Source organism: Rhamphochromis sp. 'chilingali', assembly GCF_963969265.1.
Source record: "Rhamphochromis sp. 'chilingali' genome assembly, chromosome: 20".
NCBI lineage: Eukaryota > Metazoa > Chordata > Actinopteri > Cichliformes > Cichlidae > Rhamphochromis > Rhamphochromis sp. 'chilingali'.
The window spans coordinates 25,444,092-25,588,270 of record NC_137947.1 but is presented as its reverse complement, the minus strand read 5'-3'; the positions used below and the strand labels follow the sequence as shown (position 1 = coordinate 25,588,270).

The 144,179-nt window shown below is 40.9% G+C and overlaps 1 protein-coding gene and 1 long non-coding RNA gene across 2 annotated transcripts; one reads left to right on the top strand and one right to left on the bottom strand.

The window, feature by feature from the left end:
• Positions 1-40,822: 40,822 nt before the first annotated feature.
• LOC308388841 lies at positions 40,823-46,216 on the bottom strand. Its single transcript, XR_013970173.1, has 3 exons — positions 46,033-46,216; positions 44,175-44,468; positions 40,823-41,450 (listed from the first exon to the last, which is right to left on the bottom strand). It is a non-coding gene; the product is annotated as an uncharacterized lncRNA (long non-coding RNA).
• Positions 46,217-46,362: 146 nt separating this feature from the next.
• On the top strand, positions 46,363-121,992 carry meis1b (Meis homeobox 1 b). The gene is made up of 13 exons (XM_080869790.1): positions 46,363-47,058; positions 48,783-49,003; positions 50,085-50,226; positions 50,541-50,591; positions 51,157-51,207; positions 52,352-52,495; positions 61,412-61,523; positions 81,911-82,056; positions 99,977-100,053; positions 114,147-114,205; positions 115,985-116,074; positions 116,715-116,812; positions 121,666-121,992. Exons 1-12 carry the CDS (start codon positions 47,047-47,049, stop codon positions 116,771-116,773), a joined length of 1,164 nt encoding a protein of 387 aa, XP_080725916.1. The 5' UTR covers positions 46,363-47,046; the 3' UTR covers positions 116,774-116,812; positions 121,666-121,992.
• Positions 121,993-144,179: the final 22,187 nt, after the last annotated feature.

Sequence of the window (144,179 nt, the reverse complement as noted above, 5' to 3'; positions counted from 1 at the left end):
GGCTGTTTGTAAGCCAGGAGAGGGGCAGCCCTGTCCTTAATCCCCTTAATGAGGGAGGGGATCTAACCAAGGCTGCTTTCACCTGGAAAGGGTCTTAATGTGGTTTGCATGGTGATAACCTTTGAAAGCTATTGGTTTTTTTTAAAGAGGGAATAAGAAGTGTGCGAAGTGAGAAATCTCTGGATTTGTAAGAGCAGCGTGAAGTGTATTAAGGATGACAGAAGCATCAGAAACAACAAAGTGGTCTCCAGAGGCTGACAATATCCTGTGTGTGTGCAGTAGTGTGTGAGGATGCATGTGTGCCTGTCTTCTGAGCTGAGCCTCTTTTTGAAAGTGTTTGTGCACGTTGCAAGATGGGATGTGTGCACAGTTTATATGTGTGTATGGGGGTATTTTTGGACTGTTGTGCATCTCTGTGTGTGTGTGTGTTCTGTCATGTCACTGACATGACAGGCGCGAACGCTGATTCAGTCTGGCGGTGGTAGCATCTGAAAGCGCCAGGGAACCTACCGGGAGCAAATGATATTCATTGGTCTTAAACGGTCGGGTTGGCCGGCCGGCCTTGTTGCAACCACCGGTGTCATGTTACATTATGACCTGAAGATGACGGGGGACGACGCTGCTCCAAAGAGAGGAGAGAGAGAGAGAGGAAGAGGAGGAGGTACAGGAAGGGCAGGGTGAGGAGTGGCAGTCGCACAGCTGAGGTCATTTAAAGTAATAATCCAAAACTTGTAAGTTTTTAGCGGCACATTGTTGAAGAATTGTCTGCAGAAATTTGAATACTCTCCATCTGAATTTCTATTCATTTTGCCTGTTCAGTTGTCTTAATTTTGTTTGTTTTGAAATGTTATTCTAGTTTATATTTTTTCTTCTTTTCGAATTATTTTTCACATGTGAAACAAAGTAATTTTTTATCATACAGTGAGAAGATTGCAGTAAAGCAGAAGCAAAACTGTTTTCACATTGACTCTTCAGTATGCTTTTGATTCAATTAGCTGAAAAAAACATAAATAAAAACTTTGTGGGTAAGTAACGCGTCAACAGGGGGTGCTACACAGCTGCTTAATCCTTTGAGAAAATTTAAGCTGTTACTTTAATAGTTTTTTTCTCTCATTGGAAATGTTTTTGATTTATTCTATTTTTACATCGTCTGCATCTTTATCTGTGTGTGGCTTTTTCGTGCTCTCTCTCTGAGTTCGTGCCTCTCCAAAAAATGGTTTGAGCGATTTTCAAGTGTCTGAAATCCTCTGCAAGTCTTAATGAGCTTAACCTTAACTTTACACTTACAGATTAAAGAATAAAGGGTAAAAGAGCCAATGTCTTTTGATTACCCATTTATTAGGCTGCTAAAAGCAGTGTGTGCACAGAGACACTGCCAACATCTGTTTGCAAAGCTGCAAACTTCCTGCTTTATTTCTGTTTTGTGTTAATTAGCACTTCTCTCTCAGAGCCACACACAAAAGAAGATACTTGCAAACTGGGAAAAATGCCTATAGCTGCTCCAAAGAGAACCCACTTTTACACCTAAAGTGTGTTTGAGCTTTGATACTTTAATGAGCTTATTTTAGTGATGAACATGTAGAAAAATGTTCCTGGAAATTCAAAGTGTAGTTTTTGTAACAGTTTTAAGTATTAATTGCATAAATACTGTTCTTGGTTTATTTTAAGGGGACATGTGTGGATAAAGCTATCTGCACAGAGTGCAGAGAGAAAAACAGACAAACAAGCAAATAAGTGAGTGTCATTGTTCCAAAGAAAGAAAAGAAACTGTGCAGTTTGGTTGGAAACTAAACAAAAAAGCATCTGTGCCATAGAAGAAAAATATTTATAAAGACAAAACAATGGTGTCAAGCTAAAACAAAGGCAGCATTTATTGGTTTGTGGCACTGAATGGCAGAGGTTTGATTGTGTACAGAGGGGCTGGGGGTAGGGGGAACAGCTGTGTGGCTTTATAAAGACGAGACGCTGAGATCCTCCATTGTCAGTCCATACCTTGGCATAGATCTGTTTTGACAAAGCACCATTATTCGCTGTCACCTTGCTCGCATGGTCAGATAATGAGGATGTTTTCACAGGCAAACGGAGAAAACAGACTGCGAGAGTCACCACATAAAACAATGTCATTGTGGCGTTTCTGTTGAGGCAGAATGAATGGATTTGTCTGAACATTTTGTGTGGTGATAGCTTTTTTTTCTGTGGGTTGTTTGTGTCTCTGCCAGTGTTGACAGGCTCAGTTTCATTCCCGGCCTTGGCTCGACTTTCTGCCAAAGCTTCTGCTGGAGTCTATTAAAATGTTGCACTGCAAGACCTATCGCCCGCGACCATCAGTAGACTTTTCTGGACTTTGCGGGATATAGAAAACCAAGTGTGATTTCTGGGAGAGGGAGAAGAAATATGTGTTATACTGGAAAATGAAAGTTTTAATCTGCATAGGGAAAAATTGATTGTAGCTTTAAAGTGTATTGTGAGTACATAATGGAGGAGATAATTCAGTTTTTATGGGCACCCTGGACAACTTTGCATGTTTGCAGCTCCAAATGGCAATAAGAGAGAGTTTGAAAAAATCTGAAATCCTGTAATGTGCTGCTCTGCTGGCATACAGCAACACTCACTGATGCCAAAGCAAAACAAAGGGGAAGTAAGGCATTAGATAAATAAATGTAGCTGTTTATAGACGAGATTATACTTTTAAATTGTTTGCTTTGGAGATTTTGATTTGTAAATTATTACCGGATAGGATTATGGCACTGATGCAACCAGACACATGGGAATAAGACAAACGATGAGGATATATGTAGTTGAACATTGAGCGTTACTATATTAATATATATGTATATTGCTATACCATTGTTCTGTATAGCTTTGCTTCACTCTGGCAGATTTGACCTCCATTTCGACCTCCAAATCAGTCAGGTGTATGAGCTAGTGCTACGGTTAGCACCCCAGTATTCCACTCACACAGTCTGTGCACGTCTAGCACTAGCTGTTAACCCGAGCATCTCCTCGGCACTGCAGCTGCGCCAACATCTGTGCTCACTGTCGTCTTGATCCGCCCCATTCCCTCCAATAACCTGCCCTCCCTCTGATGGGTATGAATAAAGGAGGGAACAATCTGGATACTCTGTTGCACAACATGCCTCTGGGACTGAACAAATATCAATAATAGATTTACCAGCATTCAACTTTTGCTTAGTTTGTTTTTGAATCACATTTCCTGAGTGGTCCCACACTACTGGTACTAAATGGTTTATCATTGTTATTATTTAAATCTCTTCTTGAGCCTTTTTCAAGCTACATAGAGTCAAATTAACTTTTTACAATCGAGATACGTTTAAGGCAACGTAGGCGCCTGTGTTTGAAAGAAGAGTGTACAGAAAACGTTTGATGGCTTCTCAGGATGCTGTGATGATGAGTCGCTAGTGGTTTGGGCTTGAAATCCAATGTGAATTAACGTTTGCATCTTCATGTTTTCTTAGCATGATGAAGGAAAGTATTCATTTACTAGTCGTAAGTTGGCTTCTTCCAAATATTGCTCCTGAAAACAAAAGAAGCAGCAGTAATAGCAGAAAAAAATGATATTCTTTTAGTTTAATTTCCTTTGAACAGGTTAAATTTCTTATATATTTGCTGTTAAGATGCTCTTATAATGTGATGTCTGAAAATGTTACTCTAAATAAATATATGCAAATAGATCACTATTATTATTGTTGCAGCCACTATTTTGTCGGATGATTGAACAGAAGCAAACATCTTGTCTAGGTTTTCTTTGAAGTGCTAATGAAGCTAATCCTTAGCTTGCTTATTTTACAGACGGTATTTTGGTGTTACTAAACCAGAAATTTCAAGCAAGTGGCGGACCTGAATGAGGGCCTGTGGATACCACACACTCGCAGAGCAGACGCTGTGAGCAGAATTTGAACCTGTGCGGGGAAATTCCGTTGGATTTCGAGTCTAACACCTTAGCCGCTCCATCACAGCTCCCCGATGTGGCCAAGAATCCAGAAAGACCATATGCTGGTCACAGATTATCAAACATTTTCTGTACATTCCTCTCCCTTGTAATCTTCGTAATGCATACCCTGCTTTACTTTAATTTTAAATCCATAAATTATACAGTAAACATCGTATTGTATAAACTAGGGCTTTACATTGGCCTTTAGGCCAGTAATTAATGGGAAAAGAAAGCATTTAGTTAAGTCATACATAAAGTGAGAAGTATAATTTTCACAGACAGCTACAGTCTCTCTGACAGCCATGAGATACAATCAGGATTAAAGCACTGGCGTCATGTCATTTTGTCTTAAAGCTTAGTGTGAATTTTTCAGAAATACTGTGTCCTTGAGATATGCTTCCCTTGTATGGAAAGAAACATGCAAATGTTCTGCACACCACTGTATTTTCTGTTAATAAATGATTGCTCATAGGGTGTTGGGTTTTTTCTGTTTATTCTGTATTATTATTGGGTCTTTATCTTACAATATAAAGCGCCTTGAGGCAACTGTTGTTGTGATTTGACTTTATAAATAAAATTGAATCGAATCCCATTATGTATTCTCTACCATTACTGTTGTGGCACTCATTTGTCAGTGGCACAAAGGATGATTTATAGGTACCTAAAAGCTTTTAGTCAGGACCACTTAAACCAAAGAGGATTGTTATACCATCTCCAGTCATTTATATTTGGAGGCATCGCTCGTTTTTTAGGAACTGTGAGCGCCTTCCTGACATATGTGGAGAGGTCAAGGCAGGGCAACCACTTCTTCTTGCCCTCATAGGATGAGCAGCAGCCAAACACAAGAAGGCAGGCATTGATGGCAAAGAAATGGTATGTTAATGAGAAACTGGAGTGTAGGTGGGTTGCAAAGAGGCATTAGAGCAGAAGAAGAGATGCAAGAGAGCTTGAATATAAGACATTGCTTGTGTTATTTGATAAACTAGCATTAGATACAAAGATAAAAAAAAGCACCACTTTTAGCGTTGAAGGTGTATACACTTGCAAAGAACTTTAATCACTGCCTTCAAAAATGCATTGATGTAGGTGCAGGAATTATTTAAAAGCATGTGACTGAACTGCTCATAAGCTTTGATTATGACATTAAATAAATGCAGCTGCTGTTAAATCCTATTTGCAGATCTTTTATTTTGTTCTTAGAAGCCAAGAAAAGCAGTCTCACCCTGCATGATACCATGCTTGGTAAGGTAATATACTGAAAAATCCTTTCCAGTTGCATCTTGGCACTGCACAAACAGGCATGTAGGCGGGACCATGTTAATATGGTGTGAGACTGCTAATGGCTTTATGATTGGATAATTAGAGGAAGGTGGGTAATTAGGAGAGTAGTCTGTGCTTGGCTTCTCTGCTGGAGTGAGTAGGAACAGGAAGACTTCATGCTGGCTGTTGAGGGGTGTTTATGTGTGTGAGCGGGGAAGTGTGTGTTTTTGGATGTCATTGCTACTGGCTAGTAGTATAAATCCTTGCTGTGCCAGTTTAAGATTCCAGACTTTAAAACAGGGTAGCACTGAGTTCAAGAAAAGTGGTTCTTACTGCATATAATGCAAAGCTGGGTGATGCAAAAGCCTTTAAAGGGTGAATGCATGACTGAAAATCTTAATGTTCTTAGGAGTTTAGTTCATATAGGAGCAAAAAGACTCTTTTATTTTCTGTTGTTTTTTGATCACATGTCCAGTGTCCACTGTTTACCGCTTGTTTTAATCACTTAGTATTACAAATGTATAATATTATGCTAATTAGCATATTCTAATGCTTCTTATTAGGACCAGTGTCCCAAACCAGAGAAAACATCTATAAAAAGATCAAATAAAATAATAGAAAAAAAACCCTGAAATTTAAAAATATTATTTAAGTCTTTATGTTTTAGAGATGTCAAGTCATACATTTGTATGAAACACTTCAAAAAAACATCAGCTGTGTTACTTTTGGCTTTTACTTTACTTTGTATTAAAACATAGTCACATGATGACCTAAATCAATGATCACCCTCCAGAATAAAATAAATGCTTTTTTTTTTTTTTGCTCCTCCTTTTTATGAGAATATGAGTCAGGAAATTCTCCAAATCTGGCAGAATTTTACGTTTTCACTCCTCTTAGACTCTTTTAGTTTACCGGTCCACCCTGCTGCTTTAAGAGTGTGTTTTTAATCCTTGAGAAAATGACTGTGAAGCTAACGACTTCTCCCTCCACCCGTCCACCATCTCCAGACATCATTAAAGCTCGGCTATAGCCCCAGGCTGCGCATGAACCCCTTCTTCAAACTGTACACTTTATCCATAATTCAGCTATCTATCCTGAATTATTCAAGCAAATAGTGGGGAAAATAATGGAGTTCACTGAATCTTACTTACACATAAAACTGTTTTAATGTTGATTTGAATTTTTGAGGATTCCTGATGCGGCGAGTGAGGGGGGCTTAAGTAGCACATGTGGCCTGCTTTGCCTCAGCCCTGATCAGGGCAGGGGAGGATGGGTTGGCTCATAAACACATTAGCACAAGCTCACAGTGGTAAATGGATGCACATGAGTGTATAAATAGCATGTATAGCTTTAAAGATGCAAAAAAACACGACTAAAGAGGTTTAAATGAAGACGAATGTCTTTAAAATCCTACCTTTTTGTAACTGAATAAAAAAGTTCATCACAAATTTGTTGTTTCTTCAATGTGTTTACAAGTAAAGTTCTTTCTTCCCTAACCTGTACCAGTTGATACCACAACTTTACTGTATACCTAAATATTCATTGCATGTGATGACTGATGGCGTGACACAGTGAGGTTCCCTCGCTCTCACCCCCTGTGTAGCCATTGCACATGTTTTAAGGAGAGAAAGCGATAAATGAGCAGCAGCCCCCACTTGACATCTTATCAGAAAATGGCTGAATTAACATTAGTTGCTTGCTTACCATACCATGAGCCTTCATGTTAAATCATTTACTCCCTTTGGAGTGGGTCAGGCCATGCAACTTTTATCGCGGGAAAAGAATCAGAATTCCCCCGGATAGGGGAAGGTGGCTCATGCATAAATAAAGTATACAGTACATGCGAGCACTATAACCTTGCTCAGGGGTTTTGCTGGAAGCACAGAGCACATTACTTAGAGGTTTTATACTGTATCATATAGAGGCTGTAAGGCTATGCTTTATAACTGGGCCTTTAGAAAGCGGGGTTGAGTTGGAGGAGAATACATTTAAAGCAAACTCAGAAGCTCGGGACGCACAACAGCATGCTTCTGCATACCTTCACTTGTTTTTAGCTTTTGAAAACTGTGATTTTTTGCTATATGTGGATATAAACACAATACTGATTTGTTGCATGAGACAGTGTATGTTGCTGCTCTCTATCTATCTGCATAACAGAATATTTTACCAGCCTTACAGTAGTAGTAATTTAAAGGTTTCAGTGGGTGTTCAGTGTTGCTGATTACAGTTCACATAAAACATTTTTAGTGCAAAGTCCTGCATTGTTTTTTTGTTTTCTGCCTTTGTTGGTGCAGTTTTGGTGCTTCTTAGGATGTTAGTCATGGCTGTAGATCAGTGGAGAAGTACATTTAGAAAAATCTGTGTTATGTCACCTATGTGATTGTGTGTGCCTAAGAACAAATAAAACAAGGGCTCATTGAAATATTGCTCCATTACACTCATAGTGGACAAAAAACCCACGGGGCCCCTTTAAACCAAGTGTTTCCCTGGATTAAATATTACACTGATTTGAGGCTGGAAATAAGTGAAAAGCAACCACAGGGGTGTGATGAATACATTTACTGCTGTAGCACCTTCATGTTACAGTCTTGCATGTGACTGAAATGATAACATAGGAACATTGGAAGCAATAATGCAACCAAATTTCATTGCTTTGTTTACTGCATGCTGTTCTTGTTTGCCAATTTTCAAAATAAACAGCAAAAATTATTTATGAAAGTATATCATAAATAAACTACAGGCATAAAGTAAATCAGTAACACAGTAATAACGTTGATTTTTAAATATTATTTAAACATTGGGTCTTCTGATGTTCTATGGTTTAATATTTTATAAGATTTTAAGTATAGCTTATAAAAGAGTTGTTTTTGTAATGCTAATGCAATGCTAATACTATTAGTAATACATTACTATTCCTTCGCTACGCCTTCAGCATTTGGCAGTTGTCACTCAAAGATGAGATGTGAACATGGCTACTATTATGAAAAATCAAGCGCACATAAAGATAGGTGTTCCGATTTTGTTTGACTGCAGTCCAAAACCAGTTTTAATGAGGATCCATATGTGGATGAAGAGCTTGCACCACTCTAGGAGCTCTACCTTTCTCCTGCATACCATTTAGCCCAGTCTCTCTAACTTGCTGTGTATGGATGTAGAGGAGAGAAACAAGGGACAGGGTCACAAGAGGAATGGAGAAGTGGATGTGGGAGGAGCGAGGGATAGAATGACTGGGGTGTAAAGAGCAGCAGAGAGAAGTGAGCAGTAGATCACAGCAAGGTGGAGAGGAATGAGACCCAGACGTGAGAACTAATTTGACACATTTGCCCAGAATTCCAGCACCGTCTGCCACTATCAACACATTTACCCTCTTTGTCTTGTTATCGAGGGAGATGAGGCCTCTGAGGTCTAGCATAGGTCTGGCAGATCAAAGAAGGCACTTTTCCAATGGAGGCAGTCATCCAAATGCACAATCCCTTTCTCTCTATTCATAGAGGAGAAAGAGAGATACAGCTAAAGAAAAGTGAGACTGACAGTCATTTTCCTGTACTAGGTAGGGGGTAACATGTGAGTACATTGTATTTCACCATATTGGAAGCATATGAGGTTTTGCTTGGTTTCCCCCCTTCCATCTGTTTAGATCACACTAAGTTGTTATCTGACTTACTTTTCACTGTGTCTGAATTATTGTCTATTACAGTGTTCAAACAACTTCCAAACTTCAATCTTTAATGGGGGCTTTTTTTAATTTCCTTCCTTTCGCTATTATCATAGTTTCTCCATTAAAAAACCTCTTTGGAAAGATAATCAGTGATGGTGCTCAACACATACAGGCCTCTGATGGGATGCCACATGTGGATGGGTTTTTGTTTGAAGGTGATCCAACTTTTTGCTTTGGATACCGTCCTCCTGACCCTCATATGGTTAGCTTCCTGCTACAAAATTTGCCATACATGCTGAAAAGCTGTCTTCTTGAAGTGTCAGCTCAACTTAAAACAAACTGACCAGTATTTATGAAGGCACCACAGGCAGGGCGGCAGCAGATGATGAATGCATGCAGTTTCTACTGGTATTTGTACAGTTGCTTTCAAACATTGCTGGAGTAAGGCTTCTGTGAAGATACAAGCCCAAACCAAGAGAGGCATTGTAGGTAACTGTAGCACTCAGTGTTCCCAGAATTAAACTTACACTCTAAGACCATGCATGTGGGCACGAGAAATAACTGAGATGTGCCAAAAGGTTTACAGAAAGTCAGAATAAAACTCCACATATTAGGCGCCAGGTTTTTCTCTCCTGGTCTTTGAACTCAAAATTATGTTCTAGTACTAGGCCAGAAATTTGGTTTGTGTGTGTGTTGACTTTCATAAGCTGTTATTTGTTATATTTCATGTCTCAAACTAGTATAAATTTCAAGCTTTTATGTTGCTAAGTCTTAACTCAAGTGTAACTGACTGGCTCCTTTAATACTTACCAGTCACTCATGATTCACTAATCATTTCAGAAGTCCAAAAAACAGTTTTTTCTGTAAATACATATAAATATTAAAAGAAAGAGCAGAAAATGTTAGATTTTATTTATTTATTTTTTTACACAGGGGACTGGACGATGTTAATCCTGGATGCTAGCCACTGTGTTCATTAATTTTTTTCACCTAGTCTGCACTTTACAGCACAATATTAATTTATGAGAGTCAGTGTAGAGCCATGTTCTAAGAGGATACTTGGTAAGAATGCAATGTTCACCATTAAGAAAATAAAAAAGTGCTATTCAACAGTTGGTGAGAAGTTTTCATCAGAGCTTAAATGTCAAAAAGCTGGTTGCACCACTGGCAACACCATAGTCAGTTAAAATCTAGGAACTGTGTGATAGATGTATAAAATTTCATGCTGAACTATCTAAATGTAAAAATATATATACAGTGGGGCAAAAAAGTATTTAGTCAGCCACCGATTGTGCAAGTTCCCCCACCTAAAATGATGACAGAGGTCAGTAATTTGCACCAGAGGTACACTTCAACTGTGAGAGACAGAATGTGAAAAAAAAATCCATGAATCCACATGGTAGGATTTGTAAAGAATTTATTCGTAAATTAGGGTGGAAAATAAGTATTTGGTCAATAACAAAAATACAACTCAATACTTTGTAACATAACCTTTGTTGGCAATAACAGAGGTCAAACGTTTACTATAGGTCTTTACCAGGTTTGCACACACAGTAGCTGGTATTTTGGCCCATTCCTCCATGCAGATCTTCTCGAGAGCAGTGATGTTTTGGGGCTGTCGCCGAGCAACACGGACTTTCAACTCCCGCCACAGATTTTCTATGGGGTTGAGGTCTGGAGACTGGCTAGGCCACTCCAGGACTTTCAAATGCTTCTTACGGAGCCACTCCTTTGTTGCCCGGGCGGTGTGTTTTGGATCATTGTCATGTTGGAAGACCCAGCCTCGTTTCATCTTCAAAGTTCTCACTGATGGAAGGAGGTTTTGGCTCAAAATCTCACGATACATGGCCCCATTCATTCTGTCCTTAACACGGATCAGTCGTCCTGTCCCCTTGGCAGAAAAACAGCCCCATAGCATGATGTTTCCACCCCCATGCTTCACAGTAGGCATGGTGTTCTTGGGATGCAACTCAGTATTCTTCTTCCTCCAAACACGACGAGTTGAGTTTATACCAAAAAGTTCTACTTTGGTTTCATCTGACCACATGACAGTCTCCCAATCCTCTGCTGTATCATCCATGTGCTCTCTGGCAAACTTCAGACGGGCCTGGACATGCACTGGCTTCAGCAGCGGAACACGTCTGGCACTGCGGGATTTGATTCCCTGCCGTTGTAGTGTGTTACTGATGGTGACCTTTGTTACTTTGGTCCCAGCTCTCTGCAGGTCATTCACCAGGTCCCCCCGTGTGGTTCTGGGATCTTTGCTCACCGTTCTCATGATCATTGTGACCCCACGGGATGAGATCTTGCGTGGAGCCCCAGATCGAGGGAGATTATCAGTGGTCTTGTATGTCTTCCATTTTCTGATGATTGCTCCCACAGTTGATTTTTTCACACCAAGCTGCTTGCCTATTGTAGATTCACTCTTCCCAGTCTGGTGCAGGTCTACAATACTTTTCCTGGTGTCCTTCAAAAGCTCTTTGGTCTTGGCCATGGCGGAGTTTGGAGTCTGACTGTTTGAGGCTGTGGACAGGTGTCTTATACAGATGATGAGTTCAAACAGGTGCCATTCATACAGGTAACGAGTGGGGGACAGAAAAGCTTCTTACAGAAGACGTTACAGGTCTGTGAGAGCCAGAGATTTTCCTTGTTTGAGGTGACCAAATACTTATTTTTCACCCTAATTTACAAATAAATTCTTTACAAATCCTACCATGTGAATTCATGGATTTTTTTTTCACATTCTGTCTCTCACAGTTGAAGTGTACCTCTGGTGCAAATTACTGACATCTGTCATCATTTTAAGTGGGGGAACTTGCACAATCGGTGGCTGACTAAATACTTTTTTGCCCCACTGTATATCCTCCGAGACCCAACCTCTTATTTTACGTCTATTTTTAATTTGTCCTGCCTAATTGGGATTAGTTAGGCATAAAAATTAAGCTTCATCGTGGATCAGAAAGGAGTATAATACGTTTATTTTATATAACATACAGTATAACACAATAAAGACAACAAGTTTTAAGCAAACTATAAAAAAATTTCATTGGGCAAAATGAAATATAAGGTTCAAAAAAGCCAAAATGTAATGTTCACATAATCAAATGTGAGGACCTAGGCTCTCAGAAAGCAGTTCAGTCTGGATCAAAGTCATAGACTGGCCAGCGTTTCCATTCCAGTTGCTACTAGAATTAAAACAAGACCAGGTTAGCATGTAAGCTGAAGTGTCTGAGAAGCCGTATTTTCTAATAAAAACAATTTAAAATCTTATCTGCATACTTTAAGTCCTCTTGTGGGAATTTTACCCTCGTATTATCATTAAGGAACTTAAAAACATTGTATTACAACCCTTTCCAAAAATATCTGCCCTGTAATTGAATTCCATGACTGATTGCATCAGACTAAAACTGGATGGTTTTGTTACTTCAGCTCCATGTTCTCACTAGATGAACTGCCTATTAGCAACCTTTGTCTCCCCTAATGAGATATTCTCTGCAAAATGTTAATTACTAAACACAGGGCCGAGTGGCTTCCAGTACTGACCCCATTCTGATTGAACTTAATAACAATTACTGTAGTTCCCTGCAAAAGTGGGTTAAGGGAAAATGAGGCTGTACTGTGACAAGCAACTTAACTATTGAAACAAAGGAAAAACCATGGTCCAATTTCATTTAAGAAAGACTTTAGAGCCAAAGTTTTCTCAGTTCAGCGTTATCTGACAATCATAATGATGCAGAAATTGTGTAAAACACACAGCTATGCATTTATTTTTATAGCCTGTGTAATGATTGTTTACACAAGTTTGATCTTTGTTTTTTTCTTGGATTGCTTGATTGTGTGTTTTTAGCTTAACGCATATGGCTATATTCTGTATTTGTACTGAATCCATGAATCCAGCGCTATGTGCTTTTTAATGGCACAGACCTCTGTTGGCTCAGCTATGAATAACAGTAATTGTTCAACCCACTCCCTGTCTGTTCTCTTTGTGCCCCTGCCAGCTGGCATCTGGAGGCCACCGACAATAATATTCACCCTCTGCCACGTCACCATGCCCCCTCCCCCCCCCCCCCCCACACACACACACACACACACACACACACACACACACACACACACACACACACACACACAGTATCACATGCCACTTTACTCTATCTACATGAATGGTCACATGACCCTCCAGCTGTGTACACACAATTCCTCAGTCATCATAGAAGTTTAGGCTGCACTTCGTTTTGGTCACACCTGCATTCATATGCACAAAGAACAAACACATATATTTAATGTAAACTGTGTACATCCCACATGCATTGTGGGAACGAAGAGGTCTACTAAGGCTAGTGTGTCACGCTGTACAATATGCATCTATTGACCTGTAAATACATAAAAGGTTGCTTAACATTGTTGCGTACAAATCCTGATTTCTGTAGCCATAGACAACTTCACTCGCGCATGCCTGCGTGTGCTATCACTGGCGCACACACATACACATACAAAGCTCTCCTCTGATACTCTCAACCCCCAGTCCAGCTTTTTCCAAATGATCTCATCAGATTAGCCCCAGATTGCTACCTATTACAGCCCCGCTACTTATTTAGCAATTTAGCTAGGGGGAAAATTGCCCCCGCTTGATGGCTAATTTTCAGAGGTGACATTTTACCACATTGGGCTGCAGTGCTCAGGGTGCACTGTTGTTGGATAGACAGGGGGTCCAGTTGTAGAGGAGCCATTAGGGCTAAATGATCCCCTCTGACTTGATTTACTGACGGGAGTCTTCACATTGTAAGTAGTGTGGACAGAGCACACTGGAAGGTGAGGGACATGAATGGTGGTGCTGTTGTTGCTTGGACCAAATGTGTTCAAACTTAATGCATCTCAGTCTTGTCTTGATCATGTGATACAGGTTCTGTTATGTCTACAGGTCTAAAGGTTTTTGGTTCCCTCCATTTTTAAAAAATAGTTTTTTTTGTGATCAAAGCTGCAGTATTGCACGATTAGCAGAATTTAAAATCTAACTATTCTATTTTTAAAAAAAAATATTTACTTAACTAAAGTTTTCTGCAAAAGTTTAGGAGTTTTTTTCCTTTTTTTTCCCTTTTTTTTTTTTTTTGCCTGTCCCGTTTGGCTCTTTTGCCATCAGAATTGTTGTCTAAAGGCAAAGAAAGATGCCCAACGGATTTACTTTACCAAATCGACCACCCCAGCCTTGCCGTAACGGTCTATTTGATTCACCTTTTATTGTTTATTTTATTTTATTTTCACTTGCTAAATACGGGACAGATTTGACTGGGGGAAAGAAAGGGGAGAAAGAAAGAGGGAAAGAAAAACAGTGGGGATGGGGATAAAGGGCAAAAAACAAAAACCAACAAAATAAGCAGACAAAAAATACATATATCGATCACCTGGATCACCTGTTGAGAAAGAAAAAAGAGAAAACAAGCAGAAGAAGCACGCTTGTATTAAAAGTTTCCTTCATGTAATGATCTGCTAGAGGGTGTGGGGGGGCCACATCCTCGTCCTCCAGGGCATGAAGCAGGTATGGAGGAGATCAAAACTCCAGACATCCAGAGGCCCTCAGAGCACAAGAGACCAAGGAAGACCAACAGAGGGGCAGCTGCGCCACTATCCCAGAAAGAGCTGAGGAGAGTCCCAGATGAGGGCTCACTCAGCAGCTGCAGAGCAGAAGTTAGGGGGTGTTGCAGTGACGTGCCTGTGAGCTCCGCCGGCAGCCAGCTGTGCCTGAGTGACCGAGCCCCAGGCCGAGAGGCCGATGGCACCCCACCCCCGAAGTGGCCCGAGCAGGCCCCAGGCTCCAGGCCCCGACAAGCAGCCACCAAGGAGTGAGCCGGTGTGTACCTGGACACCCATCCCTGGACACAAAGAACCACCAACGCACCGATGTCTGAGGACGTCTGCCACTGGTAGGGGAAGTGGTGGGGGGAGATAGGCCTCCAAACCTTGGAGGGCCTGAGATGTCCCCAGAGAGGTGGCGTCTGACACCCAACCTGACATATAGACACAGACATACAGGCACACACAGATACAGACATCCATTCCCACCCTCATGCTCTCATATGCAATTACTCAACACTCACCCAATGTGGAGACAGACACAAAGAGACACTGTACACACAATCACACTCCCCAAGCGTACTCTATACCCCAGGTCTAGGTACCCTTGCCCCTGGAGGGGGAAACTGCACCCAGACCCAGGTAGTGTTACCCTTTTCCCTGGGGTGGAGAGAAGCAGACTGCCCCGACTCCGCAGCAGCAGGGAGGCCCCACATTCCAGACCCCAATCGGACGGCCAACTCCTCCTCCCAGAGTCCCTGCTCCAGCAGGCTGCAGAGAACGGGGGTGTAGGAGTTTTTTTCCTGTCTCTCTTTGAGCTGGTGTCTCAGGTTCTATGCTTCCTAAAGCCAACAAATAGCCTTACTAGCCCAATTTCAGCCAGTCAGACACATCTTAAACAACAATTAAGTCTCTATAGGTATAGTATACAGTGTCAAAGTGGGACCAGAATACATATTGTAAGGTCAAAACCCTAAAATAACGGAGAGAATACCTCAACAATCAAACAACCCCCTTAGAGCAAGTAAAAATTGTTCACCCTGCTGAATGTATTTCATTAAAATCAGTTCTATGTTTGGTAACCTAAGCTTTTGTTGCAGAACTAAAACCCAAGTGATTTATTACGGTAACTAAAAAGCAAACAAACAAACAAAAAATCTAAGCAATAACCTAAAAACACAATTTTAAAGTAATATTTTAGAAGAAACTGCAGTTAAAATGGATTGGTTACTATGTGGATCAGCTTAATAAGTTCATTTGTAGCACTGAAAAATAATTGGATTGTAGCATCTCTATTCTTAAATTTGTGTGACAATGGGGGAGTCAATAACAAATTCAAATATTTATTAAACAATGACCAATGAAATTCAAGCTGGGTGCTATGTATGCATGTACTGATACATCTATATGCAACATATTATTACAGATAATACAGCCATGACAGAGAAAACACCTAAACTTTGAAATTGAACTTATAACCACAAATGCTGCTATAACATTGGAGTAAAGGCCAGTTGTCAAGTTTAAGTAATTTTTATTTGTAAACACCAGTAACTTGAATTGGTGTCTAAATATGCAATATTAATATTTAAAGCAAAGCAAAAGAGGCTTTAAAAGGCCCGTGGAGGCCTATTGTATATGAGCCAAATTATTTCAGTCAGTTTGAAATAAAATTGTTTTTCTGCACACAGAATTGACATGCTACCTAATTTAGTTTTCATTAGTAATTTTGTCATCTTAATGATTAGTTTCAGGAATCACTTTTTCATTATTATTATTATTTCATCCATATTTATAAAAAAATATGGATTTCTAGCATATACATTAAAAAACTGTGCTGTAGCAATAATTTATTTGTAACTACAATTTTTACTGAACATGTAGGGCCCAAAATCTTTCATCTCTGTTCCTGACAGTGGTAAAATGGTAACATCAAGACTTCCCGCTTTAGTGGTTTTGGTCTGCTGCCACCCACACTGAGAATGCATTTCCCCCTGATCCTGTAAGGTGCACTGGCTAATAGCATCTGCTGCACCAAATGGGATCTGTTATGCTGATGTGAAAGTGCATCAATAATCCCTGGTGAGTTATGAACTGACCATGATTATTGCCGAGAGACTGCAGGAAATCCGTTTGAGGCTGTAAAATATAAAACCATGACATTGTAAATATGCAACCCATTAAAAACAGCCAGCTGACATTGCCAAAAATAACCCTAACACACTGTCCAAGGCAGAAATATGGATTATCGCCTCATGCAATACAATTCTCTTTATATCTTTCATGATCTGTAAAACTCCCTCTGCTCTCATTTATAATGAATGGAAAAACCTTATGTACAGCGTGTTTTATGCTATGCTGATGATGTCCATGGAGGGTGGCTTTACTGCTGTGTGTGCTTTTGTGTGTTGGTGAGTGTTTGTCCCTACTGCCTGTGAGAGTTTGTGTCAGTTGAATCATAGGTAGATAAAGACTGAAGTAAATTTAAGGCAGAATAGTTATTATCAAGAGGGGCTACTATAATTTCATTTAATATGTCCACAGGTAATTGGACAAAAAAACATGAATCCTGCATGACTTTGGCCATATTAATATGTTAAAGTCACTGTGAAAATGAGAAAATTCTGCATTTTTCTACATTTTGCCATGTGAAACCAGCGAACGGAGCTACAAAGTCAGTTTTAAGGTCTCGGGTTGTTTAGTATTGTAAAATTGCACTTCACCTCACTGCATCTACAGCGTTTGACCGGGATAGACGTTTTTTGCACACAGGGTCACACCCCATCAGTGATGGATCGTTCCAGACTGCATTATACAACACTTCAAACTACTGTAAGTCATCAAAAATAGGATTTGTGACATGCTCATGTTATCCTATCCTTGAGTACTCCTTTTGCATGTTTCCTTGATAATTTTGGTTTGAAAGCTCATTCCTGGCCTTGAATACAGCAACTGAGAAGACATGTTTACTGCATGGTATGAAGCATAAAAATCAAATTTATTTTTCCTGGTTCAGAAAAGGTAAACAAAGAAAACAAAAAGACAAATGTAATCTTTCTTTTTGTTTATTTATTTCTTACACAGTGCAGAGGTTAGAGGGTAATTTGTTAATTATGTGATGTTCTCACATATCACAAGTGGATCAGACTAAAAGCAATGAGAGACAGAAAAGCAGACATAGAAGTATCCTTTTTGCACACTGATTAGCTGCATTGAGGCATTAGTAGAAGCAAAACAGTGGCATTATGGCCCTAATGATGACCAATTTGAAGACCCCTGAGGACCTCAGCTGTGTCCTGCACCAGACGTATTGCCCCATGATGAGCTTAACCAAGCCTATTTATCCATGCACTTTCTTCCCAGTCTGTAACAGCCAGCCACACGCAAACACATATGCATAATGGAGAAATAATGGAACCGTCTAATAATTTGTTTGGGCCAGGGAGGAAAGTAAAGGAATGGTGAGCTGGAGGCTGGGTTTCTAAATGACATGCCCCTGTGGCCTAACACGATTAGAATTTAAACTATGAAACCGTGGAGCCCTTCTTCAGGGGTCGAGATGAAATATTGAGATTGCTGCAATGGATTTTGCGCTCTTCCCAGCTTCCCGCGACATTCCCTCACCCTGACACTTGTCTGCCAATCAAAGTGATGGACAGCTAACACGGTGGGAACAAAGATGAGGTCCACTGAGCCGGTTTGTTTTAGTCGGTTTGGTGGCGAAGGAGGTTGAGTGACACCTTGGTGCTTGGACACGCGCTGCTTTACTGAAGTGATGTCCCGTAGTTTATTTTTGTGGTTTAAATCATCAAATCAAATCATTCTATCCAATTTTATTCCACTCTAGATTGTTTCCATCAGACACATGTCCTTCTCACAACTGTAACTTCACTTTTTAAGAAAACTTTATCTGGACGAGCTGGAGGGAAAGGCAGTGGAGGATAGACTCAGTTAGAGCTTCTCACTCTCGCTCTGTCTCGCTTGCTCTCGTGGTGCAGTGTGAACCACAGAAACTGTGTTTGGCACAGAAGCAGAAGCTCATGATTATTTGAATATTTTCTCCCTCATGAATAATACAAAATATTGCTTGCTGGACGGGGATCTCTCTCTCTCTCTCTTTCTTTTTTTTTCTCTCTCTATCCCCGTGTTTGCATGAAAGTGTGCATACATGTGCACCTGTGCATAAGCAAGCAAGTATTTTGTGCATTGCAGTCTTTCCCTACTTTTGCACCTGTGAGTTTATTTTGTGCACATCCTTATGTTTTATTGTGTTTGTACGTGCTTAGAGAGAAAAAGTGTGCAGGGGTTAAAAGGTTGCCAGTCTCCTTCCTCCAGGGTTCCAGACTGCCAATGAACATATGTTTATCTCTGTGATCTCTTAGCCCACCAGCCATATATGCTCACAGTGTGCGTCCCCACAGACTCTGCTAGTGCCAGGAGAGCAAACATGTTGATGTGGAGTCTGAGCAAAGATGAGGGAGCTGCATCCAAAAAGGAACCGTGGCAGCTACTTGATGTAGTGAGGTTTAAACCTTTAGTCTGCTGTTGTTTTACAACACCCTTTCTACTCACCAAGGGTGGTCTGATTTAAAGTTGTGGTTCATATTGTTGCGTTTCTGTTCGATCCAGATCTGATTATAGATCAAGTGGATTATATAAATCCCCCCACAAGAAAGAAAAGAGAGAGAGAGGGAAACTGGTTTCATCACGGAAACCTAACTTTTGTCTTCTTCCAAGTGTTTTGATTGCAACATGAGGAAACACTAACTTAAAATTGTATTTCAAACTTTAAACTGAGGTTAATGGTGTAAGAGTCTGCTGAATAAGATAACAGCTACACCCTGACTGTGACACATGGCATAAATAGTGCAGTGTACAAAATTCAAAGGTTCAGCATATTATCGGAAAATTGAACAATTTCAGTTACAGCTACTCTAATCAATATGTTAAATATGTTAAACAATCAGGGTTGTGATTTCAGTCTCACTGATTTTACTTTTAATCTATACACCTTTACTTTTTGCTCTTAACAACTTTATGATTTTAGTGAAAAAGAAAACCTTGAATGAATCAAAGAGCACATGGAAATATTTACTAACTATTTTGTGAACACATGGCAACATTTATTTGCTAAAAAGCCCAATATATCCTTCAGATGTCCAGAAAACATCTTAAATGAGAGTGAATGGTGTTCAAACTTCAGTAAATGGTAAAAAAAAAAAAAAGGGAAACGACAACAATAAATAGCAGCAAAACTAACCACTCAGAAAGTTGTATTTATATACTAAAATGTGGGCTGTGGTTGTGTGCTTGCACCACTGAAAGTCCACAAGCTGATTATCATAAGTAGCAGGATTTTACATAAAATATCTTTTGATAGATCAAGCTCAGTTTTACTCCCCCCTGGATTCATGTTACTCTGTAAAAACAACAGCAGGACAATAACTGCTGATTAACATTTACTGTTACACAAAGCGCAGGAAATGTACAGTAAATGCCAGTATTTTTTAATTCAGTCAGCAATACTTGACAAAAGTTAAATGGTAAACTTATTTTCAACCCTTTGTGAATATTTTTCCAGAAGAGGGGGTCAGGATCATTGCAGCTGAGCATGACTTGCTGAAATGTGGTCAAAAAAATAAACCTCCTTAAAAAAGAAAATGAAACCTCAAGGACAGCCTGAACTTTAGCTCTAGTGATTATTTTCTTTTGAGTATGACTCAGTTTATGTCAGTTTATTTTCCAGTTTTCAAGTGTTTAATCAGTGTAGTTATTGTACTCGAGTTTACTGGCCCCATAGGAACTCTGATTAGAATCAGATAAGTCTCCTTTTTTCCCAGAAGTTCTTCCAAACCCAGGCTCCTGGCCACTTTAGAGAACACTTTGATAGAGACATCCAGCTCGCTTTCAGTGGAAGTCATGTCACATTTGTGCTAACCTGCCCTCAATTCGCCCAGGAAAATAAAAGAGAGAGAATGAAGAGAGGAAGCACACGAGGGAGGGACGGCCAGAAGACAAGAAAAGAGCCATTTCTTATTCATCTGATTCTAATTTGGATGTAAATTGCAGGCTGATGTCACTGCAGAGATGCATGTTGCTGGGTAATCACAGAGGAATCCAGGAGAATGATGCCAGAAAAAAAAGTACTGCTAGACAGGTGCACAACAGATCTGCTCAATAGAGCTGTCGCTTTATCTTCATGATCTAGCTTGCACACGATAGAACACAGGCGACGGTGCATATGGTGGCACTCTAACACGCTGTCATACAGTACAAGCCTCTAGTTCAGTCTGAAACTTTGGGCTCGAGCAGCTGTTAACTGCCAACAGCTAACTCTCTTTTCTTTCTTCTTCTCCCTTCCCCTCGTTCTCTTTTGCAGTCTCTTCCATTCAAATAAGTCCACATCCTCATTCTCGTTGAACTCATTCACTTGTTTTATTTCCTCTGTTTCTTTTTTCTTTTACACTTCACTGCCACACCTCCACCCATCTCTGGGCAATGTGCCACCATCCCAGTTCCAGCCACCACATCTGCTCATGATAAGTTTAATTTCACTCAATTGCTGTTCATTAACGAATAATGATCCGCAATCTATTTGCTACACCAAGGCAAAGAATTTGACACGAAATAGCTTGCCTCTCGTAAACATGTGTGATGTTGCTTTCTTGTTGACACATACACTCACACAAAAATTCCTTTGCCTTCTGTCTACTTGATGATGTCAGAGGTTGATTGTGGGTTTTGGTTGGGGGCAGCTTATAGCTAAGTGACTGCAAGAGCGCCTAATAATCCCTCTGTTCGAGATGGGCCCCGCTGGGGCCAAATGAAAGATGTAATGGGATCCCTCTGTATGCCTGCTTTCCTTGCAGGGTTAGAGATTAACACTAGTGTCAAATTCGGCTCTGTCTGCCACAGCTACGTCTCTTCATCACACTCTCTTACAAGCCTGAACATTTCACAGGTTTGAGACAAATATCTGCTAATATGACTGGACATTTTTTTTAGCATAGAAATTTCTTAATTTATATTTGCTACTTTAATGTAAAACTTATCAAAACTGAGTTTTGAACATTATCTGTATTTGTACAGTATATATATACACATACCAATGTCACTGTCCTACACAGATAACTCACATATACACAGAGAAGTATACCATGTGATTTTAACTTGTCTGTCATTTTGGATGTGTCACAATGTAGCTGTGAAGTGACTAGACCACTCGCAAAGGCATACAGACTGCTTCAAGACCATCTGGCAACCACCAGTTGTGAGTGGAAAATGTGACCATTCCCTGACCAGTTGGTGAATCGTTGTTTTTCTTTAATTTAGTGTTAAAGTCCCACTAACAAAGGCCTAGAGACCTATCAGTCTTCACTGGAAGTTACAAGGGAGAAATATGTATTCCCAACCAGTTAGTGAAAACCTTCTTTTAATTGCTTTGACCACTAACAGATTGGCATGGTTGCCAATTGGTAATTTGCACAGTAGTTTGCATGGAAGACACTGAGTTTTATTAACCACTTAGCAACAAGTGCAACACAAGCAGGAAATGGAGAATTTTGCCTTTAAAGTAAAGGTTGAGCCTTTTGAAATGCGGTTGCTGCAGCACTGAGGCACAACTTTTATTCTGAAGAATAATGTTCTCTGTCTCCTGTCTTCCATGCAAACTACAAGAGATTACAGCAATTAGCTATAGTGACCAAGGCAACCGTAAGGAGGATGTTGGTGCAGCACCCTCTTTGTAACCAATTTCACCTAGAGACTGCCAGAAACCTCCAGGAACCTCTTTTCAGCCAGTCAGGAAATATATGTTTTTCCCTTGCCACCAGTGGTTGCATCACATCCAATATTGTGGACCAGTCTCAAACAATGCGCGGATGATGTCATATGAGAACCCTGTATGGGCTTTGCTCCTGTGTCTTACTTATTTTTCCAAGTCTGCTTTTTGTGCCAGAGAACAAAGGGCCTACAACATAATTTCCTTTAGGCTGATGATGTCTGTGGAAAAAAAAGAGCAACAAATGAAAGAAAAGGTGCTGGATGACGGCAGCTGATTCTTTGTCAAATTGGCACAAGGTAAAAGTAAATAAACAGGACTGGCTGGCATTACAATCAAAATGTCTATTAGCCAGAGTATGTGTGAGGCCCTCCATTTCCATATTTTAGGTGCCACTAGTTTTAGTGAATAAAAATGTAGACATGCACAGAAGCAGGAATGAGTAGGAGTAAAGAAATCCAGCATTACAAGGCTGCCAAAACTCACTGCCAGCAGTCCTAGAGCCACTAAAACAGCCAGCTTTGACCAGTTTCGGTGGCAACAGTGACAGAGTGAGTATTGCTTCTAAGTAGAAACCCAGTTTGCTTCAGTTTGGCAAACCTCTGCGCCTTTACAGTTTGAGCATGAGTGTGTGTGTGTGTGTGTACAGAGTCTCCAGTGCTGGAGAGGCTTCAGAGAGAAGAGAAAGTGTGTGTTTGTGTGTCAGAGCATTGCCACAGTAGTCTGGCAAACAGAACTTGCATACGTGCACATAGGGGCTTAGTGGTGGGAAAACTCCTAACACATGAGCACGCAAAAACACACAGACACACAGGCGCGCGCACACACATAGTCAGGAGTCAGCTGTCTACTCCTGCTTCTCAGCTCATTAAACCAAATCCCAGGGACTGGACTGAAGAATTTAAATGAGAACTCCCCTGCCCCCCTCCTTTGAAGTTTTGCCCCTTTCAGCTCACCGTAGCTGGAGCTGCACTTGTAGCCTCTAACAGGTATAACACGCCCACTTTCTCAGTGCTTCTTCATTAAGTACTCCGTGCTGCCTCTACTACACCTTTGGGCATCACACCGGCTGTTTGAGCTGACACTGATGGCCCTTTTTGCTTGGACTCTGACCTTGGGGAGTTTAAAACCCTGAAATCGTATATGTGTAAATCCGACAAAAATCCCCCATCCAACACTCCCACCCAGCCCTTGTTTGTCTGTGCCTTGTAGCTCCAGGTCCCCACGGAAACTGGATAACAGCAATGTTTAGAGAAGCTTGGGATTCATTTGGGATAACAGAGCTTGCCTGACAGGCCCAGGGACTCTTGCAACAGTAACCAGAGAGAGGCGGGTGAAAGAGTGCAGATTAGAGACTTTCAATGAGGACTTTAGGTAACTGTTTTGCCAAAGAGTTCTCTTATCCTCTCATTCAACTAACCGCCACTTTTGGTTGAAAACACAAGACAGTAGTGTTTGATTATGCCTACTGTGTCAATGTCAGTGCCTGTGCATACACCAATTTAAGTTTGTAAAAGTGTTAGTTAAAGGAGAGTTGTGTGTACTAACCTTTTTTTTTTTTTTGCAATAATAAAGATAAAGAAATAAAACACAAGTTTCATCTGAAAGTTTTTGCCAATAAGTTTTCAAGGTGCTTCTATATAATTCTGTCCATTGTAAAAATAAGTGAAGAAAACACAAGTTAAAAGCAGGCAATAAAAAAAGGCAAAAACATGCTAATGTTTATGTATTAATTAAATTTCTGTTTTGTTTTTTATGAAAACTAACTGAAACTCAACTATATATAGTTAAAGAACACCATCTCAAGAAGCCACAGAGTTAGATAAGTGTGTTAAAGAATATAAAATCTGCTTCTCTTACCACTCTTCATTTGTGACCAACTTCATAAGACACCCATTCCCCGCTCTCTCACCCATGACCTCTGACCCCAACCTTGATTTGTCCTTTTTAACTATTTGCCAACTTTTTGGGGAAGAGGCCATCCCTGGCTGTTTCTCTATGGAACTATCCTATCCTCCCACCCCCCCTCTTAGCTAGGCATCATCCAGTGGCCCTTGCTCTCTGTATCAGCTTTTTGTCGGGGATTTGCCTGCTCAATCCCACAAATCAACAGAGGATAGATGCCTATTGTGCGTAATCAAAGCACTTCCTCCTGGGGTAATCCCTCAATTTGAGCAGGAAGAAAAGCCCAGTGAAGGGGGGATGTTCTGGATCAATCCTATGAAGGGCCCATATTATACACTCTTATTTCACCAAAGAGACACAGCCAGGCACCATTCTTAACCCCCTTTCCCTCCAACCACCTCCAACTGCTCTCCTTTCTGTTTGTGTTTATCTTTATTTTACTCCCCTTCTCTCTTTATTAATCTGTTTTTTCTTCAGTGTTATTGTCAGCGAGTGTCCTGGCATGTTGGCTGGTTAGCACGTGGCAGCTCTTTTATCTCTGCTTGTTTACCCAAGGAACATTGAGGATGATTGACTTGTCGCTGGCAAAAGCTTTTTTGTACATTGGATGTAGGATGACAGAAGCATCAGCCTAAATGTTTCAGTCAGCCTGTACACAAAGGCCTAGCCAGCTTTCATCTACTAGGTAACAATGTAAATACATTTGGCAGGTTAGCTTCAGTGTGAACTTATGATATGTCATTTTGGTCATTCATGCTCAGGTAAGAAGAAGCTCTCATGGGATTGATTCCATTTTTGTGCATATTTACTACCTTTTCCCAGTACCACAATCAACAACAATCTCACCGTGACTCAAATGCCGATAGAGGATTTGGACTTAATTATATCTGTCAGTCAAATTTATTGCCATCATTGGTAGAAAGGTATGGTAGAAAGCCTGGAATATTTACTAAAAATGCAAGGCTAAACAATAAGACTATATATGAAAAAATGTGGATATAGCTTGGGTGTATATAGCAATTCTTTTATGTAATTTGTAAAAGTGCTACATAAAAAACACCAGCTTATGCTTGAAACCACATTCATATGCATAAATAAAGGCGAAAGGTGTACAACTTTTGCTTCCTGTTTGCTGTTATTTTGGTTCAGCACTCAGTGTGTCCTGCTTGTACAGAGTCCATGCTTATTGCTAGTTGGAGGATGGCCATAGCTTTTGTGTCTGCAAATTGAAGTTAGCATGGAAGTGCCTTAAAGGCATTCTTTTTAATGACCAGCACCACTGCTCTCACTGCAAAAAGATTAGATATATTGATATATTGGATATATTTAGGAAACTTTCTTGTTTACACTTTGATCACGTTATTGGTACAGCTGCTAGTTTTTCATTCTATTAAGTAACATCCATTCAGTCCATCCAGCCTCATTTGCTCTTCGAAACTAAGCAAGGCTGAGCCTAGCTAGAGCTTGGGTGGAAGACTGTCTGTGAATACCAGGTGCTGTAAGAAATGAAGTTAATTTTGTAAATTATGGTCATTATAAGAGTCAGAAAGGAGGCTTAGGTTGATATGGTGCTACTGTAATTGGCACTGGCACCTCACAGCAAGAGGGTTCGAACCTGCTGGTTGACTGGTGCCTCTGTGTGGAGTTTGCATGTTCTCTTTGAGCTTGCGTGAGTTCTCTCTAAGTATTCTTGCTTCCTCCTACAGTCTAAAAACATGAATGTTAGGCACATTGGGGTTTCCAGTGGTTGTTGGTCTCTGTGTGCCCTCCAATAAACAGGTGGCCAGTGCAGAGTGTCCTGCCTTTTTCCCAGTGACCGCTTGGATAGTCTTGAGCTTCTCTGAATTGGATAAGTAGTTAACAAAATGGATTGATGGAAGAAGACGGATTATACAGAGAAAAATCACTGGCTAATGACTTGTCAGTCACAAGTCATTAGCCAATGAATGTGCGGTGTCCCTCAGTTCACAGTCAGATCCACCCGGGCCTCATTGCGCCTGTTTTGAAATCAGCAAACTGCTTAAGTCTTCATAATGGGACTTCACTAACCAATGGATGACATCACAGTAGACATGTGATTCTTTTATATTGTCTATGAAGGGCATTGGCGTTATGGACAGGCCTCGTGGGTCCAGGCCCACTTAATAAGGTCACTGTGCCCCTTCAGCTAAAATCTAACTATAAATTACACAATTTGGCAATGAGAAACTTAAACACTGATTTTGCCAATAAGTTATTGTAGTGCAAGCTTAATGTAACTGCTCATTAAGCAGTAGTTTAGTGCTTCTGCAGCAACTGTGGTAACCAGTATAACAGAGGGCAATGAGCAGATCAGGTCAGGTCAACAGGTCAGGCTTTGGGACGTACCCATCATGTCTCTTTGAAACCAAACTCATCAGCTCGTGGAGCTAAAGCGTTATCCTGCTCAAAAATTGCAAAACAAATGGAAAGGCATTGAGGATATTGTGTGCTCACGGTCAGCTGTCCTGTTGAGTTCATTGATCCACCTTTGCACTTAGAGAAAAATTATTTCACTTTTGTCTCCTGCAATGTAAGACAGATATTTTTGCACTTTTATAAATGTGGCTACGTGGTCTCTGTGAGTGTACTGTGCATGTATGGTAGAAATGAGGCATAGTGTATATGAGTGCAAGCGCATTTTATTTTTAAAGTAAATAGCAAAGTGACTTGAGCTGAATGTCCCCTTGTCAGAGTTGGTAACCTGACCAGTTCATATAGTCTCTGCTGACCCTGTTTAGGAACATAGTACTGGATAAAACCAGCTATCCATTGCTGGATGATCATTACCCTGGTTTGTCTTTTTTGTCAGATGACCTGTGCTGTATACCCAGAGCCCCTCTGCTTTACCACCTGTGCTTTACCAATGAACCGACCCTATTTAAAAGACCAAGAAAGATGCATTTCATGAAATGACACTAAATCCTAAATTCACCCTTATCTAGTTCCCAAGCTCTGACTTTAAGGTTAAGAGACATCTCAATAAACGCTGGTTAACTGGTATGTTTGTGTAAATAGAAAGTGTGAAAATTTGGTTGTAGACAACAAGCATCACTACTATTTGTCTCACTCTAAGGATTTATTTTAACAAGCCTTAAGTAGAAACATTTTACTGGCAGTAAATCTTTCATACTGTACTCTGACACTTCCTGAAATTGCTACCAGCACCTCTTTAGTAAATTCCCCAAAAACTTCACCTCTTATTGTTAGAGTAGACTCTGCGACCTTGTCGTGGTCTCGGGTTTTCTCAATTAGTTGCTATGTCTAGGCACCAACAGATGTTTCAGCTGTGTCTGTTAGATCTTTAAGTAGATATTGTGTTTAGTCTTACAGGCAGCTGCTGTTCGTTTCTGTGCTCATGCTTCTCTTGCATCCTTTCATTCAAATGGACTAACTGTGATAAATAGACACAAATGCATCCTAACACTTTTTTTGTGGCTCAACTTATAAATGCCTCAGATGGTTGTTTAATAACAAAATATCTGAATGTCTTTGATGATCTGCAGATTTCTTGATGCAGCGTAACCCAAACTCAGTTTTCCTACATGAGAGTGGAATCAATAGGTGTCATTAAACAAATCTAACAAAACACGACCTTTACTTGAGTTCTGAGGTTACAAAGGAAGTCAAAATAGATGACTGGATTAAGTGAGAGCTGACATCCCCGGAGACTCATTAGAATAGGAGAGGAATAAGGACAGAGAGAGAAATCAGGACCGATCCCAGCTGGGCTGACTTCCCTTTATGTCTGACCTCATCACCAGGAAAATCTTAAAAGACATCCATCTGGTCAGGTACACACGCAAGACACCAGAAGAAGCTGTGCTGTGTGCAGCCAACTCCTATGTGTAAAAGAAACTCTACTGCATGTTTACATTTTAAGTGATTTAATTGGCTTGACTTGGCAGTTGTACCTTTTAAATACAAAAAAATGACAATTCAAATATTGAGTCCAAGATATTATTGGTTAATGGAAATTCTTAGTTTGCTTAGAAAGTATAAGAACAATTCCAACTCCACAATTAGACAGTGGTGTCTTTCTATCCATCTGATGATCCCCGAGTACTGTATTTTATCTGCAATATTATTATACAGAGCAAAGCGGAAGCTAGAAATGAACACGTTCATTTGTATTTTATTTTATTAAAAATTCAAAGTATTTGATTCATTCTTATAGAGTTAAACTCACAACTTTTTCCAGAATTTCCTGTTTTGAGAATTATCACTGACTTTGGAAGCCTTGTTCACAGACATTGTTGCCTTAGCTTCACATTTATTGTTGCAAATATGTATAATATTGTTTAATAATCTATGATATTGTGTATACTATATATGAGTAGTTTTACACATTGTATAAGATGAATTACGATTTGTACTTAAAAAAATCTCCTCTTACAGAACGTGACAGTATATGGTTTAAATATTGTGAGCTGAGATGAAAGTATGCGAGCAAACTGCTGCACTGTTTGTTTTGATTAAAAGTCTATATGATCTTGGACATCTTTAATAGTCTTTGCTTCCTAAACATTTAAATTTCAACAGACTGTTTTTAGCAACCTGAGAGTACATACTGCAAAAGTCCATAAAGTCTCACTTTTTTTCAGTCCAGCCTGGTGCACTGGTCCAGCGTGAGATGGCAGCAATGTGTGGCCCAGATTGTGATGATGTGATGGATGATGTGAGTAATTCTCATTAACTGGGAAATGGCACATTAACATTTATTACTTCTGAAAGAGGTATGATTACCTGCACTTGCATTGGTTGAGCACAGCCCTGCGTGCAGGCGCTTTTAATTCCCAGATTACGCTATCCTCATATATATATGGCTTGTGAAACAGAACACACGACTTCTTTATTTTCCTGCTTGCTGACATTTCCAGTAACTGCAGTAAATTTTTAGTCCAACTTTTCTTTTCACTGCAACTTGGAAGTGCGTTTTTTTTTCTCTTTTTTTCCCCCTGTGTTGGCAACAGGATCAGACTTAAACCACCTTCTACTTTGCCGCTGTCTGCCTCTAAACACCATCCTCTCCTGTAGTAAGTATGGCTCTGCTCTCTGGGGTCTACAAGTGTCCCAATCCCTTCCTCTGGCCTCGGTTTCTAACCTAGATCAAATGTTAGGCTTTAAAAAGCTAAAGTTTGATGTGGATGAGCAACTGCCTATGAAACACTTTAATCCGCAATGCTGTAATGTATTTAATTTCACACCCTCTGATGGTGTTGCCCCTTCTTAGGATTACCCAAGGGAGGAAGGGGTGGGGGTGGGGGCACGGGGGCATAGCGAGAGAGGAGGGGGCAGTCACTGAAGCTCTTCGTAAGAGAAAGCAAGACTTAGGAAAGACAGAAGGAGAGAGAGAAAAGGCACTCAAGAGCTGTTCAAGTAAGGGAAGAGAGGGATGGCAAAGAACAGAAAAAGATATGAGAAAAAGAGAAAAATGCTACATATACACAGAGGAAAGAGTAAGAGTTATAAAGACAGGAGTGAAAAGTGAGGTAAAAAAGCGTTTCCAAAACCAGAGAGAAAATCTTGGCTTCACAGAGAAAAAAGGAGAATGTCACTTTACAATTTGGAATGCTTGTATTCAAATAAGAGGTCGGAGCTTTGGAGCCCAAAGAATGCAGCTATATCTGCATTGTCACATCCCCCTTGCTTGGATAAGGGGAAAAGACACCCTGGCAAATCCCATTGTAGAGCTTGGGAGCTTCATAAAAGTTAAGGAGCGATGGATATAGTCTTGGCCCCCTTATGAGATGAGGATCTATCTGGCCTGGCTTCGGAAGCCGTAGACGCATACGCAGGGATATTGGAGGCAATAATTCCCCGGGACGGGAGCACACACAGGCTCCTTTATATCGCCCCCTAATATCCAATTTACGGGCTCAGGCCCTCCGCCAGAGCAGCCCCCGAGAACTTAGAATGCACAAACGCCAGCGTGAGATGGAATTAGGGCCAAGTTCTCTTTTCTTCTGTTTGCCAAAAGTTTGAGGCTTACAGAAATATGAAACGGTTTTTTTCTCTCCCTCAGTCTCTGTCCCTTACTCCCTTCCCTTTCCTTTCCTCTCCCCTCAACCCCCCGCCCTATCCGTTAACCAAATTCATCCATTAAATAGACAAGGAACTGAAAGCAACAAATAATTTGGGCTGGGGATGGAAAATGACTTGATTTTGTGTGGTTTTGGATAATACGGAGCGAGACTTCCAACACAGTGTGCAGGAAATGGTGTAAACAAGTATCACTGATTGGAAATGATATATACTGTAGTCATTAAATATATTTGGCTTTCTTTGAAATGTGTTTCTTCAAGGGTATTGTTGCAATGCCAAATTCCCAAGAAAAAAAATGTTTTTAATAATTTAGAAGAAAAATACATGGGGGAAGGAAGTCTATCATGCTTAGATGAGTGGGGATTTATTTAGGTTCTGGGTGGAAAAAGTAAAAGTTAGAAAGTGTATACATGCTTAAGAGGCGTGATATCCCTCCTCTGCTGATCTCCTTATCCTCTCCTTAGGCTCCCTAAGCAGCATGTGGTGCATGCACACAGACAGGCACACAGACAGTGACTTTCCCTCTGCTATTGCTGGATGAATCTCCTGTGAACCTTGCCAGCCGCCCTTGCCTGTGGATGTATTTACTCATAACAAGGGCTTAGGCCAATAAGAATATATGGTGATTTATACTGTGACCAGCAGGGGATTGTGTTGCCCTGATGCTTTAAGTATTTTACACTTTGCTAAACTCTCTGACACCTCCAGGGATAAAATCCCCCATTTGTACCAGCCCCATCTCCGCCTCTAAGAAACTCTGCACTAAGCGACAACAAAACAAAGTGGGATCAAACCTCGTCATAGCAACGCAAGTCAGAGGAGATAATAATGTATTTGCTCCATTATATCTTAACATAGAAAAAAAACAACACTGTTCTACAACTAATGAGCATAACGTGATGGAAGAGTCTACAGCCTTTGGCCCAAGATGATCATTGTTTACGTTCAAGTGACAAAGCCCTCTAGTGGCCACATTAATTATGACTCTGATTCACTAGCAGCAACGAAAGAATTTAGTTGATCTTAATATTGAGACAAGTCTTCAGATGGAGGAGGTCTGGTAGGAGCATCAATAAAGCATCAGAAAACCAAGAGGACTGCTGTTTGTTTGGTTGAGGGCAATGATGAAGTAGTTACTGTACCCAAGTCCAAGCTAAACCTTAATCACAGCAGTGTCCAGGGCTTAAGTGTCCTCAATGGTACCGTAAACATGCATTGCTTTCTTCTTTTTTCTGTGTTTTTTATGCCAATTAGTTCAATTCACAGCATAGACTAGATGAATGGGTTAGATGGCACAAAGTATTGACAGTTCAAAGACTTCTTGATAAACATGCCAAAAAAGTTTAATGGAACTGAACAATTAAGGCTTCAGTCACACAGGCCTAGAGACCTGACCACAACCACCTGATAAACACTAGCTGATAGGGGAAAAAGTTAGTGATGTTAGTGCTAGTGTTAGTGCTGAAGGTTGCTGGCAGTCACTAGTGTGAAAGTGATTGTAAAGAGGTATACGGTGGTGCACAGAAATCATATTTGTGATTGCTTTGATTGCTAGCAGTTGCCAGTAGATTGGAAGTCGTGGATGACACTGACTTGCCTGTGCAGGCACAGGTAGTGAAACTAAAAAGTGCGACACAAACTAAGAATAGTAAGAAAAGTTTTGCCTTTGGAAATTTGTTGGTTGCAGCAAAGAAACGTATATTTTTCTTTGAACTTGAATGTTCTCCGTTTCCAGTTTGCGTTACATTTTTTAAGTTTCACTAACATTTGGAAAGTAAGACAGTCAAGATCTCCCATACAAACTATGGGCTGTCGTGGTAATCTGCTAGCAGTAAAGTCTGTTTATTGGGTGCTATGACATCTTGTTTCCTACAGGGGTTCACTCCGATGAACAGGTTAATAAATCAATATTCCAGAGACTTTTACTCTACATAATCAGGAATGTAGTAGTAAGAAGGTTAATTATTTAATTGAGTGTAATATAAAAGATATAATAGATTTTATTTATTAGATAATGCTATATGAGTGTTTTACACCTATTCGTAGAGCATAAAATAGCAACAGGCTAATCAGACATGGTTTGATTACTGTGCAGTTTGCATGGTCACCTCACCACAGCAAGATGCATCTCTTCTGCAACCCCAGACAACGCTCATCTTTCTATTGTATACTGAAACTTGGCGTGACGGTTGGGAATGGAAAATAGGAATCGCTTGAAGGCAAAGGAACAATGTTGTACATTAAACAGATTCAGGTTAGGAACGCCCAATAAAATAAGCTGTTAGCACTGTGGTTATGTTTATTGTAATGCTAGGTTGTTTTCCTTGCCAGGGCGGAATGTCAGCATGATGTTTCTCAGGTGTGAACACACGTGCGCACCGTAAGTGAAGTGTGCAGGCACGAAGCGGTGGTTTGCAGATGATTGGCTTCTTGTTCAATGTTAGAAAGCAAATTGTAAAACTCTCAAGGTAGTTTGGAACAAATTGTGATTACTGGGCCTACATTTGTTGAGATGCACGTACTAGTTACTTAAAATAGTTTACATCATTTTAATGGCCTCTCATTCTATCGCAGCTCAGCCACTTTCAATAAAATTTATAACATGTGATTAGATACCTTTTTTTAACATTTGATCGTATTAGAGAACTAACATATGTATATAAAAGATGAGTCATTTAGAGTCCTCCTCTCACCTTGGTTATTTGATTCCAGCTGTGTGCCATGTCTCTTTTCTGACTTGAAGGAAAAAGCACTTCTGCAAAAAATATACTCGTGCATCCTCGATTATACTTCATCCCCACCTCTTTTTGACCTCCAGATGCATTTTAGGAGCCGAGACATCCTTCAGCATGGCATATTGAGATTGATTTCCAGGTCACAGCCAAGAGGACGGAAGAGACGAGGAAGCACAAATAAGCAATATGAGAAACGCCTTTTGTGCTTTCAAAAATGATGAATAAGAACAAGCTGATGCCATCTAAAATACAGTGGCAGAATTTGAATTAAGTCCTTATTGTGAATCCTTATTTTGAATTTAAATGAATTTATTCGTATTTGCTACTAAGATGCTAGATGTCTTGAGTTCTGAACCTGATTGGACTAAAGAATCTTTAAATATTACATTAAATCCATCATCTTACACCGCACTTAACTTTGACAACCAAAGACAAGCGGTTGCAACTTTTACAAACTTTTCACACAGAGTTGAAACCAAAAAGTAACCTTAGAAAACCCCTCGTACGAGCTATTCGACTCCATCAAAATCCGTCTTTGTCATAAATTATCAAGTCATTGTGGCCAAATTCTCTAAATGCTATCGCATTTGAGAACCCAACGCTAATATTATCCATCTACCTTCCCCGAAAGGTCAAGTAAAGTGTGCCCAAGTCATAAAAATTCCCCATCTCATTATTTGAGCATTTTTCTGGCTAGTGGCAGGGGTGCAGTGCAGTGGAAATGGAATGATATATTGGCGTTGGTCAATAGTCGATCTATAATGACTGTGTTGTTGGGCTTTCACTTTAGAATAATTTATATCCTTCCTAATCAATAACTAATCTTGGGCATAGTCAGCACTGAAATAAAGAGGAGAATGATGATGGCAGGGGGAGAGGCTCTGCTGGAATGTGTGGGAATGTGATGCCCCACCACCCCCCACCCCTCACACCCACCCGCAGTACACACACACACATACAGGTCTCTTCTCCACCAAGTAGTTCATCACAAACCATGTAAAGTATGGGTGGAAGTGTACTTTTTAGAGGTAAATGATTGATTTTGTGTTATGCGTGTGTGTGTGTGTGTGTGTGTGTGTGTGTGTGTGTGTGTGTGTGTGTGTGTGTGTGTGTGTGTGTGTGAGAGAGAGAGAGAGAGAGAGAGAGAGGCAGAGAGAGGTGGGGAGAGTGATTTTACTTAAACAACTATCTTTGTGAGAACTACTTTAAGTTTTAGAGCACTGTCGCGCAGTTCCCATCTCTTTCTCACAGTCCATCAGAGGGCTGTTTGATGAAGAATACTTGGCCTTAGCATTAGTGTTGGGGTCAGCCACTTAAAGTTACAGTATTCTGTTACAGTATTATGTCCTCACAAATATATCTACACAAGCGTGCATGTGTACGTGCCCAAACATCTACATTTCTGTTAGTGTTTTGAACACGAGTGTGTACTTGTCCAAGCATGTCTGTGTTTGTGTGCCTTTAACATTTATGTGTGTACTTGTGCGCGTGTGTGTTGGCCTGTGGAGCTGAGGGGGCTGAACCCTCTGCCCTCAGATTAGCCCCTGGTTGATAGGATTAGGCTCTAATGACTGGGACTTGGAAGACAAAGGGAGTTTCTGCAAAGAGGCTTAGATATGGAAGAATTAACAGCAACCTTGCATTGCTCTTTCTTTCTCTTTAGCTTTTCTCCTGCCTTGTTCCCTCCTTCTCTCTTCTTCTGTCTTTATGACCTTTCTCATTGTCTCTTGCATAGTCTTTGTCTCTGGATGTCTTATAACACACTGATGCTTTCCATAACTGCTTTCAGACAAGTGCATCCACTCATGCACCTTTGTGCGTTTAGAATACACAAATGCTCACCATTGTTTCAAATTGCATAAACTTTCCCTTTAGACTGGGGACACTTTGTCTTTATATTTTAGCTTAAATGATTGTTTAGATGTCAGCAGATATCTGACCCTTTTGGGTTTATTGGTATTGTATCTATATAAACTTCAACGTATACATTAAAGGTTCGCATAAGTTTTACATTTTCAGACTTCACCATTCAAGCTCATGATGTGATATATCAGGCTATCATTATAACTTTCATTGTGATGCTAAATTCTTCAATTTCTATGTGTGACTTTTCTAAAAAACAATCTTCTGTATCTTCTAGTTTGAGATCTGAACATTTTATTTTCACAAATAATAATAATACAAACAGAAAATGACTCTGTTTTAAGTCCTCGGAGACAGAATTCTTCACATTTACTCCAGAAAAACGACCAAGAAATTGAGCTCTCACTGGGAAAATCAAACATCTTGAAACTCTTTGATACGATTCAGTGCCGTCAAATCACCGTCAATACCAAACAGTGCTACAGTGTCAATGGGTCTGGGTTTTTCTATAGTCAGCCTTATTAGTGCTAAATGGTCTGATGCGCCAAGACCCTGCTCAGGTTCTAATTGCCCCGGTCTCAGATGCTCTTTTAGAGGGAGCACCAGCCGAAACGCAACACAACAACAGCAAAAGAGAGGGATTTAGGAGATTTTCTGCCAGCTTACGTAAGAAGAGAGGAGAGCAGCTTCTTTTGGTCGGAGCAGAGTTTATGTGAGCAAAGATAAACCCATTGGTGGATGAAACCATTAGAAGAGTATTGCTCAATAAGCCTTGGTATTTTAATTTGGAGCAGAGCGTGTGTTGTGTTTGAAAAAGTATTGTGTGGGATGCAGTGCAAGGCCATGCTAGCAGTGTCTGCGAAAAGGAAAAACAATGAGGGGAGAATGATGAAGAACCTCAGAATAAAGCAGGGCGGGGTGGATGTCAAGGTCTGTTTGGGAAGTCATGTATGGCGGTATGAGTGCGAAGGCTGAGTGTTGGTTTACTGAGCCCCAGCTGGGCTCTAATCCGACTGACTTTCATAAACCTGACTGGGCAGAGCAGCCACAAGCATTGGCATTAGCACGAAAGAATCACTGTGAGGCTGTGTACAAGCCAATCTTCTGTCATTACTAATCCTGTTACTCAGCTGTTTATTTAGTATCCTTAGTTTCTTGCCAAAGTCATCATCTCAACTTCATCAGTGAGAAAATAAAGAAAGCTCCATCTGAACACGTGGTAAAGTTTTATCAGGATATAAGTGACCTACTAGCATTTAAAAATAATGTGAAGATGATTAATTTTGCCATTTTAATTACTCTGCAGTAGCTTTTTCTTATCTCATTTAAAGTAAAACTGTCCCAAATATTCCTGGAAAGTAATAAAATGGACACAGTTAGTGAGTAATTAGCAGAGAGACTTGGCCTGATATGTTAATACGTCACAATGATTCTCAGTTCAAAGTCTGGATGTGGAGGTAGGATCAGCGAGGCAGCCTCGGCGCACATGTCAGAACTCCACCTCAAAGCCAAATCAACTGCATTTACAGTATAATAACAGTGACATCATGCAGTTTTCCTAACTATCCCCTGAGTTATGGTGAGTCCAATTTGCCCTAAAATGCTTGCATACGTATGTACACACAGTCACATGTATGAAGTTGTGCGAGCGCATGCACACACACACACACACTTACTTCTCTACTGCGCTGTACACCACAGTCTGTTAGCTTTTATCTTGTGCTGGGCAGTAGATGAGGACCATATGCAGCCTCAGTGCAATTATAGTGTGGTGAATTGGTAGGACAACAAGAGGGCGTTTTAACGGAGCAGTAAATGCAGGTAAGGGCCTGTATTAAGCCAGATCAGGTTCCACTGATGTTGTCAGCTGGAGACAGGCTCTCAGACAGCCTGTGAGTGTGTTTGTAGGTGTGTCCAAGCGTATGTGTTTGCATGCAGGCATGTTTTATGTGCATGTTTTGATTGAAATGTAGGTAATATTATATCAGAGGAAACAGTTACCTGTGTTTCTTTGAGGAGCAGTTTTGGTTACCGGCAATGTGACTTTCTTCATAAGTATATGACACACGCATATGTAATTTACCTGTCTAAATGGCTGAAGGAAATTGCATGTGATCCATAATGGTTATGGGGATATGACCCCACCAGGCTTTTTTTATTTTCTAGTGTCTGATAGGTGAAAGGTCAATCTCTAAATTGTTTGTCTGCAGCCCTATAATGCTGACTCCCAAGGGAGGCTCGGCTTAACCCACACCGATCCTAAATCACCATTGTATTTAGTTTTTTTCTAAAGTTAAGAAAAATAAAAGTATTACAGTAAAAAGTAAATAAAATCAATAATTAATATTAATGTTTGCTAATTAGGTTTGTGTAACAAATGTCCAGTGGTAGAGGTATTTCATATCACAGTGCAAGTAAAAGTTCTGTATTCAAAAATTGTTATCATTAAACATTAGGAATAAAAATCTAAATATACTGACGAATATTAATTGAAAATATTAATTGTGATGAATGCATAATTTCATAAAAATGTAATCTAGTAAAATTTGCTTGTGTATTGAAGGATTATTGCTATTAAAAACTAACCTTAAATAGTAATTTGAAGTGCACTACTTTGATCAAATGTATTACCTACGACATAAACCCTTTGAAAGAATCTAAAGCTGCTTGATTAATGTAAAGAAAAATGTATAAAGTACAACAAAGGAGTGATTATGTCCAAATCTGCTTACTTTTTCATCACTGTAGACTACTTTTTTTGCCACGTCTTCCTGATACTTGAGCATGCTCATCTGATATTTAAAATGAGCTGCAATCAACTGCCAAGAGCATTTTGTCAATATTGTACGGAAGCAACAGATGTATGCACCATTACCTGCAAATGCTGTATCAGTCTATTGATTCTGGACTATTTAGGAGTTTAATCCACATTTATGTTCATACGTTGGTTATTTTTCAGAATTTGGTGAAAATAAAAGGAACACAATAGCCAGCTGCAGGGGAAGTTCTGGTGGTTTGGTGGTGAGGAGGGAATCCAGGCACAGTGTAATCATTGCTCACATGTCAATCCAGACTGATCAGCTCTGTCACTGCTTTTGGATGGAAACAGTTTTTTCTTCCCTGTGCGGAAAGCAGAAGCGGTCAGCCACAGCTGCCCTTTTCCTGTCTTTGTTGTTAAATGACAGAAATATTTAGAATCTGTTTTCCATTTTAGTTATGTTTATTTGAAAATGGGTCATCCGAAATGAAATTTCTTCTGCTGAATGAAAACTCGATCACAGCTTTTTTTTTGTTTTGTTTTTTTAGGCTCAAACTGATTTCAAAACATTTTAAAATGTAGGAGTTGTGGTATTTTAAAATTATGCATGTCAGAGAAAACAGACATAAATGTTCAGTGACTAAAACATGTATTCCCAGCCGTAACTTCAGAAGATTTTTTTATTTGAGTTTGCTGAGGAGAAACCACATTTCTTTTTTCATTTGTTTAACCAATGTATCCACATGGTACTCATGTACATTTCCATAGAAGTTATAAAACCAAGATGCTTTTGCAAACTCGAGTTCAGAGATTGACACTTAAACTACACTAAAATATGTCTGTACACAGCTATAGATATTTATCTTGTCTAATGTGTCTTCTTTTGTACCCATATGTGATCACTAATAGTAAATAAAAGTACAGGAAAAATGAGCTGCAGTGAGTGCAAATGAGTCTTTATATTAGCATATAAGTGTCAATGGACACTTGCAGATAAGTGTTTCAGTAGAAATCACTGTAACCCATTACATTCCTGGGAACAGTTTAACTGTCATAAAAAATAGTTTTAAAGAAAACCAAACATTGCACAGTAAAGATTAATGATTAATTCTCACCCGAGAGGTGATGCTATATGAGGCTTTTTAGAACGGAGGCTTCGTAATTCACAGGTTCTGTCTGCATTTAGAAACTCAAGGACAAAGCAAGAAAAGTGCGAGGGAAGACTAATTATTGGAGGCAGGTGTGGTATAATGTGTCATAAACAAATGAGGAAAAAGAGAGTGACGGAACAAAGGGTACAAAGATAGAAATGTCAAACATTAGCGTGTGCCAAGTCATCTGTTGTTGTCTTTTGATGGTTATGACACATGTGATAATTAACAAAAGCTTAGTGGAAGGCATTTACAACAAATCACGCTACCTTGATTCTTTGACAGTTTTCATGTGGGTTTAGAAAAACTTTTCCCAGAAAACAAGTTTGTCTCATTCTTTGAAAAACCTTGGTGGATTTTCTCTTTTTAAATTGCCTCCATTTACTATGAAGCCACAGTTAGTGCACAGTAGAGCAAGCTTTCACCATATCGCTGACATTTGTTGTTATGAGATGAATTTATGCTTTGAAAGCTTCTTTATTAGGATCCTTAGGGTCATACAGTATACAAAGGATCTTAGATGAGAGCTGACCGCTGACCTCCTCTTGAACTTCAGTAGAGATAACTTTGTTTAGAAGAGATGGCAGTAGGTTCACTAGAAACCGCTGCAGTCAATCAGTATGTTTAGTAATCTGATTCGCTGCTGCAGGGATGAACGAGTGCCCTGCTGCTGAACTGGAGTGCACACGTCTGACCTGTTATGCCAAATATTTGCTCTACATTTCATCTCAACATTTTCCTAACAAATGTGAAATTATTTTGAAGTCCAAGTCATAACGATCATTGGCATATTGACAATATGTCTTGTAAGCTAGTGGCTCTCAAACTGTGGGGTGGGCCCTCTTTTGGGGGCAAAGGGCCACTGCAGGGTACTATTGATGACCTGGGGGAGTTATGGAGTAAAACACAGTTGAATGAATAGAACTTTTGTAAGGAAATTACAATGTATCTATATTTAACTAAAGTTAACAATTATGTTGCGTGGGGCATAAACTTTTTTCACTGTTGGAAAGGTGTTACGCCAGAACCTGAAGGCATCACAGTCTAATGAAATCCACACTTTTTTAAAAAACAAACTTGATATTTATATACAGCCTACTGTAAATTGATGTTGTATCTAGTTGTTGCATATGTCTCTCCATGTTTTATCTTAATTAAACTGTGATAAGGAAAACATCAAATGCTTTAAAATGTAAAGGATGACAAAATAAAATTCAAGATTTATTCATATTTATGTGATGTTGGTTTAAGTATTGTTCTGATTTCACATTTTTACATTATATATGAAAAGTTTTATATTGCCGTATTTTTTATTTTGCAATTGCAATAAAACAAAGTAAAGGGATCTCTCAGAATTAATTCTGAAACACTTTGCAAAACACTTTGTTAAGAAATGAATTGGTTTGCTATTAACTGGGTGGCCATGTCAAAGAGGTAAGTGGAAAGCTGCAGCTTTTATCACCTTCATTGACATACGATATGAGTACTTCACAGTGGTTTTGTGGTGAATGTTACAGCTGCATTTTGTAGTGACCATGTGTTTACTGCTGCCTGGGAGATAAAGAACAGCCACAAGCCAACACTGGCCGTGGTTAGGGTTTTTCTATTCTAGCAGCCACTGTGGCAAGAAACTGGCTATCATCTGGAGGAACGGCTGTACAAGAAAAGATTTTTAAAAAGTACAATTTGGCTGCAAAGCCTGAGAAAAACATCTGTATATTTGCTGTAATGCTGTTCAATACTGAACCCTATTTAGATTAAATTGATTACCCAACTGTTTCCTTTACCGTACACTGCATTTTATGCTATGGACACAATACTGTTTTATACAATTTAAAACAAAATATGTCAAGGGGACTGGAATTTCCCTTGATATGTGTATTATATGAATTAAATATCTCATAAAATGTACAAAAACAAACATGACTTCTAAAATTTCTGAAACGGTCCCTTTTAACCGATTTCCATATAAGAGTAAACTAGCTAGCAATCAACTTTAAAGATATCAAGCTCAGACTGAAGACTATATTTTGATTTTAAAAACACTTTATAGCTTCCTTATAGCTGATGTTGTCTGTTTCTCTACTGGGGTTTCCTGGTTTATTAAGATAAGATAGAACTTTATTACCACTAGGCTATGCTGTGCTCCCAGGCCTCTCTCTGCTCCGGCCTAAACTCACACCCATCCAGAAAAAGATGAGTCTTCACACCTCTTCTGCAGCCTTGCCTCACTCCTCCCTTCCTATCACTCTGTTTTCCCCCCTCCTGGTTTTATAGCTTAGCTCCAACACCCAGCTTTTTCCACTCGCCCTCTTCTCATCGTCATCCTTCATTTCTCTGCTTTGCCGCTCTCCTTTCTTCTCACTTTCCCTCCCTCCCTCTCTTTCTCCCTCTCTTAGGTGCTGATCAATTCACAGTCTCCCTGGGAGGTGTGAGAAAAGCCCCCGCTCATCCTCACCCATCCACCCGCAGCCACCCTTACCCCTCCAACCCTGAATGGATCACCTTTCAGATCATTCATCCCTGGATTTTTTTTTTTTTTTTTTTTTTTGGGTTACAGGGAGTGGGGAGTTCAAGTGATGATGATGATGCCGATGATACTCTTTTCCTCCTGTTCTTCAGTTTCTCCTGTCCTCCTTTTTCACTTCATCATGTCTCTTCCTCTCTCTGCAAAAGTGTCTGCGACACCATTAGCACACCTGAAATAATAGTGCCGGTGACAAATGCTGCTGGAAGGGCTGGTTGAGAGAGACGCTGAGAGGGAAAGACAGAAAGAGGGAGAGAGTTAAGGAGGTGTGTCTGTGTGTGATAGAGCGGTGAGCTCTCTATCTGCCTGTGGTGTTAATTCAGATTCTGCAGCCCTTCAGAGTAAAAGTGGAGCTGCTGACCTGGTGACCAATGGCACAATGTGAAAATTGATGGGCAGCATTACAGGAACCTGTTCTCTCTGTGTTTGCGCACTTGAACGCACATGTTTAGAGGTTTATATGCCATATGTAACAGTGCATCTATTTTCACACACTTCTCACTGTATAGGAAAACAGCTGTTTATCACATTATGTATCCATAAGTGTTATGCAGTTTGAGTGTGAGATCCAAGGTGCTGTTGTGTCAGTTCTTGATCAGTCATTTGCAGTTGTTTATCATTAATCCACATGCTAATATTAATTATGCATTGCCATCAACGCAATTCATAGAGAAAGCAGTAGCAGTTCCCTTAGTGTTGAAATTTGATGAAGCTTTGAATATCTTTCTACATTTTGAAAATTAGAATCTTACACCTAGTAACATCTTGATGTAGACGGTTTATTAAAAAACACAGCTGAGTGATTTCTGCACAACATTTTATCTAAGGTTTGAATACTGAAAGTGTTGATTTGTTATGTTTAAGACTTTATTTGAAAAGTGTTTCTCTTAAAATGTTACCTGTGACACTTTGACAATAAATGAGCAGATCTGGTTCATGTAATATCAACATTTCTAATCCACCTTAAAATAAAACAACCACTCTATAATCAGTGACAACGCACCAAAATCCTTCTCACACCGTTATATATTTTATTAACATATTAAGTTATTCACATAAATAATGACAAGAAATATGACAAGTCACTTCTTTATAGAGTCAAACAATTTTATTCTGCCTTTAGTCCAACGTTTGGACCATAAAATGCTCACAGTGCAACAGAAGAACGCGTGAAATTTAATAGAGCCTTTACGCTGCGCGACTTTAGTATGTTATTTGAATGATCTGGTCAGGAATCTTCCCGTCCTTCTGCATCACATGTAATTTCCAACAACTCCGGTAGAAGGCGCAAATGATTAAGCATTAATGTGTGTGAGAGGCGAGAGCAGCTGAGATTAACATTTGGGCCAAAGCGCAGGATCCAGCAGGAGTGAATACTCCCTGAGCTGATTTCATGAAATTAATATTGCGAATCGTTTAAATACTGTGATCATACCAAAGTCAAGCTTATATCATTACCTAAGCCAAAGTATTTACCAAGATGTTTGGGCACCTTAATTATACTGCAAACATATTAGTGTCACTCTAGAAAGAAAAGCACCAAGCTTTCACATAAATCACAGCCCAAACACGCTTACAATGATTAAAACGAACTGTAGACCATATAAAAACAAATGCTGCACTTTCATATATGATCAGTATTTTATAAACGATGCTGGATAATGTGTGTATAATAAATTAGCCTTTTTATAATGAGTCATACCTGCATGTTACATCATATTATTTCTTGTTGCACTAACGTTTTAATCAGATATAAGCAAAATAAATGATTTACTTGTATAAAAAAACGAGTGCCCTTTTCTGACTGAATAGTTTCTAACTGGAGCTCACAGAACCTAATTGCGCCCTAATGTATCCTGTTGGGTTTTCTGACAGGCGTTAATAAACTAGTAGTTGCATAAAATTAGATAAACTGTGAAAACTTTGCAGCAGGTCTGTCTGTGTTCTGAAGCAGTGACACAAAGCAGAGAGGCTCAATGGCCTTTTTGCAGATCCCAACATGTTTAGGCGCAAAGCTGCGGAGCTGCAAAAAGTTTGACCTCAGTTTGACTCCGCAGGCTGCCAGTTGCTCCTTGTTTTTTCAAACAGCTACAGACAAGCAGTGATACAAGGGATCACCAAGAGCCAAGCCATGATTCATATCTCTGACCTGGAGGGGTTTCGTTTGTTATTTATTAGGCTAAGATTCAAATTAGTCATTTTTCTCTCTTTACATATTTACATAAAAAGCGAAAAATAATCGCGATTAACTTGACATAGTTTGGAATAAACACTTTGGATACTCCTTCTCTGCATTTTGAGTTTTAACCGAATTAAGTATAGCGTGTGTTTGTAGTGCATAAGGTGTGCAGTTTCTCTTTGTGTTCACTCTGCACGAGTCAAGACGCAGAGGCCGTCTAACAACGCTTTCATTTGTTTCCGCAGTCAAACATGCGGTCAATTTGCATTCAGTGGTTTGAAAGTAATACCTGCTGATTTTATTGAAACGACTCAAAGCATTATCGTCATCGCAAAGCGGATTAAACAGAAGTGACGGTATTTGCCCCCCTGCTCTCTTTCAGGATACCAAAATGCGCTGACCCTAACGAAGGAACAGCTCCGAGAGAGAAAGTGGAGCTCCAGTTTGCTTTTATGGATGCTAATTGACGTAGCTTAATTGCTTTATAATGCTATAGTTTTTTTTAAAGTGAACAAGTGCTAATGTGACCCCCTTTCATGTTGATTTAACCTTACTTCTTCCCAATGACTCGCGAAAATTCCGTGTAGGTGAGCTGCATTATAATCTTTTGTATTCCAATAAATATAAATTTAGCTGAAAGCTGATTTTAACCGCAACATCCTCTTTAATTAGTAATAACTGAACGTGAATATTCATGTGGCATTCTTACAACTAATTATTTGCTTTGCCGTAAAATGAAGAAGAAAATGCGAAAATGAGAACTTCTACTCACCATTAAATAAATAAATCAGCAAAGTGGACGAAAACAAGTCAGCACAGTTTATTATTTGATCCCGTGTTCTGTGCGTAAAAGTCCGTGCCTTCTGGCTTCCCTGTGTCCGTGCCTCGAAGCCTCAGCGGCCAGACTGCAGGAGCCTTTGATAGTCATTTCATGCCTGTAAAACTGTCCCATCGGATCCTAACGCTCGGGTTTTACCACAGGAATCACCGCTGAATGTGTGAAGCCGCATTATCGTATTATGACACCGTTTCTGGCATCGGGGCAGATGATCGATGACTGGACGCACTGCACGGGGAAAAAAAGAAGAGGGGTGAAAAAACTTAAAGCAGGCTGTCACAGACCAGCAACACCTTAACGCCTCATGAGCATAATCAGGAGATAAAATGGATCTTTTAGACACTCTCCATTTACGTGTGATGGGCTGAAAAATAAATGAAAAAGTTGTGTCGGTCATCGTCATGTGACAAAGAGTGACAAAATCTGCAAATATCCTTTTGTAACTTCAGGGGGAAAAAACTAATAGCTTATCTCTTAAAACTAATCATGTCCACCTTAATCCGTTTTTATTATATTTCTTCATATGCCACGGAATATCTCATTAATATTTATGTAGAAATAGGTAATCAAAGTTCATTTTTAATTAAAAAATATCAGCTAAATTAAATAAGATTTGTAGTTCTTCTCCTCCCGGTGAGGAATCATATATAATAAGATAAAATAGAAAATTCAAACAATTTGGTTAATTTATACCCAGACATTATTCAGTGGTATCATTACTTTTCTGAAATTCCTCAAGAATCCAAGTTCCCTTTCATATATTAAAGCTCATAAATATTTGACCAAACTTTTATAATCTCTGTACGGCAAATCGTGAAACTCAAGTGAACGCTTCATTATAAAAAAGACAAAAGTTAAATTAATAAGGATTCCGAGAGGAGAGACATTATCATATCTTAGGAGTAGTTCTGTTTGGTTAGGGAAAGTTAAGTGAAAGTGTAAGTGCGTTTAGAGGGACGTAATTAAGTTGGAGATGTGAAAATTTGTGTGTGTTTGGTAGGGGGGTAAATGGAAAGGTAGAGAGGAAAGGGGGTGTCTTGGTCAGATATTTTGAGTTTTGGCTAAATTGCGCACTGTATAAGCTGACAGAAGCGTAAAGTGTGTGTTATGTATCCGCGGCCGACTTTTTGTTTTGCACCTCCTCGCCAATGTGGCCTAAAACCGATCAATCAGCTCGGGATCGATCATGTGGGGAGCCAATAGGGGGCTCCCATCTCTTTGCCTCCCTGCCATTGGACAGCCCGGGCTGACTGGAGCGACCCATTCGGCACTACTGTGGGGGAGAAAAGTGGATAACGTTTACTGTTATTTAGACATAAAAGATGCTTTGACGACGACTTTAATGTTTTATATACTTATTTCAGTATCCCCTTTTCTCATGACGACTCTCATCAACATCCGGAGTAATTAAGCTGCTTTCGTTTGAAAAGCAACCAACTTTTAAAATAAGTATAAATGTTCCAAATGACGTGTTTAAAGTTGCTTTGTTGTTCTTTCTATTTAGACTGGACAATTTCTCCAAGGTTTTTATATGTTGTTTGCTTCTAGTCTTTCAGTTATAAAATCAAACACGGGAAGCAAATCGACTGCACAGAAGTCGAGCTGCAAGGCCGAAAACCTGCAAAACTGGATGTTTGGCTGCAGTGGATTTCATGCATAAAGAATGATGACAGCCTCTCAGAGGCTTCGGTTGACTGCAACATTACTGGGATGAGCTCGACTTATTTTATTCTACAGCTCATTTTCTTTCATTATAAAAATATTATTAACTTACAGGCTCTTAATAACGTACCTGAGAACAGCTCACTTCAGAGTAGAAAGTTGGTTCAGTAACTCGTTTACAAACTATAAGAAGAGAAGTGGGTGCTGGACGTGTCAGTCCCGAATTCACGTGTTTTCCAGACTGCAGAATAAAGTCAGTTTGTGAGGATGAGACATGAAGTCGAAGTCATAGATGAATATTCTGTGTTTAGTGTTGTTCCAGCTCGCAGTGCGGCTGGCTGGCTGGGCTCACAGGGTCCTCCCACCCCCCCTCCTCTCCGCACGACTTGCTGCAGCCCGGTGCGTTGTGTAAGAGACGCGACCTGTTATGGCCACCACTACTTCCGGGTTTCGGCAGTCTGGTCCAGATCCTCCGCTCCTCCTCAGCTCAACACACACATCCATTGTACACAAACGGGCAGGCGGCTCACGCATACACACGCACTCACACACATGCAGACGCATACACGCGCACAGCATCGATCGTGGCTCCTTTAAGAAAGCCTAAGCCAGAATTATCACCCCACCTCCTCTTGATCTCCTCTAGACGCTTTTGCATAAGAAAATCAAGCCGGGAGCCGAGAGTGATCAAAGAAAACGAGGGGAGAGCTGCTTCATTTTTTAACTGTGATTGTGACCATTAACATTTAGGTGGTGCCGATCCCGTGGAGACGCACGTCGGACCATCATTCATCCGGTACTTTTGACAAGCCCTCGCGTTTTGACTGACAGGCGGAGTGGCAAAAAGCCATGAGAGTCGCCAGTTTTGTTTGAGGGGCTTTTTTATTTTCATCCTGGTTTTGGAAAAGGAGCCCGGTGCTGCTGCCCCGAGGATAGCCGAGGACCTATTTGCCGCGCCTGGGCTAAACTTGCACAGAAAGCGGGAGCTGGCTTCATCGTTCCGTGGAAAAAAAGAAAAGGCAAACGGGATTTTGGCTGAAACATCTTCTCATTTATTTGGATTTTCTTTCTTTATTTCGTCTCCACCCTGGCCGCAGAGGGGATTTACCTAAAGTGAAAGGACGATCAGGGAGTGAGGAGGGTTATGGCGCAACGGGTACGTAGGGCAATCCCCCCTAAAAAGTTTCTCCAAGTCTGCTGCGCTTGAATGCTATGCTGCGCTGTAACGTGGCTTAATGACACACATACCCACACGGACACACATTCGCGGCGAAAGTTTCTGTCGTCTTTCTGACACACGGAGGGACGGTTTCATGTTTGGCGTGTTTTTGGCCCGGTATTACGCACGGTCGCTCTCGTTTGTCCCACAAACCGGCCCAGTGAGAGACACTGGGAGCGTGATCATATCTCACATTGGCTGTGTTTTTTAGATTAGTTATGACAGGCCAGTTACTGGAAGCAAAATGGGGGAGGGCATGGAGGCAAAACAAATCTCTACTTTTCTCTGTTGACTGCTCCATCAAGCTTACTTATCGAGTATTTACGATCAAAATAAAAATTCCGTCGGTTGTTCGTCAATCGACGGCACGTCGTAGAATGTGTTTAAATATGCAAAAAATAAGCCTCGAGCAAGTAAGGCACTTTTTCCCTAATAACGAGGTGATGACAAACGCTCTGATTCGCACAATCCAGGGACTTCTTTTCTTTAGAGCAGCAGCTGAATCTTCACACGGATAATAAACAGCGTAAAAGCGGGGATGTTAGGGACACTGGACACATTTAGCTGCAGAATTTGGCACTGGGGCTACACCACGCTGGGGTTTGCACCTCTTTGCCTTTAGGCTCGACATGCTCAGCCTTAAGTGATAATGCATTTTACTCTTCCACCGGCACTTGTTTGTCACGTCTAAAAGAACGTCATTAATATTTCAAGCATATTTTCTTGTATATGAAAAAGCAAACCTCAAATAAGTTGCTTAATTTGACCTTTCTCAGACCAGAAGCAACATTTCTGAGTAGTTACAAACCAAAACGTAAAGGCTGGGTGGTAAATTCACTCAAAAGCGACGCATGAAAAAAGTTTGAATATTCACCTTCGGTTAACAACATGAAAAACAGCACGCGACTTGTGTTGTTTAGTTTTGTTTGCACTAATCATAGCGTGCTTGATAAGTAAGAACATGCTGCACAGTTACGAGCCTTTAAAATGAGAAACGCCGCAATTAACAACTTTAAGACTTTTGTTGTTGTACACTGTGACAACACAGGACTCCGGGTTTATGGTGTTAAAGCCCAACAACCGCCTGGTTAATGGCGATAATAATAACCGAGCCGTGTTGCTACAGTTTTTGTACTCCCAGTAATTTCGAACATATTGAATAATTCATATGTGTTTTTCCTCCGGGCTTCAAGGGTCACTGGGAATGAGACGAGAACAAAAACTAGCTTGCACTTCAGAATTATCAGTGCAGTTTTCTTACTGGAGACAACTCAGTTTTAGACTCAAGTCTTTAAAACTTTCTCTGATTATAAAATCAAAAACACAGACGTGAATTTGTCTCTCTTTTGCTTTACATTTGTTTGTTTTTCTCCCCTCCTCAATTTTTAAGAACATTTATTTTTAAAAGGGCAGCTAAGCGTATGTGTACCTGAAAATTTTGGATTTTTTTAAAAACACGTTCTTAATTTTGTAAAATTAATTAAATTATTTCTTCAGTTTGACCGAACTTTTTCTTAGAAGAAAAAACAACAACACTACAAGTGTTACTTCGCCTGCTACTCACTTTTACACTTCGCTGTTTTTACACTAAAGTTTTAATCAGTCTAATATAGTCTTGTACGTCTATATTCACTGTTGACCCGGGTGTTTGTTGTGTGCAGTACGAAGACTTGCCCCACTACGGGATGGACGGTGTGGGCATCCCGACCACCATGTACGGAGACCCGCACGGCGCCCGGTCCATGCAGGCGGTTCACCTCAACCACGGTCCCCAGATGCACACTCACCAGTACCCGCACACCGCCCACACCAACACCATGCCTCCTAGTATGGGCTCCTCCGTTAACGACGCTCTCAAGAGAGATAAAGACGCTATATACGGGTAGGTGCACGCCTTCGTTCCGTGGGGAAACTCACTCTGTCGGGCAGGCGTGTATCCAGGCCTGGAGGGGCCAGCTGGGGTGGGCAAGTGGGTGCAAAATCAGCCTCGTACAAAAGAAAACACAGGCTCGATGCCAGGGACAGCAATCTGTCCCGGTGAAGAGTTTAAGACACACTGGAACCCAAACTGATGCAGAGGCGCTGGGGAGGAGAGAGGCTAAGCGGGCTTCTCCTGCTCTTTTATTTTTTGGCATAATTTGGAGTGTTGTACTTTTCAGTCCAGTCATGTCTGTTGCGTGTTTCTATTGGGTGAAAGATATAGCAATATCTTTTGTACTTGGAAGACTCGCCAATCTCCCGTTGTTCCAATTATTTTTTGACTTGAATATTTCTGAAACAAGCTCACCTATACGCAGAGCCTTTTCCACCCCCAAGTTTTCCCGCTTATATTCCATTTAAAGCTCTGCCGTTTATTATAAGTAAAAAAAGTGCAAATAAAAATAGATTCTGCTTTTTAACATTTTGAATTAATTGTATTAATTTGCAAAGCTTCAGCAAATAAAAAAAAACTGTTCAAAGAAAATCATTTATTAATTTACGTGAGTTTATTAAAATCTAAGAAGAGCGTTTTCAGGCCAGTTGCAGTTTTACCACCTTTTGCCACAGTGGCACAACTTCAGGTAGCGCGTTCACCTCCGCATTACCAGGCTGCACATATTTATTCTAAGGACTTGAGCAATAAATAATAAATGTGTGCACATTTAACCGTCGAGTTTTTTTTCTTTCTTTTTCTTTGCCAAACAAACACACGCCTGTGATGCAAACGGAGACCTGTGCAAGAAATTGTTTGACAGACTCTAAAGCTTTTATGCTATTAGGCGCGCCTAGATTTAATCACAAAAGTCTGTCCGCTGTTTGAAGCCTTTCTCCGAGCCTCTGCATAATATAATAGCATGGGCTGCAGCAGCAGTCCCCATGGGTGAGTTGTTGAAGAGTACCATGGCTGGCTAAATCTAGCCTGGAGTAGTCTTGACCCCGGCGCTGTTCTCTCTGGTGACATTTGCTATTGTGTGTGTTCCCAGGCACCCCCTGTTCCCCTTGCTTGCACTGATTTTTGAGAAATGTGAATTAGCGACTTGCACCCCCAGAGAGCCCGGGGTGGCGGGAGGAGACGTTTGTTCATCGGAATCTTTCAATGAAGACATAGCAGTGTTTGCAAAACAGGTCAGGAAACTTTGACTCTTCTTAATCTGCATGCTCGAGCAGCGTGAGCTCTCACCTGACAGTCCGAAATGTGCAATTCTGGCTTTTGTGCTTACACTTAATTCTGCACTGAAATGAATTAAAGAGACATCTACCATTCAAATTAACGCGATTTTTACAATGTTCTAATTTCATATTGTGCACTGTCTTTGCGAAGAAGTAACTAGTGTTCCGTTTAATGCGTGTATGTGAATTTAATATTACATTATATGTTAAAAATATCAGTGTGACGTTTTCTATTCATATATTTTATAAAGAAATGTTTTGGGTTTTAGATTCGGGCAGAAAAACCTTTATTTTCATCGAATCCAGAATTGGATAATCTGGTAAGCTCTATATTTTATTATTGCACAAATGACATTTTCTGCATTTTCGTACTGCATTTTTGAATATGCCAGCTGTTGTTTGGATGTGGCGGGCTTTTCATCTGTGTCAGGCAGCCACGTGGTGCTGAAAAGTTAAAGCAGGATTGTAGCTGATATCCCTTTTTTTGGGCTGTTTGATATCATGATGGCCCCCGGTTGTATCTGCAGATGAAGGGCTGCTGTCAGACAGCTGTCACACACCTTTGAACCCTGCCTGGAAACTTATTCTATTCAGTCTTTCCACTTTGTTCAGTTTGATACTTTAAATGTAATGTTAGAGTAACGCTTCCCCTCGACTAGTTGGTGACTAATAGATCTCTGACTCTGAGGCTTATTGCAGCTTCAGTCTGTACTGTACGCCTGCTCTCCATATTGCAATAACATCCAAGTTTAATATCAGTTCCACATAAAATCCATTCACATGAATATTTTCCTCATCTACAGTTACTTGTATTGAGAAAAACGCGTCTGTTTAATATCAAGAGATGTGAACAGCTCATTTTTTATTGTTATTTTAATTTTTCAGATGATTCAAGCCATTCAAGTTTTACGATTTCATCTTCTGGAGCTGGAGAAGGTAATATTCTCTCGCCATTTCTGTCCACTGTGCCACTTCAGACCTATGGGCTGTATTTGCATAAATGTATTTTTGCTAGTCGGTTATAATTAGCGTCAAAATCAATCATGGGGCCATTTCTCTTCCGCGTTTAATCACGACGCAAGCTGTTACAACTGGAACAGATATCTCTGTGCCCAGTCTCTCCCATGTTTTAATGAAGTTTAATGCTGGCAGAAATTGCGTGCAAGGTGAAACATATAGGCGAATTTTGCGGGTTTAAAAAAAATGATTCTTTGTGGAGGGCAAAAGGCCCCAGGCAACCATCTGTGGATAGAGGCAGTAGTGGGTGTAAAACTCTGATTTGTCTTCGTTTCAGATGGACTGCGATAGCCTCTAAAGCCAACTTTAGCCTAAACGTTGACATTCTCAAACATAATCAAAACTGTTAAAAAGTTTTCGTTTTTAAACTTATCTCCGTGCATGCACTTCTTTCCCTACAGATCTTGCTTCTCTACGGAAAGCTATATATTCTGTACATATAAACTCAGTAGCCTAAATAAAGTTTGAAGTAGCATTTTTTGCGCATGCGTTTATCCTTTTTCTGTTTGTTTCTCAAGCAGTCGGATGCGTCACATTGGCAGTGATAATATAATAAGTTGATGAAATTAAACAGTTTACCTTAAATGTCAGTCAAGCGGGTCACCCTCCTCTAATGGCCACAACCCAGGGCACTGATGATGAATTTAACACGGGTGTTGAGTGCGTTGTAGCCTCAGAGCCCTCTTGTCACTGTCAATTTTCGACGATATCTCTATTTTGAGAGGAGAAAAAAAATGAAGTTGACTATTCCATGCAGGACAGTCCACTGCCACAAAAGGCGCGGGAACCTTACCCTGAATCCAAAGTGATCTTTCAGTTTTTACAGACGAAAGAAAATTAACAATAAGTTAATATAAACCCGTAAACATAAGTTTAAAAGAAAGTTTATATATACGTCTATAACGTTTAAATACAGATTCACAAATATAATTTTTAGCTGTGTCAAAATGCACAAAAAGCCTTCGGGGCACTTTTGCGCTTCGAATCGGTGTCGTGGTTGCGCATGGCACTGTCGTGTAGTTTGGGTGAGTGTGTAACACCTCTGCCTTCTTTCTCCCTTTAGGTGCACGAGCTGTGTGATAATTTCTGTCACCGGTACATCAGCTGCTTGAAAGGCAAGATGCCCATCGACTTGGTCATAGACGACAGGGAGGGCGGTTCCAAATCAGACAGCGAGGAAATCACGAGATCGGTGGCCCTTGATCAGGTACATCTCTCCATCTGCGCGTGTGTGTGTGCGTGTGTGTGCGCACGCGCGCGTTCTCCCTGCTGGCCATTTAGCTATTCTGGGTCACTACTGTGCTGCGCTGCTATTTGCATATGATTAAAGACGGTTTCCATTCCATCCTTCGGAATGAAAAAAGAAAAGAAAAATCGGAATAATGTTGCTATTATTGGCCCATTAAGACTTGAACCCGGAACCGACCTGGGAAGATTAGCTTGAAAAAGCATCGCCATAAACTTGACCTGTTCCATGTCGATTTTAATTTAGTTCCTCTCTCCATTTCTCCCGCTCTTCTCTCTTTCTCTTTTTGAACCTAAAGCCTTATCAGCTCCTCTCTGTTTTGCAGCCCAGAAGAGAGCAGCAGCAGCATGGGCTGCACACTGTGGTTTAGATGCCTTGGTTTCTCCACTGTAGCTAGAGTTCACGGTTCATTTCGCGTCTTGTCAGTATTTTTCCTTAGACATGAGTGCACACTGCTTATCGAGACCCCTCCTCTCCCCCTCTTTTGTTTCGCTCAGAGCGCACAGATTCAGCGCCAATAAGACGGTTTATTTTCGAAAGCTATAGAAGCAGGGGGCATTAAAGGTAGATTAAGAAGTGTTTCCTTTTGTGCAGATATCAGAGATAACCACAGCCTTCATTATGTGCTTCACTGACTGTTTGCACTCCGGGGACATTGTAGTGTGCGCACAGGCATGACCCTAATGGTCCTTACACTGCCGTTAAATAATGATAACAGCAACCGATCATTATAACTATGCAAATCTGGACTTGCGGCCATTAATAGCTCACGCCCTGTATGCAGGAAAGCCGGCTGCATGCACGTTTCGCTAAGTTATACCAGAGTTTTAAGAAATTACTTCGGAGTGTGGCGGCAATAACCTATAGACAGCGCGGGGGAGGGGGAATCAAGTGTCCAAATTAAAGGGATTAGTTGGATAGTCCGACATAAAAAGTAATGAAGCGATTAGGCTAAATAATTTAAATCCGCGGACTTCCATATGGTTGAGTGGCTGGTCTCAGAAGAGAGAGACAGCCAGCGGCTTTTATGTTCTGTGCTGAATGGGAGGACTGGGAGCCGATTGGGGCCCAACTGGGAAGAGCCTCACTCTGCTGCGCATGCACTACTCCATCCCTGGCCCTTATGTCTGATTATGGAAATGAGAAAGATCACCCAGAAGATAATACTTCATTTAATCCAGGAACAGAATTAAATAACACAGACACCACTTGTGCTTTTAAGTGTCTCTTTAAACAGCCTGTTGTATTCTCTCAGGGATTCAGTTGTCAAATTTTTTATAGATAGGTCAGAACATGGAATGAAGCCTTATGGTATATAGATATTGAAATAGTGTGTTAAAACCCTTGGGATTCTAGGTATATGAAGAAAATGATGTTGTGCTTGCGGCACTGATGCAGATCTTTAATTGACTGTAAGATGAAGACGTGGCCTATTTTAATATAATGACGGTTGCCTACATATAGCCAATTCAGGCCAAAACCATACAAGCTTATGTTTACACTGAAAGAATCGTAAAAAATGACCTACAGGCACAGTTTGTATTAAAACACAGAGCAAACTTTTTTGACAGATTTGTAATACTGAGGGATGGGCTGATGTTCTGGTAGGATGGCCTAATGTGGAGACTGTCCACAAGAGCAGTCTGTGTGTAAATGAGCATATCCAAACAGGCAGAGGGTGCATGCCTCTCACCGCTGAATACTTACATTGTCAATCCAATGGCACTGCACTTCATGACTTACTTGTGGCAGAATATTTTTTTTTTTTTAAATTTTTATGGGCTATTTTTGTGTGGCATCTTATCTGCAGTTGTTAGGTGGTGACATCCTTAACGGATTTGCATTGTGTGTGCATTATCTCTTTCCATATGTATTTTTAATATATGCCCTCGGGCATAAAGTTGAAGTGGACTGGAAAAAAATGCTGAGAATTTGCACAAAAGAACAATGTTAACAAGATGGAGAAAGCAGGCTCATTTATTCATAAACCAATTTATTCCAGTGAGGCGACTGTAGCAGAGGAAAAAAATGTCAGAGGAAAAAACTACTTTGAATTTATTAAACTCAACAATTCAACAACGCTGACTTTCTTGCTGCATTATGTACCCTTGCGTCATAACAGTGATTTTTCTGAATATTCTTTACATGTCTTTACATTTTTTTTCCTTTTTTTGTTTTCCTGCCTATGTGAGGAAATATGAAAGGACACCGAGCGCCTCTTTCAAAAGAAAGCAGAGCATAGCTGAGAGGTGAAAAAGTCAGAGGCTCTGCACTGGCTTGTGAATGCAGCCCAGCCAGTTTGGGCATACCCTCCTATGTTTGTGTGTGTCTTTCGGTGTGGGTGTGTGTGCGCAGGCACACGCTCTGTGCGTGTATATATATATGTGTGTATTTGTGCGTGTGCTGCTGTGTGCGCACGCGTGTGTGTGTGTGTGTGTGTGTGTGTGTGTGTGTGTGTGTTCAGACTGGCTTGATAAATGCAGCACCCCCCTCAGGTGCTATGTGAGTGGAGTGACTGGTTAGCACCAGTTGGACTTTCTTAACTCTTTCCTTGCTGGTCTCTGGAGAGCTTTCCACCACATTCACGTTGATTTCCTCCCTTTGAGCTGAATGTTTTTGCCCCATTAGATCTACTTTGAGCTAATCAGTATGCAGACATAAAAAACACAAGAAGTTAATTTCGTGCAGGCCTTTAATGTGATCGCGAATATTGCCGCGTCTGTCTCAATCTTCTTCTTGCTGTGAAAATATGGCAAGAGTTACTCTGCTGATTGTGTCCCTATTTGCCTGGCACACACATTCACCTCAGTCTAAAGAAGTGGGGAGGTATTTCTGCGCTGCTGTACGTCATTTACACATTTGCCTTTAATTGCACAGAGCGTATGGGGAGGGGTGTAGCAATTTGCTAATGAACTCTGAGGGCCCAGGCTTTCTGCTGTAGAGGACAACAGTACTAATAGTGATGAGGACTCACTACAAATCTCAAGAGCTCCTCTACTTGATTGAGCTATGCAGGCTGAAGTGGGACTGGAAATAATTGAAATTTCCTTTTAAAAATATTTACTGCCTGACTTTTTCTTTGATTATGAATGCTGAGTCTTTTCCTGAGAAGTTGAAATAATGTGAAAATAAGGTGAAATTGGCTGCAATCTGAAATAACATCTACAGTATACATTAGGGACCCGTTGCTGTTGTGCTTCTAACCTGCACAATCTTTTCTAAACAAACCCGGCTTGTTTGAGCTTTGTGTTGTGGTCACTGTGTAAGAATTTGCTCCTGATAGCGCTATCGCGGTATCTTTTTCCCAACAATTGGCACTGTTATGCCATACAAGTACGGGTTTCCAGGTCAGTGAGACCCAGCAGTGTTGGTTTAGGTAACTCTGGCGGTCAAAGAGTGACCCCTGCTCCCTTCCCACTCCTAGCTCAATGGAAACCATGACTGCCAGGGTCAGCCACTATTTTCCTAATCAGTACACCGCTATCGCTAATCTATCCGCTTCTCGTTGAAGTATGGATCGAGTTTCACCCGACTTAACAGGCGCACACACTCGCTCTGTTTTTTTCATCCCCCTCTCTCTCCTACAGTGGCACACTGCTGTTCTTAATACAAACTTTTGAATCATTGTAGTGATTGTTGGTAATAGCAGCTTTTGTAGTTGAATAGAAGAGAGGTTTGACCCCCACTCACCCCTTCTCTCCTCTACTCCCCCTTTGCCTAAACTCCCCCTTTTCTTCCATTCGGTAGTGAATGCAGGGCGGCTGTTGGGGATTCAACAAGTGATACAAAGAGGTGACCACGTGACTTGTGTGTTTCTTAGCCTCTTTATAATTGTGGTGGAATAGCAAGTAGGGGTGATTATGATTGAGCAACTCAAGACTGAAGTAACTTCAAAGAACTAGAATGTCAGGAGCCTCTCTCATGCCTTCATAATTTTTTTCACACATCTAAAGTGCATATGTTTTTGTTTTTTTGTTTTTGGTGTTATGGCCTTTTTTTGTTAAAGTTGATTTATGAGTTGTTTTTAAAACTAGTGCTTAGTGCGGCCTCACTGTGTCACAGACACACTATGATAGTCAGAATTTCCCAGTTACAAATAAAGTTTTTGGTTTGTGTCTGCTGTTACTTATGATGGGCGGCCATGTCTGTCCCTGAGGCCTGCTGTGGTTTCTTTGGCTAAGTAAACAATAACCTGGCTTAACACATGTGTACTTAGCTAATGGAAAGTTCCTCTCCCCCTTAACCCCCTGCAAGCCTCTGACAATGGCCACCATCACAAACAACCCGTCTCCAAGGAATCCACCGAGAACATCCCAGCGCAGTGGCTCCAAGTCAGGCTAGGCTAACGAAGAAACCACAGCAAAACGTGTCGTTAACTAATAATGCCCACCTTTCCATTGCTTTGTTTGGGGTTCGATGGCGTGGAGAGGGGAAAGCACTTGAGCTAATGTTTTTGTTTGGATTTCAGCTCATAGAGGGTAACCAAGGAGTCTATAGTAAGAGCTGCAGTAGAAGAGGCCACAGAGGAAGGGAAATCAGTTTGTCAGTTTCCACGAGTGTCATCTAAATGGACTTTGAAAGCTCTGGTAATTATCTTAAACATGTAATTATCTTTGGTTGTCTCTATGAGGTTAACCCACCGGTTTTAAAAAGCCGTTTGAAGAGTACCTGACGGCTATTGAGTGTAGCATACTTTACTTACTCAAGAGACCAAATCCAGTTTTCTCCCTCACCCCCTTTAGCAATTATAAGGTTATTTCTTCTTTCTTTGTCTATTGTGAAGAGTTAGGGAGGAAGGGGGAGTGTTGAACAGAATGGGAGGGAGTGAGGGGTCTTTTCTCTCTACACCCCCCCCCCCCCCTTTTTTTTTTTCCACACGCATACCATTATCAGCCCCTCTTTTCATTTTGGAAGCAGTAATATTGCAACAAGGGGAGGAGAGGGGTGGAGAGAGCACAGAAAACCGAAGTAGTCGGGCAAGCACTTGCCTGGCAGGTTATCAGAGAGGCAGGTCCTGCTTTATCTAGTTACAGTGAAAAGCAAAGTAAACAAGAGTTTACAATAGCTGGCCTTTCAGCCCCTTTCACTTACAGCTTTCCCACCAGCATTCAGCTGAGTGGCAGAATGTGTCTGGAGTTATTGCATGCCATCTTGCTGCTGCAACACATGGCATTCTCGCCGGTTTCAACTTGAGAAAGCAGTGCTGTTGCAAAGGTCAAAAATGGTGTTAAAGAAAACTACCACAGAGAGTAGATGCACCAAAGAATTCTGGGGGATGGAGTAGCTCAACTGTCATCTTTGATTCAGATGTACCACCAGTGAAGAGTGTATGTGTGGGGGGTTATTTGGATATTTATGTCTGTGCCTGTAAGTATGCACATATGATTATTTCCGCACGCTCACTGGCACAGAGTGAAAAGTAAATATCCATATCATCACAAAAGATATTTCAGAGTGAAGAAAGGGAGAAGCGTAGGTGGGGGGGCAAAGCACAACAACCTTAACCGTTTTCTTTATTATTGCAAATGAATTGGCAAGGCAACATTTCTTGCATGAGTGCTTGTATGATATGGGGCCTGGCACAGCCAGAAAGGGAAGCCCCTCTTGCATCTAAGACACGGCACAATGAGAATGCATTGGATTGGAATGCCTCACCGATCATAGTGGAATCAGAATTTCCAGCAAGGAAAATCTTTTCATGGCGAATTAGGGTGGTGTAGGGAAGAAAAATGGTAATGAAAAAAAAAGGTATGCATGGCTCAAAAACAGGGTTCCCACAGCTTGGCGGCACCGATTTAAGAACTTTACCTAAAGATAGGCAGAATAGAATGTGGAAAATTGAATTTACTAAACAATTAAGCATTGAATTAATGTGCATCCTGCACAGGAGACGGTGGGTAAAGGGAAGAGTTAAAGAGAGGGGAACGGAGAGGTAGTGAGAGACTATGGCGGCTCATTAAGGGACAGAATAAATCAAGCGTGCTGCTATGTGTGCAGAAGGACAAGTTTCTCCTTCTTTCCACTACCTCAAGCTTTCTATTTATGCATCTATTCATCTTGAAAATTTACATACCCCATATTTTGAAGGTGAAGATCTTTATTGTGTGCCGTAGTCTTGTTGGCACAGGGTGTGTATTGTTTTGTTTCCCTGTGTCTTGCGGTCAAGGTGTGTGCTTTTGTTAAATAGAGGCTGTGGGTATGGCAGCGATGTGATGTGTTTGTATAAGGTAAATGAAAAGCGTGTTTGTGAGTGTGTGTGTGTGTGTGTGTGTGCACACAAACCAAGTGATCAAAAAAAATTTACTTGTGACTGGGTGTGTGTGCAAATGCACTGCATGACCTGTGCGCACTGCTACGAGTGTTTGTTGGTTGTGTGTTTTCAGCCGTGTGTGCAATAATTGTGTGTTAGATCAGTGCTAAGCCCTTTCCATCCAAGCGCGGCCTGCGATTATAAATAAACTCCTCATCCCCGCGGAGATGCCACCAGGTCCTGTCTCAGCCCCGCCCCGTTTCCCGTGGGGCCTCAGTGGCCACCTCCCAGCAGGCAAAGCGCTCTTTTGTTCAATTACAGCTAATGCAGTAGTTTGCCATTTCCGCCTCCACTTTCTAATTATATTTTCAAATGGAATTTGTTATAGAATTAACAAAAAAAGAACATGGGGGGGGGGAAATATCCTTTTTGCAAGCTGAGGCTCTTGGGTTTTTAATACTTGCTGTTCGACATCCCTGGGGTACTGTACTATTCTTTTTCATTGCGCTCTGAATAAACAAGTTCTGCTCATATTTTAAATGCTTCACTTTTGAAAAAAAATGGCAAAAGCCGGAGTTAAGTTTTTTCTCGCTGAGCATGTGGTCTGGATTACCTCACTTCTGATGTTCTCTGGAGTTAACTTGGTCATGCACGGGTGTTTCATTTTTCAATGTTCTACGGTCGGCAAAAAAGAATTTGTAAGAGGTGGAGAAGGGATCTTTTTGGTATCTTATCCCTGTTAAAATCAGCGTTTATCTAACCAGTCGCCATCCTAGTCATGCCTTTGTGCAGTGACTCCCCTCTTTATTGCAAAGCCTCAAAGCCTAATTTGGAAAACAACAATTATATTGTCCATGTAAGCACTGGAATATAATTTCATAGCCCAGGAACATCAAAAGAGCTCTAACAGACCCCAAATGTGTTGAATTTGCTGACTTTTCTTTTCTTTTCTGTTATTCTATTCCTTCTATATTTTGTTTAAAACAAACCTGAGTCATGAATTAGTGTCTGCCTTTTTATAATGCTAAACTCAACTTGAAACCCTCTTGCTGCGGGAGAGCCAATTGTAGTGTCCCAATTGAAACCAGTTGTTCCCCAGTGTGCTCCTCTCGTCTCCTTCCTTGCTTCCTCCGTGTGGGTTTCTATCAGTCATTTCGTCGCAAAGCCCTAAAAGCGTGATGCAAACACCACATTGCCCCTTGATATCTCCTTCATTTGATTTCACCGAGCAAAGATAGGCTCATGCAGGCGGTAGAGGAGGCTCGATAAGTGTTTGTCTGCGTGTGTTTTGTTTGTTGCGTTGTTTTTTTGTGATAGCAAACTGTGTGTGATAACACATTAGATTCCATTTCCTTCTATTCTGAAGTCTCTTTCTCTCCTGTCCTCAGCGCTAATGTTGCTTTTCAGAGGCACTCAGAGATAAGAAGTAACATCTGGTTTAGTTTCAATAGTATGCAGCAGCTTTGTATGGGGCAGGGTGAGATTTCTGTGTTTTCTTTGCAGGCTGTATGCAGAGTGTATGTCTGTTTGTAAGCATCGGACCTGTATATATGGGAGAAAACTTGACTCCTCTATTTTTTGTCTGCCTGCATCTGTGGACAATATTGTGTGTGTGTGTGTGTGTGTGTGTGTGTGTGTGTGTGTGTGTGTGTGTGTGTGTGTGTGTGTGACTTCGGTTTTTACTTCTTTCTGGGCCATTAGCTCTCTACCATCCAGTGTGCAGCTGACACTCATCTGGCCTAAGACACACGCACAAATAACTATATATAAATAAAACCCTGTCTCCTGAGTCTCTCTGTCTAGTCAGCTGCTTGTGTTTTGATGACACAAACTAGTAAGAGTAAAATGAATCTTAGTCTGCTGTCAGTCAAGTTTATCTATTTAAAAAAAAAACTTATAGAAAAAGGAATGCGTTTTTATACTTTTGCGTTGCTTAGACTTTTTCATTTCTTTAAAATCAGCCTTAGTTTGGTTTGTCATGCAATACTTTTGTTTCTATTTTTTTTTTTTTGCTCAACTGTGGGAAACTTTAGCTTATTTGATTATGTCCCAGTCTTGGCTCTGCTGCCTCAGATGAAGTTTAATTCAACATTAGTGGGACTGGTCATCCATTTTCCCCCCCTTTCCCTTTTGGACAAAAGGGAGGAATTATACTTATGTAGCAATACTTTGAGTTATTTACCTCGCGCTCTCTCTCTCCCTCTTTCTCCACTCTGCTCGGATGACATCACTCCCTGGCGCTTGCTGAAGCCTATCTTAAGTTGTAGCTGTTTTGTATTTTCATCTGCTAGTGGTTTGAGCCAAATGGAGGCAGCCGCAGATTGCATGCCTCAGAAAGCTGGGAACTAATACAACATGTTCACTTTCTATTTGTCTGAGCTTTTCTCTTTATCAAGCCCCAATAATCCTTATTCCATAAGACTGTTGCAGGGCCTCACACACACTGGATGACTGGGCTGAGAGTTGGCAGAGATTGATTTCATTTGAGTTTGACTGGCTCTCTTGAATGTAATGGACATTACATCTAGACCAGAGCTTTCAAAAGATGATAATGAAATTTTAAATCAGTGAAAGTTGAGTATTCGATTAGCTGATTAACCTTTCGATTTTGTCTCTCCTTTTCTCAGACGTCCTGGAACAGAGATCACGATGACACGGCGTCCACGCGCTCTGGAGGCACGCCGGGACCATCCAGCGGGGGACACACATCGCACAGTGGTGACAACAGCAGCGAACAAGGTAAGAGATCATGTGACAGAGGACAGGGGCACCGTTTATGTGTTGACCAAGATGCAGAGTATATTATACGACATCCGTCAGAGAAAACTTTATTATGTGTGAGGACGAAGTGAGAGAGGCTGATTCAGAGTATTTGGAAAGGGGATTGGTTTTTGCAACAGAACTCACAGAGGGGTCAGAGGTCACGGTCAAGTATGTGAAAGCTCCTCTGGGATCTAGTAGGGATTTTTATTTTGCATAGGAACACATAAACAGTGTAGACATATTTTGGTAGATAGTCTTTACCTGAGTGCAGCAACTTTTTTGTTTTTGCTTTACGCTCCTCTCTTTGGGAATTCATGCACTTGAAAGTGTTTAGAGAGTGTAAAATCCCCCACATTAATAACTTGTTAAAATAACTTATGCTGTGAAGCTTGAGACCTTTATTAGAGGTTACTTATATTTACAACAGTCTTTGGATTCATGCCGCTTCTATTCTGAACTAATCTGGAAGAATATTGCATGTAAAACATCATAATTTAATCCTATTTTTTTTATTGTTATTGTGCATACACTTCCAATACATACTCTCCCTTCCACTGGACAAATCTGCCAGAGTTGGATATCTACATGCAATCAGAAAATATGTGTGTGCCTCTGAGTGTGTTAAAGAGGCTGTGAGAGAGAGGCAGCAGTGGGAAAATGGTGGCGGTGGGAAGGCGCTGCAAACAAACTGTAGTCAAAAAAGCAACTTCATATATTATTGAAGGCGATGTCAAGGCGAGCAGTTTGCAGGGTTGCCAGTGCCAGGAGGCAGAGCCTGGGTGGGAGCAGAGAGCGCCGCCATGCCTTCCACTCCAACGAGCAGCCATTTATATAGTCAACACACACACACACACACACACACACACACACACACACACACACACACACACACACACACACACACACACACACACATATACTCTGTCTCTCTTTGTCTCAGTCTGTCTCACACTTGGTCTTGTTGTCTCTCCTTTTTTTATTTTTTTTTAATTCGGGCACATTTTCTGTCTTGTATATGTATGCGCTTGACTCTCCCTCTTCAGTAATGCTCAGGACTGAGAGGTCAGACACGAGTTGAGACAAAATTGAAATAATATGGAGGAGGAGACCAAATTGATACAATAAGAGTGAAATTACAGTAAAACGGGGGAAGACGAAGAGATATTGTGGAAATGTGTGTGCACTCCTCTGCCTGTGATGAGTAATGGTCTGGGGCAACCAGGCAAGATCTGATTGGTCGCTCTAATGAGTGTGCTCTGTGCAGAGTTTGGGCTCCTGCTTCTGTGACCTTTGCCCTCTATTGACCAAACTGACACTTCATTTTTCACATCTTTCCAATTATAGACCCGCTCCTTATGTCTGCCCACCTTCTCCGACTCTCGCGCATCACCCTCTATCCCTTCATATCTGTTTCCCCAACTCCTTTTCCAGGCTGTTGCAGATTTTTGTTTGTTATTAAAGTAATTACAGAGTATAATGCAGGGTGTGTTGTGTGTGTGAGAATGTGTATGTGCTTCAGCAAAATGAATGATGTGCTTTGATTCGTCCAAGTGTTGCACAATGGCAGCTAAACATCATGCATGTATATGTGTATGAGGCCGTCAAACATGATTGCTAGCATTTTATTTATTCTATTTAACCAGGAGGTGCAATAAGACACATCAAACTGTGTAAAACTCCATCAAGGTTTGGTGGAGAGGCTCTTGGAAAAAGTGGAGGCTGTTACAGCATGTGATTCTAGTTTTAGCCCATTGGCATTTCAAGAATGGAAACTTCTTTCCTCAGAAAAAACCTCCAGAGGTTGATGGTGCAAAGTGCTATTATGATATATAGTTTTTAAAGCAGAGTGATGTCACACATCCATGTGAATAAATACATATAAAATTGCAGAATAGCTAAGTATGACTGTGCCAGCCTTTTTAATGTGTTTAGTTGTTGTTGTTTTTTTCCTTGTTACAACTTGTCAGTCTTGTTTTTGCTTGTTTGAAGTGAAAGCACTCCTATATGTCCTTTCAGGAATACTTATAATCAATTGTTTGAGATTCGAGGCACAATCAAGTTCTACTGTTTAGTTGGAGAACTCGTAGGGACGATAACATGTCTGCATTCATTTGGACATGTTGTGCATTTTTACTTAATTTGTATTTTTTTATCCAGGTAACGTTTAACCAGCTCTAATAATGTCTTTTCAAAGCTGACAACTCTCCTGCTATGTGCCCGTATATGTAAGTCCACATGTATGTAGCACACACACAGTGGTGAGCATTAGAATGCAGTGACAACAGTAAATACTGGAGGACATCTTGGACCAGTTTCAGGTTTATATGGGTTAAGAGCTATCAGTGCCACGTCATATTGGCTCTGGCAAATTCTGTGTCAGTCACTTGGTAATCCCAGTAAGCTGGTTATTTATCTGTTTGGCACTTTACTCACTCTCTCTCCCCAACAGCTTCACCCCCCCTCTCTCTTTCATCTCAACATCCTCCCTCTCTTCTCCAGTTTTCCCTTGTCTCCCACCTACTCTCCTGTCTCTCTTTCATTTTACTGTCAGTTGGTTTCTCTCTCCCTCCTTGTGTATCCTTATGTTTTTCTCTCTCTCCTCCCTCTTTTTTTCTTCCTTGCCTCCCACTCGCTCTAAAACACCACCTTTGTTTATCCTTCTTCTTTCCCGTTCTCTCACCTCTCTTTGTTCCTTTGGCGCTCTAATTCTTCCCCATCATTCCCTCTTACATTTTTCACAGCTCTGTTTTCCCTCTGTGTTGTACATTTTGCAATGCTTTTTGCTTATCTTTTCTTCTGTTGCTATTTCTTTCTCCGTGAATAATACAATTTTTCAGATTTTTACACTCATTTATTCAATCTGCCCCATTTCTCAATTTTCACTTTATTTCCACTTCCTTTTGCACCTTTCTTTAACCTTTTTTCTTCCTTTTCTCTTTGATCACTTCTTTGTTTCTCTGTTATTTCTGATCCCTTTCCTTTACCTTTTCCTCCTTTCTACCTTTTACAGATTGCTTTCTCACTGACCTTTCTCTCTCATGTCTCTTTCTTCCCCACTGCCTGTAGAGCTGCACAGCTAATGGCCATCTTTCTCTTCTTTGCTCATTCCCTCCATTTTCATTTCATCTATCCTTCAACTCACCTCCTTTACTCCATTTCTTTCAAGTACATCAGTCCATGTCCTCACACTTTCTATACCTCCTTTAGCACTCAATCTTTGTATAATTCCTTGTATCTGGTCTTCTTATCGTCTACCCCACGTTCATCTCTTCTTAATCCTCCTCCTATAGTGGAGCAAAAGAGCGATGCTGTCTGTTTGAGAGCCTTTAACTAGTGAACTCTCCTCTCTCTCTTTTTTTCTGAGGCTATTCCTGTGACAAACACATGCTTCACTCTTTCCTCTTTTCTTAAGGGTTCACTGGCCACTGGTATAAAAATTTCTCTCTATCCGGAAGTGTACTCGTTCCCAGATTCAACAGTGTAAGACTCATGAGAAGGGATTTGCATTATATAAAGTTGGTGTTCACCATGTGAATCTTGTTGAATTCATTTGTGGGAAAAATATTTTTCACAAAGCAAATTAAATGATAATTATATAATGTACTTTTAATAATAAGCTAGTTAATAATAACTCTTAAACCAGCAGATGTTTTGCAGTGCTCTCAGTGCCACAGTGACAATGTGAAAAAAACAACCCTTTTTTATTTTTGCGTGTGGTGACAATGCTCACATGCTGCGTTCTTAGTTATGGTGTTTGTGCTTTGACCACAATGCCGATGGTATTTTTTAGCACTAAATTCCATTGGCAGTTTAAAAAAAAAATGGAGGGAGGATCACATTTGCTTCACATATGTCATTAAAATCAGTCCTGGGTGTCTCCTTTCTCCCTAAAGAGCAGACAAAGAAGAAAGCCTCTTATTTTTCTCCTCCCTTTCTCTGGGATGTCTTTGTAAACATCCAGCAAGCATCGACAAGTAGAGTCGGAGAGCGACCCTGTAGTTAATTAGTCCCGCTCTATTAGCCCAGCTGTTTGCTCGCTAGTTCCTACCAACAGGCTCCTTTGTTTAATACCCAGAAGCCCTCTGGAGAAGCTTTTCTGCAGCCTTGGATCTTGCTTTTCTGTGAAAAGTATAATGCTCGAAGGGCAGAGGAAAACCTAGCAGATCATATATGCCTGCGATGGAGGGGTGTCCCTCATGGACATGAGCGGGCCTTCTCATTTTCTCCCAGTATAAAATACTCCTCTTTGCCTGTGTGAATTTGTGAGGACACCCCTTGGCTTCTCTGAGGGTCTGGCGTGCAAAGGAAACAGAATAACATTCAGGCACTGAATTGGGCAGCTGCAGCGATGTGGTATGTGAGTTCAGCAGAGGAGCGGAGCAAAGTGTTTGCTCTGTTTTTGAAAGCTACAGGGTTTCCTTCTCTGCTTGTCAGAAACATCCAGGGAGTGAGGCGATGACTGGTGATATTAGATATGTATCACCAATTACCCAGACCGTTTGTAAAGAGTACAGTGTGCCGCGCCAAGACAAATAGCTCCCTGTAAGGCTATGTGTTGGTGTCTGCATGCATTTTATGTGTCTGAGTAGTAGTCTGAGATTTAGGGATGTTGTGTGATGCCTAGCTCTTTTTTTTTTTTTTAATTGGCTTGTATATTTGGAATAATTTAATTTATGCTCATATTATTCTGTGTAACCAACCGAAAGTCTGTAAAACCAAGTCTAAAATGTTTTCATAGTCCAATAAACCAGTTCATCTATTTTGCACACGCTGATGTTTAAACTAATGTTTCTAGTTTTCACTTTAAAATTCCTGTATGCTTATTGTACATTATGATTAGATAGATGTCATCTTTGTGAAGACTGCGAGTACTGACGAAGGCAACATTTGCCCAGTCCCAGCTGGGATTAGCCTGGTGAAGGATGTGGCATTTGGCCTACCACTTCTTGAGGATGTGGCTCTAAAAACATTTGGATAGTCAACTTCGCTGGTTTGATATGTATTTGAATGAATAGATCATCCTTGCATTCGCTGTTAATCACTGCGTATAACCTCCAGTGGCCGCAAATTCCCATTGATCAATGTGGAATATTCCTGTTGTTGTGATCCATTCATTTATCCATTTATTCACTCTCCAATCTCTGTGCCCTCCAACAAGGTCAGGCCACACAGGAGCTGCTGCTTTCTGTTGTCTCATTGGGCAGTCTTCAGTCCTGGGGTGGGCAAACAGGGACATAGACAGAGGTGCCAGGCAATCAGCAGCCTGCTCTCCTCGTCCAATCATTCAGCTTCACGTGGTGCCCTCAGAGTCACTGATTAATTGGTCCGATTGTCCAGTAGACTGGAAGAGAGAACTCTGTGTGTCTGTGTGAAATAATCCCCTCCCCGACTTTCTTTTCTCTTCCAGGAGTTCATAAATGCACTTTTCTTTTCAATTTTTTGTTGCAATAATGAGCTAAAGACTAATAACTGAGGGAATCAGATGCACTTTAATAAATAAGTCCTGGAAGGCAGTTACAGTGTATTTACAACACAGGCCCACAGTGATTTTATTCATTCATGCAAAATTTGTAGATTATTCATAACAATATTAAAGAACTTATAGACATACCTTAAAAAAAACTGTATTTCATTTTGTGAATGCATATATTGTCTAGACATTGTCTAGACGTTATCGAGGAAGATCCTAGGTCCGGTAATTGTCTTACTGGTGTCCAGCTTTACCGGTAATCTGTTTAAATGTGAGGCTCTGTGGGTAGATAAAAGGTTTGTGGCTCCCTTGATTAGACTGTAGTCCGTATTACTGGAGGTGTGTAAGTACAGTAGCTGGCAGACATAAACAGGATTCAGTCTTTGATATCTTCAGAGCGTGAACACAGGGAAAAGAGGAGAAGATGAAAGTGGAAGAAAAAGACAGCGAGGAACAGAAACGGAGCAAAACGAGAGAGTGCGATGAGGAGGAAGGGAGAGATTCTCAGGGTGAATGCTGGGAAACCATCTCGATGCTTTGTTGTGTGAAAAAGAGGGGCAGAACAGTTACCCCTGATTAGTGTGTTAAATGATGCAGAGTGCTGTTTGGGAGTCTATTGAGGAAAATATGCCACTGCTAGCAAATAAAATCTTCAGTCAGTCCAGAGGTGAAAAAGTTTTGGCCGTGCCACCTTAAGCTTGTCTTTGTCCCATAGGAGGTTAAAGGAAAGTGTGCAAGCATGTGCTAACGCGTCAAAAAGAGTTTCATATCTACAGGGTCACATGAGCTTAAAGTTTCTGTTTAATAAAATTAATGCATGGAAGACTTATATAAAGGGTAATTGCATCACAGAACACCTTGGGGAAACATCCTTCAACAACTGAGTGTTGCTGGTCGCTATGTTTATTCAGTCTAAACTGGATTACTGCATTATAAACATTATTATCTGTGGTTACCTGGGAAAAGAGATGTTTGGCCTCTTGGTGTTCAATCACAACCTTCCTCTCTCGGATTCACAGAGATCTTTACAGCCTCGCTATATCTCAGTGGCTGATGCGTCGGCCAACATGTTATGACTCGCCTTGCAGAAAATGATAGCCCTTGATGGCTTTTTATTGCCTCATAGGCAATAAGAAAACTCAGAGTGGCCGGAGTTTTCCCCCCCTCAAAAAGAGGAAATTGTATCAGGTTCCCACAGTGAGAGGCCAGTTTGCTTTTAGGATTAGGGCTGGTGTCACACAGCCGCTGAGTTTGTGAGGAAGCAAGGGTCTGAGGTATAGGTAAACAAAGTCGTCTCCTCCCCTCTGCATCGTTTCACACGTGAAATGATCGTCTACTTTGTCAGTCAGCTTCGCTATCTTTGTTTTATTGGCACAAATGTGTCTCGTGTGTAATAAAGTAATTGTTATAAAACCTTTTCTGATAAGATGTCAGAACCTTTTTGACTCCTTGACTCTGGGAATTGTGTGCTGTGTGTTTCTGAGTGTTGGTTTCATATTTGTACATACTGATTTTTTTTCTACCACTGCTTCTGTCTTATTTAATGGAGACTTAACTTAAAGAAACAGAAGAGAAGAAATATTTCTCTTTGTCTGAATCTCAGCCTGTCTGTTGGTTACATATGACCATGTTTGCATGACCAAAGAAATGCAAAGTCTAGAGACCATCACAATATGTCTTTCACAATTTACATGAAATACATATTCATAAGTGCATAAGTGCACTTGCATGCACACCAACTAGCTTCTCTTTCCCTTCACTCCATTGGCTGTTATGTGCCTTCACTCAGTCTTTGTGCTAGTTCAGGATGTGGTCTGCTTAAGTCTTTAAAATGACATGAGACAAAAAGTGCTCACTTAATGCGTTGCTTTTATTTATTTTAAAGTTGCCTGTGTTGCATTTTATCTCTCTCATTTCACAGACAAATGCACTTAGGTCAGATCATGTAGTTTGCTGTCGTTTCAAGAGAGAAAAGGGTTCTACTTCATTTGTTCCACAGAGGGAGTGCAAGCGGGAGGGAAATGTATCTTTAGCTCCCATGTTATAATTGTGGCACACTAATGATGTAGACACATTCTCACTGTCTGTTTACAGGAAAGGCTCTTCTTTAATTTGTGACTGGCGTGAATGCCAAATGCTTATATCTAATTACTGGTATTTGCTAAAAGATACTATTTACTCACCCCTCTTTGCCTTGTATGTGTCTCTTGTGTGTCAGGGTGGGGAGATTATGATAAGAAAAGTTAAATATATAAAAGAGGAAGACTGGAATATTTTTTCTGTGGGTAGGAAATTAAATTCATATAAGAGAGAGATTTTTCACACATGCCTCAAGTTTTCAGACTTAAATCGTTTTGAATCAGCACCCATAAATTCAAGATTTTGTTTGAAAAGTGTCAATTGAGAACTCCTTTTGGGTTTATTTTTTGCAAAGCACCATAATTTGCACAATTGTAGTATCACTGTTCCTTAAAGATGCCACTTTGGTTAAATTGATATCTTTCTTTCTTTTCTCTCGCTATCTGTCTATATATAGAAAATGTGTGTGTATATATCCCCTTTCATGTTTGATTTGCAAACCTAAACTGGTGGAAATGTGGCAATGCACTTGTCATGCAAATGAATGGGGAAAAAGTTAAAGCACGCTCATGCACGTGTGTCTGTGTGTTTCTGTGCATGTGTAGGGGAAACTAGTGAATCTAAATGGTGACAAAATAAATTTCTTTACGTTGTGCATTCCTTACAGTTTTCTGTTTTCAGTTCAGATCAAAATTGCATTAAATCATACAGAGACCCACAAACACAGCAGATTCAGGACCAAACGCACACCAACAAGCTCTTAGGAGCAAGAGCATGCCTCGGTTCTTAATCGTAGTTCACAGAGAGTCTGACAGTAAAATCACAGCAACTCATCGCTTATGTGTCACAACACATTATATCTGGCCCAGAAAACGACCTTAAACTCTCTCTGCTTCAGTCTTCCTCTCCCTGCTAACTCTTTCTCCCTCCTCTTCCTACTCCTCCCACACCTCCTCTTCACTTGAAAAAGAGCTGAGCTCAGGGCCCAGGAGGCCTCTGATCAGATAGATGTTAACTTTTCAGGGAAAACCCTGATAGCAGACTGGAAGACCACAGAATTTAGTCATCTCTGCCAGTAGACGCCAGGAGTCAATGGCCAACTGAGTTTTTGTGAGCATTTTATTTTTGTAAGCATTGGAGGAAAAGCTACAAGTAACATCTCCTTTTTATTTATTTTGGTTTTTTTTTGTATGTCAGAGACGTAGTTTGAGCATTCACTTGGGCAGAATTATAGAATGGGAGTGAAGGAAAAAAGCAAGGAGAGGCAACGCAAAGCAAAAGGTTATCAACACTTTGTTCAAAGGAGAATCATTGTTTAACTCCTTGGCACACACAAAAACACAGTAATGGGCAACACTCACATGAACAGAGCACATTATTTATTTAAGCTTTTGATAAAGAGATTAGCCCCATCATCCCATGCTCTTAAGCTAGCCAAGGGGTCCATGTTCAGGAAATCCTGGCTTTCCTGACACACAGGCTTACGGGGGAATCTTGATCAAGTAACGTTTATATGATAACAATGCATTTCATGTGGGTATGTTTAGTATGATTTAGTCTTTGAATTTGGAGTGATTAGTCGAAATAGTATTAGGAGCTAAAAGGGAGTGGTGAAAGACAGGGCAGAGAGGGGAACAGGAGGTTGGCTAGAGAGCGAAAAAGAAGGCAGAGGATGCGAAGTACTTGTGCCAACTGAGCATTTTGTTTTCCTTTATTATTAGCCCCATCACAGTGGTTAGAGTCCAGCTTAAAGCTACAAACAGTGAAGTGCTAATTTTAGCCTCCAAAGAGGATAAGGATAACTAGCTTGCTGCCAGTATGCCATATGTTCCCCTGCCGAATACATTGTGTCAGGAATATTTTCACCCCACACCCGCACACCATTTCCCTAAAACACATTTCTAAACAAACACAAGTGCATATTCGATGTTTCAGCATTCATGAAGTTTGGAGCTTCGCTTTTAAAAGACTTAACAAACGATCAAAACACTTTAACATAGACAAGTTGTTTTAATTACAGTTGATATCTTTGTAAGAATAGAAATATATGACAAACTGTAATATTCACAAGGGAAACGGTTATTTTGGCATCAGTCAGCTTTCTCCCTCCCCCATTAGCATAGCTTCCTGCTGCAAGGTAACATGTGGCCTCCACTGTAATCTTCTGCAACTTGGCTTATATACTCACTTGCCAATATGAGGCCTGTAGAAGAATAAAAATGAGCCTCTCTCCTTCAACACACATGCATATGTTCACATGTAAATGCAACTCTCTATTATTCCCTCGCTCTCTGCCTCAAATTGAAATAATTCAATTTATGGACAGTTCCAGACCTCCCTGGCTAAGACCATTATGCATGAAGCTCCCCCCCCCCCCCCCCCCCTTTTCTAACAAAAGAAGGGGAGAATTTACCAGCCGGCTCTCCCAACAACACCCACACAAAGCCAATTTCATGCCAGGGAAACACCAGTGAAGCGCCATTTGTGGTCACAACCTGCTTCCCTGTGGAGGTTCTTTATTATTAGATATAGGTCGATGCTACCTTAATTTCTGTTGAGGCTCATTCTGTAACCTTCATATGACACATGCAATGCTTCTATCAAACCTGTATCCACACAAACATTCACTCATTTGGAAGTGGAAAAGTGACTAAAATCACCATATTGTATGGTCACAGATTTGATTACTGTGTCTTTTTGCCACAGTATTTCCTGCTGTAGTTATATTGAACACCTACAATTTAAATTATTTGTTCAACTTTTGGTGATAATTGTGTTTAAGAGCATAAAGGTGTGAAATGCCATGGCTGAGGTGGCACGCTGTGAGTCCAGGTAATCTGGCATGTGGGAAGCTGGAAGTATAGAACGAGAGAGCTAGGCCAAAGCTTGACCCAAGGCTGACCTAGACCAAACATGCTGCCCCCAGAGACCTCCTCCCCTTGGTCCCTTTGACATGTATACCTGCTGTAGGGATTTGAGTGAGAGATAAAGACCTCAGCAAGCTTTTCTAAGAGTTTAGAGACAGAAGGAGGAAAGAGAAGGCTAGATAACAAATAGTTGTAGAGCAGCACAAGAGCAGCAGGGTGGGCTGAAGGGAAACTCGGGGGTTTACTTAGTGTGTTTGCAAAGCAACACAAAGCATCCCACTTGTGGTACACACACTTGTGAACACATACATTTAGACGTAACCCAATCGTCCCTTCCTACTCCAAACTGGTGAAACTCAAAGAGATGAGCAGGAGTTGGGGCAAAGATTCTTAGTAGTGATAACCTTTAGAGCAAAAGCATGAATGGTGGTGTTAAACACACAAACTGCCAATATATTGTACACATTAGCTCCCAAGGGCTCTCCCAGGTCTTTGTTCCTCTGAGATACTCTTAAGCAACAAAGAGGTCATACTTTTACAGGAAGTCACCCCCAGAGAGAGCTGCCTCTTTCAGGAAATGACTTGGTGGGACTGTGCGGCAAGAGTGCCAGCATCCACGGGGGGCATATCACTCCTGTCCACATGGGCCCATGCTCCACAGGAAGTAGGCTGCTGTAAACCCACTCACTTCCTCTTCCTCTGTCCCTGTCCCAGAAGTCTTATCAGGGCTGTGTATGGGTCGCCTGATAGGACTACAAATCCCCCACATCCCCATAGCACCACATCCTTTCCCTATCAAGGACATGACAAGAAGTAGGAAGTGAGGATGTAACATTCCTTTATAGAAAGAATCTGCAATGCATTTTTTTAAAATTTATTATTATTATTTTTTATGTAGGAGTGATTAAGAGGGCATCCTATCATACACTCAATCTCTCCTACTCCTTTTGCCCTGTTTACTCATAAAAAATAAGCTAAAATCCTAAATAGATCCTAAATAATTTAAATAGAGTAGGTTGTAGCTCGGATAATAAGTTATCCTGTTTTCAAAACCACCCCTTCAGTAACCTGAGCTTGTGGGCGAAGAGCATATTATACTCCCTCATAATACTGAAACCGTCTGTTATTCCAAAAAAAAAAAAAAAAACCCTCCCTGGAAGCTAATGCGCTATTATTAGCACTTACCACCGCAGGGTTAGCGTGCCTGTATTATCTAACTACATGCAGTTTGGCTGGTGCTGATAGGTTAGCATGAGTGGGAAAATCCATGTGTATTAAAAGCGTTTATCAGAGGCTGTGTCATTCAGATAGTTACCATGTGGAAAAATGCAGACGCAAACAAGTGCTAAACACGGAAGTCTGAATAAATAAACTGAGAAGCTTCAGTTTGGTTAGTTGAACTGTACCCTGATCATAAAGACAAGATTAAAGACAGAACACGCTAGTTGTTGGTGCTGAAATTATATATTTCCAGACTGATGGCTTGAAGTTAAACAAGTTAGCCCTGCAGTAAGATATAATTTTGCAAAATGTAGCTTTTTTTATAAAATATAATTTGAAAGGATGTATTTTCTGGAAAGTCATGTTGGCTAAAAATTACACCTTGATACTACAGCTTAGTAGAGAACTCTTGAAAGAAAGATGCAGTTACTGTCACTTTGAGTTTATTGAAAGGATATTTTGATGGTTTAATAGCAGACTTTAGTGAGTACAGGTTTTCTCCTGCAGAATATATATACATTTACTGAGTTTAAGTCCACAACAAAGTCCAATGGGATGTTTTTCCTTGAGATTAGCTAAAGGTTCCTTCTCTTTGTCCCGCACATACATTGAAGGACTTTTGAACGCCCTTCAGCACATCAGCTGACTTTTGGAAAGGACTGCCGTGCCATTGTGCTGTTAAGTGCTCTTCGCTTTTGTCATAGTCCTTGTCCTCTCTACAATCCCTTCCCCCCTTCCCCTCCTCTCTCATAGTCCATTTGACTCTCCCCTTTTCTCTCTAGCTGTTCACTGTGAGCTGAGTTTGACTGAAGCTCGGTGAGTCGAAGGTGTCAAAAGCCACGTGAGAGGCAGTGAAACAATTGGAAGTGAGTGTTAAGAGTGAGAAAGAAGAAAAAGAGGCAAAATTTCAGGAATGTTACCCTTTTGTGTGTTTGTGTGTGGGTTTTTGAGGACTTCTCTTCCCCGACTTGAATGCGGACCCCCCTTACAAGTGCCCCCATTTGAACCGAGTCTGGCCTTCTATCTCTAGGTTAGGGGGAAAAAAAGAGAAAACTTCAGCACAAAGGCAAGAAGGGAAAAATCAATAGTTACACAGCAAAAGTGCTCGACATGAAAGGGTGAATTCATCGCCCTACACTTTCATTTTAGCTTGTACCGTCTGTCTCTTTCTCACTCATTCTTTCTTCCTCAACTGATCTGGAAGTGGGAATAAAAAGCAGTCGGTGTGTGCGTAGACGTGTGTTCCTGTGCGTGGAGGCATACTGCAGTTTAATGTCGTGTCGCTGCCCTGTGCTTGAGGCAGTTTCCAGCGTGTCGGGCAGCCTGTGGTGATGACCCTGTACGGGAAAATGGCACAGAGAGAGCAGTCACATTTACACTGACATTTTTGCCATCACCTATGGCTATGTCAACAGGCCTGATCCCTCCTTCCCCCCCAATAGCCAACAGTGGGTGGGTCTCAGCTATAACACAGAAGCACAGGAACACTTTCACAGAGAGTATGACCATTAACAAAGGTCTAATATTCAGTATATTAGAAAAGGTTTATCATTTGGCCTATAAAACGCCATAAAACTGCGAGAAATACCCAACACAGTTGCCTAATTTGAAATAAACATTGTTTTTGTGCACCGACCAAACCTTGTCTTTCTGTCTAACTTTACATTTTCAATTCCATCAGTAGACATGCTAACATGAAACACGTGAGAAGGCGAGCATGAATGGAAACTTACATTCCGTATGATTACCAATAATGCAACACTCCAGTAAAAAGCCACATGAACCTCCACAGACTTGAGGTTTAAACAGTTTTAATTAACTGATTACTCTGATAACTGCTCTGTGCTGCTTTATTCGTTGTTGTTAAACACATTCCCTGTCTCTGACTTACTGATACCCTCCTCATTGGATCACCGCAGTCGAAATAATTGCAGCAAACTTGGCTCGGAATCTCACAACAATAAGTCTCTAGTGTGTTTTAATTACAAATCACCCTTGTGAATGAATCACTAGTTACTGTCATTATTGAATCTGTCAGTGCTGATCCACAAAACTGTCATCATTCAAAGTAACTGGCTTTGTAATTGCAAAGCACTCATTATTTACTGTAATTACTTCAATGGAAATGTCTTTAATTGCAGGAAGCAATTACTTAGCCCACTCCCTTTTATTTACCTGGAAAGCCTGATTTTTTTTTATAGTTTGTAATAATGGCAACTTTTTTTGTCTGCCTAATCTAATAAGGCCTTATATTAAGTTGGTGAATGTTCTGTACAGATTAATACATGCTTCAGAGTGCTATGATCGAGATTCAATTACTGGACTTTAAAGCAAAGACCCCAAAACAGTAGTCTCTCTGGCAAAAGCAGAAGGGAAGTCTAGACTAGCCATATTGTTTTGTCGACAGCGCATGTCATTATCCGCAGAATAGTCATGGGGATTTCTCTCCGTCTCTCCTCCTCCTCGGGAATAAAAGGGAGGCGAAGCAGCATTGGTCACAGAGAGTGTTTTGTACTGAAGTGTGTGTGTGTGTTAGTTTAGAATACTTCAGTGGTCATTATTGGAAAGATGCCTCATGATAGATCATAGGAAATGGGTGCATGTGAGTATGTTCAAGTATGTGTGCGGTAAAGGGAGAGATGCTTTTGAAAATGTGCCCCTAATTGCGTCGCGAGGAATTCCTGCATGTTCAGAATATCTGGAGGTGGGAGGGGCCCTTCAGAGCCATGCAAAGGGAACCCCCCACTGCCTGCAAGCCCCCCTGTACTCCCCCTTCCTCACGTCTAGAGCTTATGAATGGCCTGAATACAATAAACGCTGCTTTTTTTCTTTTTCTCCCTCCCTCTTGCAAGCCCTTCTTTACCCCTCTGAGGATTTCTGGGAATGTAACGTATGTGTATTTGTGTGAGTGTCTTGTGTGTGAGTGCTAGAGAGAAAACGAGTGAGGGCACTATTGTGAATGTACATCAAGAGTGTCTGCACTTTGTGTGTGTGTGTTTCATGTTTGGAGTTTGTGTATGTATGTATGAATTTCTCATCTGCCAGTACGAAATGTGTGGATCCCATGTGGAACAGGATATCAGGTCCCTGAGGCCTGGGCCTTGCCTGGGTAACCAACCCAGGGTCATGTGAGCTTTCTGGGGTGTGAAACTCTAGGACTGGTCTATGAGAGATCAGCTTCAGGTCACTCACACTTTCAGCAAAAGACACTCTCTCCTGCAAGCAATAGCCCTTAGACTAAATGCAGTGTCATAAACTCAAAAACCTGTCTCCACTCCTTTTCTTCTCAGTCCATCCACAGCCTATAAAACCTAGCAAAAACATCACACAGTATGTTCCAAAAACGTTTCGCCATCTGTGAATCATTCCTCGCACAGGATCCCACTCATGACATCTGGCACAAAGCTAATATTCATAACCCTTCTCATCTCAACGGTGATTCTACGAAGAAAAAATAAATTATTAGAAAGCTAAATGTCATAATTATCTTGCAATGCGCTAGAAGCGACACGTCTGACAGTACTGCTATTCGCAGATGAATGACTGGTGAGTCTGTGGCTGTTAATTTGCCAGGCAGCAGAAAAGTGGCTGACACCTCTGAATGGCACGTGTGCCCGTGCACAGGGGGCAGCTAGTACCAGTGTCTGTCCTATGCTGAGAGATGGTTTATAATCAGATCATAACAGATTAGCCTAGATACTGTTTGATAATGTCACGGTATGCCTTGAGACAGATGTAGAGGAGCGATAAAGACACAAAAGAGGGAAGTAAAGAAACTGAGAAGTGGAAGCTTAATTTCTACCCAGAATTTGAAGCGGTACACTTTTGATTTGCATAGGAAGACAAAAAAAGCAAAAAATGAAGGAAAAATAACAACGCCTCAGTCTTGCATCGAGCAAATACTGTGCAGATATCCCCCATCCAAACTCCACAGTCCAGCAGACAGAGAGAAAGAAGAAGAAGGGTAATGAAGTAGGAGGGGAGGGAATGCAATAATGAAACACAGAGTGGCAGAAAGACTTAAATAAAAACCATCGAAGCTGAATAAAACAGACTTTAAGTCAGTTTAGCTAGCGCTAACAAAGCTAGTGAAAATGCACAAAGAAAGCTAACCTAATTTTTACGTCATTATCTGTTTGCTTGCAGTGTGTGTGTGAGTCTGTGCATGCTCGTGTGCAAGTGTGTATTTGTGTATACAGCGTGTGAGGGGACTGATAAAATATTCCTTCCCTCGGTTGGCCCCGGGGCATTTCAACTGCCCCTGGCTCCTTCCAGTCAGTGGCCTGCTCCTAATTGCCACACACACACACACACACACACACACACACACACACACACACACACACACACACACACACACACACACCAGGAAACGCACACACACACACACACCAGGAAACGCACATGAATAAAGAAAGGCAAAGATAGACACACACATACAGACAAACATTCTTAACACACAAACATGCACCCCCACTGTCCTGCATTGATTCACCCTTCTCCATCTTCCCAGCACCCCCACCTCACCAATAGTTACAAAGATGTTGTCATGGCCGATCAGTAGGCCCTGAGTTGTGCCTGTGGGGAGACTGGAGCTTGCTAGCCTAGCATCCACATGCTGTATGCATGCAGCGCAGGGTTAGAGCCTGCTGATGCTCTTAATAAGGCTCACAGCCCATGTATGTAGAATGACTGGCTTGTTCATTGGTTGAGTGGTTAGCTAGTTGCATGGCTAGAATTCTAAATAACTGATTGACAGACTGACAAAGCACACGACAAGCAGGGCTGCTTTATGACTGACTGTTATACTTGCTCACTGGCTTTATAGGCTGACTAGTTGACTGGATAGTTTAGTGGGTGACTGAAAAGCGGTGTGAACAACCATCTGACTGACCACCAAAAGGGCTATTGGCTAAGTGGTGGACGGATTATGATGTCACTGTGGCCACTTCTATACTAATGAAGATGAATTTGAAATCAGTGCTTGCATAGCCCATGTTTTCTGCCCATTCAAGCATACCAGTGATCCATACTGACACCACAAAAGACTACAGAAATGTTTGCATTTGGTCTATTGAGTATGCCCAAGATGCTTGAGTCATCTGCTTTGAGGGCGACATGCACCAGTGTGTAACCACATGTCATAACAAACAGACCCATGTTTTTGTTAGCGTCCACACCAGCCACATCTCGACATGTATCGGGATATGGCAATGCAATACCATATTTCCCAGCAAGAAAAATGGCAGTTTTATAGTATTCACTTCTCGCATCTGTGTGGTATGTTCAGCTTGGGCTACAAACATCAGTTGACGAGCATCAAATGATACACTGTACTCTGCTGATGTTTGTTTCACTGTAAGCCAAATTTCTATCTATTTTAAATCACACATCTCTTTATAGTGAAATGGATGGTACAGAATGTCTCTGGAGGACCTTTTTCTGAAAATTTCACCTCAAAGACCCAATAAACGAAAAATATAGATCTGCATTATGAAAGCTGACAATTCTGTCTGTGTATTATTATCATTATTATTATTTTCCAGCTGATTAACTCCAGTGCACCACTGCATCTTTTCCCTTTCTTACCAATTATTTTCTCGCTCTGTACTGCTCCAGTCAGTGGCTTGAGTTTGGTCTTCCACTTTTTCATTCTCTCTTTCTCTCTCACTTCATTTCCCCTAACACTGTCTCCTTCTATTTTCTTATGGTCCTTCACTATCTCTCCCTCACTGTCTCTCCCTGTTTTTGCCTCTCTTTCTCCGACGGGCTCTGGTAACACAGTTGACATTTCCCCAACATGGCTGCCAGACACAGCTTCAGCACCTTTCCAGTTTCACCCTTCCTTTCTCCCTTTTTCTCTCTTCCCACCTCCCACTCTTTCCTCACTTGCTGGGGTTAAAGAAAAGCAGAAATTAGCCCCAGACCATGTAGAGGTGATTGGTATCAAATTGCACTGAAAATGGAAATGCCAATAAAATTGACAGCCCTTCTCCAGCTCTCTTTCCTTTCCCCCTTCTAGGTAAAAATAAGCGTGTATAGGTCAGACTCAGAGGTATAAGCAACGAGAGATAAGGGGGGGAGGATTAATATTGGTAAGTGTTAAGGTTTCCCTGGCTTAGGGTGATGGGTGACAAAAAAATTGCAGCAAGAACACACAGAGAATCATGCAGTTTTTCTGAGCATACACTCTTTTAGTACTTTTGTACTTCATTTGCTCCCCTTTTTGTATCCTCCCTTGTTTTCCCTGTTCTCTATGCTTCTCATGATTCTCACCTCTTCCCTGAGATTCCATGCACACCAACTCTTTCCCACTTGCTCACCTGCATGAATACTCACTCGCTCACCCACACTGAGCTGGTACTCTGGCCGTTTGCTTCTGTTTTCCCAACTCGCATGGGACAAGCCCCTGGGTTTGTTATTGTAGGCTTTGCTGAACATGAGCCGGTCTTTACAACGGATTGAAAGCATTTGCTTCCAATGAAAATCTGGTCTTAGATTACAGGGCCACGGCTCGGCTCACCCCTCTTTTCCACCAGGCAGAGAGATGTAGACAGAAGGGTGGGTGTATTTTAGTCCTGAAACAGTAGGAAGAAAAAAACTCACTTGTTAAGCTCCGGCTGCATTTGTCCCAGACTAATGATGTAACCAAAGCCCACATTTAAAAAAAAACAAAACAAAGCATTTTTTAAGGACAGAGAGGAAGAGAAGCTACGTTTAATGGCGCTTGCGTGGTTAGTCTGTTAATCAATTAATGGATTGGCCATAAGTGATTAATTGGGTAAAGATTATTTAGTTCTGGTTTGATGTGTGTTTGTTTTACATCATTGTAAATTAAATATATATGGATTTTGTGCTGTGGAAACACACAAATGTAATATTATTTAAGCTCTGGAACATTTGTGAGCATTTTTACTAATTCTTTCTTTATAGCAGATTTTCATCCTTTTATCCAGTCCATAACATCATCCAGTGACTAGTAGCTCAACCATTACATTTTGGTGATGTGACAGTACAGTTCAACCAGCTGGTTTACCTGCCTCACAATGGCAGGTGTTTGCATCACTGTCAGGCCATCTATAATAAGCTGTCTCTTGTTTTATCCCTTCTTCACCCTCGATAGCATCCCCTCCACTTTCACATGAGGTTCATTAAAAACCCTTCAATATGTGTGCATATGTATCTCCTTCTGCTAGAACAGAGCGAGAGAGTGAGAGCTAGCTGAGAGCGTTGTTTCGTATGGATCGTTGAGGCTCTCTCTCTCTCCTAATGGTGTATATAATTCAGGTGCCCTCCAGGCATGCTTTCAGGAATTCTTTTGCCTGAGGTAATGGGGAGCAAAGGCCTGGGTTTTAGGCCCTTGATTATTCCATTGATGTGGCAGGCTGGAAAAAAGTCATCTCCAACCGGATTAGCGCCAACATGCCTATTAATTATCGATGAATCGGGGCTTAGGGTTTAGCTAGGTGCTGGGTGTCGCCCTCTGCAAGTTAGTGGAACGCAGGCCCATTTCATTGCAGTTATCTATCCCTGCCACAGTGAATAGACCTAGAAGCTTTAGAAGTGCTTTGTGTGTAATCAATAAATAACTGGATCCAATTGTGTGCACTGCTTTAGTGGGGTTTTTTTGTTTTTTGTTTTGCTTTTTTCTCACATTTTTATTTCCCCTCACTTCCAGTCGAGAGAGGCGATACAGGACAAAAGTCAGTTATTTGCCTCTGAAATGTTTAGCAGTGAAGGTGCCACTTGTTTACCTCGCCTCATGTTTCTTTTATGATTATCATCTTCATTGAGGGTGGCTCACATTTTTGAATAATGATAATAACAATTAGGCTTTTCACAGCCACGGATGGGAAGAGGCCCTTTCTCTCCACTGGAGCTGTATAGAAAACGTACCATAATTGGATGGTTTTGAATATGTGCTGCGTGTGTGTGAGTGTGAGTATGGGTTCATGTTGTTGAGTCTGAATGCAGAGAAAAGGCCCGTGGAGCGCCTTCCTTTCTCTCTTTCTCTCAGTGCTCAAATACGCTGAGCTTTCTCAGTGTTCCCCTTAGGTGAGGTTAACTGGCCTTAATAGAGTCTTATCGAAGCCCTACAGGTTGCTGTAAGCAGCCATGACGCCATTGTTATGAAAAGCAGTTAGCTTTGTTAGCTCTGTATGTGCCTCTGACTTCCTTTTTTCTACCTATTTTCCTTTTATTTTCTGCCTTCCCCCTCCTTGCAACCTTGCCTTTTGTAGTGCCGTGTTACTCTTTCCACCTCAGGTAAAATGGCAGAATGCGCTGGGGCAACGCTTCAATAACTATTTTCCCCTCAGGATAATAAAGACTAAATCTCTCTGTCATTTTCAATTCTGCGTGGGCTTGGATGGGAGAGTGGGGAAATGCGACCTTACAAGTCCTTTGTGCTCCCCTTCTCCCTGTCTTTCTCCCAGGAAGATGCAAGCGCTTGCTCTGTTTTCAAGTGACGGGGGGAGCAAAATGAAAGGGAGGGTTATTTATAAATGTATTAAAAATGAATGCATTTATGAGGTGCTGTTTTCCAGCCATTCTCTTCTTGCCATTGTTGTGTCTCTATATCCATCCTTCTGTGCATACAAAGCCCTCCAGAATTCCCTCGAAATCGTATTTATTCCCTTTGAACACAGAGGCGCAGCAAATGCAGGAAGTAAACAAACTGTGTGTCTGATCTCCACTGTCTCTTCCTGTTTCTTGTCATGTGACAGGTGATGGTCTGGACAACAGTGTGGCTTCGCCGAGCACAGGGGATGACGATGACCCGGATAAAGAAAAGAAACACAACAAGAAGAGAGGGATTTTCCCTAAGGTGGCCACCAACATCATGAGAGCATGGCTCTTCCAGCACCTAACGGTGAGTTGAGCCAAACACTATTCGTTCACTCTCAGTTTCATATCACGAGTGCACACTCAACTTCATTTTACAGCCACGGGCTGTCTGTACTGTTATACTTGCACATAGACACACAGATACGCTCTGTCTTTCTGCACTACTCAAAAGAACACACTGAGCCACTCTTTCTCTCTCTCTCTCACACACTCACACACACACACACACACACCACAGCCCCTCTTCTTCATAGTGTATCCTTGTTCGTACGGTGCACACTTCAAAGACGGAGGCCTGTGTAATCTGCTGGCGATCTCTGCAGCCTGCGTTCTCACTTCTCATCTGCTGAAACTGAATAAGGTTGAAGCCAAGGAGAGATGCCCCTGGCCATAACTGCAGATACATAGATGAACCTTATTAAAAACAAATCTGTCATTATTTAACAGATGCCGGGGATGCTGCAAAGGCCTGTGGTTTGGCTCCATTTTTCCTCAATTATAGCAGAGAATACAAATGCCGTTAACACCATCTGACTGCATCACAGATACTTTGTGGGGAAAAATGTATTTAGGCAATGGAGGGTGCCAATGTGACTGCTGGGATGGAACCAACAGTGAGCTGAATGCTCCCTTGGCCAACACAATTTTGATTCCGTTCAAGCCGAATCATTCGACTTATTAAAGATGTCTAGTTAAAGAACAGTGTACGATAGTTTACATGGTCTGTCATGAAATGAAATTCTTCAGTGTTTTATTTATTTATTTATTTTTTTACCCCATAAAGAGTCACTTATGCCCTGCTTGAGCTTCAGTGTTGGTACAGCTTACTAACTCAGAGTGATTATAGTCTCCTTAGTCCCTATGAGTGCATATTACACAGCTAGTATCTGCAATAATCATTGCCAAGAATGAGAAGCTTTGCTGTTTTTATTATAGTTTTAAATGGTATTTTTTTAAAAAGATCTGATATGTTTTCAGTCAACAAATAGTTAATACATTTTCCTTAACGTTGGTTTGAGACCTCACCTCTCACATCTGTTTTTGTATTGATTCAGATAAAGTATGAACAGGGCACAATATGGCCACCCGGAATTAATATTAAGATAGTCCTACACTGTACCGCTAACCTTTTAAAAATATAAAAAATACAGTAAGTGAAACTGCTTTTTTGTGTGACAGATGAAGTCTTTCGTTACATTTTTCATTTCAGCATACACAGCTACGCTAGGGAAAAACCTTGCGTCACACACATTCTGCCTATGTCAGGAGTTTGTGGAGAACTTGATACGCTCTGGCTTTGTGGGTGTTGGTTTGAATTGCACAACAGTGATGATGTTAACGAAAGCAATTTGGTTGTTGGATGATGGCTATTGCATGGGCTCAACTTTTTATTTATTTGTAGCTTGTCTTTGATGTCGATGGTATTCATCGCTCAGTGCATTTGTTGGTTTTCAACAGTTACCGGAAAATCAGAGGAACTTTTTTACCGTGTCCAATTGTCTGCAGGTATGTAGGCAACATTGTGTGTGCGTACACAGACTCTATATACTCTCAAGACTTTTTTCCTTTGTACTCCCTGCTTCCCATCTGACTATCACCATCTTTCATATACCACCAGTTCTCCATCACCCTGCAAACACACATCATACACACATACTCCAACTCCCTGACCTCAACCCATACACTCCCAAAACCTTCGGGGCCACAGAGGAAAGGTGTTTGAAACATACACACATCCTGTCTGTGGAAATACAGTTCAACACACAAATGCCTAGTGAAAACACACACCCGGCAACACACCTCCTGTGTCATATTACACTGTGAGCACGACTTATGGGAAGCTCCTACTCTGTTAGATCTCAAACAGTGAGAAGGATATAAGTGAGTGCCATGGGAGCAAAGGAAAGGAGAAGAAGGTGAGGAGGTGAAGACAGGGATAAGGAGGATTCATCAGTCTTTTTCTTTTCCAGAACAAAATGGAAAGAAGAGCAAAAACATGCAGGCATACAATGGGACATGTGGCCATTTTACCTTATTACACAAAAGAAGCTCCTTCAGTTCAGCCTGAAACTGAAGTAAACTGAAAGGTTGATGGAAAAATCACTTCCAATTTGTTTATTCTCTTCAATGAAGCCAAACAGAAATGAAACCCAGGCAGAGAGGAGCCAACATTTTCTTTGTTTATGGGAAATGTGGTCTTAATTTTGGGAAACACTGGCATTAACAATACCGCTGGTGTCAGATAAATGCTTGCTGTGGTTTCATCTGCTTACTCTTCAGTGTCACCATTAATTTATTCACCATATGTCAATGTTTACGAATGCTACACATAGCACCTATAATGCAAAAACATTTACAGTTTTTCTCACACTGGTAGTATGCTTCTCTGCCTCTGCTGATAGCAATATAAGCATGGATAGCTGATCCACATTTCATCACGGCTTGACTCTTTGTTTCAAAGAAAGAGGATGAAAGATGTGCCTGACCCCCTCAGAGATGAACACATAGACATATACACAATATATGAAGGGCTGCTGTAGCGCTACACAGTCTTTAAAAAGCCAATCAGGGCTTGCTTTTCTTAAGAATAATACATCTAAAAGTATTTGACACAGGTGCAGACAGACCACAAAACAGAATATGGTGAATTAAGAATGAATTATAGTAGAAGACACCCAACCTTAGTGTTCTGTAATCCCTTCTGTTATTCGCCCTCACACTTAGACCCTTGGGAGTTCTCATTGTACTGAAGCAGAAAGGAAGGTGGGTGGCGCAGTGAGGCTGTGAGTACACCAGCAGGGTAGCTGGTAGGTGGCATTGATACAGCTGTTCTTACAGGGGTTTTTTGAAGACTTTTATGCATGTCTGCTTCCTTATCCATCAAGGATGCTAATTTCTTATGTCTTGTTCCATGTGGAAAGGGTAACATTTGGAAAACTTCTAATTCCCAAGTTTGCTGGTGTTGTTAGATGGGTCTAAGCCACAGTGTTTTTGGGTATATGCATGGTGACAAGAGGTATGTACAGTGTGAGGTGTAGAGTAAGGGATAGAGAGTGGGCATTGAATTTGTGATGATGACAACAGTTGCAGCTCACCGAGTTCTCTCCAACACACCCAATGAGCTCATATGTTGTTGACGATGCTTGTGAGACAAGTTCATCGGAAGAATTTGGCTGTGCTGACTTGGAGCGACTACAAAACATTAGCGTTTACCGCCTGTCACCAATGACCAAAGTCGCTGCCAGCTTGACATGCAGCTGTAAACTTGGTAGGGAACCAAAATAAAGGAGAGGGGAGGGATTTTCCACTTGTGTCCTCATCTCATTTTGATGTTTGTTTGCATTTGACATCCTTAATTAAACATATGTTGCGGCTACTAGCTCTCTGTTGGTTTTACTGACTAAACTAAACGGGATATTTGTAAGCGTAACCTGCTTTCTCTCTTTCTAGATGTGTTTAACATCAATAAGGATGTGTTTAAAGATGTAGATATAACTCTGAAGTGTGCTAATGACTTTTCCCTGGAAATAACTATAAACTGTGTTTAAGAAAATAATTGCAGAATCAATTCTAAACTCATAACCGGCTGAGCTGCCTGAATGCTTTATGTAAGAGACAAATCTTGAAATAAAGAAAAAGCTTCTCTCCAATCTCTCTTTCTTCCAACCCTCCCATTGTGTGGTTGGAATACACCCACATCCCGCCCGTACCCTCCCCTCCACACAAATGGTATTTTCTTGTTTAATTTAACAAGAAATGAGTAGTAAATGAAAGCTCAAGCCTCAAATCCCCAACGCGCCCTGTGCTCTGCTCTCCACTCCCTTATGAAAAGGCAATTTGTGAAATTATGTGATAGAGTAATTAGATGGAATTCACCCCCGCCTCCCCACTATACACACTACCCATATTCCCATTTAGACTGCTGCTGTGCTAAACTGAAGTAGGTGTGTGTGTGTGTGTGTGTGTGTGTGTGTGTGTGTGTGTGTGTGTGTGTGTGTGTGTGTGTGTGTGTGTGTGTGTGTGTGTGTGTGTGTGTGTAAAAAGAAAGGGCAGAGGGTTTTGGTATTTTTAGTGTTCATATTGGTATATTCACAGAGTGGGACACACACTCTCACACACATTATCGCTAACGCCCTCTCATTCTGGCTCTCCTCCCCTCCTATTTGTACACAGATGCAGTGTAACGAGGGGCAGCCATGATCGCAGCTCATAAAAGAAGCCAACCCGCAAACCCTCAATGAGCTGCCTTTCTCCCCCTCCTCCTTTCTCCTCTTAAAATGTGTAAAATGCAGAGAGAGAGCGCGTATAAAAAAATCCAACTTGAAGGCATAATCCGCCGTTAATACAATTAGAGTCCAATTTAACCACTTGCGTACGCAGATGTAGCTTAGCTTGGGGAGCGCTGCCCCCCCACCTCCTTGGAAATGCTTTTTTACCCTCAACACAGCAGCATGCAGTGGGGGTTTGAGCAGAAACAGGTGTGAAAAGCGATATAATTCATTTCTGTGCTGGCAGAGGAGGCCAGGAGCCTTGCTGTCGTGGGCCTTGGGTGGTGGAGTAATCTAGACTGGGTGTGCAGAATGGGAGGCGAGTGAGAGGAGTGGATGGATACATGGATGGCTAGCTACACTACTCATTAGAAGCAAGATAATTTCCTCCTCGTCTCAATCGCAACTCCTCGTTCGGGTTGCGATTGAACCAAACAACAGGGCAGAGTTGTGCATAACCAACATTTAGAATTAATATTTAAATTCACAGCGCTCTGTAAACTAAACACTTTGCAGTTCCTGAACTTCTCACCTAAGAGAACACAAACCAGATACTCAAAGCCTCATCTAAACAACAGAAGGCAAGGGAGGGAAAAGCGTTTGAGGTCAGAGTTCGCCCTTGCCTCAGATGCCATTATTCTTCGTCTGTTTATTGCTGGAGCCTGAATATGTCAGCACCCTGGTCACCCGCTGCAGCCCTGACCCACCGCAGCAGCCCATTGCTGGGATGGTATTTTTTTCCTTCTAGTTCAGTCATACTTCATACTTTTTATACCGTTATAGTGATAAGAAAATGCAGAATAGCAAGAAATACAGTATGACGAAGGTACACCTTTGAATTAAATTCAGGAAACCGACACTGACATGGACTTTTTCATATTTATGGTTATGGGGGTCTCATGATTATCATTACACTTGTTTGTCTTAGTTATATCTTGCACAACCTAAGCTTCTCATGAAAAATAATTTCAATTAACCATTGAAGCCACCAAGACGCCTTGTTAATGGTTTTGAAAAGACATCAGGAAGCAAGCTAAAAAGGAAGACATCAGCTGACTTTTTATGTGTTTTCATTCATTTATTCATAAACTACAACAAAGGCATGATGTCCATCTTGATACTATAAAGTAATATAGTGGCCTATGTGGCCTGGTGTCTCCGATTAGGTCTTAATTCAATCTTAGCGGCAGTCAGAATCTTAGGCGCCACTGCATTGGGATTTCAAAGAGGTCCTAAGAGACGACAGACAGATGGACAGATCTGCCAAAGGCCTGGCGTGACACTGTGATGAGACAGGGTAGCAGAGGAAAACAAGAGAACAAGTTAGGCTTATTCTCAGCGGTTTTATTCAGTTTCAGATACTCTATCTCTGGGAATGGAATTGGCTTTGGGCTGTGTGTTTGTGTGTGCATTTGTCTGCGAGGACCTATGTTTGTGTAAATGTGGGTGTGTGATTGCGCTGGTGTGTGTTTGTACGAGGGCATTTGGAAGCAATGACTTGTCCGTACCAATCCAAGAGTGGTTGGTGTCAAAGAGGGAGGCAGCTGAGTCAACCTGCCTACCCCCACTACACATTCACACACACATGCACACACATACTGTGCCCCAACCCCCACATTACCCCACACCTTGTAATGAAAACATCATCAATTATCCCTCTTGACAGGCCCCAGGGACCAAAGGCAGACAGCTCTCTTTTGGGGCTTCTCTTTGTGGACTGACCCTTACAGACAAATAGATTTGTTGCACACAACACTTACACTTTGCGACCATTTCAGGAAGGACACGTCAGAATTTTAGATGTTTATTTATTTATCTGTTTATCTGTTTTATTAAAAGGTGATAGGCTAATGATATGACCCATCTTTGCCAAGTAGATAGTGGGTTTTGGGAGCTGGAAATAGCGAGACCAGTCCATCTGGTGGAGGTGCAGGGGGGCAGGAGGTGTGAGTATGTGTGTTATGTGGGAGGCTAGGGAGGGTGTTGTGTGGGAGCGAGGTGGGGGTAGTGGTATGGCTAGGGCAAAGGAAAGGCATCAGTCCTGACATGGACTCCTGAAAGGCCATCTGTGTCATGATTGATGGATGGATGAGCAGATGAACAGATGGATACAGTATCTATCAAAAAGACTGACACATGGTTCATCTTGGCAGCTTGAAACATATATATACTAAAATATCATCCATTTCCACATGAATTTTACCATCACTAATAGCAATAATCCTATGCTGGGATGCATTCTTTGAAGGTTCAGAAAATCAGATCTCCACATAGGTTCAATCTTGGCAGCATATCTTTCATTCTTTACATTTGAGTGGGTCATGTTTTCTCACATATAATGTCATAAACCTGTTACAAATCAAAATACAGTTTGCATTTATATCACAGAAGCGTGACCCTTTTGCTGAGAAGTGATATAGGAATATAGGAAAGAATCCAGTTAGACAATCCTTCTTTTTAAAAATTGTCATCTAAGGATATTCACATTATTCCCATACTCTAAGCAGGCTGAAGAATTTTTTTGGAAATACTTATATGAACTAGGACCTGCCTTGGGTCAAAGTCCATTTACATTTCTGACAATACTTTAGGTGTACCTTTCCTCCCATTTTCTCCCAACTGCTTCTTGTATCGTTTTACTCCTCTATTTAAAAGCCCTCAAGGGCAGTTAACTTTTAATTCATGTCACCTTTGATCTTTTCTAAAATGTCTGCCATAGATCTAGACCAAAACCACGCTTATGTGTGTGCGTGTGTTGATCTGGCTTCAGTCAAGGGGCGGGTCAGTGTGTTTCCTTGAGAACGTGAGAACTTTACAGACCCTCAAGGTCGGTCAGTAGCAGTGAAGGAGATCACGAGCCTCAGAGCCCCAGCGTGGCTGCAGGACTAAATGCACACACATGCACGCAAACACGCACAGAATCATCTGCTTAAACTGTTCCAGCTTCTTTTTTAGTTTAGCATTAGATTAGATTTTTTTGGAGGGGAAATTCAAAAATGTTTATAAGTTGCAATTAAAGCTTTTTATCCTATATATAGAAACTCATTCTCACTGAACAACATATCAGTGGGTGTTTTTCAGTGTATTAAAATGCAATATTTATGTCAATGACATTAAATATCAAGTTTAATTGAATATTTAATTTGAGCCTTTATACATCATTACTGTTATTACTATCTACCATCTGTTCTTTTCTTTTGGCTAAACCTTCTGCTTTTTTTTTCTCCTCCCTCCAACTCTCATATAATTTCATAGTTGGGAAACTATGAAACAGTTCAGTGTGTGGTTTCATTGTTGCATGTCACGATGATTGATGGCTTCATACTGAACCTGTGCTTCACGCTAGTTCTTTTTTTCATTATCACCTGCATGTGAAGAGTGTTTGTGTGTGTGCTGGGTGGATACAGGCCCAGTAACTCAGATATGTGAAACCATTCTTGGTTTGGTACCCACTAATCAGTTTACAGTGATCTGTAAATCCAGAGAAGAGGTTCGCTCTCAGCTCTAAGTCGCACACAGACACACTCAAGTTGCACACTCTTTTACATAGGACCACATCCATGACGTCAGTAGCTGGGTAGGGTGTGGAGTTCCCCACCATCACTGTGGTATTTATTGGAGAGTGAGTGGCAAGTTGACATATGGAAGAGTCAGGGAAAAATATTGTCATAAATCTGTGGTTAACTTGATGAAATGCTTCTATCCATTGCTTTGCAAGAGATTAGCAAAGCTATCCTCTCATGCACTCTCTAAGCAAATGCATAACCTCCGAGTGGCTTTTTTGTTTAAAACTCCTCAAATGAGACTTTTGGCAGAAAAATGTTCACCGCCCTTCAAGTAACTGAGTTTAGCATAGGCTCTGTGTAGCATGATTTTGTCTAGCCAGTGATATATTAACTCTGCTAAGTGTGAAATCACATTAGCGCTAGCTGTTAGCCATTATCCATTAGGCTGTGTTTGGTGATCCAGAGGATTGTGGGATATTTTCTGGCTGGAGTCAGCAGCTCAATACCTTTTACTTACAGCAACTGCTGCAGCTTGCCCTAGATACATTTGGTGTGGATGTGCGTGTGTGTGTGCGCGCGCACGCCTGTGTGTGATTGCATATGCAGTTGTGCAATTATTTGTATCTGTCAGCCTCATGTCTCTTTTGTAAATGCCGAGTGAATGTGTGCATGCCTTTGTGTCTCATTCCATGCGTGTGCTCGATAGACGTTGTGGCTTTGCCATTGTGGTAATCAGTTTGCGCGTTGGCTGAACTAATTTATCAATTCAGTTCCTCCCACTTGTATTCTCTCCCATGCGTGAACCCTCTCTCTTTCCCCCACACTCTGTGTCCCTTTCTGACAAAACACTTCTTTCTGAAAAACCATAAGGGTTTCCTATCTTTTATGCATGCCTTCTGCCTCCCTGACTTCTCCCTCCTTCTCCTCCTTTCTTCACTCCCTTTTTACTTCCTTTTTTTTCTATAATGTACAGCTGTGTTTCCTTACATTTTAATGGTCTTGAACCCCGATGTCATGGAAATATTGGTGCTCTTGTGCTGTTTCAAAGGGGAAATGGCACAAGAGCACAGGGGAGAGAACCATGATTTATAGATGAGATCTGGTGATATCCTAATCACTTGTCTCATAATCCTGTGATAAAGGTTTTTTTTTTTCATATTTTTACATTGGGGAGAAAAATAACCCCTGTCAGGATTATGATCCATTAGCGGCAGGTGGCATGGATAGTATGGCTATAGGTTGGTAGTGTACTATTGACCAGCTGATCCAGGGTGCCTCAATCAGGTGTGTGTTGTACGCTCATCTGTGACGCACACACCCACACAAACAAGCATGCATGTGTACGTTTATGTGTATTTGTGTGTCCATTGGAGTGAGGGAAATCATAGCTAGTGAACCAGGTGGTGAATGCAGACAGGCAATAACTCATGGTAGAGGAGTCGAGCAGAGCTGAGGGCTGGCAGAGAAGATGTATTGGGAAAACCTATACCAATGCACATACCCTGTCATTTTTCTCACTTTTCCACTGACTTGTCTTTCTTTTACGTCTTCTCCAAACATATTTGTAACACAGAGTAAGATCCTCATGTATTTCTGTACTCTTGTCTTTAAAGTCATCCTTTTATTTATAGGCAGCATATTTCACACTATATTTGCCGGCTTTCTTCTCTAATTGCTCATTTCACTCTTTCCGAGGCTGTCTATATTGTTAGCAGAACGTGGACAGGACTGAGGATGCTGCTCACTTGTTTGTTACGACAGATTAAGTCATTGATTTGCAAAAGCGGTGCACTGATGGTGAAGGCCCTCTGCTGCTGAAGATGTGGAGGTAGAGAGAGATGAATGAAGCAGAAGGAGGAAATTGGGGAGGGGGGAGGAGGCATTTCACAAAGGAGAAAGAGAAGACAGAAAAGATGGGAGCTAATTGTAAAGGGAAAAGTTAAATGAAGGTGGGAGAAAAGAAGGTAGAAACAGAGGCAGCCCCAGATAGTTAAGGAAAAAGCTAAATATAGAACAGAGGGATGGAGGGGGCGGTGACGGGTGAAAAGGATAGGAAACTAGAGGGACTCGGAGAGGAAGGAGAGAGGGGTGTAGGTGCACTCTGAATGACAGAGATGTCAGAGGGAGAAAGAGGAGGTGAATGTGAAAGCGTCATCTTATAATAACAGTGGCTGTAACCTTCCTCTATCTGCTACCTGCTTTAAAGAGCATAAGGGAGCAATTGTGAAATACCTTTACCTAGTTTCAGTATTCCCCCCAATCCAGGTTCTTTTCACCCCCCTAGGGGCCAGTGGTGAGTTTCTAATTAAAACGTTGGGGGCAAAAGGGTAATTATGATAATAACATAATAATATCGCCGGGGTTATTAGAATGTGCCGTGGTCCCCAAATTGCTTCCTCTGAGAGATCAGATTTCAGTTGCATTACGTAAAGTCAAATTTCCTTGAAAGTCAGGTGAAATGAAATGTATTCCCCCATGGTCGAAGTGCAATCTGAGAATCTGATTCCCTCTTGTATGTCATGGACATGAGTCTAAAAAAAGCTTTACAGTTTCTCACCACAATGACATGTCTCTGTTCTCCTCTTACCTTCATCCTTAGTCTATACTGAGGGTTTATGTGTTTAGAAAGTCTACGTTTTAGTGCAGTAGTTTTTGTTTTCTTTCTTTGAACTCACCAGTAATAGCTCATAGTTTCTTACAGCCCTGTGTAAAAACTTCCATGTATTGTAGTTGCGTATAACAAGAGAACATTTGTTTGCAAGCTTAGAGATCAGTGCTAGAATGGTAGCTCCGAGCACTGTAGCTTGGAGCTAGCATGCTTGTGCTCCAAGGGGCATCCCACTGGTTTCTCTCAGCTTTCTATGGTACCTTACTAGGATGATGCTTTTTTGGATCCCTGTTACTCCCTATTTACACACCCCCTCATTCCCAGGCAGCCCTGAGGCAGCCCACCTCCAGCTGTGGCTGCCGTTCTCTGCACTGCTTGGTGCAAGTGCCGATTGCTTTGGAGTGCCTCCCCTCGCTCAAATAGGCGGTAATTACGGGCTTAAAGAGGTTTAGTGGTCCAGCAAACTACATAATCACCCCTTGAATTAGCCTCAGCTCATCAGCCTCAGTCCAACGAGCAGTGCTTACCACTAGCATTAGCTAGCATGCTGCACTCCCTTCTCTTTATTGCACAGAGGGAAGCACAGCAGCAGGTGTTGTGCAACATCCGGCCCCCTTAATAAATTTAGCCTTCCCTGTGCTGGAATAGGGAGGACTAATGAAGCACGCCTTCATAGTGAAAACAACCAGAAAGTACACACACACACACACACACACACACACACGATTCTTTCCATCAGCACCAACAGACCTCACCCTTTATATTATACGTATATATGGCACTTTCTAAAGACTTGTCATGTACCTACATGCTATAAGCTTAAGTCTACACATACATTAGAGACACACCCTACTGTACACAGCACACAGTTGTTGTAGGTTTTTAACACCCAGTTATATTGCAACACAGTGGCTGCTGTCCTGCATTGTGCCCTGAGAGTGATGGATGATTCTAATCATCAATTATCATTCTGTGGAAGCTGGCAATGCTGTACATTGTCTAATCCACTTTGTACCGGAGCTTTAATGACATACTTTTCACCCTTTGCGTCACCAGCTAACTAGATTTATCTCATTCCCATAGGCAAGAGCGCTGTGAGATTTCCCTAAATCAACAAAAGCTGTTTTTTGAGAGGGCAATGCTCATTAATGAATAAAAAACCCAAGAACATCTGCTTTTCCACATTTCTTTTTCATCCCGAAAAGAGATGGAGAGATTTGATGACAAAAACAGTTTGAAAGGGGGTTTCTTTGCAATTTATGGTGCATATATCGAGACCCCCCCCCCCCCCCCCCAAAAAAAAAAAAAAAAAACAGAAAAAAAGGTTTATGAATTATTCATACAAGCTTTGAGCTAGTTTACTGAAGACCAGTATGATAAAAAAGGCTGTTCCTGCTTTTTTTGGGTAGCGCTAAGAAGGGGACATTTAATTTTGCACAGGCTTTTCAGACAGAAGAGACTCTGCATCTCTCATCTCGTAGTTGGTTCATTTTGAGTTTCTCAAAAGATCTGTTTTTGCACTGTTTAGTTATTTTGCGTCGGAGCAGCCTGAATCAGAGGAAATTAGGTTAGGGGTGCTTTGTTTTTCTTCTGTTGTTGTTTTGTTCACTCTCACTCCCTTTTCTTTTTTTCTTTAATCCCCCCTTTCTCCCAGAGCCAGCTTTGTTGCTGGGTCCCTGCTCCCTAATGAAGTCAAAGGGATGTCAGTCGATGCCACCTACACAGAAAGGAATTTGAAATGGCGTAGCTCTCACAGCACAGCATGAACACACACACACACACACACACACACAAACAGTGTAGATGAAACTTTGACTCTATGAGCAAAAAAAAAATTATAAAATAAAATAAAACTGAGAAATTGGAAGCTTGCTGTATGAGATAGAACAGGCTTACAGTTTGGAACGCTTGTTTTAAAGTCTGCTCGTGCGCAGGGTTCAGGGTATTTGTTGTTAGCATAACAATGTGCTCGGCTCGCCAAATATTTAAGGTGATCTCATGCTCGTCTGTCAGGAGCAAGGCCACACTTCCAGTAAACCCTATGTTTTAGAGTGTGCATGTGTGCATACATGTTTGTGGAAGACAGTTTGGTTTGATACAGTGATGCCCTTCTAGCCAAAAAGGCCTCCGGATTAGCCGTCAGGCATTCCTGATAGGCAGCTCGGTTTCCACAGAGATTTGACCTGGGAACAGTGAGGGGAAGAGATCTGGCCAAGTCAAGGCTGTTTACTTTTTACCTTAAGTGGTACATGCAAGTCGGTTACCGTCCATTATTTTGTTGGTGTTTAACCTGCTTGGTTTCAGGTCAGGAGAGTTATGCTACTTTCACAAGCCTGCTTACAAATATTTCCAAGGGTATCTTGTTGGTTACAGTGGTACACTAGGGGAAAGTGTTGCATATTACCAATTTGTTTACTGTTATCATTGCATTTTCTAACATCTTTGTGCCTTGTGGCCTTCTGCAACCATCTGGTGTTAAAATAAGCTAACTGAAAATACCACTGACCCATGTCTGTTATCCACAGATTGTGCAGTGTCATGGCCTCTTTTTTGAGGGGACGTCACATGGCTGTGACAACATATGATTTTCCTCTCTCCTCTTCCTCTCTCCATCCTGTTTCATGGTTGCAGTTTTATAAAGCTAATGTGGCGTGTCAAGCCTTTTTAATGGGAAGCGCAGAGGCTTGGGAAGTGTAGCTTTAAATAGAAATATATGCAATGATAACACCCTAATGCAAATGGCTAAAGAAGAAACACAGAGAAGTGTGGCTACAGTGAAACTGGTTATAAAAGTGTAATCACACATGTTTAGTAAAGATGCTGATTTTAAGCTATATATAGAAAATGGAAACAATTGTAGACAAATTTCCATCAAATTTCCATCAAAAGTAAAACAAGGAAAGAAAAAGTTTTTATACAGAAGAGGAAAAGGCAGCGAGACAGAGATAATAACAAAGAATTGTTTTTGTTGAGGAGGCAAGATAAAGAGAGAAGAACAACAGCACGATAAAGACATTTTTAAAATGTTCCACCTTTCATGGTCATATAGTGCTTCCCCAGCAAAAGAGACTACTTTTTCCTTTTGCCCATTTATTACTACCAACACATTCAGGTGAGACTTGCATGGCACAAAACAAGAATTGGGGAGCTGTGACCTTTTAGGAATTCTGTTCTTTTTTTTTGTGTCAAAGTTTATCAGAATTTTTACTCCAGCAGATGAGATCAAGAGACACTTTGTGCTGTAAAGGTCAAAAGTTCAGTCATCATGAAGGGAACTAGGGAATGACACCAAGCAAATGCTTGTTCCCATATACTAAGCTACCATAACTTAATGTTTCTTATAACTAAATAAACATGCGGGACATGAAATCAGACTTTTACCAGGGTAGCTAGTGTGAAGCTTAGGTCGGGTAACTTTAAAAATGTTAGTCTTTAACAGAACAACTTTTCATCCCTTTCATAATATCTTAAGTAATTTATTATGGCTACTTTAAGTCACTTTTAGATCTGTGGAGTTTTTCTATTCGAGTCCTCACGAAATTAAAATTTTACTTCAGTGGTATGTGTTCAGAGCCTTATTACCAGCTCAAACTGATGATACTTTATTTCAAGTGTTTTTTTAAAAATTATTTAATATATTTTTACAAATCTGGAAAAAGTAATATAATTCCTATTTTGTTGTATGTTTAATTGTTAACTGTAGCAGTTCACTTTTTTTTCTACCGTCATGCCTAGAATAGTTTTCTCTTGGGTTATGGTTGGAACGGGGGAGTAAAAAGGGGGCCTACAGAATATTCATGCTCTTATCTCTTTTTTAAACCCTGGGGCTCCAGATATCCATTTCCATGTCTCCTCTCCTGCCTCCCCCTTCCCTCTTCCTCTTTCTTTCTTCTATCTAACCCGCTCTTGTTCTTGTCTGAGGAGGTCAGAGAGGACGACGGTCAGACAGGGAGGGGATGTTACTGATGCTCTGTTACTCACCCCCACACACAGATCTGCACGCAAAGATACATACACACACCATATTCAGACCATGCACCGCTAAACTTACTTGTAAACCATGCAAGCTCAGTGGCTCAAATAAGAACAAGGAAACATATTCAATTCTGTGCACATATTAACTTGCAGGGCAAAGCAAAGTAAAATCTTTGACTCTATCGGACAAACAAAATGTACAACGGAAATGTACACCCATACTCTTACATACTCAGATTGATAAGACATGAAGAAGAGAAGGAAGCAAAAACGCACACCCCTCCTGGCACCCACATGCTCAGAGCCCAGTGGAGAGCAGGGTGGAAATTCTCATGAAAGGAGCTGTATATTTGGAGAAGACATATCATTAAGATAGGCGGAGGAAAGAGGGAAGGGAGGGAAGGATGCGCAGAAACTTTCCATCTGCTCTTTTAAAGAACATGTTATTGCTTTTCTCACTAAAGGCCTCTCTCTCTCTTTCTCTCTCTCTCTCAACCCGCTGAACCTGAGCCAAAGGCCGTTAAGACACCAGAATCGCTCACAGACAATATTAAAACTGGCCGACTTGTTGCTCAGCAAGAAACTAAATCACAGTGTTTTGACAGATAGGAGCTAATTTGGAGGTTTAGGGAAAAAAGGAGGAGAAAAACAGTTTTAATGTTCTGGCTTCATGGCTATCTCTTCCTCTAAACTCTTAAATTAAGTGAGGACTTTTTTGTATGTGAAAACTTGTAAAGGAGTTTGCTTATGTAAAGTAGAAGTCTCAGTGCTCACATACTGAAGTTCTAGTGATTGTCCTGGAAGTTGTGTTATCAGCATAATATGCGTTTAACTGTAAACAATAAAAATACTCTTTTTTTTTTCTTTTTTTTTTAATTGACACTGAATAAATGAATAAATTACGTTATTTCTGACTGATTTCTTTTAACCATTTCTTTATATATTTAATTTAATTATTGTATAAAAATTAAAAGAACCTCAACCTTATGCTTATGTTTATTCTTAAGTAAATGTACTTATTACATTCTACCACTAGCAGGATTTGTGTCAAATGAAATGCTGTAAGAACATTTTTCTTCCAGTACTGTAGGCTGAGACCGAGATAGTCACACACACTGTCTGTTTGTGTATTTTATTTATGCATCTGTCTGTGTAAGTGCGTATCTGTGCTGGTAAGCTAGAAGGAAGGGAAACATTGAAACAGGGTGTATTTGTGCTGTATTGTGGCCTCTGGCATGGCTGCATCCCCCTGATATCACGAGGCAGACACTCCACAGATCTGTGACAAGCAGAATAGACACATTGATCTTTTCATGTTCAATCATCTTTTTTGTTGCAAAGAGAGACATGTTTTTCACATGATTAGCTGAGATTAAAATGTCAGAAGTGTATGTGTAGATATGATATATAAAGCAATGCATCAGGGCATCGGATGACACAAGCCGTAAGAATAATGTTTTCTCACTTTCACCCACAGAGGAAGGCAAGTGCTGCCTCAGATTTTCTGCAGTTATTTTCCTTTGGTTTTTATCTGATTGGGCAAAAATATGGAGGCAACTTGCACGCACACTGAAACAGCACTGTGTGTATATGTGTGTGCATATGTATGGGCAGTTCACATGCATATATGCACACTAACACACACACGTACAGGCGAACAAAAATGGTTGTAAAAAAAGAACTGGACACAAATTTGGCCAGAGGCGACATGCAATTATAACTTTGTGCATGAAATTAGCCTCCTTGTGTTCCCATTCCCTGCAACCAATCACATGGACAAGGGAAGACTGGGAAAAAATCTGTCTCCCCTCGCTGTGCCGGGTGGTTCCAGCATTAAACACAATCCTGTTCATTATGCACTGAAAAAGCTTTAATGAAAAAATGAAAAAGCTGGCGCCGCACTAATTTTGCACATCTGATTGACTAACAAGGAGACATACCCTTGATAGATGTACTGCAAATATCATACAGCAGCCATATGTGTGGTGCCTGTTTTTGAACACAATAACTTGGGATTTTTATCGAAGCACATGTTAGCGCTGCGAGTAACTCTAAGCTCGACTCGGCCTATTTTTAAGAGAGCAAATTAACCTAAAAATATTTGAATTTGTTCTTTAAAGTCAGTAGCATAAGATTTTCTAAGTTTTTAGACAGTCATTGTTAAATACTACTACTTAATCATTGAAAAGCAGTGCTCTAAAATAGTGCTGACTGGATCATTAAGCCAGATTATCCTTATGCTGTTTAGTTTTTGATGTATCCCTTCTGTAAATGTATACACAGCTTTTGGATTATAGATAGTCCTCCAGTTTGTGCTAGCCTTTCAACAATCTATTCTCTCCATCGCTCCCTTTCCCCTCCCTCCTCTTCTCCTCTGTTACGGCCTGCCTATGCCGTACTGCACAGTCCATGTCTTGTCTGAGTCATGAACAGCACATTGTACTCCATGAACAAGGCTCCGTGCAACTGTGATACCCCCTACTCCAATATAAATCAACACACTCCCCAAGTTCGCATTTATCCCATTTATTCATTCTATATATTTAAACAGGTGGCTCAAATTTAACTGTTCTCAGCTGGCTTCTTGATAGGAGGGGTCACAGTCACTGGTTTATATTTAAACATTGACTTTAGAAGTCACTTCGGGCTTTTCGTGTCCATGATGCATTCGTTAGTCTTCAGATGAATAAAAAATCATTCAGATTCCAATTTGGATCCTCGAATAAGGAGGAAGGATCTTTTATCTTTTACCTGTTAATATTATTGTTGCACAAATGAGTGAAAAAGGGATGTCTTCTAAAATCAAGGTGATGCAGTTTGATTAAAACATATTAAGAGTTACGAAAAATGAAAGTTTATTGGGTGTATGCGTATAACTTCTTCGCCCTCCACCCGATATAAGACTCGACACAGCATTGAATGATATGTTTTGGTGGCATTCTTTAATTTTGGGGATAGGGATCATATTGTGCAGTTAAGCCATAGAAATAATTGCAACAAAAAGACAAACTTAACAGAGTCATGTTATTGTACACACTGTAATAAGGATAAAAGAAACCAGCAGCAATAAAGACGCGAGTTTTACATCCTCTTGTCTCTATTCCATCGGCTTAATGTTACATATTCCCCACTCTCTGATTACATATGCAGCGGGGTGAAAGGGGGGCCATTGACGCGAATATATTTGTGTAAGAGGCTGCCTAATTACTAGAGCTGGTTCTCCACTTCACTTAACTTTCTAATTGGCTTGCCTTTTTGGCTGCCATTAATTACAAGATTTCATATTCCATTAATGATCGGAGGGGGTGGCACATTAATGTGCACACACTCAGATGTACTTACAGTATACATAGACATACACACAGGCACATACTGACACCTATGCACCAATGAGCATGAGCACACATCTCATTTTCTAGGTCTCATTACAGCGCATGGTTTTGTATGTGCGACTGTGTATGTGCAACCTGTGCCCTGCAACATCTCTTTCCCTGCTAAAAGACACATCAAAGCCCTTTTAAAAACACAAGAAGCTTCATTAAACAATTTGTGGTCAGCCTTTTCTCAAAGTGTCTCTGTCTCCTGCAGCATCCCTACCCATCGGAAGAACAGAAGAAACAGCTGGCGCAGGACACAGGACTCACGATCCTACAAGTGAACAACTGGTAAGTCATTTCAGAGTTTACATGCAGTCGATTTCAGGAGTTTGACCCCCCAGGCTATCCCAGTTCTTGATGATTAGAATTAATGCCTCCACTCCACCTCTATTTTCATCACGCACACGCACACACCATTTACTGAATCATCCTCACCTAGATCAATCCATCTAAAGAGATATGGCCTGGAGTGATTTTCCAAACCAACAGCCTAACTCGGCCCAAACATGAGAATCCATGTTAATTAAGAATCAAACTACTATCTGAAAACATCCAATAAAATCATCCAAGATGCACAACTTATAAAAGAATGATTACTGCTCTGAGACTAATTATAGGGTTTTACTTTGGTTGTCTTATTTTGGGGTTTGCGGCTTTTTGTAGGCTTACCTTTAACTGTGATTAGCATTTGTTTTAAACACTTGGAGAACATCATTTAACATTCATCTGCTCTTTGTAAATTTTTAAAACATACATTTATTCAGTTTATACACTCTGTTATCCTGAATTTTCCTCTTTTTTTCTTTTGCAAATTATCCTGAAGTCTGTAGTACTGCATATTATTTGAAAAGTAAAATATGAACAGGAAACACTGTATATTCTGATTTGGATTAAAAAAAAATCCTCTAAGAAGCTTAGTTACCTTTGTCTTAACAACTCAGTTCAGTCCAATACAAATGTATCTGTGTAGCTCCAAATCCCAACAATGGTCACCTTAAGGTGCTTTATATACTAAGGTATGGATCCAACAATATTAGACAGAAAATACCAGAGACCAGACAAACTCTCTTTTAACATGAAGGTGAGGAGTAAAAGAAAAGGGGGAAAAGAGTCCAAAGAGACAAAGATAAAGCACAAACTATGGAAGAGAGTAGATAAAGGTTAATGATCCAATAGTGGCATATAAATGCATCAAGAGTGAAAATAAGGGAGTGGAGAAGATGGGAAGTCCCCAGCAGCCCAAACCCGCATCAGCATACTAAGGCATGGGCAGGGTCACCTGCTCCAGCCCTGTGATTAAAAAGGGAAAATTTTAAGGCCTGTCTTCTGAATTTAAACTGGGAGCTGATTCTATGGGAGAACAGCGTGATAGCCAAAGGAACTGCATCCAATTACTTTTGCAAACTCTGGGAACCAAAAGCCTGCAGTCAGAGTACAAAGTGAACGAAAGTCAGTCAGAGAACAAAATGACCATATATTATTGTTATTATTTAGTACTTATTTTTTAACAAGGCATTTGAAGATGTCCTTGTTAGCAAGGAGCCTAGCATATTAGCGGACAGGCTGATTGCTAACTAGCCTCTGCAAATTACTGCTCTGTAAGTGCCAACTGGCCTGTTAATTGGGCATGGACTGAGCCATAAAATAAGGTTGCTAAGTATCCATTTTAACCTTAGGTAATACTGTAAAAGGTAAAAGGAGGCCCTGTGTCCTTTTGCGGCTAGTCTTATCAGAGAGATGGCTATCAGCACATGCTTAGTGTTATTAGCCATGTCTAATTAAAGGGGCTCAAGTCTGGGTAACCAAGGCAGGGCCCTTGCAGAGGGTTTTTGATCTAAACAGCCCTTAAAATAATCCTTGAAAGTATCAGTGAGTTTGCTTGGTAGGAGCATGAAAGTGGAGACTGCAGAAAAAGCAAAGAGGAGGAGTGAGAGTTGAAGAGGCAGACAGTGAAAAATAGATGAAGAGAAGGAGAAAGGGAGAAGGGAAGAAAAGGAGATGAGACATGATAACTCCCCATTACCAGTGGCCTAATGATGTTAACATTATTCCCAGCCATTGTTTAATCTGAGACCTCAGAGACAGACAGACGTTAGATTAGGGTATGATGTATCAGTCTTTGGAGAATTCATTTTATACCAGGCCAAAAACAATACACACACATACTGGTGAAAAAAGGTCTCCGGACCAGGGGGAATCCTAGAGGTTATCAGATCACGTGACCCCTCTGAAATCCATGGGGATCAATCCTTACAGCTGAGATAAAGCCAAACTCTGTCTGCACACACGCCTGTGTCTGTGTGTGAGTCACAGACAGTCACATGAACAGTAGCTTGGTCACTTAATACTGACTGTGTGTTCTCAATCTGTTTGTTATATTTATTGGTAGGGGAATAGCAACACACCCCGAAGGTGTGTATGCATGTGTATTTGTGCAATACCAACACACACTGTGTAAATCGTAGGAGGTTAATCTTGGTTTGTAGAAGATGTGTGTGTCTGTGTGTGTGTTTAAAAGAGAGGGACCGGGGGTGGTTAATCTAAGGGGTATTAGCTGTTAAACCCTCCATGCTGGGATCCCGCTGCCCCCTCACATTTTGTTGTATACGTGCGTGTGTATGTGTGTACACGCTTGTCCACAGGCATATTTCCATGCATGGTTCGGTTGTTTGAGCAAGCGAGCAGTACAGTGTGGCATGGAAGGGCGATCAAGGAAAACAATAAAGTGAAAATATGGAGTGACAAAGAGATAAAGACAAAGAAACTGACCAAAAAAAGAGAGAAGAGAAAAGGAGGATAAGCAGAAATGGAAGAGGGGGAAAAAGATGATAGAAACAAACGAAAGAAAGACAATGACAGAGTAATAGAGAGCGAGGGGTTACGTTAGGGGAACTGCCATTTCACAGTCATGTTGTTGTGCTGGTTGGGAAGCCCCGTCATTGGGTGTCTCCATAGCAACCCCCAGTGATGTTACCTCCTGACCTACTGATTTAGTGAAGTCAATTTTCCTAGATGTGATTCTGTTTGTCAGTGCTTTGGAAAACCGTACTCACAGACATATATACAAATGAGTACACAAACGCGCTTCACATCTCGTGTGTTCGCTTGCAAAATGGGTGCAAAAGAAGACTTCCGAAAGTATAAAACACCTAGTGGGAGTGTGTTTCACAGTCACATGCAGGCCATGGGCAATGAATTCATGTTAAACAGCTCAGGATGTACCGGGGTCATCCATGATCCGTGCTTATTGTCCCAACAGGGGATGACTTAACAACTGACAAAGAAAAACTCTTGTCAGAACATTAAGAACACACACTCTTCCTTTCTTCCCCTGCATCAACATAGACACATACAATCTCTTTATTGTACTGTACAATGTGTGTTACCTCACATATATTGCATAATCGCACACTGCAATATAACCATATACTCTCCCTCTGTCTCCCGCACCATAGATGTGTTAACACACATGTTGGTGTGCATTATTGATGAGTGAGCACGCGGTAGGGCTCAGCAGATTAAATAAAAATGCTAAAGGCCGGCAAGGGGCGCAGATCACTCATGAATTATTGGCAGAAATACGCTGCACCAGGGAATCTCAATTTGAATGGCAAAAGTGTGCGTGTGTGTGTGTGGCAATACATGTTCACATTTACAAAGCAGAATCATATACAGAGAATTTAAGAATATTCTATAGCAAACGGAAATTTCTCACGCCCTCTGGCATAAACGAGTAACAGAATGATGTACATTAAAACATAAGTGCAAAGTCTCCCATAGACTTTATAGAGCAGTATAGTATGTCACAAAGAGCACTCACCCATGTGAATGCTTATGACGTTAAAAGTTCATTAACAAACCTGTACTGTAAATTCTAAAGAATAAATCAACCACAAAGAAAGTAGTTTATAGTATGCATTATGTTGTGTTGTTTAAAAAAACAAAGTAAATTTAATCTGTTTTTTGTTCCTGTATTATTTTAGTCTTCTAATAATTTTGGGCTACAAAAAGTTTTTGCTTTTTATCTCATCTTATTTCACTGAGCTGTAAAACTTACACACAAACTGCTGCCACCTCACAGGCCTGGTGTTGCATGACAAAAGCAAACAGCGTGACAGAAAAGATACAATCTGTGTGCAAAATCAAACAAATCTTTCAGGCTTTTATTTGCATTGCAATTATGATACTGAAAAAAAATTCAAAAGGATCTCCAAAAGGAGAAGTTCTTTTGTTCCTTCGAGTGCATGTACTTTAGGAACACAAGTGCATATGTTCCACTAAGTGAGAGCTGGATTACACTGTCCAAACTGTTTGGTTATGTTTTTCAGAGGCATGTCAACAAAACAAAAGCAATCCTGGGATGGAGCAATAGGGGGAAAGAATTCTCATGTCTCAAGGAGACGAATTCATAACTGACCTCTCCTCAGCATGCGATATAAAAATAGCTGTATCAGTTGATTGGTAAAGAAAGTCGAGGAATAATTCGATTTAGATCTGCCGATAGACCCGTGTTTATATCTGTCGGCAACCATAGTATGGACATGTTCTTTCACAATACAACCTTTTACCTGCTCGAACAATTACATCATTCTGGACTGAGCCAGGAGCTAAAAGCTCCATGCGTAACATATAAAATGTCTTTTTTTTTTTCTCTCTCTCTCAATCTCTCTACTCTCTGTTTCTCTGGATACAGTCAGTATCTCTGTGCTAAGTTCTCCTAACGCTCCAGTGATGTAAAAATCGATGGCGAGGTCATCAGGTTTCCCTTGTTGGCTGTCCCTCCCCTTCCTGCCTGCAATTTAATAATACCCCTTTAAAGGCAGTGTTTAAGCCCCGCCGAGCAATTGTTTTGTCAATAAGACCTCCTTTTACGAACGTCTTAAAAGCATGCACAGAGTGAGAGTGAGGGAGAGAGAATGAGAAAGAGAGGTAGTATTTAAAAGGGCAGAGTGGACGGACGTTCGGGCTACTTAGGAAAGGGGGGCATGGCACATACATATGCTGCTTATCGGGTTTCTGAAAGCACAGGCAGGGGGAACATAGAGGAAGAGGTGAAAGAAGGGAAGGGGAGCAAGTAAGGGAGGACAGATAAGTGGAGCAAGGTGAGAGGAAAAACATGCAAAGAAGAATGACAAGAAGCACTTGCTGTTTATAATTTTTACCTAATAAATTGGTTAATTCAACTTAGGTTGAAGATCTAATTTTGTTTTTGGTTTGTTTTCGAGTTACAGTAATGTTGCTCTGGAACTGAGATGTGGTTAGACCACAAAAAACGTTATTGGAAGAACAAGAATGTCAGGTTAGGTGGTGTGAAGGCCTCTGAAGCATATGAAGGAAAATCTAGGTTTAAATCTTACCTCCTCTATTTGCCATGCATATTTCCTGCTCAATAAGGCATTCATATTGTGTGTCCAGTCTGTTTTGTCACTACTTAAAGTAGTTAAAAATGTCATTAATGCATCTGGCAAACGTTGTCATCAAATACACAAATACATACACAAACACACACGAAAGGACTCACTTTGAAGGAAATGTTTTAATATCTGGAAGAGTTGATTACTAAAAAAGATCCACCTATTGCAAGAATAATAAACTGTGTTAAACAGTTGAAATAATGAGAGCAGATGACAACATGTTTCAGTGTTCTGCAAGCTGACAGGCTTAAGAGAGAGATGCTAGAACTTGTTCACAGAAAGTCTTCTGAGGTGTGTGTTTGTGTGTTTTGGAATTAGCAGGCCAAGTTTCAGTCTATGCCCCGAAGCTCGTTTCGTACACTGCAGCTGTGTCAAGTTGCTTCAGCCTGAAACTCCTTGACATTACAGGAACCCCCCCCAAAAGACACACACGCACTTGCACACTTTTCACTAGATGTGACCTCAGCCTAAGTTTTCAACACTGAGGAAAAATGTGAAAATAATTTCAAGAACAATATTTTCTTCCCTTGGTTTGAAGTCTGTTGCTAACAATAGTTCCATACAGGAAACTTTAGCCTGTGCAGACACAACCCTGTCTTTACTGTATTATGTCAACAAAAGTGTGTGCAGACACACGCGCGTGTGTGTGTCTGCACACTCAAATAGGTGTCCATGTGCAATGACTGACTACAAATAACACCATTTCTCCTCACCCCTACTGCCCTCTTTCTTCCCCTCACTTTCTCTATTTCTCTTACATCACAGCACGCTGCCCTAGGCCAAACCTGCATTTCCCTTCATTCGCCCCTCTCCCTTTCTTTTTTTTACTCTCTTCCTCTTTTTATCCCCACTCCTCTCTCTTGCTTTTTAAACCTCCTTTTGTTGTAGAGGAGGGGGTAGTCCAAAACATGAAAGGCGGCGCAATGTGAATGCCCGGGATCTGTGTTGAAGCACACATGGTCGCTGTCGTACTCGCCACCATTAGTCAGTTGTTGTTGTTCTCACGCTAATGTTTTCTCATGTTGATCAAACACTACTGTGAAGTGAACCAGCAGGACGGCGATCAAGTGCTGCGTGCCAAAGTTAAATATCGAGGAAAATAGGACAGCTTCTCCCACAATTAACAGACAGAGGACTGACAGTGATTTTATGCAATTAAAATATGTGACGGTTCTATGTAGGGGATTTGTTGACAAAGCATAAAATGAGAATGTTTCTGCCGGCACTGACACACGTGGCAGTTGCCAGCCAGTGTTGGTGAGATGAACTGGATCGGACACCCGTGTTTAATGATTATTACAGTAGTGGTAAAATGTTCTAGCAACTGGATTTTTTTTTAAATTAAATCCTGAAATTGTATATGCATTTACTAAAGTAGGTAAGCTGACATTAAAAAGGTAAATTGAAATGTCAATATGTAAATTTTAAAAATGCATTAGAAGCTGTCATGTCAAAATATTGCTCCTTTTCTTTACTTTCACTCCTTCTTTTGTATTTGCTGACTGTAGATGTCTGCTGCTTCTGCTAGTTTCTGGGCACTCAGAGGGATCCCCATAGCGATAGCCGCTGTGAGCCAGCGGGTGGAAGTGACACGCGCAGAGACAGGATATGACACGGGCAGTATGGGGGGATTTAGGTCAACCACTGTGTGTTTGCAACAGTCCCCACTGCAAGCCCTGTCAGCAATACTGTCTCTGTGTGACACGGTGGTCATCTCTCTCTGACTGAGATTTTTGTGTGTTTGTGTGTGCATGTTAAGTTGGTGTGTTTGTGTACACGGGGAAGAAAAACACACACTGTATTTGTTTTTTTTTAAAGCAAATACATATGCAACCTTGCCCATGAAACCTTCATAAACACAGAAAAGTGGAGTGCTGCTAACAGAGAGTTGCACATTCACAAAGAGCAACACGCAGAGACACTCACACACACACACACACACACACACACACACACACACACACACACTTCGATCTAAGCCCAAAGGCTAAAGGACACATGCTCTGTCCACTGGTGTTTGCGGAGTGGGCAGTGTGCAGGACAGCCATGTTGTTTCTGGGTAAAGCCAGGCTTCAAGCCATACCCTCTCTTTGGCATTGATGGATGACTGGCTCACTGAGTCCAAGACTGTCTGAATGTGTGTGAAGGGAAGCAGGAACAGAGATAAAGAGAGGGACTGGGGTCACGTGTGACAGCTGCAGACTCCCTTTTAATTTCTTTTCTCTGTCTTTGTCTTGTTTTTTTGTCTTCTGGTATTGTGAGCACTTTTTTTCTTTATCCTGTTTCTCCCACCCTCTGTTTAGATTTTGCTTTTTGGCAAGTCCTATATAGAAGTCGACAGGAATTGCAAAGCCAGCAAAGTCAGAGCCAGTGAGTTCATGTATGTTTTTCAAGTGGCCAACATTTCCTCCATATACGTCTGAGAGGCACCTGGTTGTCATGGACACACACACACATAACACACTAAACACACACAGCGCTCCTCTCCAGTTTGTGTGTGAATGGTTACCCGTCCTGTTGCTCCACTCTGTAAAACCAGCTTTAGTGCTAGATTCATGGCTCTCTTAATGGACACTGGGCTCTTGGGGAGGAGAGCAACAGGGAGTGTGTGTATGTGTGCGTGTATCCTTACATGCTTGTATTTTATGTGTGTGCCGTAATGGGGATTAAGTGACCCCGTGGTTGTTCTCAGTCTAAAGCTCCTTTTAAATTTCACACTGTTTTCTTAAGTTTTCCTCCATATGCGGCGCTGGATCCTGCTAATCCACCTCGTGTTATTAGGGGCTATATTTGCAGACCTGCATTTACTTAATGTGTATGTTTTTCAGTGGGTGTTTCTGTAAATAGCTGTGCATGCATTTGGAGACTGGCTCCTGGTAAATACTTATGTTAAGCTAAATTGAAATACAGGCCTCATAATTAATAACAAGAAAGCTACAGACAAACAATCTGATCACATTACTCCTGCATGACCTTACTTCAACCCTACTTGTAGGCTGTTTTCTATATTGTTTTTATATCTCCATGTTCATCGTAGTGTCACAGCTAACCCCAAGGTTAACACATCTTCTCTACAGACCCAGTGCGTAGGGCCTTTAGAGACAGTGTAATATAATCATTACACTGTCTCTAAAGAAGAAAACATTGGCCCCCACAACAAGCAACGCAGGTCTCGAAACTCAAAAAACACCTTTTGCTTTCCAAATGTAAGGAACATTAGAAAGCTAATATTAGCTATTTGTTTGCAAACTGCTGTAGTTAGGTGGTTGCAATGTTTTAGCTTTTCAGAGTTCTCTGAATGATGCACAATCCACTACAATACCAGACGCATGCTGTTTTAGCTTAACTTAAAGAAATAGAGTAGCCTAATAGTGACCTATGGATATTTGAATAATCAGTGACAAAATGCTTGCTGCACATGTAGCATACTGAGTGACAGCATCCCAGAGTTTTGCCCCTCTGCTTGGCTCACATTGTCTTAGCAGCATTATTCAGTTTGGACACCTGTGCATTTTTGTTTGTGGGTCTCTCATCTTGTTAGTAGTTCATGCCACCACACGGAGGTGCTTTGACTGTGTTTTCTGAAGGGTCTGCATTAACATTTCTGCTCGCCAGCAGTGATGTGCCTCTGTTGTTTTCCTCTTCAGTTTGGACATTTAAATGAAATACACATGTCGTCATCTGGCTGCAGGTTGTCATAGGTATATTTTGCTGGTTGATCTGTCTGAGCAGCATTAGGAAAAATGGTGCAAATAAGACAACGGTGCTTTGAACTGGCAAGTGGGCACATGCAGGGCAAGTATTGCTATGCATTAACTGTTTGTACTCATGTGAGTGTTTGTACTTGCTGAAAGCTGCGTAGACAATTAAGACAAATCCAGTCATTTTGCACAATATAAGGCTTACACATAGATAGTTGCAGTAGCCTTTTTTCCTTTTGGCACAGTCTAGAGCTTAGCTCAAAACCATACTTCCCAAGATAAACTGCACCAGTCCTGGTTCCCTGCAAGTGGTCTCAGATGCAGCTGAGATGACTGCAAGACTGATGGGATAAGAGAGAAAACAACATGATGATCCTAAATGCATCACTGCTTTGTGAATATGTCTCTATTCCTACAAGGAAACATTATTTTAAGGCATCACAAGTACAAAAATAATATAATTGTAATTATTAAATAGTTTTGGGTTTTTTTACCTTTTTTTTCTGCAAATTTTTAATAAGACAATTTTTCTCAATGAACTTTAATATTTACCCAAACTTAACCTGTGCCACTACTCTGGGGATTAATGAAATTCACCCTTCATTAAGTACCGTCTGTGCTTATTTAGGGGCATTAGTCCATAAAAAAGTCATGTAAACACAACAAATAAAGCTGAGTCATATTTGAATTAGTCTTGTTTAAAACTGTTCCCATGCTGTAACTGTTTGTGTTGCAACTAGGCATTTTGCAAGCAGCTCCGATAGTTTATTTAAACTAATCTGAAGCATCTAATCCAAGCATCTGACCCGAAAACGACACAGAGGAGGAGAGAAAGAGAAGGCGGGATGGAGATAGAGTATGGGGAAATGAGAAGGAGGTGATTTATGAGTTAAGTCATCAACCGAGGAGAACAAAAGGAAAAACTCATAACTGTAATTCCCTTGCACACCCACATGCAGTATACTCACACACATACACACATACAGTGCAGGTACAAGCACGGGAATGCCCTGCCACCCCCGGCTGTGCATAAGAGAATATGTGAGCTGTATAATAAAATAACTAATTACTTAAGAAGATGGTGATGTTCTGGGACATAGGACGGGATAATAAAGTTCTGCAGAAATAAATGTGTGGCTTGGCTTAGGCTGGGATAACTGTTACTGAATTTATGTGTGTGAAAATGTGCAATTATTATTTTGGATAATATTAAGCAAGAGTAATGTGTTAAAGTCACTTTTTTAAAAACAGCAAGTTTTGAGTAAACAAATAAAGAGTTAAAAAAGAGAGATTATTTTTTTACATTACATGGGTGAATGAGAGAGAGAAAGAGCGCGCGGGCACACCATCAGTGTGTATCTGAAGGATATATGGGCCATGCGTTAATTGTGGTGGAGCAGGAGACAATCAATGGTATCCATGCAGTGACAGCCTGATGATAAGCTACATGATTCTACCCGTCAAAGCTTGCTTTCTTTTACTGCGTCTAAATCACATTGATTGGCAGCTAAGAGGAATGTGTGGTTGCAGAGTTATTTTAAGTGGCTGTCAGATTTGAATATGCATGTAAACCTCTGTCGGCGTGCGCAGAAATACACCGCTGGATCCTGATGAATGTATGTGATGCTGAAATATCCAGCGGTGTAAAAATATGAGATGTGTGCAGGCCGCGTGTGCAAAATTCTCTCAGATTACTAATGTAATAGTATGTAAGTGAGTGTTGAGAACGCGGGGTGGATGTGTGCGCTGTATGTGCGTATTTGTGTGTTTCTGTGCGTCTCATATTACTAATATAATATCGGTAGTTGGCTCAGGAGATATGCATGTGTGAGTATGTGTGCCACAGATATTGAGAACTCCACATGAATTTAAATCAATGAGCTTGTGGAGTAACCTTTTGTATATCCAATCTGCATCTTTCCACTGCTCGTTATTAAATTATCCCCTAATTGGTCACGCAACAAAGGCAGCTGATGAAAAAGACAATTTCTTGCTTTTAATTGGGCATTTCACGTGTGCTTCGTGTACACCTGTGTGCAGCTGACTCGGCTCAGTATGTCTGTGTATGTGTGTGTGTGTCGCACGTAATGAGAATAGGACATTAGCAAGGGCTTGGCAGACGCCGTCGCAATCAGTTCCACTCTTTCTAGAGGAGAAGGGAGAGGGGTAGGAGGATTAATCCAGACATGAGCAATCTCAGAAGGAGAAATGGATCCGACAAAAAAGAAAGAAACAAAAAAAAAAACAATAAAACTCTGTCTCCTTAAATGACTTTAGTGCCTTCAACTCTGGCATAACACGTGGCCGACATGCGTCTTGATCCACTGTGTCATGGGTGCATGCATATGTCAAACATGTGTGCTCTTGGTGTGAATCCAGCTCACATCCTGACGGTGTTCATGTTGGATTCCAACAAATTTTATTTCAAGTCGTGTTCTTTCCTTTGCCCAACTTTAGGCGTACCACCAGTGGTGTGTCACGCCAAAATAGCCCAGCTATTGTTGTACTGAGTGGAGCTGAATAGTGCAGCTCATTGTGTTGTGATGGGAGCCAGGGGAATGAACAGGCCATAACACACAGGCCCTATAGCACCCAGGGGTCGTGAAAAGGTGAAGCCCCGCTCCATTTTTTCTCTTCTCTGTTTCTCTTTTTCTTTTCTCTCTCTCCATCATTCCATCTCTCTCTGAGTTGTGTCTCTCTCTTATTTCATCCATCTTCCTTTCCCTCCTTTCTCTCCATCTCCCTCACCCTAACCCCACCAACCACCCCCCCAGTCTTTCTCTCTGTCTGCTTATTAACGGTCACAGCAAGAGTGTCTGGTTTGCAGACCAGATCCCCTTGCTTTTTTTTTTTCTGATTCTCTCACTCCTCCTTCCCTTCCATTCTCCCGCTCTCCATCGCTCCGTTCCCCTGGCTGCTATTATGAGAAGCATTTTATCCTTTGTTCCAGCCCCCATGGTGCATCTGGCCTCAGATATAGGGACGACAGGGACAGGAAACCGGCAAGAGTTTTTGAAAGGAGGAGGGGATTTGGTGGGTTAGACTGTAGATTTGTTGCTGTGAGGTGGGCTGCCAGTTTCCACCATACAGGGAAGGAGTGATAAGAAGGGAGCAAGCTGGAGAAGGAAACAGATACAAGAAAGAGAGGCATGGACACTGTTGTTTTTTTAGGAGTCACAATAATAACATCACCTGTAGGTCTAGTAGCAGCAGTAGGAGTAGGATTATTATTTCATTAATACATTGCCTGTTTAATCCTTAGAGTAAATAAATTCTTTTTGCCATATTTCACATCAAGTTTGAAGTCCACATATGCCTTAAGCCCTATTGCGCAAGGAATGAATACCTGACTTTCTAAGAAGTGTACACCTATTGCTGAAAAATCCTCCTTTGTTGCATCAGTGTATGTTTAAAAGAGGTAGAAGCCATGTTGGAAAAGAAAAACAAAGAGACAGAAAAGAGTCAAAGAATAAAAATGGTGACAATAAGACAGCTATGGATGACAAGAGGAGGGAGAGATCAACAGTGAGCTTGCACTGGCCTCCAGTTAACCTTGTAAAGGGTTTGGAGAGCAGAGGAGAGGAGAGCAAAGTTAAAGGAATGCTCAGGCCTCCTCAACCCTCCTCGCCCTCTCCCTTGCTCCTCCTCTCATATCTCCCCCAACAAAACAGGGCAGTGGGGGAGGAAGAGAGAGGGGGGGTGGTGGTGGTGATAAAACTCCAGACGTTCCCTCATTTGATGGTTCTCTGCCATGTCAGTGCATTCTTGCATTCCTCCCTACCTCCTTCTATTTCTTTCTACCCCTTGAAATTCCAAGGTTGTATACTTTATTGTAACAAATACAGAAAAAATGCCCCAAAGCTTCAAGTTCAAAGGTTGACAGAATCTCTGCAACTTTTTTTTTCCCAATGTAAAAAAAATTTCACTTCACAGGAAGCTCTGCCTGCATCCCTGCCAAAGCGAACAGTTTTTCTAAAGCAGCTTGCAAAATATAATGGAGCAATTAGGCTGTTAATCATTTCATTTTTCTCTTGGTATCTGCCTTTGCCACCTTCTGTTTGTTTATTTCCCTACAGCGCTGTCCTTACAAGATAATGCAGGATACATATAAGGCGAGAGGCTTCCATTCACTAATTAACAGACGCAGCATCCTAGTGTCGTTTTGCTTCTGTTCCCCTGCTGTCCCTTCCCAAAGCTCTTAACTGCACTGTGTTCCAGCTTTAGAAGTGTAGCAGGACTATTGTTTCCTTAAAGTTCAGTGAATGCTCCCCTTTCAGAGATGAAATGGAAGAGTCCAGTGGGGTAACAGCAGGAACACATAAATCAAGTCAGAAGCCCCAAGAGTCCTCTGTCCTTTGGGTCACCGAGGGTCAAAGGTTCATTTCACAAGAGTTTAAGATGACCAAGGCCGGAGCGCCACCTATAAGTGTGTGTGTGGGTGCGAATGTATGTGAATAAATGTTAGGAGTGAGAGAGGGATTAAGAGTGTGTGAGTAAGTAACAGTGCTTGTGTGTACACAATAAATGGCCTACTTGCTTTTGTAGGATGTAATGAAGTATAAAAGATTTTAGTCTAAGACTATACACACACACACACACACACACACACACACACACACACACACACACACACACCTCCTGCTGTCACAGAGTAACAAATGGTCACCTGTCTTAACACAGTATCACCCAAAACAGTGCTTCTCACTGGTGGCAACATGACATGTTTCTGTCAGCAATACTTCCCACACTGCTACACGCGAAGCCAAGTGTGTTAAACAGTCAGCAATCTCAGCTCGTTGTGAGGTGGAACATCTCCAACAAGGCAAGATGGGTTAAAATGTTTCAGAGGCAGGGAAAAAAATCGTGGCCAAGCCTCGCCCCACAAAGACCCCAGTGTTCAGGCTGATGTCTGCGTATATGCCGAGGCTGTGCAAGTTTGTACAAGTTGTAGAGTTCTGCATTTTCAAAGACAGCTGCCTTGATTATTAAGGTTGTTAAGATGTGACTTTCGCTGTGCCTCTAGTGGGGCTTTACCAGGGATCAGAGATGCTTATGGGAGAGTAATTACTCCATATCATTATTATGGTTAGCTAAGAAAGAGAGGCTGATTTGGCAATATGTTTGTTTTCGTGCTGTGTGCCATGATTTCTAGGTATTAGTCAGCATTTTTGCCTGATCTTGTCTTGAAAAATACACTAACTTTGTTTCTGTCTTTGTCCCTTCTTCCTTTATTGCCCTTTTCCTCCCTACTCTTCATCTACTTCAGGTTCATTAATGCGAGGAGGAGAATAGTGCAGCCCATGATCGACCAGTCAAACCGTGCAGGCAAGTCTTCTATAGTTACTGTATTCAAGTCGCGCAGGCAAAAACCATCCACACTCCATGCACCCGGAGGCCCCTCATCTGGTAAATACAGGACTGATGCCCCGACCCTGGAATGTCCAAAAGATCCAGGGGCTCCCCCCCCCCTCACTGTTGTGACTGAGCACTAAAATCAAAACCAAAATGTTACAACATTAACAGCAATCATTAATCAACTATGACATGGCATTTGGAGTGAAAGCTATTTGTTAATTATAAAATATAATTTGGCTGAAAGCAAGTTAATGATGAGTGGATTTATTTTTCCTTTTATCGTCCAAACAAAACTAGCTGTGTTCTTGGTAAGCCTTGCTCTTAACCAGTCCCCCCCCACCCATCCCACCGCCAACTTTTTGTTTTTTTCCAGTGAGCCGAAGGAGTTGAGGAAGGGGAAAAAAACACTCGGCCCTTCGTCCCTGGCTCAAACCGAGAGACAACTACACCCCTTTCTTTTTTTGGGTGACCGTTGTTTGGCTTTTTGGCTCCAGACCTGTTTTTACCCACGCACACACACCCCTCTCGCTCCTCTCAACACCCTCCCTCTACCCTATTTGTGGCTGGTCCAGGCAGCGAGGGGAGTGAGTGAGCGGTTCCTCTGGTGCATGGCTTGGTTTGGGCTGCCGTAAACTTTATTACCTGTAATAGGGGTCAAAGGTCAGGGTGGCAGTAGGGGCGCAGTAAAGTTCAAAGACATTCAGCGGGGCCGAGGTCTTGCTTTTGCTTGACTGACCCCCTAACAGGCTAAATCGAAGGTAAGTGGATTTCTATGAAACTGGGACAATAGAAGTGAGCAAAAAGTAGGAACCCTATCAGGTTTCACTTGTCATTCCTCCCTAGGCAGAGGCAATGTTTGGGCATTATTCAGCAAGAATGACTTTCTATTGTTCCAAAGGAAAACTGATTAGAGCGCTTTTTCGTTCTTTAAATGTATGTGCACAGTAACAATGCGCTGCAAACATTGCAGTGTTAAGTGTCAAAATTACTTAGAGAAGCATACAATTAGTTTGAGACCTTTGAGTCTAAACTGTTCAGTACTTTAGTATTAAAAATCACCGGCAGTATTTTTATGTCTTTTCTGGATTCCACAGTTCCTAACCACAAATGTTCTACCCCTTAAAACTTAGCCATTGGTTTGAGCTCAAAACTTTGACTTCTAAAATTCCAGTGAAGATACCAGTTTCCAAACACGCCAAATATATCAGTCTGAATTTTCCATAAATATATAACATAACATACTAGAAATTAAAGTTATTCCCATGTTATGAATGTAAACATCAAATGCACAAAAACAAACCTTTAGACGATCCCCAGAGAGCAAAGCGCGGTAAAAAGACGAAACAACCGTATGTTATGGCCTAAAATTTAAGAGTAATTTTTATTTGCACTAGCCCAGTTGAGTCATGCTAATATGTTACACTGGTTCATAATTAGTCAGTCTATAAAAGCAGCTCCTCAACTCTTCCAGATGGTCTAAATCTAGTCTTGAAACAACAGTCCTTGCATATGTGCGCTAAACACCCAGTCCAATCCCTTTTAGAACATTTAGACGTATTAAAGTCTACCAGGGGCTTACAGTGGAGACTCAGTTGCAGAGACATGGAGTAGAATGACGTTGAAAGACAACAGCGGCTTCCCGTGCGTGCACCAGTCAACAGATGATCCCGCCTCGGCCACTGAGCCTTAATTAAAAGCACTAATTGACCACTCTGTTCCCTTCCTCCCTGTCTTCTCTTCCATCCACAGTAAGTCAAGGAGCTCCCTACAATCCAGATGGCCAGCCGATGGGGGGTTTCGTCATGGACGGCCAGCAGCACATGGGAATCAGACCACCTGGTAAGGCTTGCGCAGCGTGTCTGTCCCTTTCTTTCCTCTCTTGCTCTTCCCATCTTTCCTTTCTCAGCTCATCTTCTTGCCTTTGTCTTCTCGATTCTTATGTTACCAGCGTCATTCTTGACTTTTTTTGTCTCTGTTTGCTGTTTAGTATTTTAAGTTTATGCTGTGCAATGCTCCTACACCAGAATGAGGATACACGCACTACATACACAAACACACTGTTATCTAGCCCTCCCCGAATACACCAGAACAGGTGTGGTCAATCACATTACACAACCATCTCCTTCCTCACTCCTACTCCTTCTCACACAGTCCCTCTCTCTCACGCCATCAGGTTTAATCCCAGAGTTTGTCCTTAAGCTCCTCTCCTCCTCCTCTATCCCCTGTTTTCTGGGATTCTCCCAAGTCCCTAACCCTATCGCACCCTCCACTCAAAGTCAGCAGGTTTGGATAAACTGCCAGGCTACTTAACCACCCCTCACTCCTCCCCATCACCTTCACACACCTCACCACGGCAGATCCAGCATGTTGTCTGTCACAGTTAAACCATCATATTATTTCGCTCGGTGTCTGCAAACCATTTCCTAGTTACACTTGGATTAAATAAATAAAAAATTAACAACTTATCTCTGTTTCTTAGGACCAATGGGTGGAATGGGCATGAACATGGGCATGGAAGGTCAGTGGCACTACATGTAGCCCTACTCCAGTGCGACCAATCACAACACACAGGGGGATGTAAGTAATATGCTCACTTTGTCACACACACACAAACACACAGGCTTTCTTGCCCAAGACTTTTTTGGACTTGGAGTATATTATTAAAATACAGTTCACCACGAGGAAGTATGGAGGGTGCAATTTACAGTAAGATGTTCATCTTGTAGAAATATTCTCCCACAAGATAATTACAAAAATATAAGTACAATGGGAGTGTCTGTGAGATGTCAAAGGTCACTGTTATATTTAGGCTTTTTTTTTTTTTAAGCAAATGGGTTTTTGTTACAAACAGACTCCTTTTCTTCCCAGGCTGATTTTACTCTCTGTCTAACTCTCCCACCCCTTGGTCTGGTGATAAGAGCCTTTGATCACAACCTTGTAACTCTTTGTGTATGTAATGCCTGTGCATGTGCGTGTAGCTGCTTCACTTTCTCACATATCCAAAACCTACAAGACCTTTTTTTTTTTTTATGTCAGGCAGGGGAGATAAGAGAAGAAGGTTTAAGGGGGGGGAAAAAAGAATGAGAGAAAGGAAGGCAGGTGAAAAGCTGTCATGCAATATTCACTGATTACAAAAAATTCTATTCTATATGAACTGTTTTGTCCACATTTTTTTTTTATTAAACATGGGGCAGAGAGGAGGAGAGAGGGGTGATGAGGAGGAAGGAAGGCGGGGATGGGTTGGGACAGGGAGTTGGTGGTGCGATGGGGTGGGGGAAATTGGGGGGCAGGTACGACGTTGCTATGGCAACAGACTGATTGGCAAAAATGTAAGCAGTTGTGGTGCAAGGAGAGGGAGAGAGAAAGAGAGCGAGAAGTGAGCGCCCCTTAAGTGTCATAAATCTGCCAGGTTGCTGTTGATGCATGAGCCACATTAATACACACACTAACCAGCTAGAGGAGCCCCCCCCCCACACCCCCCGTGCCACCCCCACCCCCAACCCAACCCTTCCATTCCCTCTGTCTTTCTAATGCTTGCTCTGTCTCACTCCCTCTTTGTGGTTTTTCTCACTGTCAATTTTGCTCCTCCATCTCTTTCACACAACACCTTTTTCTCTGTTTCTCTCTTTCTCTCTAATTCTCTTGCCCTCTCTCTCTCTTTCTTTCTCTTTCTCTCACCCCCCTCCCCCCCAATCCCCCTTCTCTTTCCTTCCTTCTCTTTCCTTCCTTCTCTCTTTCGCCCCAGGGCCAAACAGACTCCCACATAATTCTGGATGTATACAGGCTTGGTGTTGTCACAGTGCACAGTGTGTATAAAGTGGCTATGGGTCCAATCGTAGTAAACATCATTGTTATATGTGTGTATGTGTACGAATTAGCCCGTTTGTACGCCATATGTGCGCATACCTGTGTGTGCCAGCCTTTCTGGCTACATGGATACTATACACAAACATTGTGAAATACATACATGTGCTGAATGTGGGTGTTTATAACTGTGTGCATGTATGTGCATGTGTGTGTATGGTAATAGGATTACTCCTGGCACAGGGAGGGGACACAAACTAGTGCAAAAATGGAGGAGGTAGCCAGCAGGGTATGGAGCTTAGCTGGGCCTAATTGACTAGATCCAAATTAAATATGCCATCACTAGAGGTGTGACCAATGGATTTGACTTATTCAGTTTACAAAAATAGAGACCATTAACCCTCCACACAACGCGTGTGCTTGTGTGTGCTATAGTGAAAATATATCACCCTTGTTTCTGTCACAAATGTCCACAACTGAAACAATAGCAGACATTCTTGCGTCAAATGGCATATTCCAGGTTTGAAAAGCTGGAAGACACTGTAATAGAAAGAGTATGCCTCAGAATGAGACATGTGTGCCTGTTTATGTGCAAGTGTGTAAACATCAGGGCTGGTTCGCTGTGTCCAAGCAGCCTCTTTCAAGCAGCTGCTAGCCTTCCCAGCAGACCTTGCTTTAAACAGCCTCAATTTGCCTGCTGAATCTCGTAATTGGGCCACCAGAGGAATCCTCCGTGAGACAGGCAAAGCACATAGAAGACGAGTAGACAGAGGAAGGAAAAAAAGAGGGAGAAAGAGGGAGGGGCGAATAAAGAGATGGCGAGAGAGAAAAGAGTAAATGAAAAGAGGGGAGGGGTAAAGGGAGGAAGGAAGGAATGAGGGAGGGAAGAAGAGAGTAGATGGGAGAGGGATGGTGACAGAAATATTTCTACTTTTCTTCACAAACGGAACGTTTCTTTACAGCTTCATCAGCTAGCCATTACTAGCTTCTAGCTTGTCTCTGTCAAATATTGCTATTTTCCTTTCTAGGTCAATTAAATGTAAGTGATGTGTTATATTCTTTCATGACCAATTAAATTAATAGGTTATTACATGGGGGGGGCGGGGGGGGGGGGGGGGGGGGGGGGGGCGCGGTTATCTTATTTGATTAAGAGAGCACAGGTTCATTATATTTTATAAGCAATTTTCATTAGCAGAGTTGAGATTTTGTTTCCGCGGGGCTAAATTGAGCGGTTATTGTGCTGAGGAGTGCTGAGCGTTGATACAGAAGGTGTGCCTAGCAGTCACATTGCAACATTAGTTAAAACTAAAGCCAATTAGTCCTGCTTAGTGAAGAGCATTATGCTTTCCACCCAATGATGATTACAGAGCTTCTATCCCCTTGCGAAACAATACACCTGTCAGCAGAGATGAAGTCCAGCAACTGAAGCAGAAGTGAACTGAGCCTTTGATAGTGACAAGAGTGACTCTCAGATGACCCTTACCCCCTTTCCCTTCTTCCTCCCCCTTGCTTTTTCTCTTCCACAAAATTAGCCAGGGGTAGCCCCGGAAAACTGTAATTTTTAGTTTCATGACAATTAATTATAGCACAGAGCGTATGGAATTTTTCTGGGCCTGCCCACTTGGAGCTTTTCCCAAAATGTCAGGCAGAATGCTTGAGTGAACGCTGTCTGTAACCCCTTTGCTGCCAGTCTTGGCTGGAGACCCTTTGTCCCAGGATTCATTGCTCCAATCATTAAGCACAAATTTGTTAACCTTCTACGCAGAGGTCAAGATCCCTTCCCTCATCCCATCAACTACCACAAACCTTCCCACTGTCACCCCCTCCACCCCACCCTAAACTTATTTTTCTGCTGGATGAACTTTTACTATAAACGAACACTGGGGGGAAAAAAGAGAAAAAAAACAGGTCCCAATGGGGATTTTGCGCCCCCTTGTATTGTCCATGTGAATGTGTGTCACTGTTGATTTGGCCCTTCTGGAATCCTTCTCAGAGGCTAAGAAATGAGGGTTCCAGCTCAATGTATTGATTGGCTTATTAACTGAAAAACCTTATTAGCAATGTGTGCTCTCTCTCAAGCACGCATACCATTTATTAGACCCTTGACATGTATTTACCGCAGTAATGAGGACAATCTTGTTAACCAGGGGGAGAAACTGTAAGAAAGCCAAACAAACTAAGGGCGAGAATCAACAGATGAATGGATTGTTGTCCTGTGGTTATTAGACATACAGCATGCTTTCTGATTTCTACTACCCTTTTCCAAAAACTGCATCGTAGATATTTAATATTAGGGAAATTTCATAGATCATTTCCTTAACACTGGCCTGTGCTGCTTTTAAAGTCGCATCCATAATAGTTTGATTTATGGTAGTGCCACAGGTTATGTTTCAAAATAGAAAGGTTACAGGCTGGATGCCACTGGCTGAATAACTCCTACCACCCCCTCCCTTGAAAACAAGGTAAATGAATCTAACACAGCTAACATAATAGCTCACCCTTCCCTTACGCAAGTGGCGCCTTTTCTCTTCAGGTGAAAAATGATGTATGAGGGGAATAACAATCGAGGGCCCTTGCGTTCACTTCTCTATTGTCCTACTCCCGCTGCACCTCCTTGTCCTGTTCCCTGCCTTCCTTTGTGTCATCTGTAGTGGTCCTCTCATTTGTGTGGTGAACACGTGGACAGGCCCGGGGCATACTCAGGTGACAGGCGACTGCGAGCCTCACCTCTCCTTTGGTTTTTGACTACAATGGCCGTAGATCCTCAATGGTGACTTTCCACTTGCAAAGATAGATTACTGCTTTTGTTGGCTTTAAAGAGAGGAATGCAGTGAGAGGTGCCAGTAAAGATGGTTTTCTTTACATAGTTTTTCTATTGTATGAGCAGGTTTGATGGTGTGCAGCAGGTTGCACCAGTTTAAGTTGTTTTGGTTAATATGTGACACAAACAAGTCTTGTCCAGGCATATTACACTTTAAAGCAAGATTAAACTGCATGCCATGTTAGTACTGACCTGAAATAGTCTTATGTAGTCATCATTAATCAAATGTTGACTGGCGAACAATCAAAAGGTAATTTTAAGTTTTCTCAGAGTTCAGTTAAAGAGATTATCCAGGAAATGCTAAGCACAGGCCTTGGTATCACTTCAAGTCGATCATGTGTGTTTGGTTTCTAAGCCCTCTCCTACTGTTAAAGAAGCATTACTGCTGGTGTAGGATTAACTCACTAAACCTTCCAATGCGCTCCCTCTCACTCATACAGCCACACAGTGTCAGTGAAGGCCACAGTTTGGTCTTTTTCTGACCCAGATTAACACTACTTTGAGTTTGCAGTAGTTGCGACATACTATACTGTTTCAGTGTTCACATACTATAAGTGTAACGTGAGAGCAAGTATTATGTGATCCAGTGTTGTATTAAATGAACAGTTAATGTCAATTTCATGTATTTTGTAGTTAAATATTTTCTGCCCATGTGGTGCAGGCAGTATGCTAACTCGCTCCAGTCTTAATATTTTTATGACCTGACTAACATTTCCTAATAAAGTGGAGTTTTTAAAAAAAACTTCATACAGAAGACATTTTTTAGTGGAAAACCATTAACCATTTTCATCTTCTCTTTCCATAGACGCGCAGGGCAAACCAGGGGATCTTGTGTCTCACAGAGGCCTATAGAGCTATGGAGGGGGACTTCCGGACTTCCTGATGGGGACAACAAATGGCAGTCCCTCTGTTCACCTCCAAGATCCAACACATTTTATTTGGCTGGTATCTGCAGCATGGGAACTTCCATGACTGCCAACAATCCTCGTCTATATATCTAGCAAAGGTGATACACAGAAAACCAAACTTCACTCCAGTCAGATGAACCCCTGTCCTGACAGACTCCTGCTTCTTCTCTGGAGGGCACCAGACCTCGCCCACCCTGCTGCTGCCCACCCAGTTAACATGGATTCCTCCATTAAAGTGATTGTGATTGCAAACGTACATGACCCACAAGACATGCTGGGCTATTTGCCTGTACCCTTGGTGAATGTGGCACCTGTTGATTTAGTCTTGACTCTTTGGCAAACAAAAGAGACTTCCTGTGAGGAGCACTCCACTCTTTGGGACGATGGAATTGGACCAAAGAGAAGCCAATGTCTGTATCTGATAAGACACTAACAAAGCAAAAGAGGTGCCCTTTAAATAATATAGTGGATTGAAACCTGGAAGGAGGGAAAGCAAGAGTAATGAAATTAAAAGTATAACTATATCAACCCCTAGTATGGGAAGCAAGTGGAGAAAGAAAATATACTGTATACTGTTGTAAAATTACGCTGGACTCTCACAAGAACTGGGAATTTAAGTATTGTAAATGCTATTGTATTGTTCTGCATATTATGTTGTTTCTAATAGATTTTTTTAAAAAAGGATGTGAACTTTTTTCTCTTTTTTTTCTCTTTTTTTCTGTTTCTTTTCCACACTGTGTGTGAGCGCCGTCTCTCCATCAAATTTGACCTCCTGTCCCCTCTCCCTACTCAATCACACTGCAGTTTTAAAAGAAAAAAGTAAATAAATGAACAATTCGATCAATCCGTCATTTCTTGAAGGGCCTTTATTTGGATTGCTTGGAGTACAATACTGACAGATCTTTTTTCCTCTGCATAGGACACACAGCCCTTTCATGGAACACACAGCAAAAGCTGGTGCAGCTAATTGTATTTATGTTACATTGTCTACACCTTGTCACTCCATATTTTTTTAAAATTAATATTATTTTCATATCAATTTATTATACCCTCCTCTACTGGTGGACTGTTTCTATTAGTATAAAAAAAATTCTGATGATGTTTGGGGTAATCAAGCTCATTTAATATCCAACCTCAGTGAACTCGAGCTACACAAAATTTCTAGTAGCCAACATTTTGGACAAACAAGATTTTTAATCTGGTTGCCACTATGCTGTGTTTTTTTTTGTTGTTGTTGTTGGTTTGTTTTATAAAGAAACAGTGTAATTGTAAAGATGGGGAACAGACATGATACACAACTCCTGTTTATGCTCACAAACAATCTAAAAAAATCATTGTGGATGGGAAACTACAAGTGTGTGTCCCACAAACATGTTGTTTCCTGTTTTTCTCCATGTGTGTCTGTGATTGAGGGCTTCTGGAAGTCTATTTGCAGTGTTTTAGTGATGTTTATGTCACATGGTTGAACACTCGCATGGCCAATGGATTCTCTTCCCCTTTTCGTTTGATGCAGCCTGATAACAGGGAGAGGCAAAGGCTATGGGGAAACACCATTTATGCCACAGTCCATTCATTTTGATTTAACCAGATGATGTAATGCTGATCAACAGACAGGAGAGAATGTAAAAGTCACTGTGCGTGTCAGGATGCATGTGAGCGGTACCGTGCATGTATGAGAATGAGTGTGTGTGTGTGTGTGCTATCAATGCTTCCATTATCCATTGCTTCATACATGTATTATGCACATCTTTAAGATTCATTTGAAGACATGTTTCGTATGCTTTTCCTTTGAAGGGTGTATATGTACATCTGTGTTGTAAATAAATACTTTTTGTCAAATAACAGAATTCCTAACTATAGTCTCAAATTATCTTCCGATACACAGGTATGACATATAAAACACATTATTAGTCGTTTAGGAGTTTTAACAAAAAAAAAAGCAAATAACCTCAACTGATTTTTGTTAAACTAGATTAGTCACAAACATGTCAAATGCCCACTAAAGAAAGGTAGAGGATCATTTATACTTAAAGAACATGCACTTAAGTCAACCCTCCTCCCATTGCTGCGGATAATGTGCAGCTAATGCATGCGTTATGCTGTAATTTTCTCACACAGAAGAGAAGAGAGGAAAGAGGGTCTCGATAAGAAAGCGAATTATCCTTCATTTAGCATTAAAATTCATTTAGGTAAAATTGCTACAAACGTGTAAATGGGGTGATTAGTTCTCCCTCATGCCTTGTTGCCCGCAGTCAAAGGGCTCCGCATGAAGCCCGGCGCTCTGCAGCCGAGGTTGTCTCCGGGATACTACGCGCTTCAGGAGAAAAAGGCTGAGCCGATTGAGCAGGCGAGCGCGTAAGAGCCGAGCGAGTTCTTTTTCTAATTGATACATTTCAGAGAGCAGCCCTGCATCCCAAAGTCAATGTCTCCCCCCCCCCTCCCCCCCTCATACCCGCGAACAAGAGAGAGTCTGTTTTATCCATAACAATATGTGCGTATAAATCAATACTCTACCCTTCTTTCTCTCTATCACTCCTCCGAGCAACTATTGTGTTTTTACTGCCTTTGCCGAAGTGAACGCTATTTACACTAAAGAAGGGAAAAGGGAAAAAAGACACGCTCTTAAAAAACCCGGGCGACGTTTTAATTGCTTCGCCTCTCCACCATGGCTGGAAAATCCGAGGCTGTGAAATGTGAATTCCTAAGCCTGTAGCCGCTGGGAGCTGTGGAGACAAGAGGAGAAAGCCCATGCTTGACTGCCCTCTTTAGGGAGGCCTGGTAACTGTCTGGGGCAGGGACGTTTGGAGATGGCGCACAGTACCACATCTCCTTTTACGCACGGACGCAAAGTGTACCAAAACACTTTTTGGCCACGTGATAAAAGTAGAAAATCAAAGACAGGTTACAGGGAGCGCGTGGCTGCATCAAAAGAGAGCACAGCAAAAGTGCATTCAAAATAAATTTGTTTTGAATGAATCAATACCGTGCCATCCCTATGTTTAATGGGAAAATCAGATGTTTCTTATTATATGAATAAGTATAAGTATAAGTACCAGGTGACAGAAATAACTGTCGCTGACAATCATCCCTGAATTTAATACCAGTATTTATATATAAAGAATACAGTTGTCTTAAAAACAGACAAGTAACGTCTGATTAATCATAAATATTTTTGATCCAATTATTGAAATATTTTTTTAGCTTTTCTTACACCCTGTTGACATTTTAACATTTGTAAATATTTAGAAGACTCGGTGCTTGACGTGATATAAACGTGTTTGCATAAAGGTATCCAGAAATATGTTTCTCCACTGTGCGCACTAATAGCCTAAATTTGTTCCCTTTTTTTAGGAAGTGCAAAACGCCTTTACATTAAAGAGATTCAGGGTCTCTCTGAATAATTTTTTCACACCTGACCTATATATCAAACTCTTGAGATTTTAATGCAAAACGCCTTCTGACTGACCTGCTGTCACTTTTTTTTACTCATGAAACCACGCGAATTTTCGCCTGTGTTAATTTCAAAAACTGTGAGTTTATAACGTAATTGGTAGCTAATGATGATTTTAGGCCTAACCACTCCTCTCTGTCTTACAAACACAGTCTGACCGCGAAGTGAATCGTCAGAGTAATGAATGGAGCAGAAATATGTTCCAGAGCATGAGGTGTCCGGGCAGGCCTGTCTTCCTCCCACAACGCAAACATTTATGTGTCTTTATGTTTGAAGCAGGGAACAAGCAACCCTGTGCCTCTTGTTCCGTGTTACGATACAAGCCATGACAAATCTCGGCGGCAGTGTGTGTTTTTCACCCAAAAACACCTTTTAGTCACTTATTCCTAAACGACGACCTTGTCAAACTGCATTTCTCGATACCTAATGAGATGGAACTAATTTTATTTTTATTTCATTCTAAATTTCTTCATTTAAAGCGTGTACACGAACTGGAAATTACTGGAATGTTTGTGGAAATTTGGTTCTAAAAATAACACAAGTCTTGAGGTTTTCTTTTTAAATAAATGTATCTTTTAAAAATAATAAAACAAATAAAATAACAACTTAGGCCTTGAAGCCATAAGACTAAAAGTACTTGCTTAAAATTAAAACACTGCACGTTATTTTATTTTTCTCTTTCTTTACGCGAACCAGGTTTTTAAATGCTGATTAATTAAGTGCCCTTTATTACCGTCGTCTCTCACAAGCACAGGTCCCAATTCGAAGGGAAAAGCTTAAAGAATAGATATGACATGAGCTCCCAGCAATGCAATACTGCATCAATCAATTTTCTATAGTTTCCAAAGCGAAAATCGTTGCACAGGAAATACATATATAGCTGCGGTGATGTGTCAATATCTAGCTACTTAATGAAATCAATATGAACAAGAACACAAATTGCACCGCAGTTTCCAAACTTTCCAACACCCCCTCCGAAAAAAAAAAACACAACACCAAACCAAAAAAAAAAAAAAAAAACCTCCACTTGCAAACGTCGCGTGGCAGCTGGTTTGGAAACAAAAGAAGGAAGAAAAAGGGGGGAGAGAAAAGAAAAATCTGTTGGTTGGTGGGAGAAAGAGAGCGAGACAGGAAAAAGAAGAGAGGATGACTGTTGAGCAGGGGCCATTTTGGATGTCATCTGTCTCCTTGGCGACGGGGCCCCGGCCCTCAAAAGCCCCTTGGGCGCACGGATTGTTTGAGAGGAGCCCGCTATTTTCTGCAGCATCATTTATCACTGTCACCACATAATGATTCCCCTCGCAGCTCCTTATTGATGTTTGTAATTGCATTATCTCATAAGGGGGGATGATCAATGGAGCCGAGAGGAGCATCGAGGGGTCAGGAGATGCCGGATTGCTGTTTGTCCATTTAATGCAACCAGGCTCTCATTATCTGCAGCCTCTCTGCTTTCAGAATAAGTAACGTTCTCGTCTGCTCCCCTCTGAGGTTTTACATAGCAGCGAGGAAGAAGAGGAGGGGAGAAACTGCGCGTTTCATTTGTTTAACCCTAAGCCACAGCAGAAAAAAGAAATAAATAAATATAAATGCAAAGGAGAGAAAGGAGAGGGAAAGTAACGCGATTAAGCCTTTTGTTATCAGTTCCATTACATCTGACAAACGAGACTCTGAATTTAAGCGCACAGCTCTGGGCTTTTGGGCATCAGTCTTTAATAGTCATATAAGTTTTGGTGATTAAACTTATCTATAACAATCTGCTCTCTTGGTTTGAGCGTTCAAATCGACCTAAAGCGCGTGCAAGAAACAAATGAAAAGTTATTTCAGGCTGCATAATGTAGCTGATGATGAAGTGCTGTTTGCTCCGTGGTCAGAAATCATGACTTTGGTATTATAAAGTTTGAGATCTCGCACTAGCTTCGGTTCAGACGATGCCTTTAGCAGAGGTTCTTGTCGGGGGGGTGAAGTCATGAGATCCGGTTTCAGAGCCCGACTGAGGCCCCTGCGTCAAACAAAATGCGATACTAACCTTTTCCAAACAACCTTAAGGAATACCGACATAATTACTATGACGTGAAGAACTGGCGTGGCTCCCACCTTCACGCACATGGCAAGCAAATTTGCTATTACGTGCATCGTAGTTAATAAAGAGCATAGGCAAATTCTGTTAAAAAGCTCATTTTGATTTTCCAAATAAGCCCGATTTAAGACAACTTTTAAAAATGTTTTGATTATATTTGTAGAGAAAACATTTAGAGGTTTTCATCTGAAAAATAAATCACCTGTTCAGAGGGAAAAGTAACTAAAAAATTATGAAAAAAGACGCACTGAAGTACGAAAGTTGTCGAAAGTTTTCTATATCTTCAGCTGTCGCACATATACAGTCACACGTTAAAAGTATCTGGAGAAAATTGGAAATGACTCAAGCATGAATGTAAAGCTTGCTTCGCTTCTTTTGAATATTTCACTGGCTTACAACAGAAATATACATATCATTTTCCAGGCTCGTTGTAAACGTCCTAGTTTGGTTTCTGTGGAAGACGTGACAGCTGCGACTGCTGGATGAAGTTCTGCAATCTTGTAGTGAACGCGCTGCGCGTCATGGCGCACAGGGAGGGCTTGTCAGCAGGTATGAGTGTGGATATGTGAGCCAAGAATTAGAGACATGCGTGCTAGAGTGTGCTAGACACAGGCAGTGACAGAGAGCCTGGCGCAGAGAGATACAAGGTAAATACTTAAGCTACTGGTTTGCGGAGAAACTACACAGCTCATTCAGACCAGGAATCTTAAGTTCTGGATCTCTTGTGGCTGTGTGGTGTGTTTCTCTTCTCTGCAGCTTATTACCAGAGACATCCGGTGCTTTGGATATCATGTTTTTGGCCTCCGTGTGTTCCCCGCTAGGTGCTCCGGCTGCGGGGAAGGAGAGGCCGCTGGCAGCACACCTTTCCAGCGGAACTAGTCGCGGTTTGCTTCCAGGGAAGCAAACCGCGACTAGTTCATAACCAGAGATGTTTCTGTCAGCACCTTTCTCAATACTCACCTCCTCCCCTCGCCCCCCTCTCTCTCCATCTCTGTTTGGAAGGTCACCTTAGCAGCATCCGGCAGGGCAGGTCAGATGAGCCAGAGGAGCACTGGGTTGGCAGGTGGGGGGTGTCGACTCCTCAAAGTTCACCTGGTGCGGTCTGATCTAATAATGCGACCTGCCGCTCCTCAAGCACACGCCCTCCATTGCCCATGCGGTCTCTGACACAGAACAGAGCAAATACTTTGAAACCATCCGTTTACTGCCTGTAAAGTACTGCATTAAACTCAACACGTTCCTTTCTTTCTTCTTATCTTTTCCACCAATTCAATAGTTAATTAAATATTTTCCCAGAATTTTGATCCCCTGAAACACGAAACCGTGAGCCCTTCATCTGGAAGTTCGAGTCACCGAAAGAAGAGACTTGGACACAGTAAATGGTACGCGGTGTCAGGATAAAACACTGTTTTTGGATGGGTGTCAAAAAGCACCCCACCACTGGCCTAATTTGAAAAATCTAAAGAAAATTATTATCGAATTATTATTAATATTCTTATCAATAACGGTAGCAGTATTGCGCAACTGTGCATCGTTGCATTTTTGTTGCGAAGTCGCCCTCATTAATAAGCCCGCGCATGACTGCATGGATGAGTTTTAATTCTGTTGTTTTTCAACGTGCTGCTCTGCCTCTCTGCACAGGACTGAGTGGCTGCAGGCGCTGACTGCTTGGCCTCTAAAGGTAAACAGTGAGGAAGCGAGTCCAGACAGGACAGTGGGGCTGAATTCCAGCTTCAACGCAATACTGATAAAGTACTGGCCCCAAGCCACTTCTCTTATTAGTTTACTTATATATTGAGGCCGCTCCAGCATACATCACACAAACCAATCTGCGCTCTAATCTCAAGATGTGTTTTGGGCGGTTGTTGTGGTAGCAAGTGTTCTTTAAAGGCTTTTGGGGGCTAGATAAAATACTTTTTGAAAAATAGTAGACTTGATTATGTACAAAAATGGATGTTCAGTTCGTCTTTAAGGTTTTCTGCTACTTAAAAGTGCAGCGCAGGAAAATGGTAGAGATGTGGATTCTCTTACTGTCATACTGATAAGAAAAGATACAGTAAAAAAATTTTTAATATTGCTGCCAGACACAGTTGGCATAGATGCTACCGTTTCAAAAGAGGCACAAGAGGTGCTTTTCATTAAAAAAACCAAACATCTCTTATGTTGAGATTGGAGTCATACTATAAACCAGGACATCTGCACGTAATATCTGGTCTAACAAAGCTCTAAAGTGAAATAGTTAAAAAAAACTTGTTCCTCACCATTCTCACTGTAGTAGCTGATGGATGCAAAGCTGTGAATGTGCTAGCCGTCTCACATATTCATCAGTCTCACATCAGTGATGGGTAAAGAAAAATGCCAGCTCTGCACGCTCTCACCCTGTCAACCGATTTCCACCCTCCAACTGTGACAATGTGCGTCTTCATCTTCACTGTTATTTTGTCTGTTTCTCTGCCTGCTAGAAATGCAGCCTCAAATGTGTGTGTATTAGTCTGTGAGTGTGTGTGTGCACATATGAGCAGCATTTAGAATGAAAGCTGCCTTAACCTAAACAATTTAGATTTAATATGTCAAGATGGACACATTGCTATAAGTAATCTATACTGCCAGTTAAAAAAAAACAAAAAACCTTCAATCTTCTGCAGCAGGCCATTTTTTTCTCTGTGTCCCTTGTGATTCAGCTTTCTTTAAACTTTTCTCTGTTAAGTAAAACTTTAATTGCTGTAATAGTTTCAGCAAGCTCAAACTCATGTGCTCGAATTTAGACATTCATCACTTTTTTTCTTTGGCCTTGGTTCTTCATAGCTTTAGTCATGATGTTAATCATTGATTTGGTTCAGATTACACACTTCCAGAAAAAAAAAGCATGTTGATTTTCAACAAGAAGTCTTTTATAGAGCTTCTTTAAATATATTCTGTCAAAAAAGAAAGAAAGAAAAGAGAAAAGAAATTATTCATATGGCAAACTTTTAAAATATGGGGTTTTAAATGTTGGAACTGCATCTTTCAGTATCATTCAAGTGTGTTTGAATCCATGCAGTTCTAAGAGAAAAATAAAAGCCACACACCTACTCAAAGTTGAAATGTAGCAACAGGTCCTCTAACACTTTGAATACAAAAGTCATGGTTTGGGTTAAAGTGCAACATCTAGTTTCATAGAATGTTCATGTTCAGTTGATGTTTAAAATAATAAGACACACTTAATGTTATGGAACAATAATGGCTAAAAGCCAGCAGTGCTTTATCAACTCGTCCAACCACCACAGCGTCCTCCCCCACCTGTGACTGTACACCTCTCTCCTTGTAATTCCAGATAAATTGGAATTACCGTATGTGTAGGATTATATTGCATGTGTACGCCCACAAGGACAGCTGTGGACATGGACAAGTACAAGACTCCATGGTCACAACAAATGCATTTACAGTCTGATAAAATAAATAAATAAAAAAATGGATGCAATTCCACCAAAGTAAATGCTTGCATACTGGCAGATGAGCAACTATAACAATCGCATAAGGTTTTTCAACATGTCAAGCAGCAGAGTTTATTTAAAATGGAAACAGCTTCACAGAAATATTTACTTGATTCTGACGAGAGGCTAAGCATACTTAAGAGAAATATATTAAAATAAAGTATACATATGTAGTCGAATTAAAGAAAAAAAAGGACTCTTTAGAAGTTGTGGTATTGTGCAAAAATACTTTTCATGGAAATGCGGCTACAAACTATAATGTGGAAAATAATCAAACTACTACTAATGCGTCACAGAACTACCGAACCCTGTTTGTTAATCATGAACTAAAGCTTAGACTCTTTTTATCAACAGTAAAGATATACAGTAGATTTTTCACTGAAAACTACAGTCTTACACTTCTCTGCAGAAGTGTAAGACTGTAGACTCATTTATCACTCACTCACAGCGAAATGGCATGTTTACAAAATTTCTCCACACCAAGCTATCCCTGCCTTTTCTCTAAACCTTGAGATCTCATTGCACAATTTACAAAGCAAATCTCACTCAGCCAGCGCATAGAGAGAACGAAGAGGCAGGGGCCCTGAACGTGCATGTCCCGACACGGTGCAGTGTTATGTTCGACGCGGCACAATTTATGGACCATGGACAGTTTATAAGAAGCAATGCAGTCTATCAGAGAGGCAGGCGAACTGAGGACAGGGGGGATCGTTGCCATGCAGGAAGCTATGTTTTGGAATAATATACTTCATGATAAAGATGTTTCCCTCGTGACGTAAAACAGCAGGAAGCACCAATGGCCACTTACTCTTCCAACCAAATATGAAGTAGTAGCTGTGAGCTGCCATGTTTTTTTTGTTTTTTTTTTCCTCCCAGTCTTTTGAGCCTTACATGAGATGTTAAGATTTTCAGACTTTGGAGATTTTGGCTGTTCCCTCAGTTTAGTATCTAAATGAAATCTTCAGCAACATTTAGGCCAAGTAGTAAAATAACTGAAAAGTTAAATAACTGAAAAGATCAGGACATGGATAGTTTATTTATCATACAGCAAAGTTACGGTGTAAGAACACAGGTGCAAGCCCAATTCAAGCATATAAAAACCCCACAGGCACCACCAGTATCTGCTGTCACTATCAAAGACTTTTTCTACCACACGGTATTTATTACCACAACGCTGCAAGTCTTATTTGACCTACAAACAGTGCAATGGGGATGTGATTTTCTAATGCAAAATCAGTTGGATTTGTAAAAAAAAATGTTTGAATCTTGTGCTTGTCTAGCACAGAATCAGAAAAAGGAGTAAAAAAAATCTGTACTTTCCAAGCTATACTGTGAGAGGTGTATATTAGTTGAAGATGCAGCTTTACCTACACATATCATCATAATGACATTTTCATCCCCGTGAGTTGTTTTCTGAACTCAAATTAAAACATTTCTTTTATTCCAGTGAAACATGAAACAAAAAAAAGTCTTGCATATTATTCCGTCATGTGATATCCATGACTGTAAAGTCACCTCTCAAACCCTGACGATTGCAACAAGACCTTGATGAGACAAGGTTCACCTCAAAATAACAGTTGTTGCAAAAACGAAGCTGAAACAAAATTGGCAAAAAGCTTCAAAATGATGGAAAGAGAAACTTTGCTCTCAAGCCTGACATCTGTCGAGGCGTTGGTGTCAGCAGGCTGGCTTGTTATGCAAATGGTTGATGCAGCCCCTTGAGACACTGACCAGCCATACTGCTAGCTATCTTGACATCAATCAAGAAGTCGCTGATCACACGCTCCTCCATTCAACCATTGTGTGGCTTTTAAATAAACCAGCACTGGTGTCAGTGAGAGAGACAAATCTATATATTAGGCCATTTTTCACCAACTGGTTTTATGTTGCCTAAAAGAAGTTTAAGGGGTGAGATGGAACAGAAAAGCAAGAGGACTGAAACAGAACTCCTAAACATTTAAGTGTTTCAGTTCAACCTGCTAGTGGCTGAGGGCTGTTTATGTATATGTAGGAAATTCTTGGTAGCGGAGATATCAAACACATCCATCTGATAAGAGGTATAAAAGAGAGCTGCAGGCCCTATGATACACACACACACACACACACACACTCAGACACAAAAGCAAACATACACTCAAGATTTACCACATGAACACATACACACTAGAGCACACACACAGCAGGTCTGCAGGCTTCACATGAAAAGCTTTTAGCTGTGCAGAAGGAGCTGAAGACATGGCTATTGTTATGCTCCATGATGGATGAAGCAGAGGCATGTTAGCGGTAAAACAGCTGAATTTATTAGGGTATGGATAAAGATCGTCATCAGCTCCAAATGATATTCAGTGATGTACACTTTTAAGGCAAATATGAAATGCTTGTTTGAGGAGGTAACAATATTATTTTCAAGCATATCAAAATGTGAACATTAGTTAAAAAAATAATATGCCATTTATACAGCTGTGTGTAGGGGAAAGTTTTAACATGGGTGACATACTGTCTTACAATAATTTAAAGCATATGTATATCATAATGATACACCGCCAGCAAGGCCATTTTCCTGTTTTGTAACAATGTATTATCTTTTTAAATATACTGGGTGGTCACATGTGAATCTCAAGTTAATGGTGTCTTACTTTGCCTGTGTTCCACCTCCCAACAGTTTCATGAAAATCAGTTTAAACTCTGCCTCTTTAGCACTAAGTGCACTAAGTAATAATAAGCAAGGCGGGGTTAATTCCTTACAGTTATTATGCATATAATGCACAGATTTAAACTCCTCAGTTGTATTATGTGGCTTTCAGGAAATTCAAAATTAAAGAGAAAAAGGAAATAATTAATATTTACTTTGTATTTGCAGCTAGAAAACCATTAAACGAAAGAGGCTACAAGCTTTCTACAACTGAAAACTATCATTATCATCTTTGCTCAGAAACAAGAAGGAACGTATCAGTGCCAGCGTAATCAGTGTGGAAAAAATGAAATCCCAACTCACATGATTTTGTAAACAAGTTTTTGCACTAAAACGTGATGAATCATGACATTCCATCTCCTATCTCCACAGAATGGGTAATCAAGTGCAGTGAAGACTTCAGTTAAAAACGCTGCATACTCCCATGATTCAATAACACGTCTTCTCATGCCATTTGGGAACATGTAGAATGTAGAAGTGCCCTTCAAAGAATGCAAAGCCCGAACTCTTCAGCATGGGACATTTGATGCTTTCAAAAGCATGTTCGCTGGCGTTACATCTGTGCAAGAATGGCTCTTGTAAAAGTCACCTATGTGACAGATAAACTAAAGGGCATACTTACACCGGTTTGCTCCATTTTCTAATTCCTGCAATATTTTTAAACAATCCCACTGCCTCTGTCAAAATGCCCTGTGATAAGCTTGACAGATCATTTAGTTGGTTTATACAGATTGATAGACTCCACCTTAGGCCCTTATACTTGCTTTATAAGAGAGTCGGGCTTCAGCATCACACTATTTTCATACAATAGCACCATTACATTTATAACTCTATTCTTGTTAAGACACTAAAGAAATGTACTGGGAATCCTTTCATAAAATTACAATTTGGCAGATTGGACAGAAAAATATAAGCGATGCACCTTCACTGTGTCATGTTACACTTATCTGGGGTAATATGTGGCACAAACGAGGGAGAATTTAAGGAAAAACAACGGGGATTCAGAAAATAATGGACCTTTATCAGATGAAGTTTAACTTTTTTTTAACAGTTGCCTCAGAAATATTGATTTAAACTGTTCCACAGTTTTAAAAAACTGCATATCCTCAAAGAATAAACAGAAAATGCACATGCCACCTTTATCAACAAATGAGTCTTTAAAGTTTAGAAAGGAGAGGATGTGTCTACATATTATGGAATATTAGTTAGATATTTTAATTAATCATCACATGATAAGTTAAGTACTTGGAAGAAGATATCACTGACACAGACTGGAATTGTGCCTGTTTTAAAGTATAAACACAGATGGTAAATACAAGATTTCAGATGAGTTAAACTACATCATATGTGTGCTAATATTCCAGATGTGTCTGCTAAGTGCCTGGATGAAAAAAGGTACTTTATTTAATTGTCTGTGGCAATTTCCAAAGAAATAAAAATATTTTGGAAGCACATGAAATGTTTGTCAGAGATGGTTCATATGAAAATCCCTTTATGTGGAATATATTCAAATGACTTCACAGTAACATCAAAACAGACCAAACTATTACTGGACTGTGTTGGGACAGTATATGTGCACCACTGTTGAAAACATGGACATGACAGGTTTCATGTTGTATTGTTCCGGAGAGACTAACTTACATTGTGAAGGAAAAGCAGGACTTAGTCCAGACTTAGTCTTCTATAAACATTTCCAGAAACGGAAATGTAGCTCCTGTCTGGATGTATATGTCTAATGTTTGTAATACCAGCTTTGATGGAACTTTTTCTATAATGATCTGCTATAAGATTATAGCAGAAATGAACTCCCTATGGTTTCCAGAATGTTGCACCAAATCATACTCGAGAAAAATGTTATAGTGTCACTATTAGGTGAAAGCCCTGACCTGCCCTTTAGTTCTTAGTTGGTTTAATTTGCAAAATAAACACAAAATTCACAGGCAAGGCAATAATAGGAGACCTGAGCTGAAAGCCCTCTATGCTTATTTTTCCTTTATCTTTTTCCTAATCTATCAATCAATTAATCTGTTACTCCACCTCAAGAAAGGATGTGCATTTTTTTCTGCATACCTTTCCCACCATTCTCCTCCTTTTTTGTCTTCCTCTGTGCCCTTGATTGTGCAGGGCAGTAGCCGGCCTTGGCTTGCCTCGGTTGTGGCAACAAGGCCGTTAACAGCGTCCGTGAGTTGTGGCTTGGCGTTAAACTGCGCTCCAGCCACAGTCAATGTTTATGTCTACCAATCAAATGCAATGTGTTTATGTTATATGGCATTATGGACAAGGAGACTCTCTAAAACAGAAAAGAAGGAGTTCTGCCCAGGACATGGGGTTTATGGTCCATTAAGCATCAGAGAAAAATGAAGCATCAGTTGAAGGATAAAAATCGAACAGAAAATCTGGCTTGATTTTGTATTTAAATTTACAATGTGGACAAAATTTAAAGCTGGACAAAAAGAAGCAAAAACTGGTGAAAATAAAGGGAAATATGAGAACCCATACTGCTCATTGTGTATATCTCAGCTGTCCTAAATTATTTTTACCAAATGACTGTTGAGTCAGGATCTTTTTTCTGTGAAATAAGCTCAAACCTAGGAAAAGCCCTTGAATTACCCACATTTTCCACTAATGATGAAGAACGAGTTGGAACTTTTATTTCATTTCTACTACAATTTATAAACTCCAAACAAGAAAAACACAAAGCAGAAACCTTGAAACTCATCTCTCTGAGAGAAAAAATAACTCTACAATTCTTCATCTTTTCCAGTTTGACTCTAGTGATTATCAGATCTCAGCATTGTAGTAAACAGCAGCTCTGGCGTTAGTTTATTTATATCTTTAAGAACACTGTGTGTGTGTGTGCAGATTAGCTGAAATGATTTGCCATTTCCTCCCAAGGAAATCTTCAAGCTGTTTTGGCCTAAGCACCTCGTGTGTACGCAGAGTAAACACACACTTAATCCTCCTGGATACAGAGACTTGACATCAATTTGTCCCTGTAGGGGAGATGCCCCAGGCCAAGTTTCCCAATCCTCATGTCTCTCTGCCTCTTGGCCAAAACGTCCTTCTACCCTTGATTCCCCCCCCCCCAGAACATCTGGATGGAAGGCCCAAAATTGCACTTTTTTCTCTTCTTTCAGAACTACTTAACAACCCAAATTGCTTGTGAGTGCTAAGAAGAAGACTTCGGTTATACTTAGCAGCTTTGAATGAGCCAGTATCCCTCTCCTCTGGGAACATATCTGTCACACTGTGGCTGTAAATGAGACTGTTGTTTTTTCTTTTAATTGTCTAGTCTGGAGACAGCCATAGTAGGAGATAATAGATACAGTTATAAAGAAGTTCATTAATGACAAAACATTTGAATAAGAAGGAGAACCTCACAGCTGTAGGTAGTCTGGACATCAACTGTGCTTACTTAATGCACACAACACATTTTACATTTAAAAAATAGCCTATAACCATGTATGTCCAGTGACGGTAGTTGCAAATATATCCAGAGGTGAACATCATCTTAAAAACTACCATATGGGTGGAAAAAACAGAAAGCCAAACTTTAAGCTTGGTTTATATGAATAGTGTCCCTCATAAGGTTTTAACTACCTTATGGTATTACAGTGAAGCACAAATCAAATAAACATAATATGAAAAGTCACAGGATTGAGACTTTATAAATCAAACCTTTGCTGTTGGGGGGGATAGCAAAAGTATCTATCGTTGCTTTAATATTGCTAAGAGTCAAACTCTTGAATTACATCAGGATTTCTTAGGTAAAGAATAAGAAGCAACAGCTATTTTCCATACAGCAAACATGCAGTCTATGCTCTTGAATTTATTGTGTTGCTCTTGTGTTTTATTTTGTCATCAGTGAAGATTAGGTGAAACTAACTTGCTGGGGATGAATTCTGTACACACCATGTAGGAGAATCCTGTCCCATAATTGACAATCAGAGCATCAAGCCTTTTGGAAACATCACAAAAGTTTTGAGTTGATGATTTATCTTCAGGTAGTGTTTATTTTGTTTTGGGTTTTTTTTTTTTTTTTGCCTTAATGGGTCTAACTAAATACACAGCCTTCTTTTATTTTATTCCAAATAATTTAAGGTTGTAGAAATATAAATTGCTCCACTTCCTGTTTGCCAGAAATGCTTTCCTGGAAAAGAAATACCAAGAATCTGGTGGTTGGAGCAACAGATGTAGAAAACCACATGAACCATTTGGCTGAATCGCTGTTGTTTTGTATTAGCTGGTGGTAGAAAGTAGCAAAGTAGACAGATATAAAGGATGACGGGACTTTTTCTGTCTGACTCATTTCTTTTATCATTCTTTGTCTCCACTATCTATAAAATGGAAATGATAAAAGCAATGGGTTTTCCATTTTTCCCTCCTAAAACACTCCCATTTATAAAAAACATTTAAAGACATCTGTTTCGGAAAAAATCCCAAAGTTCATCGGTCAATATAATTCAGAAAGATGGGGGTTTGATGCTGTTTAAAGTTTCATCATTTTGTCACTCAGAGTGAGTCAGTTATTTTTCATCTTGTGAGATAATACCATTGATTTGTTTTCATTTTTGTATCAATCATTTGGTAATATGTGTCAGCTTCATCAAATTGTGGATGTTTCAATTTCTTCACCACAATCGCGTCTCTGTCCTTCACTGAAATGCTTCCATCTTAACCCAAACCAAATTGGATCAGTTTTCCTGCTTTCCCCTTTTCTCCTCAATTCTCTCCTTCCATCCAAATATTCTTCCATTCATACTTGTATGCCAAAGTAATAAATTCTCACAAGGTGCTTTTAGACAGAACGCTATAACTCATGTCACCACAGGAGCTAAATCTGAGCACAGGGGACAGCAGGATGCAAGCATGCTGGAGATGTACTCAAAGGGATTTATTGTGATATATTTCATCTGAGGCAATGCAAGCCCTGTTGAACTGGGATGTCTTGCAGGGAGGGGGGGGGGGGCATGTGTACAGCACTGTCGAGGATAGCGCCTTGCAATCACAATCAGTAAGGGCAAGGGATAGTAAAAGACTACATTTCTGGATTATACTTAATGAACTTGCAGTCATATTGTCACTCAATTTCCCCTCACCACCAAACTGGTCATGGCAAATGGCAGTCCCCAAGCCTGTCCCTCCAGAGGTGTCTTCCTGTTAAAAGGGAGTTCTTCCTTCCCACCATTACCAAGTGCTTGGTGATTTAGAACAGTCTAATTGTTGAGGTTTGCTTTCTAATGTTGAAGGGTATTTACACTTGAGGCATTGGCAAATTCACACCATATAAACAAAATTGAAGTGAAATTTGAGGGTCCTGTGGAATTTGCATGTTCTACCTGTCCCTGTGTGGCCTCTTTCCAGGTTCTCTTGTTTCCTCCTATGGTGCAAAGACAAGCATATTACATTAACTGGTGATTGTAAAATGGCTGTAGGTGTGAATGGTTGTCTGTCTTTTAGCTCTGAAGACATGTCCAGGACATAACTCACTTTTTGCCTCATGACAGATGGGATAGGCTCCAGTCAAACTACAACGCTGACTAGGATGAGCAGAATAAATAGAAATGGATGGAGCGCTATGAACTTTAGGTATATCACAATGAGATATGTGTATCAGGTTATATGACTATGCAACAATCATTGAAAAGAAAAACTGAAATAGAAGATCGCTGATTGAAAAAGGTTAAACAGATTAGGGGCCTTTTGAAAAACACCAATAACATACAGTATATTATAAAGAAGATAACATATAACAGATAAGATAAGATGAGATATAACAGCCTCTATTATATGCATGTAAAAGATGAACTAGTTTATCCACCACAAGATAGACTCGGACACACTCTAAACTTTGGTTTAATATATTGAAAATGAATTCTAATCTTTGATCTGACCAGGACCGTTTTATAACCTCAACCAAGCAGTTTCCATGGCTAACTATAGACAAACTGTGCCAAACTGTCATTATTGTGAAGTGACGTGACCAAATATTTTTGGGGCCAGGGGTTGAAAGCAAAACTTACTTGAACTCCAGTCTCCAAGCTTCCTTAAAAACCGAAATTCCTCCATTATTCCAGGGAGGTTTGTCTAGATTTTTTTAGGCAGTAGGTAAGAACAGTGGATATGATAGTTTGGGATGAGAATACTTCATGAGGACATTTTATAAGAGAAGAATAAAAGATGAAAAACAGTGTTAAATGAAAACAAAATGAACTGAAACAGTTGTTTATTTTTTAAATTGAGTGGATACCCGCTGTAATGATACATGTTTTGGAGATTATCTTCCATATAACTTGCTCTCTGCAACTGTTTCTATGAGACAGAAAACTGTTTTCTTTATGTTATACTTGGAGGTTTTGGTTACATTATATACAGTAACACCAATAAATAAGCCTTTCATTAAACAGTGCATTTTGATTTTGTTATTTTCTCAGATCTCTTTTCAAGTAAAGCACGCTCGAGTGTGTGCCGTTTGGCCACATATGCTGATGAAATCTAAAAATCTCTTCCATGAAAGATGAATCAGAGTTTTATGCTGTAAGTGGTCAGTGAAGCACATGTGGATGATGTTGAGGAGAAGGAGGGGAAAGGAAGAAAGAGAGAAAAAGGTCATGTGGAGGCTAAGAGTAGACACACACACACACGCAAAATGTTATTGAGCAAGCTCATAATAATAACAGCCACAAATTATGATCCAACAGATTGCATTTTTTTGATAATAGATAAATATAAATGTATATTTTAACTTATTTTTTTACACTTCATTGTCATAAAAAAAGAGCATGTCACCTACTAATATGTCTGCATCTGGACATGATGATATGATAAATGATATGGTACTTAAACACATAATTTATATAGGATTCAGATGAAATAAGTGGATCCTTGGAGGAAAGCCTTCCCTGGCTTACCTTTTTCCCTCATTTATACTTTTTACTTTTCTTCCTTTCTTCTTTTAAAAGACTACAAAAGAAAAAAACCTTTCAATTGTGAACCCGAGGGGTGAGGGAGAGGACATGATGTCTTGTAAAACATATGCACTTAATATTAAGGTCGTAAAACTTGTAAAATTAAAAGCTATTTTGGAAAATAGAAAAAGAAATATTTATGCGCTTGGCTCTGGACTGCAGTCGTTTTATCATGGGGCAGCGAGGGCCTGCCGGGGCACAGGTAACGACTGTCAACAGGCATGGGAGGGAAGGAGGGTCAAAATTCAGTGGGGCTGCATGCTTTCCATGTCCAACCAGATGTCCACATGTGTGACTGGGCTTCCCCTTTTCAGTGGGCCAGAGTGGCCAGTGTCAGGATTTCAAGGGAGCAAGAAAAATGGAGGGAGAGAAAAAAAACAAAGTCTGCTCCTAATTATAAAAGAAGAAGAAAAAACAAAAGAATCTTGAAGTTTTAGACTTTTGCTTATGTTTAAGCTTGTGTCACAGCTATGCAGGGGAAGCTACTGACACACAGAGCAGTCTCCCTGATGACAAGAGGGGAAAATGAGAGGTGAAAAAAATACAAAAACAATGTCCACCAAGTCAGGTTGATTGAAAAGCTGCAAAAAGCAATTATGATTGTGAGAATGTGCAGACCCCTCATCTTAGCAGCCAGCAAACATCGTAAATCGTGTGGCGGCCTCTGTTTACATTGTGCTGACCTCTCCATGCCCTCTGGTTCTGGCTGGGCTCTCCGTGTCCTCAACTCTGTTGACATACATACACATGGTGCCTAGTTCATACAGTTTATACAGCAAATGTAAGGTTTTTTTTAAAATTATTATTATTTTCATGACCTGTCTGCATATGGGTTATTCAAATGTTGTGCAACTTCAGTTGACACAGATTCAAATAAAATAGATCAGGAAATTTTGAATTAAGTTAAGAGAAGCAAAAAAATATAAAAATACTAGTTCACATTAATCTCTTCATTTTTTTTGTTTCCAAATGACCTTTTATGAAATATTTTTCCAGGATAAACTTTTAAGAGCAAATCAAGAGAATTTTATTATTATTATCATTATCATTATTATTACTATTATTATTATTATTATTATTATTATTACTGCATTTTCAATTAAAATCGATTAAATTGAATTTATATAGCGCAAAATCAAAACACCCAACTCATAGAGCTTTATAATTTAAGGTAAACGCCATACAATAAAATGGAATAAATCCCAATAGTCAGACCGTGTCGTTACTCATACGGCATATTTGGGGACTGTGGGAAGGAAAAACTCCCTTTTAACAGGAAGAAGCCTTCAGCAGAACCAGGCTCAGAGGGGCAGACATGCCATGATAAGTTTGGGGTGAGGGGAGGGAAACAGGTTTAAAAGAAAAAAAAAAAACAAGATGTGGAAGAAAGGTAGAGATGAATAATAATTGTAGACTTTGACCAAGGGAATATATATATATATATATATATATATATATATATATATATATATATATATATATATATATATATCTACAGTATATATAGTATTTGAGCCCAACTAAGGAAGACGCTGGGAAGGAAATCTTACTCAATGCTGACTTTTACGACATGTTTCTGTGAAATGCATTGAATATAAATGTTATGATGTTATGACATTCAGATGTTTAGCTGGCTGTTGGCTTCTGCCTTGTATGCTAATCAAAGGTCTACAGTCTGTTATATCAGTATGGTTTGTGCAACAAGAAAAAAATAAACATAAATCAACCAGTCTCTTGTTCTCGCCCTCTGTATACACACACGTGTATGCATGAGGTTTGTCATTAAAATGTTATAAGTAAAGTAGAAACGTGGGGGTATTCTTGTGTTTAGTACAAAATTTAGCCCCACTTGCAGCACTGAGTAACTTAACTAATGGTGATAAGAGCTATAGAGGCCTCTTTACATTTGTGGTCTTGTTTTGATCTGCTCTAGACTGCACAGGGTACTTTCCTAGATCTGAGGACATTGGACATTTCTGTTTCTTTTAATGTTGCCATCTATCCATCCAAGTTCTTCCACTTATCCGGGGCCGGGTCAAAGGGGCAGCAGCCTAAGCAGAGAAGACATCCCAGACATCCCTCTCCCCAGCCACTTCCTCCAGCTTATCCAGGGGAACACCAAAGGGTTCCCAGGCCAGCCGAGGGATATATTCTTTCCAGAGTGTCCTGGGCCTGCCCCAGGAGGCATCATTGTCAGTTGCCCAAACCACCCCAATTGGCTCCTTTCGATGTGGAGGAGTAGTGGCTCTACTCTGAGTCCCTCACGAATGGCCAAACTCCTCACCCTATCTCTAAGGGACAGGCCAGCCACCCTTTGGAGAAATTTCATTTCTGCCAGAAATCTCATTTCTGTATCCGTGATCTCTATCTTGTTCTCGGTCAATAACCAAACATTTAGTATCGTCTTGATTTGCTGGCTGTATTTTGGCATTGTTCCCAGTGGACAAAAGGGTTTGTTCCATGCACCTTCAGATCAGGGAACAGGTCCTGACTGTCATCTCTGCTTATGGGCCGAATGACAGTTTAGAGTACCTGGCCTTCCTGAAGTCCCTGGGTGGAGTGCTTGTAGGTGCACCACCTCCAGACTCTGTCGTATTTCTGGAGACTTCAATGCTCATGTGGGCAATGACAGTGAGACTTGTCGAAGTATGAATGGGAGGAATGGCCTGCCAATCTGAACCCGATTAGTGTTCTGTTACTGGACTTAATGAAGAAACCACAGTTTCTTCATAACAAACACTATGTTCAGACATAAGGGTGTCCATAAGTACCACATGACACCAGGACACCCTGGGCTGCAGGTTGATGATCGATTTTGTAATTGTATCATCAGATCTGCAGCCGTATGTTCTGGACACTCCTGTGAAGAGAGGTGCCAAGCTGTCAACTGATCACCACCTGGTGTTGAATTAGATCAGGTGGTAGGGGATGATGCTGGGCAGACCTAGGACGCGTAAACGTATAATGAGGGTGTGCTGGGACTGCCTGGCAGAGGCCCCTGTCTGCAGGACCTTCAACGTCCATTTGGACATGTTCAGCACCTGCTGAACACTGAGCTGCTGCTGCAAGGTGGTTGGTGCCTGTTGTAGTGGTAACTCCCGAACCAGATGATGGACATCAGAGGTGAAGGGAACCATCATGCTGAAAAAGGAGTCCTATCAGGCTTTGTTAGCCTAGGACAGAATTTCTAACCAAGTGGTGGAAGGCTTCCACTTAGTTGGTCTCAGAATCTCATCTCTGTTTTTCACAGATGATTTGGTTCTGTTGGCTTCATCAGGCAATGGCCTCCAGCTCACACTAGAGCAGGTTTGCAGCTGAGTGTGAAGTGGCGGGAATGAGGCCATGGTCCTCAGTGGGAAAAGGGTGGAGTGCCCACTCTAGTTCATGGTCGAGTTACTGCCCCAAGTGGAGGAGTTTAAGTATCTCTTGAGTTTAATGTTGCATGTTTTGATATGGTGATGATGATGGAATTGGTCGGGTGTGGCGATTATTGTCTTAGGATCAGATTGCCTTTCCCCATTAATTCAAGAGATCAGAGAAGGAAGACTGAATAGCTTGTATAACTCAAAGATACTTGATAAAATATTGTTGGATTGTTAAACAGCATCAGGCAATACTTATAAGTTTCTTTTTAATTGAAAATGTGATGAAGCCATTCATTTTACAATGACAGACTGCCGAGACTGCCATGTAATTGCAGATCCTTTACATTGTAACCAAGGTTGCAAAGTCTGTGGTTATTATTGTATT

Bases quoted from the DNA above. Each gene is read 5' to 3' on its own strand.
- meis1b (XM_080869790.1), top strand. The intron at 82,057-99,976 runs GTGAGTTGAGCC...TGTCTCCTGCAG, and splicing joins GGCTCTTCCAGCACCTAACG to CATCCCTACCCATCGGAAGA. The intron at 116,075-116,714 runs GTAAGGCTTGCG...TCTGTTTCTTAG, and splicing joins CATGGGAATCAGACCACCTG to GACCAATGGGTGGAATGGGC.